The sequence below is a fragment of the Microcaecilia unicolor genome, chromosome 3 (assembly GCF_901765095.1).
Source record: "Microcaecilia unicolor chromosome 3, aMicUni1.1, whole genome shotgun sequence".
Classification (NCBI taxonomy): Eukaryota; Metazoa; Chordata; class Amphibia; order Gymnophiona; family Siphonopidae; genus Microcaecilia; species Microcaecilia unicolor.
Window position 1 is genome coordinate 402,041,997 of NC_044033.1, and position 115,272 is coordinate 402,157,268.

Below are 115,272 nucleotides of genomic sequence, written 5' to 3' on the forward strand. Positions count from 1 at the left end.
TGACCAATCACTTGGTCTTAAAAGGATCTGCTCCTCATCACGAGCAAAAAAAACCTCCCAATGATCACAGATCTTTGGTGACAAATTAGTACTGTCAGCTTATTCATAAGGCCAGATCTAAATACCTATTTCATAAACTAGGGTCTTTGCCACTTAAGGGGGTCTTTTACAAAGCTGCGCTAGCACCTGCCACCAGCTGATTTTTACCGCGAGCTAAAAATGCTAGCGTGGCTTTGTAAAAGGTCCCCTAAATAAGAAGTGATTAAAGGATTAAAGAACAAAAACAAGGTGTTGGATGTTTGAGAAGAATTAAATTAAGCTTGATTTACTTGTTCAGCTTTCTTTTGGCAGCTATTTGAAATTCTATAGGGGAGGGAGCAAGAGCATAATAGGAGACACATAACTTTATAATTGCCGCATCAAATACTCACCCCATTTAAAACTTACATGACATTTTCTAAATCACTTACAAGCTTTTACATCCGGTGAGAGCAACTGTTAAAGAAATGTCTTTGCCAGTTCTAGTTGCCGTATCTTTGGTAGTTGCTCTGACTCTTATTTGTTACATGTATGGGGTAAATGTCTGGAAGAAAACTATCCAGCAGAATTTTCCACCAGGACCCAAACCACTGCCTGTCATTGGAAACCTGCACATCATGAATCTAAAGAGACCCTACTGGACCTTGCTGGAGGTAAATCTATTCTTTCTTTGCGTGCATTCTAATCTCAGAAAGGAAAATCTTATTGGGGTCAAATTTTAAAGGAAGTTACATGAATATCTTCAGCCAGTAAGAACTAGATTCTATAAATGGTGCCTAAATAAAATCAGCGTAAAAAAACCTAGCTTTAGGCGAGACCACTTACATCAAAAAAACCTGGTGGAAATCCCCATGTGTAAATTAGGTGTGATCCCCCTAATTCTTTAATAAGAAGCATACATTTTAGGAATGCCCCCGACCCATCCATGTTCCTCCCATGGCCATGCCCCCTTTCGGATCTGTGTACTAGAATTCGCACGTTTATAGAATATGCCTAAAAAGGTGCAAGTATAAATTCTAATTATTGTCAATTAGTGCTGATAATTGCTTGTTATTGCCCAATTTCCAGCACTGATTGGCTCATTATTCAATGAAGTTACGCATGAAAAATTGGATGCACGTCCAAGTTGCACACGCAACTCAAAGCATCATATATAAAATCTGGGGGTAAATGTACAATTTTGAACAGCTATACATTTAAATTGAAACACTAACCATTACTGCTGAATACTACCCCCATTATTTATAAATGCACTCGCTGTTTTTCAAAAAGATGAGCATTTAGTGGCGGAGTGGCCTAGTGGTTAGGGTGGTGGACTCTGGTCCTGAAGAACTGAGTTCAGTTCCCACTTCAGGCACAGTTCCTTGTGACTCTGGGCAAGTCACTTAATCCTCCATTGCCCCAGGTACAAATAAGTACCTGTATATGTAAGCTGCATTGAGCCTGCCATGAGTGGGAAAGTGCGGGGTACAAATGTAACTAAAAAAATTTATAATAGAGAATACATTAGTCAGCATTTTAAAAATGAGTCATATAAATATTCAGCACTGGAATTTTCTTTATCAAACTCAGGATTAAGAAGGAGTTGGTTATATTCAGAAAAGGAGTTAAAAAGTTTTAAAGGATTTTTTTTATAAACGTGTGTTTGCTCAAGACTTTGTTGTGATGTGTTTGGCTAATTGTAAAAGTGTAAGATTGGTGATGATCATGTTGTAATGGCATTTGAGCATCAATGCTCTCTATGTGATACTGTAATCTGCTGAGAATTTTAAGATTGGCAGGCTAGAAATCCTATGAAATCTCATGATAAATCATTTTAGTTTATATTTATTTTTCAGTGTTTTCCTCTACTTATACCTGTTTTGAAAAGACACATTTAGGAATAGTGAAGGAAGACAAAGAAAAGAATTGAGAGATTTGACACTGTGCAAAATTTAGACTTGTGCAAGACTGATGCGATTTGAGAAGGGAGGGGAACAATAAGGAGCCCTTTTGCAAAGCTGCAGGAGGGCTAGCGCACGGGTTGGGATGCCAAATTGAACTACCACCAGGGTAATGTGTGCAACAAGTGGTAATTCCGAGTTTGGCAAGCACCAAATCCCAAGGTAGAAAATATTTTTCTATTTTCTACCATGTGGGGCATTTCCGGTGGTACTCGGCAGTGAGGACATGTTTGTGTGCTCTGTATGATTACCACATGGGTAGTGCATGAGCCCTTACCACTAAGTCAATGGCTGGCGGTAAGACCTCAAGCCATAAATAGGCGCGCACTAGTTTTAATTTTTGCATACGCCCACTTCCCAGCCCAATAAAATATGGCCTTTTTCCCAGCTACGGTAAAAAGTGGCCCAGTACACGGCCAAAAAACACGCACCCACACTACCACAGACCATTTTTTACTGCAGTTTTGTAAAAGGACACCTCAGACAATAACACACAGTAAATAACAACAGGTAAAGACCCATACAGTCCATTATCCTAACCCCAATTTCTCCATTATCCTAACCCCAAAAGGATTAAATTTATAGAAATTATTTAGTCAATACTTTTGCATAGCAGGCTACCTCACATTGGAATAGGCTCCTTCATAATATTAGAGGTCAAGCTAATTATGTCATATTTCAGAAATTACTGAAATCTTTTTTTGTTTAGAGATTACCTGATTTAATGATTGTTGTTCTCGGTCTTAATTTTTGATTTTTAATGTGAGTTTGTGTATTGTTAATTTTATGTATTATGTATTTAGTTTTCTACTGTAATATTCCTGAGTATGCCTAGTCTCTTTGACATGTAAGCCACGCTGAATTCAGGAGGTATATGTGGGGTATGAGTGTTCTGTCCTCTGACAGCCTTTCCCTGATTGTAATGTGGCTCTGGGGTGGGTGTGACACGTTTTCTGTCATTCTCACTGCAGAGTCACATTGTGGGGGGTGTAGTTATCAGGCAACGTGACTTCACTAGCCTGTCTGCATAGAACTGTTATATGATTGGTTATGCTGTTGCTAGTTATATCTTACTAAAAAAGATATTGTACTCCATTCAACCAGCTCTGAGCTAATGGTGTTTTCAGAATCACGGTTACTCTTTGCCATTGGGGCAGAACCTCTGATCTACAGTTGACTGTGAGTAAACATTGTGTTGTTCAAATAAAGGACTTTCAGAGAGATAGAGTCTTCAGGTATGAACTGGTGTACCAAGGTTATACGTCAGGATATAAGACTTAGAAGATGCAAGTCTTAGAGGCCTGAACAGTAAAAGCTAATTCAGAGGGCAGGCAGAAGGCCAGTGAAAGAAATAACCATTCAGAAAGAGTCTGACAACCCCCTGGGGCGAGGTGGATGTGTTGTTGCTAATCCACACAGAAGGAGGGAGGATTCTGACTGAGAGCTACTCTTACCCCTCCCATCTCCTATGTTCACTAACCTAAGTTTGAAACTTGATTCAGTAATGATCACAGCAGACTTCTCCCTAATGCCCAGATGATCAAAAACAAACGCCGGTGCTAGTGGCTGTTAGCACCATACTAGCGCTGGCGTTTCCTACCGCCCCATGATTAGAGCCCTTGAGCGCGTGAAACAACGCGCTCGAGGACTCTTTGCGCAAGAAGCATGCAAATGCATGCTAAACAGGGCATTTAAGTATTCCTCACCAATGATCAGCGGCCAGCGCACCAAAATTTGGGTCGCTGGCCGTGGCAAACCCTACGCCAGCTCCGAGCTGGCGTTAGGGTTTGCCGATCATTGGGGAGGAATGGTGAGCCCTGTCCAGCATGCAATTGCATGCTGGCAGGCCCCCGTTCCCCCCAAAAGCAAATGCCAACAGGGGGCTGGAGGTCCTGTGGACCTCCGTTCCCCCCGACGATCCCACCCCCCCCCCCCCATGTTCAGGGAGGGCTGGAGATCCAGTGGGTCTCCAGCCCCCCAAACCCACAGAAAATGTCAATTGGCTGCTGCCAGCCAAACTCTCTCCCAACCTCCCACCCAGCGAGCGACAGGGACCCAGCCTGCCTCCCTCCTCTTCCAGTCGACGATGCCACAAAATGGCGGCACCCAGCCCCGCCCATTGCATCCTAGGATGCGCTGGGCAGGGCTACAGACCATGTAAGGGAATCGCTCCCTTACATGGTCTGTAGCCTCGCCCAGCGCATCCCAAGATGCAATAGGAGGGGCTGGGCGCCGCCATTTTGCGGCATCGTCGACTGGAAGAGGAGGGAGGCAGGCTGGGTCCCTCCTCCAACTAAAGGTAGGGGGGCCAAGAGGGGGGTTGTGACAACCTCTACCTCTACTTATCCACACGCTGGACCACCAGGGATTGGTAGGACATCGCTGGGGGGGGAGTTGGGGTGGGCTGGAGGTCCACCGGACCTCCATTTCCCCTCCCCCCCCCATCGCTTGCTGGGTAGGAGAACATTTGGCCAGCGGAGGTGGCGGTGGCGGCCACCACTTGACATTTTCTGGGGGTTTGGGGGGGCTGGAGACCCACCGGATCTCCAGCCCTCCCTGAACATGGGGTGGGGGTGGGATTGTCGGGTGACCGGAGGTCCGCCGGACCTCCAGCCCTCGTTGCTCGGGCCTCATGGCAGGGTGTTTGACAGGTTTGGGCTTTTGACAGCCCAGACCTGTCAAACAAGTGTGGGAGGATTGTGCTGAGCGCATGCTCGGCACAATTCGCCCGCACTTTTACCCGATGATCAAAGATAATTGCGCCGCTTAAATGTGCATGCATTATCTTTGATCATCCGTGCGGTAAAGCCCCGCGCTGTTCCAGCGCTATTTTTAGAGTGCTGTTTGGAACAGTGCGGGGCTTTTGATCATGAGGGTGTAAGTCACTGAAGAGAGAGAGCCACTGCAATTAAGTCCCAGCAAGTCCTAGCACAGCTTCACACTGAGTAGCCTTTTATATTTCCTGCTTGCTGTATACCTGATCCCTCACTTAATACAGACTAATAAGCAAGTACAGAATAGCAGATCTCAACATCACACAGACCAGATATGCAGGAGCAGCTAGAGGTCAAGGCAGATTCAGTAGATAGTCACCCCCACCAGTTCCAACAAAGAGTCAAGAGTAAAAGAACTCACAAATTAACCCAGAAATTCCTGGAAAGTTATCAAGCAACAAAAGAGAAGTATTCAGAGAAGCAAAGCAGGCTCTGGGGAGAAGTTGAAGAAAACATATTTAGTGCTTTAAAGGCAGGGGCAGACAAGGGCACTTGTCTGTCATCAATAGAGACCAGCTATGCACGTTATGAGCAAAAGTCAGCAGAGTATTGCCAGTTCTTAGATGAGACAAATACTGAGCAGAGTCTTGTAGAAAAAGAACTCTCAAGAGGCCACAGATCAAAAGCGTAAAGCGGAAGTGGCTGAGGCTGTAAAGAAGTTAGAGACTGTAATTGTAGATCCACAAGACAGTATCTCCCTATGCTCTCACTCGTCTAAGCATACGTCCAAAAGCTCAAGATCCTCCAGATCAAGTGCAACAAACCACTCCAGCCAATCGGCAGTGAGCTTGGCAGCCCTTCAGGCATGGGCTATGGTGGAAATGGCCAAGGCTCGCCGTCGCCTAGTGAGAAAGAAACTTCCTTGAAGTTACAAAAGGCTGAGTTGGAAGCTGAGGCAGCACGTGCAAAAGTTGAAATGGAAGCTGAGGCAGCACGTACAAAGGTTGAATTGGACATCATGGTAGAGGTGCTCCAGCAAGACAAGGAAATTGCCGAGCTTGAAGCAAAGGCTAATGTCTTTGAAGACACTTTGGGGCAGAATGAGAAAAAACAAACAACTTAGCTACTTTGTCTCCGAAGATCCTGCCCTAAAAAACAATGGTTATATGTTGACACACTGTCCACCATTTACCAGGGCATTGAAACAGTTGGATTCAGGGGAGTCCTCAGATGCTGAAGAGTCAAAACCATCTTTATCGGTGGGAATACCACCTGAGAAAAAAAAGCTCAAAGTACAACATGGCATGATAGCCAGCTTTCCTCCTACCAACTTACATGCTCTTACACGCTCTGACGCACTATCTACAGCTCATGTCCTGAGAGTGGTTAATGAAGCAGATGCCTCACTGCAGCCACAAGCTGCAGAGCCACCTGGTAACTGGAGGCAAGGAGAATTTGAGTCACCATCTCCCAGAGGAACACCAGCTATTCACTTTCATGCAAGCAAGAACCAGCAAGGTGGTCGTATTCCACTTCTATCCCCTCAGAAGACAAGGCCAGCCAGCCCGCAGCGGCTTCAACTGATCAACCTGAAACCTCAACAAGGGATGAGCTAGTAAGGTATCTAGCGTGCAAGGACCTGGGGGGCTCAGGGCTTACTCAGTTCAATAGCCGGCCTGAGCGCTACAGGGCGTGGAAATCAGACTTCAAGGATGCCATCAAGGGTATGAGGCTTACTCCCAAACAAGAAATGAACATGATGCTACACTGGCTGGGGAAAGAAACAGCAGTACGAGTAGAGCAGTTGAAGCATTCATATTTGAATGACCCTTCAAAGGAGTTAAAAGAAATGTGGAAAAGACTCAAAGAGTACTACGGCAGCCCAGAAGCCATAGAAAATTCACTGTTCAACAGGCTGGATAGATTCTCAACGATATCAGGCACAGATAACTACAAGCTGCAAGAGTTGGGAAACCTCCTTCACAAGCTGGAAGCAGTCAAGGCCGAGAACAGTTTTCCAAACCTCAGCCAGCTAGACACACCTCGGGGCACAAAGAGCATCTTAGTAAAGCTACCACACAACATAAGGGAGAAGTGGTCAGTAGTTGGCACTCAATACAAGCAAGAAAATCAAGGGAAATATCCACCTTTTAATGTCTTCACAAGGTTTGTTAGAGACATAGCTAAATGAAGAAATGATTCTTGGTTCATGGTTCAGTCACCTGAATCAAGTCAGTTCCTGGAAGAGAAACCAGTTAAACTGTACAAAAAAACCTATATCTGTACATAAGATAGAAGTGTCATCCTCAATGTGTATACTGACTGATTCTTCTTCCATCACAGAGAATGTAGGGGAACCCAAAGAACACAGAGCACCTCACCCTCTCAGAAAGTGCCGAGGGTTCATAGGGAAACCTTTGATGGAGCGTAAAGAGTTACTGAAAAGGTTTAGATTCTGTTACAGGTGCTGTTCTTCCTCAGACCATCATGCCAGAGACTGCAGAGTACCTGTCCAGTGCACAGAGTGTGGTAGCGACCAACACGTTTATGCCCTACACCCAGAAGGGGCAAAGCCGCGTCCCAATCCTGAGATGAATCATGGCAGGGAGAAGGAAGAGGGAAGTATACCGGCACTCCAAGTCACTCTGAAATGCACAAAAGTGTGTGGGAAGCGCCGTGAAGGTAGATCCTGCACCAAGATAAGCCTGGCCAAAGTGTATCCTGAAGGGCGGCCTGAGAAGCCAATCAAAATGTACGTCATCATAGACAAGCAGAGCAACCGGTCCCTTGCAAGGTCAGATTTTTACGACCTGTTTGAGATCCAGCAAGACTACTCCTCATATAGCATCAAAACGTCTGCAGGAGTTGCACAATTGTCGGGGAGAGTAGCAAGCGGCTTTGTGATAGAAGCAATGGATGGACTCACCAAGTCACGATTACCTGCAATAATTGAATGTGACCAGATTCCAGATGATAAAGATGAGATTCCTACACCAGAGGTTGCTTGGAATCACCCCTATCTGAGGCCCATAGCCAATCAACTTGCACCGTTGGATCCAGATGCTGAGATCTTACTCTTGCTGGGCCGAGACGCACCAGAACTCCTGGAGATCCATGAATCATGCAAGGGTCCATGAGGTGCTCCTTATGCGCATTGTCTCGACCTGGGTTGGACAATCGTGGGCATAGTCTGCCTCAACCAATCGAGAAAGGCAAATGTCAGTGTGCTCTTCACCAATGTCTTAGAAAATGGGCGCACTTCACTGTTTGAGTCATGTAACAACCACCTAACTACCAAAGAGGCTCCTGTTCACAAAGAGCAGAGCATTGTCTCAACACTTTATAAAACCATCTCCGCAGCAGATTTAGGAAAACATCTAGGAAGCTCAGTGTTCCAGACCAACAAAGATGATGACAAACCTGCTTTCTCCATAGAAGATAAAGAATTCTTGAACATTATGAACAAAGAGCTCAGAAAAGATAAGTCAAACAGCTGAGTAGTACCCCTCCCATTCCTTAAGCCCAGGTTTTGACTCCCAAACAACAGAAGCTATACTCTCTCCCGACTTGTCTCGTTGAGGAAAACCTTGCGGCGGAAACCAGAGATGAGGCAGTATTTCATAACCTTCATGCAGAACATACTCATCAATGGTCATGCAAAGCTGACCCCACCATTGAAAGAGATCAAAGAGTGCTGGTACCTACCTATCTTTGGGGTATACCACCCTCAGAAGCCACAGCAAATCCAAATCGTGTTTGACTCTAGCACCCAATTCCAAGGGATCTCACTGAACAATGTGCTGCTCATTGGACCCGACCTAACCAACAGCCTACTAGGGATCTTAATCCACTTCAGAAAAGAACCCATTGCCGTGATGGCTGACATTCAGCAAATGTTTTACTGCTTCTCTGTTCACGGAGATCATAGAAATTATTTAAGGTTCCTGTGGTTCCATGGTGATGATGTCAACAGAGATGTGGTTGAATACAGGATGTGAGTCTATGTCTTTGGGAACAGCCCATCACCAGCAGTGGCCACCTACAGCCTTAGACAAACTGCAAGAGAAGGAGAGAAAGAACACGGGGCTGATGCCAGACAGTTTGTAGAGAGAGACTTCTATGTGGATGATGGGTTGAAGTCCTTGCCTACTGAAACAGAAGACATTGACCTGCTGAAAAGGATGCAGATGATGTTAGCGGAAGCTAATTTGAGACTCCACAAAATTGAATCCAACAGCGCCAATGTAATGAAAGTGCCACAAACTTGAAAGATCTAGACTTAGGAGTGGATACACCCCCACTATAACGCAGCCTTGGCCTGAATTGGGACCTGAAGACTTTATTGCCGAAAATCAGAAATGACCAAGTCTAGGCATGGCCATCTCTAAGGACGACCTAAATTTCAAGATTTGGGCGGCCTTGACCATATTATCGAAACTAAAGATGGATGCCCATCTTGTTTCAATAATACGGGTTTCCCCGCCCCTTCGCCGGGATGTTTTGCTAGGACGTCCTCAGCAAAACTTGGGCATCCCTTTCGATTATGCCCCTCTAAGTCTCACTTCAGTTATTGTAAAAGTAATGGAAGTAATGCTGAAGGAAAGGATGGTGAATTTCCTGGAATCCAATAGGTTACTAGATTCAAGACAACATGGTTTTACCAAAGGTAAATTGTGCCAAATAAATCTGATTGAATTCTTTGACTGGATGACCAGAGAATTGGATCAAGGACATGCATTAGATGTAATCTACTTATATTTCAGCAAAGGTGTTGACATGGTTCCTCATAGGAAGCTCTTGAATAAATTTGACAAGCTGAAGTTAGGGCCCAAAGTGGTGACCTGGATTAGGAACTGGTTGACAGACAGATGCCAGAGGGTGGTGATTAATGGAATTCACCTGGAGGAAGGAAAGTTGAGTAGTGGAGTGCTTCAAAGATTGGTGCTGGGGCTGATTCTGTTCAATATATTTGTGAGCGACATTACTGAAGGGTTAGAAGGTAAGGTTTGCCCTTTTGCAGATGATACCAAGATTTGTAACACAGTGGACACCCCAGAGGGAGTGAAAAACATGAAAAAGGAACTGCAATAGTTAGAAGAATGGTCTAATGTTTGGTAATTAAAATTCAATTCAAAGAAGTGCAGAGTGATGCACTTAGGGAGTAGAAATCCAAGGGAGCCACATGTGTTAGGTAGTGAAAGGCTGATATACACAGAGAGGGAGAGGGACCTTGGGGTGATAGTATCTGAGGAGCTGAAGGTGACAAAACAGTATGACAAGGCAGTGGCTGTAACCAGAAGTATGCTAGGCTGTATAGAGAGAGGCATAACCAGTAGAAAAAAGGATGTACCGATGTCCCTGTACAAGCCATTGGTGAGGCCTCACTTGGAGTAGTGTGTTCAGTTTTGGAGGCCATATCTTGCTAAGGAAGTAAGAAGACTTGAAGCGGTCCAGAGGAAGGCAACAAAAATGGTATGGGGCTTGTGCAAGACATATGAGAAGAGACTGGAAGGCCTGAATATGTATACCCTAGAGAAGAGGAGGGACAGGGGAGGTATGATACAGATGTTTAAATACTTGAAAGCAGGGGCATAGCCAGACCTCGCCAGGAGGGGGGGCCAGAGCCCGAGGTAGGGGGGGGGCACTGTTTAGCTGCCCCCCCCGAGCCGCCACCGCCGCCGCCACCACCACCACATCGGACCCCCCCCCCTGCCGGCCTGCCCACGATCCCCTTCAACCCCCCTCCCGCCACCAACTCTCCCCCGCCGTCGCCGCCCGCCCCGTCGCCGCAAATGATACCTTTTTTGAAGAGAGACTTCCTTCCGCGCTCGAGTAGCGCCTTTCTTCAACAAAGTTCCGGCGATCAGCTGTTTCGACGCTGGCAGTGTCGCCGGCGTCGAAACAGCTGATCGCCGGAACTTCGTTGAAGAAAGGCGCTACTCGAGCGTGGAAAGAAGTCTCTCTTCAAAAAAGGTATCATTTGCGGCGACGGGGCGGGCGGCGACGGCGGGGGAGAGTTGGTGGCGGGAGGAGGGTTGAAGAGGATCGTGGGGCAGGGGGCCAGGGCCAAATCTACGGGGGCCCGGGCCCCCTCAGGCCCCACGTAGCTACGCCACTGCTTGAAAGGTATGAATATAGAAACAAATATTTTCCAGAGAAGGGAAAATGGTAAAATTAGAGGACATGAATTGAGGTTTTGGGGTGGTAGACTTAGGAATAATGCCAGGAAATTCTTTTTCATGGAGAGGGTGGTTGATGCCTAGAATGTCCTCCTGATGGAGTTGGTGGAGAAAAAAATAGTGGTGGAATTCAAAAAGGTGTGGGATGGGCACAGAGGATATCTAATTAGAAAATGAATGGTATAAAATACAAAACTTAAATGGTTGCATATGTGTTTGCATGTCAAGTAGTGCTTAGATAGCAACTCTGGTTGTAAAAACTAATGCTGATGCTGGGCAGGCTTGTATGGTCTGGGTCCCACATATGGCAATCCGGTTTAGGATAGGTTGAAGAGGGCTTTGACAAACTCCAGTAATTTGGAATGTGAGGACAGTGCCAGGCAGACTTTTATGGTCTATGTTCTGCAAATGTCAAGATGAATTCAGATAGGCTAGAGTGGGCTTTAACGACAACTCCAGTATTTGGAGCATAAGGACAGAGCTGGGCAGACTTCTACAGTCTATATCACAGAAATACCAAAGAAAGACCATGGTCAAGTATATAATATTACGTTTATTGCTGATTTAATCATGAATTGATAATGAATGTGACTGTTGGGCAGACCGGATGGACCGTTCAGGTATTTATCTGCAATCACTTCCTATGTTACCATCCAGCTTATAATCGAACGAGAAAAACGCCCAAGTTCCGACCTAAATCGGGAGATGGGCGTTTTTCTCACAAAAACAAATAAAGCGGTATAATGGAAAGCCGAACTTTGGACGCTTTCAACTGCACTCCGTCGCGGATGCGGACAAAGTTGACGGGGGCGTGTCGGAGGCGTGGTGAAGGCGGAACTGGGGCGTGGTTATCACCCGAACAGAGATGGGCGCCTTTCGCCGATAATGGATGCGTTTGTAGGTAGAATTTAGGGCACTTTTCCTGGACCCTGTTTTTTCACGAATAAGGCCCCAAAAAGTGCCCTAAATGACCAGATGACCCCCAGAGGGAGTCGGGGATGACCTCCCCTGACTCCCCCAGTGGTCACTAACCCCCTCCCACCACAAAAAAATGATGTTTCACAACTTTTTATTTTCACCCTCAAATGTCATACCCTCCTCCCAAGCAGCAGTATGCAGGTCCCTGGAGCAGTTGTTAGGGGGTGCAGTGGACGTCAGGCAGGTGGACCCAGGCCCATCCCCCCCTACCTGTTACAATTGTGCTGCTTAATGCTACTAGTCGTCCAACCCCCCCAAACCCACTGTACCCACATGTAGGTGCCCCCCTTCACCTCTTAGGGCTATAGTAATGGTGTAGACTTGTGGGCAGTGGGTTTTGAGGGGGATTTGGGGGGCTCAACACCCAAGGGAAGGGTGCTATGCACCTGGGAGCTCTTTTACCTTTTTTTTTTTTTTTGTAAAAGTGCCCCCTAGGGTGCCCGGTTGGTGTCCTGGCATGTGAGGGGGACCAGTGCACTATGAATCCTGGCCCCTCCCACGAACAAATGCCTTGCATTTATTCGTTTTTGAGCTGGGCGATTTCATTTTCCATTATCGGTGAAAAGCAAAAACGCCCAGCTCACACCTTGGCGAATAAAACATGGGCGTCTATTGTTTTTTGAACATACGGTTCACTCCGCCCCTTCACGGACCCGTTCTCGGAGATAAACGCCCATGGAGATAGGCGTTTCTGTTCCATTATGCCCCTCCATGTAACTCAGGTTACCAGGCCTCTCATGGGACATCTCATCATATGCCACAACCTACACACTGTATCTGTGAACTTTCTTCCCATACTTTAAAAACATACAGTTCCCTTTCTGTTTATTCAATATCCCCTAAACAAAAACTAAAATATCTCAGTAGCAACCACAGCTACTTAACATTTAATATAAGTAGATCAAGACATAGTTTAAGGGTACTGTGGTTGCTACTGGAATATTTTAGCTTTAGTTTTTGTTTAGGGGATATTAAATAATTAGGGGTGTATGTTTTTAAAGTATGGGAGTGAAGTACATGATGGCACAGATATGGTGTGTAAGTTATGGCTTGTGATGGGATGTCCCATGAGAGGCCTGGTAATCTCAGTTACAAATAACACCTGTTGATCCAATAGTTCTCTCCTTTTAAAAAGATTTTTTTGGAAATTGTTAGGAATTTTTTGGGATTTTCTTTAAAATTGTTTTTGAAAAATTAGTTAAGTTAAACTATATAAGGGGCCCTTTTTCCAAGCTGTGGTGAAATGGGCCCTGTGCTACTGATGGAGGCTGTTTTTGCTGCACCCTGAGGCCCTTTTACAGCAATGAGTAAAAAGTCCCCAAAAATAAATATCCATGTAGTAAGTTCACATTTTCCGCATGCCCATTTTGAGGGAGCACTTACTGCCACCCATTGAGGTGGCAGTAAGAGCTCCCATGATAACCTGGCAATAACCCCCTGTGGTAATAATTTCCTGCAATTTCCGGAAGTGCCAGAAATGCCACACACTGGGGGCAGAGCTACCATTGGAGTCCGCGTTAGACCTGCAGTAGTTCCAATTTGCTACACAGAAAATCTTTTGTAATAGGGCCCCTAAATTAATTAAGGTTTTTTTCAATAGACTCCCGATATTCAGCTGGTGACATTCAGCATTTTTTTATAAATGCTTACTCTCGCTGGCTAAATTATCCCCCAATATTCAGTGCTGGGCCATGTCCAAGCACTGACACTGAATGTCAGGAATAATTTTGGGTGGCCTGGACACCCAGAGCTTATGCGGGTCTGTCCGTTATTAAGCCAGGGCCGTAAAAGTTATGCAGCCCTAGCTGAATATCAGGCTGGGATCTGCATAACATTGTTTCTTTTTTGTTTTGTTTTGTTTTTACATGCTTTGCAATCTTGTTTAATTTTGAAAATAAGATTTTGTGACAAGAAAAGACCTTTATGAATCAAGCCCATGAGGGGGGAGGGGAGGAGGTAAGTCTATAAAACACTGTAAGTGCTAAGATTTACATACCAGTGATATACATAAATGTTTAGATTAATGGTGTATATATTCACGTATTATGCACATATGTTTGTAAATGCCAAAAAAATCTGCCTCAGAGCTGTTCTGTAAATATACACATAACTTACTTAGCATGTATTTTACAGGTACACATACAAATAGGTGAAGTGTAAGTGAATCATGGGGAGGGGGACTTAATGTTACTCATGTATTTATAGAATAACATAAATATTGCAGTGGTGGCCATGATGGAGTCGAGAGCAGAAGCATAAACACATTGCTCCCCTGCTCGCTGGAAGTTTAGGTGCTGTTGCATACTCTGTCAGCTTATTTTAGCATGGGAAAATGGAAAAGATCTCCCAGAACTTACCCTCTGGCTCCGATGGCTCTGAGGCATCTAATTCAGACCACACTGGCAGGGGCAGTTTCTCGGTATGCAGGAATGGCAGTGCGTGCTTTGAGAGGAGTGCCGAGTGAGTCAGCAGACCTCAGTACTGACCGGTTATCACTGAGCCCAGAGCAGAGGCTGACTCTCCTATAGCCCGGAAGCAGCACAGCAGCGATATCTGGAGATTCCTTTTTCCGAGATGTTGTTAGAATCCTCATTCAAGGAGTGATAGCTGAGCAGGAGCCTTTGGTGAAATGCCCGGCAGCAGAAAGATCAGCATCTCTGGCTGTAGAAATGGAGAATGGAGCTTCTGGAAGTAACATTCTGAAGTTGGGAGAGAGTAGAAAACTGGACATTGTGGATTTGGAGGCTCTTTGGCAGGCTATTAGAGTCATGGACACTAACCCTCAAACAGTATTGTCTCCATTAAGGACTGATTTTGGGAGTATCTCCTCCAGTGTGGAAGAACATGGTGAGTTGTTTTCTTCTGTCCATGTAGAAAAATCGGGGAAACAGGCAGAACAACTAGTAAAGATGAGACAACTTCAACTGACTATTTTAAAGGAAAGATCTTTGGTTGCCCAGAAGTTAGAATATATGGAGAATCATCTGAGGAAAAACTTGCAATTTTTGAACTTTCCCAGGTCTCCACTTGTTTCTCCTATAGAAATGGTAAATAAATACTTCTGAGAGCTTCTATTGATAACATCTGAGAAGATTCCTCCTGTTGTGAGAACTCAGTATTTGATTTTAGGAGAAGAGCATGGTAGATCAACCCCAGTTGGGAAAACAGAAAAAGGTCCAGAGGAATTGAATTTAACAGTATTCCTGGAAAGGTCCTTGGAGGATATTATAGCTAGAATGACTCTTCTAGTAAATTTCACATTGGAGTATGATAGAGATTATATTTTGAAGCTCTATTTCTGACATCTTAATGAACAGTTTCTAGGCTTTTTTATTCGTATATTTCCTGACATCTCAAGTGACACTGAAGCATAGGAAAGAATTTTTGGCTTTTAGGTCAAGGGTTCTGGCTACAGGTACACATTTATTTTGAAATTTCCTGCAAAATGTTGTATTATATATCAGACTAACCCCCCCCCCCCCCCCCCCCCCCCCGTTTATAAAGCCGCACTAGCAGCTGGCAGTGCACTACTGCCAACACAGGCCAATCACTTTGAATGGGCTGTGTTGACAATGCCACGTAGCAGCTGCTAGCACAGCTTTGTAAATAGAACGGTAAACTTTTTTTTTTGAGCCTAGGTAACTGATTGATTTTGTTGTGGTTAGGCAAGGGAGTGATATCTAGTAGGCTCTGATAGACCAACTTAGAGCTACCACGTTCTGGCTTTAGGCAACTGTTTTGTCTGAGCTGCTTCACTTGGTAATTAGTTTAATTCTTCATTTGTATGATTTTCATGATTTGACCCCCTTTATATTGTGGGATAAATAATTGATAATTTTCCTTTTTAAAATTTGAATTCTGTTCTCTTCAAGATAAATGTATAGTTGATATTATTGTAAAATGTGCATAAATATAAAATAAAAAAATAAGAATATAAATTGCGTGTATATCTCCAGCTTTTAGGTACACACACCTCTAAGTGCATACAAGTGTTTATACCTGTTTACACCAGTTTTCTTTCCTTTGTAGAATTAGTGACACATAAACACAAAGATATAGAATTACATCCATAATTAGAGAATTAACCCATAATTATACAGCACAATTAAATCACACAGGAGTATTAAAAATATAATCTTCTTATGTGGAGTGGAGAATAATTGTTAATAACTAACCTGAATTTGCCTCGCCCTTCTGTTCACTCCTTCTGCCACCTTCAGGTTGCCAAGTGACAGGGACGGTCCTTTCAAAGAAGCTTATGACACTGACAGCTTCACTTCAGGAGTAAATGGCTGATCACCAGTCTACTTTGATCAATTTTTAATTCAGCTTGTAACAAGAGACTGCGAGTTAAAATCGGTGTTGGCTCAGATTTTACAAAATGGTTTACACAGTTTAGATTTAATCCAAAACACATTGATAAAATGATGTATCCAGTCTAAAATGGCTCTTCCGTCTTTTGTACAGATAATCTTAAATTCATTATTGACCAGTTTCTAATTAGTGAACTGAATAAATTAAACAGAATTCAGGGAAATGCTCACAGATAACTATTGAACATGGGAATGATTATATTTTTCTGAAAGGAAAGAAAAACCCTCTTACAAACATTCAAGAGAAACATAATAAAATTAAAGTCATGTAAATGTGATTGAAAAATAAAAAAAAAGATGCAGATCTGAAAGAGTTCATGGGTCCTAAACTATAAAAACAATAAAGCTTAATTAAAGGTCCAGTGTGAGAACAAAAGTGAAAACGCCTGATCCAACCAGTTACTGGTTGTTTGTGCATCTGATGTCACATGATACTAACACCTGCAGAGATTATAACTCTGTTAGGTGAAAGTATAGGGTTGTGTAAACCCTTTGTAAGCAGGTATTTCCCTTGGTCGCATAGTCATGGAAAAGGTAAGACAGGAGTTACAATAGGATGGAGTCAAATTCAGTTTAGATTCCCAAGGAATCCACATAAGGTGTGAGGGAGAAATATTACCACCCTCCTCACAAACCTACTATTATGCCATGCTAAAACAAAAGAAATTTATAGAGAAGAAACAAACCCAGGTATCAGAGGCATAGGAAAGACTGAATGGGTCACCTATGATGTCATCTCTTCCAAGGTAGGGGACCTAAAGGAGGGGGAGAGGAGGAATCCCTTCAGAACTACAATGTACAAACCCTGCAAAACACATTCCTGACCTATATAGAAAACCTGTCATAGTAATAACAATAGAAACTGAAACGAAAGAAATCAGAGATGCACATTTCCCAAAGATGACATATTACAATAAATAAATTCAGAAAACAATACTTTCCCCCCCCCCCCCCCCCCCCTTCCCACCTTTGTTGTCTCTTTTCTCAGTTTTTTTTTCTTAAATTTTTTGATAATGGATGATACTAGGAAGTAGAAGTTAAGATGAATTATTATGAAGCAGTCTTTGGGAAGAGAAAGGTTTTTAGCCTTTTCCTGAAGTTGAGGTTGCTGTTTTCTGTTCTGATGGGAATAGGTAGAGAGTTCCCTATTTTGAGTCCAAGTACAGGGAATAGAAGGCTGAAAATCTTCTGATTTCAAATTGTGTTTTGAAATGGTGATGCTAGCAGTAGTTGTTGTTTCAGTCTGTTAGACTGGACCATAGCGAAGCAGTCTTGGTCAGCAGTTCAGAGATGAAGCAGTTTTGAACCTGAGTCTTTCTGCTATGGGAAGCCAGTGCAGTTTGTTTAGATGAGTTGAAACACTAGTTTATCTATCAATTTCTATATTAGTCTTGCAGCTGTATTCTGTATGATTTGCAGTTTTTTCTGATATTGACACTTAATACCAAGAAATAGAACGTTACAGTAATCCAAGTGAGCTAAGACTAACATTAGGACTGGTAGTGCAAAGGCTTTTTGGTCAAAGGATGGTCTGACTAGGTGTAACTGTCTCATTTTGAATAGTGTTTTCTTCTATAGCTGATTAATATGGGAAGTGAAGGTGAGTGAAGAATCAAGCATGACCCCTAATACTCTGGTTTCAGATTCAACTGTAAAGCTTTGACCATTGAACAAAGATATTGATGATAGGACCTCAACTCCCTGATTTCAGAACCATAGGACCTTGTTTTTTGCACATTCAGTTTCAGTTTATTGGTCAGGGCCCAGGTGCTAACAGCAGTCATACCATTCACTACAGACTGAGTTTGATCTTTGTTTGATGCTGTTACTGGTAAGAGAAGCAGGATGTCATCCGCATAGGATAATAGTGGTTCATTAAGTCCTAGGTGTATTGAGGCAAGGGATGGGGACCCCGCAGTTAGTAGACCAGTAGTTGGAAAGTTGGTTGTTTTGCTTGACAGAATAGCTTCGATTTGAAAGGAATTCACTGAAACATTTGTGCACAGTCCCTGTTATTCCTATCTGATCCAGACGTTCAAGTAGCAATGTGTTGTCAACCACATTGAACACTGCCGATATATCAAACTGGAGAAGAATTACTTGGTCGCCTTTGCATAGGTGTTGTTTGACATATGTAGTTAGAACTAGCAGTAATGTTTCCGTACTATATATAAAAAGAGAGTTGTTTACTAATGTAGGTTTCTAATGCTTTAGTAAAAAGGTGTATGCTTGCCACTGGACGGTAGTTCACAGGCAATGATACATCTACCTCAAATTCCTTCAGTACTGGAGTGAGAACAACTTTGCCCATATTAGGAGGAAGAGAGCCATCTTTTAACAGCTCATTGAGATTATCGAGTAACCAGTTTACTTCTTCCATAGGGATGGATTTGAGTAGGTGTTTTGGGCATTGATCCAGGGAGAAGTTGGCTCGGGAACATTTCAACAGTATTGGTCTTACATCCTCAGCTGTTAGTGGTTGAAGAGATTCCCAGTTTTGGTCAGTTTTGAGTCCTTGGGTTGTAGAACCTCTGGTGATTAAGGCTGAACTACGGGTTGGGCTATTTTCCTCTGTTGTAGTAGCCTTAGATAGTTTGGACCTAATTTGGAGGATCTTATTGGCGAAATGATCAGCGAGGTCTTGGCAGTGGGGCATGTTTTCTGTGAATGTTCATCCTTATTAGTGGAAGCTAGTGTTTTCATTATGGAGAAAAGTTTTTTGTTGTCAAGATCATCTTGACCTATCAGGCTGCTATAGTATTGACATTTTGAGTCAGCTACCTTCTTTTTGTAGCATCAAAAGGCTGACTTCCATTTGGATTCATCAGTAGTATGTTTGTTCTTTCTCCATTGCTTTTCAAGGTGTTGACATTCATTTTTTAGGATGGATAGCTCCTCTGTAAACCATGGCGAATTTCTGGATGTCTTGACCTTTTTAGTAGTAAATGGAGCATTTTTTTCTAGTATAGCTTTCACCTTGGTGTCCCAATGGTATTTGATCAAACCACGTGTAGGAGATATGGTAGTGAGGGAATCTGTTAGCTCCGACCAGAAAGTGACCTCATTGATTTTTCCTCTGGTGGAGATGAGTTTGGATGACTTGTGTCTGTTTAAGCTTGACATACAGATATTAATGCTGAAATCCAGTTGGAAATGGTCAGACCATAGTACTGGCTTCCATTTGAATGAACTAATCAAGCTATTAGGACAGGAAGTCATGAAGTCTAACATATGTCCTTTTTCATGAGTTGCACCCTAGGAGAATGTAGTTAGTTCGCAATCCTTCAGGAATGATTTGTAGTTGTGGACATTGGTGTCTACATCATTTTCTAAGTGTAGGTTTAAGTCTCCCAGGAAGATAATCCTTGCGAATTGTGACATGGCAGAGGAAGTAATCTCTACAAGTAGTGGTTCTGCCTTGGACCAAGCTCCCGGAGGACAGTAAATGAGGAGTAGGGCGATTTGATTTGCCTCTTTTGAATCATCACAGAATTTGCATAGCATGTATTCCAGTTCAGGGAAAACCCCAGAACTAACTAAAGAGACATGGAAAAAACTCTTAAAGATAAGAGCAAGTCCGTTTCCTTTTTTACCCTGTCTTGAAGAATGAAGAATACCATAACCGGGTGGATAGATGTGGGGCAGTATCAGACTATCAACTTCTGTGAGCCATGTTTCTAAGATAAAGCCCTGATCTGAAGATTCTAGCAGATCCCTGAGTAAGAGAGCCTTGTTCCCCACAGATCTAGTGTTGATATAGATTGCTGGGACAGGAGTTAGTTGAGACTTGTGTCTACATTTCTTCTCTCTTTATTCCCACTATCTATCTTTCCTCTTCCTTCCTATCCCAGCATTTACCCTCTGTGTCCCTGTCCCTATCCCCCTCCATCTTCAGCACCTGCCCTCTCAGTGTCCTTATCTTTCCTTGTGTCCAGCATCTCTTCTCTGTATCCCTGTCTCTATGATTCCTCCATACCCAGAATTTCTTCTGTGTCACTTTCTCTCCGCTTATCCAGCTTGTCGTCTCTCTATTCCCCACCTTCTATACCCTCCACCCCAACCCTAGCATCTCTCCCTCTCTCCTTCCTTCCCACCCCACAGTCCAGCATCACCCTCTCCATTGGTCCAGTGTATTTCCCTTTCAGGATCCAGTCTCTCTCACTTTTCCTTCCACTTACCCTGGGGTCCAGCATCTCTCTCTCTCTCTCTCTCCTGCTTACATGAGAAGAGACAACTAGAGAGTGCTCTGGCTTTGGAGGGGCTTGGGTTGTCTTGTAGAAGCCACTGGAGGGACCCTACTTCAGTGATAATGGCTACGAGGGGGAGGGGTGGAGGTTGCCCTTTTGCTAAGTGAGAAAGGGAGGGATCATAGCAGTGGGAAGTAAGTAGTTCCCTTTGGGAGGTAAGCCCCTGGAGAAGGTTCTGGCCTTCTCCAGAACTGGTAGGAGGAGCCCAGAAAAGGTGGGGTTGTTAATGAGCAGCCCTTTTAAAAAGGCACTTCCCCAGATGGACTTCAGAAGGGGAAGGGAACTGAAAATTTTATGGTCCTATTCTGGTTTTCCCCTCTTCTAGGTGTTGTTAGGGGAGCTGACCAGTGGACCAGTATTCAGTGACAATGGACCAGGAATTTCACAGAGTACTGGGGGACTTAAGGCTGCCTCATTAAGACCTCTAGACTCCATCTCATTCCAACAGACATGTGTATGTCTTCTGTTAGTCTGAAACTTAGGAGATAATAATATTCTAGGTCCTTTTTACTTACTGAGTTTGATCATGTTCTGGTATAGAGAGAGTAAATAACTTGTAACTTTCATCTATTAGACTGATAGTCTAATGTCAGGTAAAACCTGAGGAAATCTATTATCGTATACATCTGATTCCAGTAAGAAAGAGAAGGAGAGACAGTTTCTAGTTCTAAAGATTACAAGTTTATTTCAATACTCACCAAGTAATATATGATTACAATGCACGCATATGTTCTTTCAGGAGGAGATTTATGTGGCCCGACCTCTTGGATCTGACTTGCCTCAGGAATTCTCCTCTTACAGCAAAAGTTGTCAGCTTTTATATTCTCTTGACTGCATTGAACTCTATGGGTTCTCATAGATCTCACTTATCAATTTGATTATCAAATTACACCCTGACCGCAAAATGTTCTCCGGAAGCTTCTTCTGCAGATGTTCTAACACCTACCCCCTCTGAGCTTCCCGTTCTTTCACACCTACCATAGGTGTTGTTTGCTCCATGCTATTTTTGATCAGTTTCATTTCTCTTATCAGTTGTTCAGTTTCATTTCTCTACTGCCAACTGTCCTGTAATTAGAAACTTCTTTTAAGCAACAGGCCATTTTCCTTGACCTAAGTCATCCAGCAAGCAAACCCTTAGGCCTCCAATCTAGGCTCTGGGTTTTTAAACTTGGGCAGTAGGCCTCAGATTGTACCATATCTCTACAGAACCATACTACAGAAGGAAAGATGCTGAGTGACTGGACTTCAGAGAGATAGACCAAGTCAGGCTGGAAACCCCAAGGCATAGACCTCATAAAAAAACCATAAGGAGCTTAAAGACAAGGTACTTACACAGAATCTATGGTAATGGAAAGGATAAAGATTATTTAATCCATTGTGAAGGTAACACTGGGTCCTGTAAAGTAAGTCTCTGATTCTAACAGCTGGTAGTGGAGGACAGGACTGTAAAGTTACAGTGAAAATAAAAGTCCTGTCCAAGGAGTGGTACCTGTTCTAAACTAAGACGCAGGTCCCCTACAAAGAAGGCTCTGCTAAAGAGTGTTTGATGAACTGTTTGGTGAAAGAAGAATTTCCTTCCAGCGTGGTTAATGAAGCTATAGAAGAGTGAATTTGCTAAATGATTGACTAATTTGCATATCAAGTGAAACATATAGCGGCCAGGGGCATAGCTAGGTGGGGCCACGGAGGTATGGGCCTCCGCAGATTTGGCCATGGCCCCTTGCTTTCACCCCCCCCACACCGCCAAACCTCCCCTGCCACATTCAACCCCCCCCTCCCGCCGCTGCCGTCAAGTACCTTTGCTGGCGGGGGTCCCCAACCCCCGCCAGCTGAAGTCCTCTTCAGCACCGGTCTCCGGCGCATTGCTGATCTGGATTCTGTTTCTGTGAGGACGTCAGGACTCACAGAAACAGAATCCAGATCAGCAAAGATGCCAGATTCGAAGACTGGCACTGAAGGGGACTCCGGCCGGCAGCGGTTGGAGACCCCCCGCCAGCAAAGGTACCTGGCAGTGGCAGGGGACAGTTGGCGGCGTTGGGAGGGAGGGTCGAAAAGGATGGGGAGGGGGTGCCGGGAGGCTGGTCGGCGGTGCTGGGGGGGCTAAAATGTGCCCCCTCACCTTGGGCTCTGGACCCCCCTCCCGTCGAAGTCTGACTACGCCCCTGATAGAGGTGCTAGCTAATGCTAGCTTGAGTGAATTTGCATATAAAGTACCTGCCAAGGGGGCATCACAAGCGTATGAGAACTGCAACCTGTTGACAAGGGAAGCCTCAATTGGGGGGGGGGGGGGGGGTACAACAGGATGGCTGGTAATTGAGAAAAAGTCATCCCGATGGTAAAGAGGATCCCTACCCATAAGACTGAAGGTATGAGTAGCTATAGTTAAGAGCTGTTTCTTGCATCTTTACAAGATGCAAGAAACAGCTCAGTCTGCAGCCCCTCATTACCTCTCTACCCTCATTTCCCCTTACGTTCCCGCCCGTAACCTCCGCTCACAGGACAAATCCCTCCTCTCAGTACCCTTCTCCACCACCGCCAACTCCAGGCTCCGCTCATTCTGCCTCGCCTCACCCTATGCTTGGAATAAACTTCCTGAGCCCTTACGCCAAGCCCCCTCCCTACCCATCTTCAAATCTTTGCTCAAAGCCCACCTCTTCAATGTTGCATTCGGCACCTAACCTTTATACCTTTCAGGAAATCTAGACTGCCCCTATTTGACTGACTGTACATTTGTCCTTTAGATTGTAAGCTCCTTTGAGCAGGGACAGTCCTTCTATGTTAAATTGTACAGCGCTGTGTAACCCTAGTAGTGCTTTAGAAATGTCAAGTAGTAGTAATAGTAGTAGTAGTAGACAAAGCTTTCTTGATGCTGCTGGGCATATCCTGTTTGAGGTTCTGACTAAGGGCTGAGGTCCCCAAGTTAAGCATGGCCTCCTTACAAGTTTGTTTTACATACTTTCCTACTGACTGTGTGGGGGAAAAAGTGTGTCCTATGAAAATGGGAGAATATTATACTTGCTAGTAAACACATATTCAATCCCCAATAAGGGTTCACTACTGTTCACATTAGATAAATTATGTTTTCCTTAGGGTTACTTCAATGGGTTGGGAATGTTTTATGAATGGTCATTGAGCACTTATACATCTGCTTAAACATGTTACTGTGGGGACCTTTTACTAAGCTGATTAGGTGCCTATATGCACCCTATTGTGCGTCAATTCCGAGTTACCGCGTGGCCCGGGCAGTAATTTCATTTTTTACTTACATCAGAAAATATATTTTATTTTCCAGTGAATGGTAAAAACCAGGAGATAATCGGCATTGTACGAGTGAATGGGTGGTGGTAAGGTCTCAAACCCAAAATGGAGGCGTGCCAATTTTGATGTTACCACACATCCATTTTCAGAAAAATATTAAAAAAGGCCTTTTTTTACAGGCGTGCTGAAAAATGGATCTGCGTGCGTCCAACACATGCACCTACACTAGCGCAGCCCATTTTCAGTGCACCTTAGTAAAAGGACCCCATATTTTGCTGTTTTTTATATATTTGTTAGTCAGTAGCATATAGGGTGGTACATGGTTTCTCATTGGTTGTTAATCATCAAATAAATAGGGTTTCAGTTTTTTCCTAAAAGTAAGATAGGAGTTTTCTAGATGGATTGAGGTAGGTAGGGATAAATGACAGGTCAAAATGGCCCAGCAGCAATTTGTCTACTTTGAACAGATGTGCATACAAATGCCCATATGGAACTTTAGCATCCACTCCCTCTTCTCCCATATCCCTCAACAACCTATTAAACATTTAAACTAATGCCATTGCATTTTAGGATTCAATTGTTGGTCAACAGGTTCCCCTGATGATTTCATATAGATCCAATGGTTTTAAGGCAGCTGTTCTAACTTAACCGGACAGTTATCCAGATACCATTGTTAATTGTAGGCATTACTTGAATAACTTCCAGCTCTCCTAGGTTTCGTTCACTCTAGCATATATCCAGGCAGATGAGAGTCCTATTAAGGGATTGTTCGTTCTACATTGTTGCCGTGAAGCCGTAGGCGTGGCTTGCCACAGCTTGGATAATTGAGAGGAGCCATTCACCCTTGCAAATATTATTTAAGAATTGCTATACGTTCTCTTGTTCCCTAGCACTAAAAGGGGAAAGGGAAATGTGACTTGATATACCGCCTTTCTGAAGTTTTTGCAACTACATTCAAAGTGGTTTACATATATTCAGGTACTTATTTTGTACCAGGGGCAATGGAGGGTTAAGTGACTTGCCCAGAGTCACAAGGAGCTGCAGTGGAAATCGAACTCAGTTCCCCAGGATCAAAGTCCACTGCACTAACCACTAGGCTATTCCTAAAACAAGAGGAAAAACCTGAATGAAACCATGTTAAGTATTAGTACATTGTAGAAAGCGATGACTCACTTACTGAAATTTAGAGAGGTTATCCCTTAACTCCCAGGTACATTTTAACATCACAATTAGTTCCCATACTTTCTGGAGACATTCAAATTTAGTGATGGTGGGGAAGAGGGCAGGGGTAACCCTCTTCCAGTAGATGGCTATAACAGATCTTGTTGCTTGCAATAAGACTGACATCAATTAGGTGCTTTTCCGAGGCAACATCCAGTTGGAATAATCCCCAAAAATTAACACAGCAAAGGAGAAAGAAAATTTAGCCTTGACAACTTGCATGATGCACATATGTATCATTTCTTTATAAGTGTAAAAAAAGGGGGCATTTCCACAATAACCCCAGGATTCTATATATCGCAGCTCGATTTCCGTGCACAAATCGAAGCATATTCCATAACAATGCACATAACTGAATTAGTTAACAAGATAATCAGCACTGACTCTTGGATGTTAACAATCAATTATCAGACCTAATTGACATTAATTAGAATTTATGCACACTATTTGCTAAGGGTATTCTGTATTGTGATGTGCATAAATTCTAAGTTGCATAGTTGAAAAGTGTGTGTGCTTAAGGGAGTGGAATGGGCGGGTCATGGGTGTTTCTAAAATCTATGCATGTTATAAAATCCCCCTGTTCTCTAATTTAGGCGTTGGGATTTACACCAGGTTTTAGTTAGTGTAACAGGCCACAACTAAATTTACAGTATTATCTCATTCAAACCTAACGGTGCACTTCACATATTTTTTATATATATTGAACCGGAGGAAAAAGCCTCAACAGACTCCATATTTTTGGCTATACAGCTCAATGACTTGTTGGAGTTCTAACTGTCATCATAGGCAAAAAACCTCCCGGTAATAAAGTTTATATCCAGTCTTCAATAAACTTAGGTAAAAACACCACTTATCTTGTTGGTCAAATTATTTTCCCATGATCTGTCGCCACGCTGTCAATTTCACTGCCGACACTGGCCCAGGTCTTGTCCTGCTTCAGGGTCCGTGGTGACTCCAATTTATAACTGGCGACTTTCACTACTAGCCGTTCTCTCTTCCAGAACGGCTAGTAGTGATGGACCATTGATCTGACCCAGTATGGCTACTCTTATGTTCACAGTCTATGCAAGAACTCAAACTTTTATTTTCCAACTTGGCAACAGCAGTTACATCAAATGGTTTCTTGTGATTCAACTCCAGGTAAACTCTCTCTGTTCCAATTCTTTTGTTGTTCCTCAGAGTAACTCCTCTACCACATCTCTCCTCAGGTTTATTTACAAAGGCAAGTTCCCAATAAGGAATATGTACACATATGCAGTTCTCCTGTTCATGTCTATCCCTATTCCCTCTGACTGCTTCTCCTCCTTTCTGTAGAAACTCAATTCTCTGCAGATTCAGACCCTCCTCTGGTCTCGCCCTCTACCAATGATGACCACTCCCTGAATCCACCCTGGGCTTGGGACCAAGCTCTCCCTAGCTCCAAACCCCTGTCCTGGGCTGGGTCTCTCCTCTGCCCACCCGTAGCAGACACAGTTTCCTGGTAGAAGCATAGCTAGGACCACTCTCCCAAATGGACTTGCACCAGCGCCTATTTTTGTAGAAATCTGTTGCGTTTAAAATATGCAGTGGCACCGATGGCAGTCTGGTCTCTGCTCTCCCTGCACCCCCTACCTGGCTATGCTTCTGTTTCCTGGTTGCCACTTTCAGGAGTCGCAACCCTCCTTTACAGCCAGGGATCATACTCCTCTCTTAGGATTTCCCTATACTCCTCCAGGTTCCTTGGTAGGGGACTATCAAGCAACCTACCTTAAGACCCCCCCCCCCCCCCTTATGGGCATAATTCTAATCTATATCACTTTTGTAACTCCCCCCCCCCCCCCTTTGTCATTCTCTACAAGGGCAAATTTTTTCCTCTACATTCTATTTGAAAACCACTCATCATGGGCTGGGCCTCCCCCCACCCAGGGACATCCTACCATTCTAGCCCTCTAGCAGGGACCTCCCTCCCCCTCCCCCATGGCTCTGGAAAGTCTATTATGGGGTATTACACTAAGATGCAGTGAAATCTGGGTCTAGCACATCCTAACATGGGACTTTCCCACATGATAAACCCAGATTTACCGCAACATTAATGTTGGGCATTTAAAAAACTTTTTTTGCAACATTGTGCACTCATGTTCCGATTAGTGTGTGGCACCTGCAAAAAAAAAAATAATAATAATGCAGTAGCACTTATTGCCTCCTATTTACAGGGCACTAAGTGCTCCCACTTTAACCCAGCGTTATCCAGGTAGCTTGTGATAATCCTAGCACCAGTTGGATAACGATGAAAAAACAATCTTTGCCCATGACACGCCCCCTCAAAAAATATTAAAATAGAGGACCTTTCACTAAAGCTTAACATTTACAAATGAACATTATTAACATGTGCTAAGTGCCATATAGCCTATAGGAATAAAATAGGATGAGCAGCATTTAACGCACACTAATGGACATTGGCATGTGCTAATTTTTAGTAAAAGGGACCCGTGGTAGATAAGACAGAAAAATTATATAGAAGGACTATGGAGAATGGCAATGATGAAGACAGAGGTATGGAGAAAGGGATCTGGACTATTCCCCATCACTACTGGCTGAGACACTCCCCACTCTGCACAGATATTCAGCACCACTCTCTAGTTGAATAACAGCACTGAATATCCACAAATAATTTTAAAGCTACTGTGTTTTAAAACAAATTCCAACCACAGAGTTCAAATATAGACACAGTAATAATTTGGTCTGCCTATTTTGCTTCTACATTTTTTTTTATTTTTTATTTGTATGTTTCAAAATAAAATACCAAGCAAAGTAATAAGGAAAAGAACAACATGTAAAACAATAGAAAAAAGTTCACAAGTCCACATGTATGGGATGTAATACATATAAGAAGGAGAATAAAAACAATAAATCAAAACAAATATTGTGCAATTGAAAGCCAGACAGGAGCAAACCTATCTCCCCGGATATATGTTTAGAGGACTAAAAGGTTGTCAGATGTGATGGATTAAAGAACACATATTTATCAGATTAGTATTTGATACTACATTTACAGGGAATTCTTAAAAAGAATGTTGCTCCAATCTGAAGGAACCTTGGTTTCAATTATAAAAAATTGTTTGTGATGTCTTTGGCTTTCTTTGAAGCATCAGGAAACACAACTGTATGTTAATCCCATAAATGTTTTTACCCTGTTCTTAAAAAGCAGTCTCAACACCAGTCTTTATCTGGGATCAAAGACATGGTAGCCAACACAGTGGCTGAGGCAGCAAAGTCAAAATTTGAGGATTCCAATATTGCAGAAATATATAAGTTGGGTATGCTTGCTTCAACATCCTGACTTACTCCAAGAGGTTTAGATGACAAATAGAAAACTTGTGAAAAAGGTGGTAAATTATCTTCAAGAACATTCAGAATGTTCATCAGGTAACGCTTCAACATATCCCTGGGAGTTACTGAGAACAGACAGCAAATTCAAAAAGCACAGATTGTTCCTATGCATATCATTTTCAAATACTTCACATCTTCCCCGTATGTTTGATATATCTTTTAAAATTGTAAATGGAACCAAGTTAGATTTCTACAAATCCTTTTCTAATGTTACAAGATAACTAGTCAAGTTATTAAGTTCAGAGGTATTTTTTTCTGCTTTTAACTCTAGCTCCTTCATTTTTTGTTCCAAAATATTAATCTGTGGGCATAGGGCCTCTTTTATCAAGCCGCGCTAGCAGTCCCTGGTGCAGCAATGCTGACAAAGCCCATTCACTTTGTTGGCATTGCTGCATGGGAACCGCTAGCATGGCTGATAAAAGAGGACCATAGTTTCTTACCCAAGTCTGCTGCTAGTTGCCAAACCTTCTACATTTGTCTTGATCTCAGTAGATCTGCAAAGTTATCCATATGTCTTGTCAAAGTTGAAGAGAGAGATCATTTTTACTTCAATATCTTTTTTTTTCTGTTCTACATTTTAAGCTGTCCAAAATATATGGGCCTGTGTTCTGCCTTCAGCTGGGAATGAAGAAGATGGTTGTACTGACAGGGTACGAGACTGTGAAGGAAGCACTTGTGAACCATGCTGATGAGTTTGCAGGAAGGCCCAAAATTCCAATCTTTGAGGAGATAAACAAAGGATATGGTAACTAAATGCCTCCTTTTCTGTTATTATTCAGTACACATTTACAGAAATTGATTTGCAGTGTCTATAGTACTAACTTGCATTTATCTGCAGTACATAAAGTAGGAACATCTCATAATAAGTATGACAGCATTTCTAAGCAATATCCACTCATATGTTTACTACAAGGTTAATTTTCTAACTACACATGCTCATAAAAAGTAAATGCAGGTTTTGGTGCATTTTCAGAACAAAAGTATATTTTGAAGATTACCCAAGGGAATTTATGCACATTTATTTATACTAGCTCTTTCACAAACACAAATTTTCAGCGTTAATTTACACTCATACAATTTAAATTTTTGAAGTATATGTATAAACGTGATCCTTTTATTAACCCTGTCCCTGGAAATGCCTCCACCCAAACAAAGTAAATTCACACTTCTGCAGGCCGTATGTTCATAACTACTAGCATGATCATCGAGTAATTTTACAAAGAGGGGCATTTTCAATATGATGTCTAAATCCGACTTTGGACATTTTGCTTAAAATATCTAAAAATCAAGCAGCGAAAATGATAATTTTGAAACCAGAAAAATGTCTTTCTTTTTTCTTTGAAAATGACCATTTCCTAGATATTGTTGTGTTTAGTATGTCTATCTTTTTGAACCATTTTCCAAAAAAATAAAAAAAGCAGTCCAAGTGAAAAACACACAAAATCAAGCCATTGTACCTAGGAGGAGCCAGCTTTCCTAGTAGACTCTCCTCAAAGGCATCCCAGAAGAGTTGTGGGACACCATAGGGGGCCCTATAGTGGACTTCACATAAAAGGTCCTAGGTATACAACTCACTATTACCCCCTTATATTGTAAGGTGAGCCCTTCAAAATCCATGAAAAACCTACTATACCCAACTATACACCACTACAATAGCCCTTCTGGCTGCAGGTGTCACCTATATGTGGGTACAGTATAGTTTAGGGGGGGGGGATTCAGAGGGCTGACACGTTCCACCACAAGTGTAATAGTTAGAGTGGATTATGGGTCTGCACTGCACCAACTACTAGGCTATTCCAGAAACCTGATTGCTGCTCTAATAGGACTGGCCATAACATCTGATGCATTCATAGAGACTGTTTCATTTACATTTTTGCGAGGTGGGAGGGGGTTAGTGACCACTGAAGGAGTAAGGAGGTGTCATTCCTTTATTCCTCCAGTAATCATCTGGTGATTTAGGGCACTTTTGTGGCTTATTCATTAATAAAACAGATCTACGGATGACAAGATGGCGTCTAGAGCGGTTGGGCGTACCTGAGTTCCTGACCTTCCATGAACACATCTGACGAAGTAGAGCTTTTCCCCGGATTTTTCATGGGGAAAAGAAAAGGAAAAACCACGGGACAATCCTACCCTAACCCTGGAGGAAACCCTACTCTCCGACAGATGACTCTGGAGATGTTCGGCGTTCAGACGCTGGAGATGCCGACGCCCGCTTTGATTGGATTGCTTGCAGATCACAGCATAGAGGGGGCTTCATTAAGCCCTCCCCCAAACACAGCTCCCCCGCAACCTGGAAACAGTTCGGTGCTGGCAGAGGAGCAGCACTGTGAGTCGCCCGAAATGGAGTTGGTCTCTCAAGCAGCTGGAGGAGGACCCGCCGCTACCTCGACCCCAGAAGTGGTGACAACAAGGGACATGCGGGCAAGTAAGCCCTCTTTTCCCTCTAGTCTGGTCGCTGCCTCCATGGGAATTGGGGGAAATAGAAAACCTGCTGTGGTGACCATGGATGCCCTGTGGGACGCTATACAGGGATTGAACTCTTCTCTTCTTCAGGTAACAAATTCATTTAAGGAAGAAGTCTCTGATTTAAAACAATCACAACAATCTCAGTCTGGGAGAATTCAAGAACAAGAGGGGAAAACTGAATCACTAGAAGGAGAACTAAAAAAAATTACAGAGTTTTGCAGTGACAATTATTAAGGAGAGAGATATTCTAGCTAGGAAGCTGGAATATTTAGATAACCATGGAAGGAGAAACAGCTTAAGATTTCTTAATTTTCCTAAATCGCCTTTGATTCCTGCTATAGAAATGTTGAAAAGGTACTTTGGAGATATACTGGGAGTTCCGATGGAAGGTTTTCCACCCATTGTTAGAGCCCAATATATATATATGGAATTAGAACTCCAACCATGGAACCTCAACCTGAATTAAATCTAACTGAATTTTTGGAGAGCTCTTTGGAAGTAGTAACAGAGAGGGGCATAATCGAACGGTGCCGGCCATCTATATGGGCGGCCATCTCTAAGGCCGGTGCCGTAAAGAGGTTTCACGAACCGTATTATCGAAACAAGTTAGAGATGAATTTTTCTAACCTTGTTTAAGGAAAAAGTATTTCTTTTTATGTTATGTTTCAGACATTTCTATGCATTTATGGTAAATGAATGTAATATTGAAAACTTATAAATAAATTAAAAAAAACAGATCTTGACCAAAATGTCCAATTGTAGCCCTGGATGTTTTTGTTTGTTTCATTATGGCACAAAAAGTCCAAGTGTTAGGAACACCCAGATTGACTGTAATGGTGGCATAGAAAATAATTTCTTTCAAACTAAAAGGTCTTAACAATCACATTAACAAAAGTGAACAATAAAATATCTACAGAAGGAAATGAAGCTTCAGGAAGCTCATTTCAAATATAAAAAAAATCTTAACCTTCATTTAGAAAAAAACAGACAATATCAAAATGAAAGAATTGTCAGAATTCCTTGAATCATGGAGCTTTAAAACTCCTAAAGGTATTTCTACACATAATAAAGGTCACATATTTGATCTACTAGCTTATAAACTTATAAATCCCATTAATATCTATATATCCAAGATAAAATGGGAGCCAATTTTATGGTCTGACAATAGTAGACTAAAGTTTAATATAAACTGGAAAGAAGTTAATCTCAACATGACAGATCATTACATACTTACTTTCCGTGCATTTTTTCTAACGAAAAAGGAGCTGGTACTCAAATGCCAGACCACCCTTCAGGGGTGGGGTTATCACTGAGGGCCCCACCCCACAATAGCCAGGCCCCCTGCAACCAGTCACAGAATCTATGACAAGGCAGAATTGGTATGTAGAGCCTGAGATCTTTCATTAAAACTTGGGGACCATGAGTCAAATTTAGCAGACAGTGAAAAAGGTGCCAGTACTTAATCCCCCAAAGTACCTCCTCAAAAAAAGCCCTGCTTACTTTATATAATACAAGATGCAAAATCAATATAAAACAATTTTGGTCTAAAGTAGACAAAAATCAACCAATTGGAGTCTAGCAACTTTTTTAACTTGGGATGATCTCAGTAAAAATATATTACATTACATCTCCTATTAAAGCCAAATATAGATAAAGAACTATTGAACTGGTTTAGTCAAGACATCCTATACATGAATAGATGCTGCAGAAAATTAGAAAGAAAATAGGTATTACGAAAATACATTTTAAAAAGCCAAAATTAAATTGATAGGAGGTGTCACAAAATTCCTATCCACCCCCAGAAAGTACTCACAGACCCAACACACATCAGTCCAAACAGGCAGAGTCAACAAACTAAACAGGTTTATTGTCACACCTGAACAATGAACAAAACAAAATGTGCAATCGGCAAACAATAACAAGTTACTAAAAATGGATCAAATAGAAAACTAACTAATCATTTGCATATTGTCTAAACAGTACCTGGGAAGATCAGGACATATATCTGTTTACAGAGCCTTAGCAAAGAAATCTGTCTCTCTTTTCTCCCGGGCTAAGACTGAAGCAACAGTCCTGGGTAATTTTTCAAACTCCAGGACAATCAGAACCCAGTCAACAACATTAAAAAGTATACTGCTGCTTGCTTCCTGCTTGTGTTAAAGGAAAAGAACATTCAGTTCCCTGTAACAACTTTACAGCAAAGAAATACCACCTGCTGGCCAAATAGAAGAATTACACTTCAGGACATAATTAAAACAGGAAAATATCTAATACATTTTACAGGCTTAAAACAAACTCTTTCTCCAGAGGAGATGAATGCAGAAATTCCAAAAAACAAGGGGGCCAATATTCAGACCACGTGAGTTAGAACGGCTAACTCCCGTGGTCAGCACTGTACCAGGATATTCAATGCCTAGCTGTTTCTGATGACCAGCATTGAATATCTGTTGGGGTTTTTTCCAGTTTAAAGATAATCGACTAAGCCAATATTCAACTTTAGCCGGTTATCTTTAAACTAACCAAAGATATCCCACATTTTCACGCAGCCAAATATGGCTGATACACCAGTTTTAAAAATTGGCAAATAGCCAGTTATATTGGATGATATAACTGGCTATCTGCTAGCCACTAACCGGGGCTTTTTAGTGGTGGATAGCCAGTTATCCCTCACTGAATATCGACAAATAGCTAGTTAAGCACTATTTAACTGATCAGCAGCCATTCTAGCTAGTTAAATAGCGCTGAATATCTGGGGAGTATATGCCTTGATCGAAAACTTTATGAACACTCATGAGATAACATCTTCAAATAAAAATATTCCTTCTGCATCACAACTGGCAATATATTTCGACAAAAAATGTGCAAGCTTAGACAAAATATAATCCATGCAAGAGGTGAGCTAGACAATTATTTAGAAGAACCCAATGTATTCACCCAGAATACTGAGGGAACTCAGAGAGGTTCTGGCGGGTCCTCTTAAAGATTTGTTTAATAAATCCTTGGAGACGGGAGAGGTTCCGAGGGATTGGAGAATGGCGGAGGTGGTCCCTCTTCACAAAAGTGGGGATAGGGAAGAAGCTGGAAACTACAGGCTGGTAAGCCTCACTTCGGTTATTGGAAAAGTAATGGAAGCCATGCTGAAGGAAAGGATAGTGAATTTCCTGGAAGCCAATAAGTTGCAAGATCCGAGACAACATGGTTTCACCAAAGGGAAGTCGTGCCAAACGAATCTCATTGAATTCTTTGACTGGGTGACGGGAGAATTAAATCAAGGACGTGCTATGGACGTCATCTACTTAGATTTCAGCAAGGCTTTTGACACGGTTCCCCACAGGAGGCTCTTGAATAAACTAGAAGGGCTGAAGATAGGACCCGAAGTGGTGAACTGGATTAGGAACTGGTTGACGGGCAGACGCCAGAGGGTGGTAGTGAATGGAGTTCGCTCGGAGGAGGGAAAGGTGAATAGTGGAGTGCCTCAGGGATCGGTGCTGGGGCCCATTCTGTTCAATATATTTGTGAGTGACATTGCCGAAGGGTTACAAGGTAAAGTTTGCCTTTTTGCGGATGACACCAAGATTTGCAACAGAGTGGACACCCCGGAGTGAGTGGAAAACATGAAAAAAGATCTGAAGAAGCTGGAAAAATGGTCTAACGTTTGGCAATTAAAATTCAATGCGAAGAAATGCAAAGTGATGCACTTAGGGAGTAGAAATCCAAGGGAGGCGTATGTGTTAGGTGGGGAGAGCCTGATAGACACGGATGGGGAGAGGGATCTTGGGGTGATAGTATCTGAGGACCTAAAGGCGATGAAACAGTGCGACAAGGCGGTGGCCGTAGCGAGAAGGTTGCTAGGCTGTATAGAGAGAGGTGTGACCAGCAGAAAAAAGGAGGTTTTAATGCCCCTGTATAAGACGTTGGTGAGGCCCCACCTGGAGTATTGTGTTCAGTTTTGGAGGCCGTACCTTGCGAAGGATGTTAAAAAAATGGAAGCGGTACAAAGAAAAGCTACGAGGATGGTATGGGAGTTGCGTTCCAAGACGTATGAAGAGAGACTTGCTGACCTGAACATGTATACTCTGGAGGAAAGGAGGAACAGGGGTGATATGATACAGACGTTCAAATATTTGAAAGGTATTAATCCGCAAACGAATCTTTTCCGGAGATGGGAAGGCGGTAGAACGAGAGGACATGAAATGAGATTAAAGGGGGGCAGACTCAGGAAAGATGTCAGGAAGTATTTCTTCACGGAGAGGGTGGTGAACGCTTGGAATGCCCTCCCGCGGGAGGTGGTGGAGATGAAAACGGTAACGGAATTCAAGCATGCGTGGGACAGGCATAAAGGAATCCTGTGCAGAAGGAATGGATCCACAGAAGCTTAGCTGAAATTGGGTGGCGGGGGGAAGAGGGGTTGGTGGTTGAGAGGCTAGGATGGGGGAGGGCAGACTTATACGGGGTCTGTGCCGGAGCCGGTGATGGGAGGCGGGAAATACTGCTGCACAGACTTATACGGTCTGTGCCCTGAAAAAGACAGGTACAAATCAAGGTAAGGTATACACATATGAGTTTATCGTGGGCAGACTAGATGGACCGTGCAGGTCTTTTTCTGCCGTCATCTACTATGTTACTATGTTACTATGTATTGTACATTGCTGCAGACTGAGTGTGGTCCAACTTCTTACCTTCAACTTTTTATAGAACCAAAACACTTCTACATGAATATTCTACCTTTCATTGCATCTTAGACCCCTGTCCAAGCTACCTCCTGAGATCAGCTCCTGACTCTTTCATCAAATGTATAAGATCACATTTATCGTACTTACTCAGACATGGCATCTTTCCTGAATCAAAAGGCAACAGCATGTTAACTCCCATCCCTAAACATCCATCAGAAGATAAAATGATGTGACCAATTGCAGACCAGTAGCATCAATTCCACTGATTACTAAATTAATGGAAGGTATGATAGCACTGCAACTTATGGAATTCCTAAACTCCTTCTCATCCTATATAATAATTCTCACCTCTAACGTTCTGTGCCTGGGACCGTGGCTCCCTAGGCTGGAGGTGGTCTGCTAGGCAGACACACACTGACGTCACTGACGTCATGACAGCTGATTCCAAGGCAAGGGGAGGAGTAGGAAAACATGCGCTACGGCCCCCTCGACCCCCCCTCCGCGAACCCGTCGCCCCCCCCGGACCGCCGAAAACTGCCCCCCGCCGCCGTTGTGTACTACCTGTGCTGACGGGGGACCCAAACAGCCGAAGTGTTGTTGTGCCCTTCGCGTTCCTTCCTCATCTTCTCTGGAAGTTCCTCTGCGTGCGTCTGACGTTAGACGCAAAAAAAACACCAGGTGCACGCAGCACAGGAACTTCCAGAGAAGATGAGGAAGGAACGCGAAGGGCACAACAACACTTCGGCTGTCGGGGGTTTGGGTCCCCCGTCAGCACAGGTAGTACACAACGGCGGTGGGGGGGCGGTTTTCGGCAGTCGGGAGGGCGACAGGTTCGCCAAAGGGGGGCGAGGGGGCCGTAGCGCAGGGGGGGGGAGGAATTGCCTGCCTAGGGCCCGTTTCCTTGCCTACAGAAACGGGCCTTTTTTACTAGTTATTACATAAGTCACAATGCAGTTTCAGACCATGTTACAGCACTAAGACAGTCTCAACAACTTTAATATCTAATTTTAGGAGAGAAATTAGTAGAGGCAGAAAAATTGTTATCCTATAGTTTGGTATGTCCAGTGCCTTTGACATGAAATACCATGATATATTAGTGAGAATACTTGACAACATGGGAATATGTGGCAGAGTCCTTCAATGGTTCAAAGGTTTCCTCACGTTAAGAGCATATCAAGTACATTCACAGGTCTCATCTCTCCATCATAGACTCCTATATGTGGTGTGCCACAAGGTACTCCAAATCTCCTTTTTTCTTTAACATCATCATGGCTCCACTTGGGAGGAAACTAGAAGAAAATGGCTTCAACACCTTTATTTATGTAGATGATATGATCATTTGCATACCTTTCAATAATTATTTAAGCAAAATTTTGAATATTATTACAGAAAGATTAGACCTGATGGAATTGTGGGCATCCACCTTCAAACTGAAACTAAATAGGGAGAAAACACAAATTCCTAGTCTTTACTGATCCATTCCAATCATACCTTGCTCAAGAATTCATTATAGATCAATGTAAGTTCCCATTAGAACAGAACATGAAAATTCTAGGTATTACAATTGATCAACACCTTTCTTTTTTTTTTTGCAAATATCTCTAGTGGTAAAGAAAGTCTTTAAAACTTTATGGAAGTTGAAGAAGAGGTAATAAGAGTGATCAGAGAGGTAACTAGAGAATCAGGAGAGAACAGTACCTGATATACTAAAGGAATGAAGACATTGGAGTAACAGTGTGTGATCAACAAGATCGAAGGTGGAAGACAGACCTGAGGAAACTGGAACAGAACAACAGTGATCAAGGAAAGTGCAGATGAGATTTTAGAGGGACAATAACAATGTTTCAGTGCTGCGATTTGGTTGGAGCTCAGCCTGGTAGAGGCTTTTTTCAATGTGTTGGACTAATTGGGAATAGACAAGCTTCTCTAAGAGCTTGGCGAAGAAATGGAGGTTAGAAATAGGGCAAAAACTAGTAAGAGATGCAGTGTCTTAATGGTTTTTTTTGTGAAAGGGCAAACAGTGGCATGCTTCCAAGTAGGCAGAACTGTACCATCTGTGAGTGAAGATGAAATGAGTGGTAGGAGCTCGGGAGTGATTAGGAGGCCAAGGGTTGGCAGAGGAGAAAGAAGGATTAAGGGAAGCGATGGCTTTGGCTAGTGAAAAAGCATTGGGTAAATTGAACAAAGAGACAACCAAACAGCAGCAGCAATCTAAGGAAAGACAAACACAGTAAGAGTTTATCCAAATGTCAACTTTAATGGAAACGGGACACAACCTGGCCAGGTTTCGGAAAAACCTTTGTCAGGAGTCACAATACATTAACAGATTGAAAGCGTATACTGCAATACCTGCATTCAAAAGAAAAATGAGGTCCAGTGTTAAAAGTAAAAGAATGCAGCCAACCCCCCCAGGCCCCTGAAGACCTCCCCGAAACCCCAGGACAACCTCCAGGACTACTCTTGGACCCCTGAAGACTCCTCAGACCACAATGATCTACAAAGGTAGCCCATGTGGGGTGAGAGGTTTCTTGTGAGAGGGATGCTTAAGGCAAGGGAAAGGTTGGAAGTTCTGCATGCCTGGGAGCATCAGGCCAAGGCTTTGCAGCCCGTTGCTCTTGGCCCATGCAAATAACGTTGCTTGCAAGGTGGTTTCGCAAGTAGCGTTATTCCTCTAAGATGGGATTCAGCAAACTGTGGCACATCAAGGTATGGTGAATGGCGAACTTTTACGGCACCTTGATGAATCCCCTACTTAGTGTTAAAATAACCTGTCTTAATGGTAGCCCACATTGATAATGTTATAGGTGGATTTTCAAAGCAGTCACTCATACAGATCATGCATTTAATGTTATAGATGGATTTTCAAAGCAGGCACTCATACAGATAATGCCACTGAAATACATGTAACGCTAGATTCATAAGGTGCACGTTTAAAGTTAAATGGTAGCCATGCCACTGAATATTCAACTCATCGTGTTTTCACCTGCATTAATTGTGAACAGACTAGCTTCTATTTTTTCTGTTATTTGATACAAATAACACACATCAATGACGTTTTTGAACAATAGAAGTCTTTCTTGCATAGTTTAACTTGCAGTGTTTGAAAATGTAACCTTGAATTGGTTTTCTATAAAATATACATAATTTCTTCATATATTTTAGGTGTTATTTTTGCACATGGAGAAAACTGGAAAGTGATGAGAAGGTTTACTATAACAACCTTACGAGATTTTGGAATGGGAAAGAGAAATATAGAGGACAAAATTATAGAGGAATGTGGTTTCCTAATCCATCATTTTGAATCATTCAATGGCAAGTATCTCAATAATTTGCTACGTGTTTATACTATTGTGTAATACAATGAGCGGTGATCTAGAAGATGACCACAAATCTCTGAATTATCTATTTATTTAGCACTAAAAGTAGAAAAACTAAAGTTGGTTGTTCATGCTGCATCAGCAGAGCCTTTTCAGGAACTGAACATGTCCCAACCTTGATGTCTCAGTTTTGATCTTTGTGTTCTGTATACATTTAATAGGGATGTCCATTCATTTGAAATATTGAAAATGTCAACATTGTTTGATATCTGTTTTAGTCCAAAATGAGAGGAAATACTACATTTCAAGTTTCTCCAGGGTCATTAATAGTGCACTGTTCATAAATAGTGTGCACTATTTTTACAGAGTGAATACTATTAACGACACTGGTCCCTGAAACAAAAATTGAAAAAGACATGAAAAACTAAACAAAATGAAAACTTTTGCCCTGTATATCTTAATGTTTAATTGACAAAGGGGCTGTTCTACAAAACCGTGCTAAAATCTGGGCATACTGTGCTGTATTGTGGGATTTTTTCCCTACGATAAGCCAAGATTTAAGGCAACACTCTCATATTTTTTTGCATGTCAAGCGCTAATGTTCCCATTAGTTCATGGAATCTGTAAAATGATAATGCAGAAGCACTTCCTGCCTCCTTAACTCTGCTTTATCCAGTTAATGCACACTAATCATAGTGCAGTAGCTAGATAACACTGGAATACATATTCTCTACCCATGCAATGCCTCCTCAGAGGAACATTCTACAAAAATCATTACCACAGTTTTTAGCGTGTGGAAATAGGTGTGGGTTATAAATTTTAATTAGCGGCAATAATTGGCTTTTTAACCAGCAATTATTGACACTAATTAGATTTAATTGCAATATACATGCATAAATTTAGGCGCAGGATCCGCACCTAAATTTCATGCATGAATTTAAAAAGGGGGTGCAGAAATGGGAGATCTTTGGTGGAACAGGAGCGTTCTAAAATTTACCCACATAGTTATAGAATAATAGGGATATGTGCCTGATTTAGGTGTGATGATTGGAACCACATTTCAGTTGGTGCAAATGGCCGCACCTAAAGTTAGGTGTGATTCCTAAGCGTAAGCGCTATTCTATAAACTGTGCCTAACTTTAAGTCCAGTTTATAGATTAGCGATTTTTCGGTACCAAATGTTTAGGCGCCATATATAGAATCTAGCCTTACACATGCATTAAGGGTTTAAAAACCTTCAGTAAAAGGGCCCCAACATTTTCTAGGCTGCTCCTCAAGAGAATATGTTTTATATTGGAGTGGTTTGCATAATAATTAAGCCTTAAAACAATAAAAGAAACAAACTGCAAACATCTGGAAGAGAACAAAATGAAGACATAAACCTGTCAATTGGGTCGACCATTATCTTGGAATGCTCCCAGAGTGCTTGCTGGAATAGCCATGTATGCTTTAAATAGTCATAACTCAACTCTGTGATGTTTCAATATGGAAATTCAGAGGAAACCGATTCCAAAACTTGGGAGCAATCACTGCAAAAACAGTTTGGCGTATACATTCCAATCTTGCTAAAGACAAAGGAGGGGCTGCTAATAAATGCTGTGAAAATCTGAGAGAATACCTAGTTTGCTAATCAGCAAGAATATTTGGCTGATTATTGGAAAACCCAATAAGTCAAAAGAATAATTTTAAACTTAATTCTGTAGACCACTGGAAGCCCTTCTAAAATCACCTCTGTAAGTTTTGACCAGTACTCCTGAATGACCAGACAGTTCCACCATGTATAATATATACTTCCAGTTTCTCCACAGCTGTGCCAATAAGACTCTTTTTCTCTGCTGGGCAGATCTTAAGCAAGTGAGGTATCAACTGAGATAACATCTTTTAGCAAATTCTCTGATACTAAATTACAGTGCTGAATTATACGAGTGAAGAAATATTTTCTCCATATTTGTTTTACTACTACTACTACTTAACATTTCTAAAGTGCTACTAGGGTTACGCAGTGCTGTACAATTTAACATGGAAGGACAGTCCCTGCTCAAGGAGCTTACAATCTAAAAGACAGGTGTACAATCTAAAGACAAGTGTATAATCTAATAGACAGGTGTACAATCTAGAGACAAGTGTACAATCTAAAAGACAAATGTAGAGACAATCTGATAGGGCATACTATATTTCTCGAAAGGTTAGGTGCCGAAGGCAGCATTGAAGAGGTGAGTTTTAAGTAGAGATTTGAAGATGGGTAGGGAGGGGGCTTGGCGTAGGGGTTGAGGAAGATTGTTCCAGGCATAGGGTGAGGCAAGGCAGAATGAGCGGAGCCTGGAGTTGGCAGTGGTGGAGAAGGGTACTGAAAGGAGGGATTTGTCCTGAGAGCAGAGGTTACAGGTGGGAACATAGGGGGAGATGAGGGTAGAGAGGTAGTGAGGAGCCGCAGACCAGGTGCATTTGTAGGTAAGGAGTAGAAGCTTGAATTGTATACGGTATCTGATCGGAAGCCAGTGAAGTGACTTGAGGAGAGGGGTGATATGAGTATATCGGTTCTGGCGGAATATAAGACGTGCGGCAGAGTTCTGAATGGATTGAAGGGGGGATAGATGGCGCTATTTTTGTGCCCTCTAGTCCTTGTATTTTTGGGAAGAGTGAACAAACAATTCACTTCTACCTGTTAAACTCCACTCATTATTTTATAGGCTTCTATCGTATTTCCTCTCAGCTGTCTCTTTTCTAAAACTGAAGAGTCCTACAGTCCTTTAGAGTCCTAGCATCTTTAAACTTTCCTCATAGGGGAGTCCTCTTAATCACTTTGGTTGCCCTTCTCTGTATTTTTTCTAATTCTGCTGTATCTTTTTACAATGTGGTGACCAGAATTGCACATGATATTAAAAGGTATAGTCACACCATGGAACAATATAAAGGCATTAGTATATTCTCTGGTTTATTCTCCTTTCATTTCCTAATAATTCCTAAAATTCTATTTGCTTTTTTGGCTGCTGCTGCAAATTGAAGTTATGTATACTGTTATTTATCAACATTTGCTTATTTCTAATCTGAAGAAGAAGGGTTACCTTTGAAAGCTAATTAAAAAATGTATTGCTAGTCCAATAAGAAAGGTATCATCTTATTTTCTTTTCTATTTTATTTCTATTTATTACCTTTTAAAAGTGACTACCACATCACTCTATTCATTTTTCAGTGTCAGATGCATGCCCATGGCCAGAGATTAGGCTTGCCTTGTGCTAATCAGGTTGCATATCCACATTGCCGCACACCGTCCGATTACCGCAGGAGTAGTGCGGGAGCCTTTTTCACCAAATAAATAGGTGGTGGTAAGATCTCCCACAGTAATGGTCATATGCTAATTGGGAAATTAGTACAAGGCCATTAATGGGGGATATAGCAAATGTGTCCATTTTACTGCCATGGTAAAAGTGGCTGCAGCACACGATAGACCCACGTGATAGCAGCAGTGCTGGCCACTTTTTAGCACAGCTTAATAAAAGGACCCCCTAATGTGGAACACTGCATAATGTATTTATAGTTTGGGTCCCTGGGATCTGGCTTGGTCACTGTTGAAAGCACAATACTGGGTAAAATGGATAGTTGGTCTGACCTTGTATGGCAATGTTCCTTATGAATTAGCACATGCTTTAGTGCATGCCCATGGTAACCAGTACTTCACTACACTAATTCAAGTACAATCTGCATAGCCTGTTATGGAGCAGGTGATGGGGGGGATTGTGGGTGGAGAAAAGGACTATTACACCCAAACAGGACAATTACACCCAATTGACTAACTCCCTCAGCTCTTACCCTCGTCGTCTCTTCGCCACCCTTAACTCCCTCCTCAAAGTGCCCTCTGCTCCCACCCCCCACCCCTCACTCTCTCCTCAATCACTGGCTGACTACTTTTGCGACAAGGTGCAGAAAATCAACCTCGAATTCACCACCAAACCATCTTCTCCTCTTCTTCACCCTATAACCCACTCCCTCAACCAACCAACCCAGGCCTCCTTCTCCTTTTTTCCTGATATCACCGAAGAGGAAACCACCTATCTTCTCTCCTCCTCGAAATGCACCACCTGTTCCTCAGGCCCCATCCCCACCAACTTTCTTAACACCATCACTCCTACTGTCACCCCCCCCCCCCCCCATCTGTCATATCCTCACCTATCTCTCTCCACTGCAACTGTTCCTGACACCTTCAAGCATGCTGTAGTCACACCACTCCTCAAAAAACCATCACTTGACCCTACCTGTCCCTCCAACTACCGCCCCATTTCCCTCCTACCCTTCCTCTCCAAGATACTTGAACGCGCCCGCCATTCACAGCCGTTGCCTTGATTTTCTCTCCTCTCATGCCATCCTCGATCCGCTTCAATCCGGCTTTCGCCCCCTACACTCAACAGTCTGCAATGACCTGTTCTTTGCCAAATCCAAAGGTCACTACTCCATCCTCATCCTCCTCGACCTATGCGCCGCGTTTGACACTGTCAATCACAACTTACTTCTCGCCACACTGTCCTCATTTGGGTTCCAGGGCTCTGTCCTTTCCTGGTTCTCCTCTTATCTCTCCCACCATACCTTCAGAGTACATTCTCATGGTTCTTCCTCCACCCCCATCCCGCTCTCTGTTGGAGTTCCTCAGGGATCTGTCCTTGGACCCCTTCTTTTTTCAATCTACATCTCCTCCCTGGGCTCCCTAATCTCATCTCATGGTTTCCAATATCATCTTTATGCTGATGACACCCAGCTTTATCTCTCCACACCAGACATCACTGCAGAAACCCAGGCCAAAGTATGGGCCTGATTATCCAACATTGCGGCCTGGATGTCCAACCGCCACTTGAAACTGAACATGGCCAAGACCGAGCTTATTGTCTTCCCTCCCAAACCCACTTCTCCTCTCCCCCCACTCTCTATCTCAGTTGATAACACCCTCATCGTCCCCGTTTCATCTGCCCGCAACCTCTGAGTCATCTTCAACTCCTCCCCCTCCTTCTCTGCGCATATCCAGCAAATAGCCAAGACCTGTCGCTTCTTCCTCTATCAAAAAATTCATTAAATCTGCATAGATCCAAATAATAATAGAAACTAAACAAAAAAGCTCTAAATAGTTCTATAGAGTGACTGTGTTGGTGGCATTATATAGATGACATTTTTGTCATCTGGAATGCAGATGAAGCTAGTTTAAATCATTTTGTATTTGAATTAAACTCCTGTCACCCTATGATTAAATTTCAATGTAACTTCCACCATCGAGAAATTAATTTTTTGGACGTACTGGTTTCTTTAAATAATGGGGTATTAGAGACTGATCTGTATACTAAAGCTACAGATCGTAATACCTTATTATTGTATGACAGTATGCATCCTGCACATATACGCAATAATTTACCGTTTGCACAATTCCTGAGGTACAGAAGAATTTGCGATTCTACTCAAAAATATAAGCGTTCTGCTCAACAACTGAAGGAGAAACTATTTGATAAAGGTTACCCCAAAAAGACGATTAAACATGCATACAAACATGCTCTTTTTAATCATCGTGAATTTCTTCTAGAATCTAAACAACATAATTCAAGTGAGATGATTATTCCTTGCATTATGCAATATTCCTCTATGTCCCTTCAGATTGCCAAAATCATTCATAAACATTGGAACATTCTTTCTACACATACTATTTTTTCTAACCATAAATGTATGGTATCTTACTCTAGAGGGGCTAATTTATCTGATTTATTATGCCGCTCTGATGTATGGACAAACAAAATTTTTGACAATCCTGGACACAGAAAATGCGGGAAATGTACCATGTGTGACATCATGATAGAGACTAATCAGATTTGGGATAACATTAACAACAGATTCATCCAATTGAGAAGTACTACCACCTGTACCTCTAAGGGTGTTATTTATCTCATCACATGTCCGTGCGGATTAAGATATATAGTTCAAACGAAGCGTATGCTAAAAACACGACTTATTGAGCATAAATCGTGTATTGTTAATAAAATACTTCACATGCCTTTGGTTAAACATTGCATTCAAGAAGAACACACTTTTGGTCAATTGCGATGTATTGTAATTGAACACATTCCGGATAATGGAAGACGGGGCGACATTTCAAGATCTTTGCATCAAAAAGAACAAAGATGGATTTATCGGTTACACACTGTATTTCCTGTTGGCCTTAATGGCCCTATTGAATGGGAAGCCTTTTACTAATCTAATTTGATTTATTTTTTGTTTCCCTACTATTGGCTGGTCCCTTTAAGGAAATGACGTCCTCTTTACTATGCTTCCGGTCTGCTTTTATAAGCAGTTGCCAGTTTGGTTTAGAAATTACATGATATGGAAGATGTTTATATTTCCTCCTGAAGAAAGAACAAAACAGTAAGAATTCTACGGCTGTCGAGGAGAGAGAGAGAGAGAGAAATTCTGTGGGATTTAAAGACTGATATTCTGTACTGTTCATATATGGAGGCGCCTCCCGTTGATTTTTGCCCGGGATTGAAGCTAAGTACTCCAACTATTACTGAAGTGATTTACAGCTAATTGTTTTTTCTCGTTTTGCCATTTTTTCTCCCTTCCGGTTTATATTTGTCATCTTTATGCTTCTATATTGTTGACTATATTATCAACTTGGTCCAATATTTGGGATCTTTTTCAAACACAATTCCTCTGTTTTTTACTACAGATTGTTTGATGTATTTCACTCTAGGTTTTTTCTGAGAATTGTTGGCCCATGATAGAAGCCTTATCAGGTGTGTCCACTGAGTTGGTACCCTGGGCTATTGAGGCCTCTTTATTTAAAATTATTGAGCACTTGGACATTAGTGTAGTCACTCTATAGAACTATTTAGAGCTTTTTTGTTTAGCTTCTTCCTCTATAACATCAGCAAAATTCGCCCTTTCCTCTCTGAGCACACCACCCGAACTCTCATCCACTCTCTCATTACCTCTTGCCTTGACTACTGCAACCTACTCCTCACTGGCCTCCCACGTTGCCATCTATCCCCCCTTCAGTCCGTTCAGAACTCTGCTGCTCATCTTATCTTCCGCCTGGACCGATACACTCATATCACCCCTCTCCTCAAGTCACTTCACTGGCTTCCGATCAGGTACCACATACAGTTTAAGCTTCTCCTATTAACCTACAAATGCACTCGATCTGCAGCCCCTCCTTACCTCTCTACCCTCATCTCCCCTTACATTCCTACCTGTAACCTCTGCTCTCAAGACAAATCCCTCCTTTCAGTACCCTTCTCCACCACCGCCAACTCCAGGCTCCGCCCTTTCTGCCAGGCCCCCTCCCTGCCCATCTTCAAAGTCTTGCTCAAAGCCCACCTCTTCAATGTCACCTTCGGCACCTAACCACCATACCTCTATTCAGGAAATCTAGACTGCCCCAACTTGACATTTCGCCCATTAGATTGTAAGGTCCTTTGAGCAGGGACTATTCTTTTTTGTTAAACTGTACAGCGCTGCGTAACCCTAGTAGCGCTCTAGAAATGTTAAGTAGTAGTAGTAGTAGAAAAGACATGGACTGCACATTGCAATTAGCACATGGCCACGTACTACATGCTGCCAATTTGTGTTGCTCTCGAAAATCTACTCTTTCTCTTTAATGTTTTTCAGGAAATCCATTAGATACCGCAGTGATCATGAACGCTTCTATTGCAAATATCATTGTATCCATTTTACTTGGAAACCGTTATGACTACCAAGATCCAAAGTTCCTGAGACTTTTGAGCCTCATCAATGAAAACATTAGACTCTTGGGATCACCTATGGTTGCGGTAATGCTCACTTAATAGAGAAATGATATTTTTGACATTATGGGGATTGTTTAAAGAGCCAGGTATTTTCAAACATTGAATGCTATAACCAATTTCTGGTGAAAAGTATGCACAATAGTACACTTACAGAATAGGGCTGGACAAGGGATTGGAGCAAGTCAGCTGTGAGTCACTTGCTAGAATTTCATGTTCAATGTCTGCATATTTGCTAAATATGCAGGGTAGGGAATCCCTGTAGTGCCAGTTGGGCACTGTACTTTTAAGGGGAAACTCCAAAGAGATTATTTCTTTCAAAGTCCTACTTGCAGGTCCTTGGGTACCATAGGACCTTCAAACTTAAGCAGGGGGATTAAAAATTTTCCTCCTCATTCAGGGGCCCTTATACTAAAAGGTTGCCATGTGGCAAAGGGCTTGCTGCATGGCAACCCAGTACTACCGCCAGCTCAATGCGGCCGCTGGTGATAGTTCCACCTCGATCATGTTCCATTTCTGCTGCTACAGACATTTTTTCCATAATTATTAGTACAGCGCTAACATGGCGGTATTCAGGCAGCACCATGCACTGCCCAGTTAACGCAACCCAGTACTACCGCCAGCTCAATGCGGCCGCTGGTGATAGTTCCACCTTGATCATGTTCCATTTCTGCTGCTACAGACATTTTTTCCATAATTATTAGTACAGCGCTAACATGGCGGTAATCAGGCAGCACCATGCACTGCCCAGTTAACGCTGTGTTACCGCGGCAGCCCTATTCACCACCACAATGGGGGTGGCCGTAAGTGCTCTCCCCCCACATAGCTACATGGTAAATGCGCTCGGCAAAAAGAGCCACCGCCACTAGGGCAGGGCACTTTTTACTGCAGCTTGGTAAAAGGGCCCCTCAATGCAGCATCAAAACAAAATAAATTACACATAACATGATAGTGTTGCGAACACGGAATTTCAGATATTAACTATAAATATAAATAGGTAGGTACATAGATGTAGATTTAGATATAGATAGGTAGATATATTTTGCAGCTATGAATCAAATGTCTTATTGTATTCTTAGCAGCTTACTCACTAGTTATAAGCTGCCTTTGTGACCTTTATTTAATCATGGAATAGTTATCGGTGATATTTAACTTTCATGATTAAGCTGTGTACCATGGTCTCGTGGAGGGGCATAATTGAATGGCGCTGGCCATCTATATGGCCGACGCCGCAAACAGCGGTCCAGAACCGTATTATCGAAAAAGATGGCTGGCCATCTTTCATTTCGATAATACGGTTTGGGCCGGCCAAATGTCAGAGATGGCTGGGTTTGAGATGGCCGGCATCGGTTTTCGTTGATAATGGAAACCGAGGCCAGCCATCTCAAACCCGGCCAAATCCAAGGCATTTGGTCATGGGAGGGGCCAGCATTTGTAGTGCACTGGTTCCCCTGACATGCCAGGACACCAACCGGGCACCCTAGCGGGCACTGCAGTGGATTTCAAAAATTGCTCCCAGGTGCATACCTTCCTTACCTTGTGTGCTGAGCCCCCCAAATCCCCTCCAAAACCCACTCCCCACAACTGTACACCACTATCATAGCCCTGAGGGGTGAAGGGGGGCAACTACATGAAGGTACAGTGGGTTTTGGGGGGGGGGGGTTGGAGGGCTCAACACTTACCACCACAAGTGTAACAGGTGGGGGGGGGGGGGGGGAAGGACCAGGGTCCGCCTGCCTGAAGTGCACTGCACCCACTAAAAACTGCTCCAGGGACCTGCAAACTGCTGTCATGGAGCTGGGTATGACATTTGAGGCTGGCACAGAGGCTGGCAAAAAAATGATTTTGAATTTTTTTTTTAAGTGGGAGGGGGTTGGTGACCACTGGGTGAGTAAGGGGAGGTCATCCCCGATTCCCTCCGGTGGTCATCTGCTCAGTTGGGGCACTTTTTTGAGACTTGGTCCTAAAAATAAATGGACCAAGTGAAACCGGCGAAATGCTCCTCAGAGCCGGCCTTCTTTTTTCCATTATTGGCCGAAGCCGGCCATCTCGTAAACCACGCCCCCGTCCCACCATCCATACCGTGCCGAAACGCCCCCTTGAACTTTGGCTGGTTCTGCGATGGAAAGCAGTTGAAGCCGGCGAAAATCGGCTTTCGATTATACTGATTTCGCCGGCTTCAGGAGATGGCCGGCCATCTCCCGATTTGTATCGGAAGATGGCCTGCCTTCTCGTTTGAAAATAAGCTGGTTTGTGGCCTCAAATTGGGTGACTTGGCAAAAAATAATTTAAATTCCTTCAGCATGGACCTCTCTTACCTGTAGAAAAGAAAGATGTGGCTTTTCAAGCTATTTGGGAAAGATAAATAACAATTGTGGCAGCTGAGGGACTTTGAGGTGAGTTTCATGGGCATTTGGGTGGAAGGTAAGGGTTTAATGTTACTTTGTTGTTCATGTTTTCAGGAATTGAATTTTATTGAATTTATTTTAGTAACTTGCTTCTGGTAAGCATATGAAGGATTGCCTCAAATGGAATAATTGAGAATGAAAATGGAAATTAAATGAAATTTAAAGAGCACTGTGCTAGAAATTTAAGCAAAAAACAGTTTAGAATAAAGACAAATGACACAGTTCTGATAACAGGTAATATTTTTACAAGATTAGAAAATGTATTGCCACACAGGAAGTCAATTAATAATTACAAATGAAGACAATGAACTGGTGATAGCATCTAATATTAAAAGGGGCAGGGTTTTACATGGTTACAAGTTTTACCCACTTTAATAGGATATGCATTCATTTTCAGGCCCAGTGCCTATGGAAAGGAAATTATATAGGGAAACAGGGAAATTTATTCACAGTCCTTTAAAAAATAAACAGGTCACATAAATGCTGGAGAGAGGGTAAAGGTTTAAACAAGCAAAGAAACTATTACGAGGCTAAGGGGCCCTTTTAATAAGCCGCATAAGCGTCTTCGCACGCAAAATGGAGTTACCGCTTGGCTCTTGCAGCAGTTTCATTTTTGGCACGTGTCCGATACGCACGGCCCAAAAATAATTTTTATTATTGGACTACGCCAAGTGGCTTATGGCGCACGTAGGTCATTATCGCCCGGTTACCGCCGCTAGTTCAATAGCTGGCGATAAGGTCTCAGACACAAAATGGATGTGCAGCAATTTTCATTTTGCTGCATGTCCATTTTCGGCAAAAATTTTAAAAAGCCATTTTTTTGCAGGTGCGCTGAAAAATATATGCAGGCCATTTTTCAGCGCACCTTAATAAAAGGACCCCTCAATGATAAAATAACAGGGGATATGGAATAAGGGCTACTGGGTAGATGAGTGGGAGAGAAACCCAGTCAGTTAGGCTACCCATAGAGACAAATTATTCAGATAGGGGCCCTTTTACTATGCTACGCTAAAAAGTAGCTTGTGCTCTTTTTAGCACATGGGTTTCCCACACTCTGAGGCCACTTTTAGCAGGACTGTAAAATGCCACATTTGCTTTGTTTCTATCAATGGCCATGCGATAATTTCCCAATTAGTGCATAGCCATTAGCGCATGAGCTCTTACCACCATCTATTAACTAGGCGGCAAGGGCTTCCGCACTTACCCCACGCTGATTGGTCAGTGCACAGCAATTTATCCACCCTACCGGATAAGCGCAGAGCACACCTACTCTCTGCCTCCAAACATGCCCCCCTTGCTAAAAAATAAAACCTTTTTTTAGTGCATGCATAATATGTACCAATTCCAAAACTCCGCAGGATGCCTGAATGTGTCCCACGGTAGTGCTTTTTAGCATGCGGTAAGCATGCATTAGTGCTTTCCACCGCTAAGGGCATATTTTACTAAGGTGCACTCATGTTTCTGGCACGCGCTAAAATTGTGGGCACACTAAACGTTAGAGGCGCCCACAGGAATGCATTGGCATCTCTAATGTTTAGTGCGCCCACAATTTTAGCACGCACCAAAAACATGAGCACGCCTTAGTAAAAGACCCTGTAAGGAATTTTGAGTATTGTTTTCTATAACTACACAACCTGCTTGAAGCTATGAAAGTGTTGTTACTACTTTACTGACTTGTTACACTGAGCAGAGAACTTGAAGAATGTGGCACCAGCAATTTTGTCAGCACATAGGAAAATCTTATGAAAAAGAAAAGGCTAGAAACTTTGTGGGGCTTTTTCACCCTTGTTTCTCTCAAACTGATCACCTGAAAAAGTGATAGTCATCACAGTATGTCTGAAACAAACAAAAAAAAAACCCTGCTGAAGTGAAGAGATTAAGAAACTTGTGTGTTTGTTTCTGTATTTGAACTGGGCTGAGCACCAGAAGATGTGGCAGTCACGCGTATTAGGCATGTGACGGCTTGCAGAAAAAACACGGTTATGTAAGGTATGTGGTCTTTTGTTCCCCTCATTTCTTTGTCCTTGTTCAAAACCGTTGGATTAACTGAAGTGTGGAGGAGAAAACATTGTTATCTAAAAAAAATTAGACAGGAAAAGCTGGTGTTTTATATATATTTATATGCTGCCTCTCTGAAGCATGCTTCAGGCTTATAGAATTGGGCGCATTATAAACCTTTATTATATACCTATAAACTGTGAGGTAGATATTCAAAGCCATTTATATTATATAGCCAGGAGAGGCTCTTGGCCATTTAAATTGCTTCTGTGGGGCTTTCTGGAGATATTCAGGGGCCCTTTTACTAAAGGGTTACTGTGTAGCAACCCAGAACTACCGCCGGCCCAACGCGGCCTCTGGCAGTAGTTCTGCCTTCAGCACACACCATTTCCAGCGCAACGAAAACTTTTTTCCACGCCACTAACCCGGCAGTAATCAGACAGTGCTGCACACTACCCGGTTACTGCTAGGTTACCACGGGAGCCCTTACCGCCACCTCAGTGGGTGGCGGTAAGTGCTCCCCACCGCATAACAAAGTGGTAAGAGTACTCTTACCGCATGGCCATTTTTTTAGGGGCTTTTTCCCGCTGCTGGAAAAAGGGCCCTGGCAGGTAGGAAAAACAGCCCAGGCCATTACCACAGAGCCCTTTTTCACGCAGCTTGGTAAAAGGACCCTTCAGTGCCTTTAAGTGGACAGTACTGCTGAATATCCCCTCTAACTGGGGGAGGAGTTAGAGTGGAGCAAAAACTACCTGGTTGAGCAACCACATAAAGTTAGGACACAAGTGAGACTGTTCTAATTTTATGAACAAAATTAGCTGTACACCGGTCGGAATATCGGTTAACTTCCAGGTCCAGTTCAAATGCAGTGCCAACCCCCTAACTTCCACCCTGGGAAGTACTCATCTTCCCCTTCCGATTCCTCTCTCTCTCTCCCACCCCCTGCTGAGGCAAGAATCCCCATCCCTACCTCCCTGATGATCCAAGACCCCTCCACACTTATGATAGGTCCCCTGGGCCTATTTATTTAGTTGCTTGCATTTATATACCATTTTCCTAACCAAAATAGATCATTCAAAATGGTTCAAAGCACAAGAACAGACCAGAACATAAAGATAAGAGTTGCAGAAAATAAAAAACTAAATCACCAGTTATAAACAACCCACCTCAATCTAACATCTATCAGAAGTCCATGGTGGTCTAGTGGGAAAAGAGGGCAGGAGCAAACCCCACTCACATCTGCCCCTAGCAGCAGCCTGCAGAAAATGGTTGCTGCAACCTCTTGCAGCATCTTGGTACAGGCCATGCTTTGAATGAGGGATATAAATGTAGGTCAAACAACAGCACCAAAGTCTGGTCAATAACCCTGACACAGACTTCATGCCTTTGTCCTTGTCCCTGGGACCCTCTGAAGTCTCCGACAATGTCAATAGAAGGTCCTGGAAAGTGAAGAGCTACTCACTGGCATTTTCTGTGTCCCCAGATGTGTTTAATATTTGAAGGTTCATTAGATTTATTACTTAGGGACATTTTTACAAAGCCACTCTGTACGTGCGCTAGTGTTTTTAGCGTATGCTAAAAATGCTAGCTCACCTTAGTAAAGAGAGGCCTTATTGTCAATATTACGCCATACTATGAGGGCATTCATTTTGTCCACGGTACCACTTTATTTTCTAGTATAACTCTTTTTTAAAGTATATTTTCATTGCAGCACTCAGCCTACATAGTTTTTAATATAGTTTATATTAAGGATGTTTACAAAACAATATATGCATGTTTGTACTTTGATCCATTATTTGTTTGATCAATAATATGACAATGAGCTTTTATGTTATTTTATCTTAACGTTTGGAGCTGTTACACATAGGGAATTTTTCTTGCTGCAGTTGGGTTTAGAAGATTTAAAAGACTCATAAGAACATAAGTATTGCCATACTGGGACAGACTGAAGGTCCATCAAGCCCAGCATCCTGTTTCCAACAGTGGCCAATCCAGGTTACAAGTACCCGGCAAGATCCCAAAACAGTACAATACATTTTCTGCTGCTTATCCTAGAAATAAGCAGTGGATTTTGCCCAAGTCCATTTAATAATGGCTTATGGACTTTTAGGAACCTATCCAAACCATTTTTAAGCCCTTGTAAGGTACATTCTCTAGCAAATAATTCCAGATTTTCATTACATGTTGAATGAAGAAATATTTTCTCCACTTTGTTTTAAATTTTACTACTATGTAGCTTCATTGCATGCCCCCTAGTCCTAGTATTTTTGGAAAGAGTAAAAAAGCTATTCATATCTACCCGTTCCACTCTGCTTATTATTTTATAGACCTCTATCATATCTCTCCTCAGCCGTCTTTTCTCCAAGCTGAAGAGCCCTAGCCACTTGAGCCTTACCTCATAGGGAAGTCATCCTGTCCTCTTTATCATTTTCATTGCCTTTCTCTGTAACTTTTCTAATTCCACTGAAACTTTTTTGAGATGCCGTGACCAGAATTGCACACAATATTCGAGGTGCGGTCGCATCATGGAGCGATACAAAGGCATTATAACGTCCTCATTTTGGTTTTACATTCCTTTCCTAATAATATCTAACATTCTATTTGTTTTCTTTTCCACCATTGCACACTGAGCAGAGGGTTTCAAAGTATCATTAACGATGACATCTAGATCTTTTCCTGGTCGTTAACTTCTAATGTGGAACCTTGCATCACATAACAATAGTTCAGGTTCCTGTTTCCCACATGCTTCATTTTGCACTTGCTCACAATAAACATCATCTGCCATTTGGATGCCCAGTCGCCCAGTCTCGTAAGGTCCTCTTGTAATTTTTCACAATCCTCTTGCGATTTAACAACTTTGAATAACTGTCGTCAGCAAATTTAATTACCTCACTAGTTACTCCCATCTCTAGATCATTTATAAATATGTTATAAAGCAGTGGTCCCAGCACAGACCCCTGGGAAACCCCACTATCTACCCATCTCCATTGAGAATACTGACCATTTAACCCTACTCTATGTTTTCTCTCTTTTAACCAGTTTTTAATCCACAATAGAACACTACCTCCTATCCCATTACTCTCAAGTTTTCTCTGGAGTCTTTCATGAGGTACTTTGTCAAATGCCTTTTGATAATCCAGATACACAATATCGACTGGCTCACCTTTCTCCATGTTAGTTCACCCCTTCAAAGGAATGTAATAGATTGGTGAGGCAAAATTTCCCTTCACTAAATCCATGTTGGCTTTGTCTCATTAATCCATGCTTTTGAATATGCTCTGTAATTTTGTTCTTTATAATAGTCTCTACCAGTTTGCCTGGCACCGACGTTAGACTCACCGGTCTATAATTTCCCAGATGACCTTTGGAACCTTTTTTTTAAAAATCAGATAAGTATCTTGAGATAAACCCACGGAGGGGGAGAGATTGGCAGTTATAGGCAGTGCAGAATATGCCTTTCCCCTGAACTTAATGAGGCACCAGAGTCTAAGCCTGGTATTAGAGGAGAGGAAGTATCCTTACTCAGCAGCTGCAAGTATCTCTCTATCGGACCAGGGGCCGACAGCATGCTCACTTGTGGATGTTTGAGTTTAGCCTTTCACCTCCCTATAACAAAACAAGCTAAAGAATGTTAACAAAACCTTTGCATAGCCATCCGGCATAAACGGGCAAGTGACTTACCAACCGCTAGGATAAATAGCCAGTCTCCGCACATGTGACTATCCAGGCAATATTTTTCATGTGACAGGGCACCTTTCAACATAGATGCTCTTGTGTTGCTTGTCTTGGAGGAATGCATGTGCAGCCACATTTTGTCACTGTATGCATATCTTTTTCTTTCAGTGGGGATAAGCACCCATTTGCACATGTATGCCGCCATACTTCAGAGGAATGGTCATTTATCTGCCATTCATTCAATTGACTATTACCATGTTTATTCCAGGGTGAGAAGTGCCAATTTTACCTTGGGCATATACGTTCAGATCCAATACTCTGAGATAATGACCCCAATACACATGTTTTTACTTATGTGTTTATTGGCCGCATTCATGTCCTTTCTAAAATGTGTCTCTAAGTCAATTAACCAATAGTATTTAGGTCATCACAATTGGTAACATTTCTAGAAGTGAAAGGAGAATTAACTCTGTAGGAGAACACCTTCAAGTCTAACGCATAAAATACACTTCTATACCCATATAAAGCATGATTTGAAAATTACCTATCTCCATGTCCAGGTAGTGCATGAGTGGAATAGGACAGGTAGATGTGAATCGCTTGTTTACTCTTTCCAAAAATACTAGGACTGGGGGGGGGGGGGGGGGGGGGGTCACGCAATGAAGCTACTAAGTAGTACATTTAAAACAAACTGGAGAAAATATGTCTTCATTCAATTTATAATTAAACTCTGGAATTCGTTGCCAAAGAATGTGGTAAAAGCAGTAGCATAGCAAAGTTTAAAAAAGGTTTGGATAATTTCATAAGTCATTATTTAGATGGACTTGGGAAATCAACCATATATTTCTAGGATAAGCAGTATAAAATCTGATTTACTGTTCTGGGATCTTGCCAGGTATTTGTAACCTGGATTGGGCACTATTGGAAACAGGATACTGACTTGATGGCAGTGGCATAGGAAGGCGGGGCGGTGGGGCGGTCCACCCCAGGTGCATGCCGCTGGGGGGGTGTCGGCTCCGCTGGTTCCCTGCTCCCTCTGCCCCGGAACAGAGAGAGCAGGGACCCAGCGGAGCCAATGCAGCTCCCAGCGACGTGCACTCGGGATGGTTTGCCATCCCTCGCCGCTTTCCTATGTAAGTACGCGCTCTGGGGGGTGCGCTTCGGAGGGGGGAGGGTGCGTTCCAGAGGGGGGAGGGTGCACCATGCTGCACCCAGGGGGGGTGCGCAGCGGCAACCCGCCCCGGGTGTCAGCTGCCCTCGCTATGGCACTGCTTGATGGACCTTTGATATGTCCTAGTATGGCAACATTTATGTTCTTATGGGTTTTGCTATCCAATGGTAGGTCAGGGCCTCTTCGGTTTTCTTCAGGAGAGAGTCATTATAGAGGATGAGTTGGAAGCGGTCTATCAGCATAGACTTTTTATCTGTGGTGTCCAGAATTTTAAGCTCTTTTCCTAGAGGGTCATTGGCATGGGATCAGGAGCGCCTAGATTTTTTGAGGGTGATTCCACAATGATGTATTTGTGGGGGATTTCTGTTTTGTCAAAGGGTAAAGACTTGGTACTTGAGGTCGAGTCTCTTTGAGACAACTAACCTGGAGAATGGCGTCTGCCAGACTTAGACACGGCAGTCCAAGAGCAGTTTGTGGAGATTATTTGCTTGTACTTAGTTCTTTATGTTTTAATATTTTTACCTTGTTTTTCTATTCCTAGTTATACAACATATACCCTATACTTGGATTAGTTCCTGGAAGCCACAAGACAGTAAAGAAAAACATAAATGAGTTACATAACTTTATAAAAAGCACATTCCTAAAACATCTTAAACAACTGGATGCAAATGACCAAAGAAGCTTCATTGATGTATTCCTTGTCAGACAGGAGGAGGTAAGTGATGTGATTAACCTGTATAAACTTCTTTTCTTTTGAATGTCATGTTCATATTTGTGCCTCTAATGTTTTCAACTGCCCTGTCATGCCTTTTGGCATCTCTGGTGGTACATCAGAGCTTGAAATAAACCAATAAATAAAACAAAATTTAGGAAGATCCTTAAAACAAGAATTTGGTTCATCCTGAGGATAAGACTTTCAGTTTCTACATTTATACTGTGGTAATGCTTCATACTGGGAAAAAGATATCCACAACCTGTCTCCCCATCTATAACCAATGGAGTGCAATTTTCAAAGCCACTGTATGTGGCTGAAAAATAATTGACTACAAAATTTGGCCATTGGAAAATTGTCCTCAATCTATATGACTAAAGTGTGTGTGTTATTCCACAATACATTTACCCCTAGTTACATTAAAAAGAGGCATTCCCAGTTGCACAAAAAAAACAAAGTGCATGAAAATACACTATAAAGAAATTCTATAGAAAAACACCTACATTTAGGCCCCTATGTGGTGCCTACTCTATAAAGGAAAGTAGATGCATTTTAAGAATACCAGCATAACCGGTGAAATACGTACCTATAATTTAGGTGTGAGTACTTAATGTTAGCCATAGAGCTGATGTAAGTGCTTAGGTCTAAATGCCAGAGATATACACATAACTTATAATATTTTATACATTATAGAAGGGATTCTATAAATAGCGTCAAAACAATGGCACTGAAAAATCAGCGCAACACGCTATTCTGTAAATGGCACGCCAGGTTGAACACCATTTATACAATATCACTTAGATCCCATTTCCATGCTAAAATTTGAGCATCGGAATTTATACCAGCTAAAACCTCGTGTAGACACCAGCGTTCAACTTTGGGCATTCTGGTGCTGAAATGGAACTATTCTATAAGTCCGCGCAGAACGTTTTGTAATGAGGTGTATTTTCAAAGCACTTAGACTTACAAAGTTCCATAGGAACCATGGGAAGAGCATTTACTGCCTCCCTTTTAGGAGGGACTAAGGGGTTCTCTGCTATGGATGCCCTAACCAGTTAGCGCAGCGGTGATGTCAGCACTCTAGCTGATTAACGCATCCGCACCCATCACTCTGCTCCTGACAAACAACCTTAGAAAATAAATAAATAGCTACAATATGCTTACCTTTTGCAGATGGCAAATCTAATGTGGAAAGCTTTCTTGTGTGTCATTTTAGGCCATTTTTGCTGTGTTAGGTGTTTGTTTGCGCCTAACGTAGCTTAGTAAAAGGACTCCTAAATGTCTATTCACTGCTTAAATGTTAGAGCCTTATTTATAGAATTGTCATTTAAATCCCAGAATGGACAGTTTGAAAAATTGCTCCCATTGTATACAAAATAATCAACTGGTCAGAACAAGGTCTCCGACAGTGTAATTCACTACTAATAGTTAATGGACTTCAATGTGTTAGACCCAACACTGGAGAGGCACTATGGATCCATAATAGATCACAGAACAAAAGGCAAAACAGATCCCCAATGAAGGTCACAAAACAATTGCTTTATTGAAAAATACTAACCAATGTAGTCCACGTTTCACCCAGTCAAGGGTTTCTTCAGGGGTACAACAACTACAAATCAAAAAAATTGGCACTGAGAAAAGCATTATTCTATAAGCTGTGCTTAAAGTTAGGCGAGGTTTATAGAATAGCGCAGTAATCACCCAGTAATCACGCCTGATTGTAGGCACAGTGATTCGTACCAAATGAAACATGATGCAAATGAACACATCTACTTTAGGTGCATGCCTGTTATTCTATAACAGTGCGTGTTAATTTTTGGAATGCCTCATTAAGCCCATGCCCCTCCTATTTCCATGCTCCCTTTTTCTGATCACACATATATTTTAGGCACAGATCCCGTGCTTAAATTTATGCATATAAATACCAATTAAATTTAATTAATACAAATAATTGCTTGAAAACACACCAATTATTGGCGCTAATTGGCTCAATATTGAATTAAACTGTGGGCGCAAATTGGGCATGCGCCCAAATTTGCATGCACAATTTCTGGCAATGTTTATAGAATTAGGGGGAATAGGACTAAATATATTCATTACTATAAAAATATATACAATCAAATAAAACATAATATACTGAAAACCATAAATTGAAACACAATATCTTTAAAAAATGTAATAACAAAGGGCTTCTTATACTAAACTGTGCGAGCAATTCCTGGTGCATCAAATGCCCCATAGCCCATTCATTTTAAATGGGCTGTGTCGTATTTGCCACATAGGAATCACTGGGTTGTTTTAGTAAAAAAAAGTACTGAAATCAGTGGAAGTAATCAAAAACTCATTAAAAATACATACTAAAATAAAAAAAATTCAGATAACAAGCCAGAAGATCCAATTTCTTATTTAGACCATTCAGTGTGACAGCTACTAGATGTACTCAGCGCTGTACACCTGAACATGAAGAGTCTCTGCTTGACAGAGCTTACAATCTAATCAGAACAGACAAACAGGACATCTACATCTCCTTCTCGCCAGGGAATATTCAGTCTCCAGAATACAAAAAAAGTTAAACTCCTCAAATTTATCATTCATTTTTGTTGCATGTTCAACCAGAGGCTTTTCTGTAATCTTTCTATTAAGGGCACTGCTGTGTTCTATCACTCTTTTTATTGAAGGTTATCTTGGTCTTACCAATGTATGTAAGTTTACAAGGACACACACATGCATAAATAACTTTTTTCTGTTTTACAGTTTGAGAAGTGTTGTAATATATACTCTTTTCCAGTCATTGTATGCTGAATGGATCTAACAGCTCTATTATTATTATTAATTACATTTGTACCCCATGCTTTCCCACACATAGCAGGTTCAATGCGGCTTACATAGTAAATAGAATTACAAAGTCTTGAAGGAGAATGTTACAAGTTGTAGTAAACTTAGTAGTGGTGGGGTTTTGAGGATATGTAAATTGAGCATGGGGAGGTAAACAAAGATACAACCAGGGCTTTTTTGAGGGGGTGCTTGGGGGTACTGAGTACCGGCACCTTTTCCATTGTCTGCTAAAATTGAACCATGGTTCCCAAGTTATAATGAAAGAGCTCAGGCTCTACACACCAACTCTGCCTTGTTATATATTCTGTGACTGGTTGCAGGGGGCCTGGCTATTGTGGGGTGGGTCCCTCAGTGATCACCCCAACCCTGAAGGGTGGCTTGGCATTTGAGTACCGGCACCTTTATTTGCTAGAAAAAACACATTGGATACAACACACAACACAACACACTGAAAAATTCCCACATTGGTGGTGCCCCTGCAATAGTGTAGATTTAGATATGTTTATTGAACAGTGCAGATGGAACTAAAATATCCTTCAAATTCTTACTTTTATAAACTATCATAGGCTCCTTATTAGCAAAAGGTTCGATAGACTGAATCAAATACCAATATATCTTTAAAATTTTTATAAATCATATGATACATGATTGAACTCCAAACTGCAGACAATTTTATTGTCTACATGTTTCTCTGAAATAATTCACTTTTATCTTTAAGCCTGGATCTCAAATAGCCATTATCAATAAACCTCATCTGTATATCCATTGCTTATTTTTTATCAACAATAGTCTCCGTGCATATTCGTTAACCCTAGGATTCTATTTATGGTGCCTTAATTTCCATGCGGAAATTGAAGTGTATTCTGTAATAATGTGTGTAACTTAATTGGCTAACTAGCTAATCAGCATTGTTAATTGGATGTTAACAAGCAATTATCAGCACTAATTGGCATTAATTAAGATTCACACGCACAACTCACTATGTGTAATGTGGTGTGCCTAAATTCTAAGTTGCATAGTTGAAAAGGGGTGGGGCATGGGCATTTCTAAAATCTATGTGCACTGTTATAGAATAAACCTGCTCTGCACCTAATTTAGGCATCGGTTTTTACGCCAAGTAAAACACGGTGTAAATGGCCACAACTACATTTGGTCACTTGGAGAAGCACTTGGCGTTATTCTATATACTGCATGGAAATTTAAGCCTATTCTATAAAATTTAGGTGTACTTTACAGAATACGACTAGGTGTATTTTTTTTATTTCTGCGTGGAATTTTCAGGTGCCATAGAAGAATCTAGCCCTTAGCTCTTAAGAACTGACTTAAGGTAGGTTCCTTTTAAGAACTACTACTACTACTTATCATTTCTATAGCGCTACTAGACCTATGCAGCGCTGTACACTTGAACAAGAGTGGAGAAGTATTGAGGAACTACAGAGTAAATGCACTTGAAAGTCAATAAAAGCAGTTTGAACTGCATGCAGAAACGGACAGGGAGCCAATGAAGTAACTTGAGGAGAGGGCTAATATGAGCATAGCGACTGTCACAAAATGCCTAGCCACCCACCTGGGGTTACCCTGCAGCCACTTAGAGGGCTATCCCCAGCACAGTTCAGGTCTGCCTGCACCTGCCGCTTGTGCTCTAACTAGCACCCTCCTCCCACCGACTGAGTCACAACCACCTCTGGATGAATCTCCCACTCTCAAATTATCCCCAGTGATTTCTAGGTTACTGAGGCCACACTCCCAAAGCTGCAGTCTGATGTTCCTGGGCCACAAGAAGAGGGTCCCCCACAGTCCTCCCTGCATCCTCCAAATTCAACCCCCCTCACAATGTCCTCCCAAACCCAGAGGGGCTACCTTTGGCAGGAGCAATGCCCAGTTGCTCCTACCCTCTGCTGTACCACCTTTAAAATGGCTCCCCTAGTGGTAGTTTTGAGCAACTACCACTAAGGCTCATCCTACATAATAATTTGCACCTCCAACATTCTACATCTGGATGCCTGGGTTCGTAACATCCATTCCCACTCATTGCCCCGCCTCGCGTCAAAACGTAATGACATCAGAGGGCGGAACAATGAGAGGGAAGGGAACGCTGGAGGCAAGATGATGTCAGGAGGAGAGAATCACGTGACATCAAGGGGAGGGAGGAAGGGAAGGGCAGGGCAGAGGAGAATTGATGGACTTGGATGAGATGGGAGGACAGTACAGGAGAGAATCGCGGCAGACGGATGGCAGGGCAGGGAAGAGGAGAAATGAAAAGAGCCCTTAGATCACAAAGAGTAGTTACTGCACACATGTCTTTTTATCATCATGCTCAGGGCAATAATAATAATAATGTCTCTCACAGGCTTCCTATCTCTGTGTTGAAGACAGTGATAATGTCTCTGCCACGCAAACTGTCTCTGTGCTTGGGGCACAGATGTCTGTCCAAGGCTTACCTGTCCCTCTGCTTGAGGAAGTGATAATGACTCTACAGAGGCTTCCTGTCCCTGTGCAGTGATAATGTCTCTCTCGGGCTCCCTGTCACTGTGCTCAGGGCAGTAATAATGTCTTTCCCTGAATCCCTGTTGATGTGCTGAAGGCAGTGATAACATGTCTCGACAATAAAAGGAAAAAAAATAATTTCATTTTCAATTTAGTGATTGGGATATGTCAATTTTGGAAACAGCAAACCCATAGATACAATTTATGTAGCCAGCTGACATCAGGGGAGGTTAGCAACACACACAACAAGACAGCCAGCGAAATAAGGGTGAGGGGGGGTGCACGCACCACGGTTTAGGCTTACCTTACTCGCCCAGCGCCGTGTGAAAATCAGAATGGCACTGGTTGTGCCAGAAATGACACTTGCTGGGGTGGCCCTACCATCGGCTCCTGCGGTGGGCCGGTGGTAGTGTCGGACTGGCATGCAACAATGCCATGGTAGCTCTACCGTGGCATTGTAAAAGGGTTTCTTGATGGGCTGCTGGTCTATCTCAGTATGGCACTTCTTTTGTTCTTATGGTGTGTGGAGAGTTATTTATTCATTTTGACTTCTGGACATCCTATTGATTGTTGGAAAGTGGAAAGGGGTGGTATGTTTCTGACCTGTCCACCTCAATGCAGCCCAAGAATAATAAAACGTTTTGCATCTACAGCTCAGGAAGTATCACAGTGATTCAATATGTGGGTTGGGTTTAGTTGATGAAGTGTTTTGATATGTTATTTTGTATTGTTTTTCCTTGTGATTAGTAGAATAAACTCTGGAGCTCATTTTCAAGAAAACAAAAGTCCAAAAAGTGTCAAAAATCTGCATTTGGACATTTTTCTCACAAAAACATCCAAATTAGTATTTTCAAAAACAATTTTTACATATTTTTCTATGAAGTCCATCAGAAGTGCGTTCAAATCACAAGGGGGGGGGGGGGGTCAGGGACATGCTAAGGGCAGGATCTGGGTGTTCCTAATACTTAGGACATTCCAAATACTTGGACTTTTTCAGCCATAATGGAAGAAAACAAAACCGTCCAGAACTAAAACTAAGACATTTTAAGCTAGACCTGTTTTTATAATGAATAAGGTATAAAAAGGTGCCAGGTGAACCCAGGCCCATACCTCTCCCTACCTGTTACACTTGTGGAGGAAACTGTGAGCCCTCCAAAACTCACCATAAGCCCACTGTACCCACATATAGATACCCCTTCACCCGTAAGGGCAATAGTAGTGGTGTACAGTTGGGAGTAGTGAGTTTTGGGTGGGTTTGGGGGGCTCAGCAGACAAGATAAGGGAGCAATGGTGAGATGTGTACCTGGGAGCATTTTATGAATTCCACTGCAGTGCCCCCTAGGGTGCCCTATTGTTTTCCTGGGATTTCTGGGGGACCGGTCTACTGAAAATGCTGGCTCCTCCTACATCCCAATGGCTTGATTTTGTGTGTTTTGCACTTGGACATTTTTTGTTTGAAAATGGACCAAAAAACAAAACGTCCAAATCACAAAACCTTGTTCATAACAGTATTTTTGAAAAAAAAAAAGTTAAACATTTTTCTTTTTTGAAAATGACCTTCTTTCCTATTCAGATTTTGGATGTTTTTTGCAAAACATCCAAAGTCGAACTTAGACATCATATCGAAAATACCCCTCCACATAATCAAACTGGTCTAAATCAAGTGAAAGTGTAAATGAGCCTCAATTGTCAACAACAGTTTACAGTTTTTGTTATAGATGAATTTGTTAATTCTGAAATGTGTTTTTAATACTATGTCAATATTGCATACTCTACACCATTATAAGACCCTTTGGACAGCTTCTCTGAAATTCATGAGACAGCAAAAATGGAAACAGAAAAATATGAAAAACTTCTTTATTTTACTTTACATTTTTACTGTTAGAAGACAATCTATAAAATAACTTATTTTAAAAACATTTACATTTCAATTTGTTTAAATTTATAGGAAAAATCTAACGCAAATTCATGTTTCCATGAGGAAAATTTAATATGCGTTGTGAGAAACCTCTTTGCTGCTGGGATGGAGACAACTTCCACTACTCTCCGCTGGGGTCTGCTGCTAATGATGAAATACCCAGAAATTCAGGGTAAGAAATGTATTATAGTTTAGTAATTTCCATGATGGTGTGCCAATTCAGTAATGTCATAGGTTACAAAATAATGTGATACCAGCTCATCAGAATGGAATTCTACCCAAGTTTAAACAGTACAATATGATGACTGTGACTTACTCTTTCCATGTTTTAGCATATGGAAGTGTTATATGTGGGAAAATTCTGCAACATGTAATTTTGTTGTTTGAACTGGCTCTATTTCCCTTTGTATTTTTCAAGCTAAACACCTAAACAACTTTATACATGTTTGAAATTTAAAACTATGAGGGCCGTTTACTAAGGGGCCCTTTTACTAAGCCGCGTAGGCACCTATACGTGCCCAATGCACGTCAGTTTTGAGTTACTGCCCAGCTACCATGTGGCCCTTGCAGTAATTTGGCACGTATCCGCTACACACACCGGAAAATAATTTTTATTTTCTGGCTCGCAGCAAAAACCGGGTAATAATCGTCATTCTACACGTGTAAACAATTACCGTACAGTTACCACATGAGACCTTACTGCTAAGTCAATGGCTGGTGGTAAGGTCTCAGACCCAAAATGGACGTGTGGCAATTTTCATTTTGATGCACGTCCGTTTACAGCAAAAATTTTAAAAAGGTATTTTTTACATGTGTGCTGAAAACTGATTTTGTGTGTGCTCAAAACACGTGTCTACACTACCACAGGCCATATTTCGGCAAGCCTTAGTAAAAGGCAGGGCCGTGCCTAGGGTCTCTGGCGCCCCCCTGCAGACTATCAGTTGGCGCCCCCCCCCCCCCGTGAAAATGATCATGCCCCCCCCCCCATGAAAATGATCGCTCACCACTTGCCACACTGAAAGGAATTGTCAGCAATATTCTTAGAAACAAATTGCTATACATTGCAAAATAAGATAGCAGATGTAAATTCTCAAAGTGGACATATTCCAAACGCTAAAATGAAAATAAAATAATTTTTTTCTACCTTTGTGTCTGGTGACTTTCTTTTTTCAATCATGCTGGTCCAGTATCTGATTCTGCTGCTATCTGTCCTCTTAACTCCATTTCCAGGGCTTCCTTTCCATTTATTTCTTTACTTTTCTCCTTCTTCATTTCTTGCTCTATATCCATTTCCAGCAATTTCTCCTCTCTCCCTGGGTCCTGCCCTCCCATCCATGTCCATTCTTGTCCCTCTCTGCCCTTCCCTCCTCCATCCATAGCCAGCAATCCTCCTCTCTCCCCTCCCCTCCATTTCCAGCAATTTGTCCTCTCCCTGGGCCCCCATGTCCATCCTTGTCCCTCTCTGCCCTTCCCTCCTCCATCCATAGCCAGCAATCCTTGCCTCCTCTCTCCCCTCCCCTCCATTTCCAGCAATTTGTCCTCTCCCTGGGCCCCCATGTCCATCCTTGTCCCTCTCTGCCCTTCCCTCCTCCATCCATAGCCAGCAATCCTCTCTCCCCTCCCCTCCCCTTCCAGCAATTTGTCCTCTCCCTGGGCCCTGCCCTCCCATCCATGCCTCTCTGCCCTCCCATCCATGCCTCTCTACCCTTCCCTCCGCACCCTGGGGCCTTTAAATCTTTTTACTTCCGGTCGCAGCAGCGTCAGTGAAAGCGGAGCGCTGCCAACGTCTCCCTTCCCTTTGCGCTCTTGGTTCCCTCAGTGTCCGCCTTCTTCTGACGTCAGAAGAAGGTGGGACACTGAGGGAACCAACGAAGAGAAGGGAGACGTCGGCAGCAGTGGCGTAGCTAGGGTAGTTGACACCTGGGGCCGGTCATTGTTTAACACCCCCCCCCCCCCCCCCCCCAAATCCAGTACTAGGCATACCGAGAATACAAAACACTCACGACCTATAGAGCAACTTTACCATACCATAAGCAGTCGTTTCTACGAGTCACACAAGGAAAAGGAAAGCATCTTAAGCACTACAGTGAGCACTAGAACATCAATTCACCTATTGTAAAACGAAACCAGACAGAATAGTACAGATCGTCAATCCTGCACAGTCAATGCCAACTGAAAGCCATGTCTTTTTCACAAACACAGATACACCCTAATCCACTATAGAATAAGTAATCATAAACTTTCTATTTAGACAAAAATTAAACTGAACCCCCGATGCCAGACTCTGCATACAATGCAACACCACAGAAACAGAAAATGTCTCCTAGTACTGTGCAAAATATAAAGACAGCAGATGTAAATTTAAAAAACTAACAAATACCAATCACCACTTTACAAATTGACAAATAGAAATAAAACAAATACAGAAAATAAAATAATACCATTTTATTGGACTAATAAATTTAGCTTCCAGAGGCCAAAATCTCCTTCCTCAGGTCAATACAGTATAGTGCTGTTACAGTATCCTATCCTGATCTGAGGAAGGGGGTTTTGTTCTCTGAAAGTTAAGTCAAATTGTATTAAAATTAGTCCAATAAAAAGATTACCTTATTTACATGTTCTATTTATAAACATTTATTAACACAGCTAAAATACTATATCCTAAAGCAAAATAATAAAAATATATATTTACAGTTTGTTGTCTTTGGTTTTTGCTTTCCTCATCTTCTTTTCACCGTCTTCCTTCCATCCAGCATCTGTCTTCGCTCTCTCTCTGCCATCCAGTGTCTGCCCTCTCTAATGTCCCTTCCATCCACATCTGCCCTCTATTTCTGCCCCTTCCATCCACCATCTGCCCCAGTCTGCCATCTCTCTCTCCCCCTTCCATCCACCATCTGCCCTCTCTCTCTCCTTTCCCTCTAGCATTTGCCCTCTATCTCTGCCCCCTTCCATCCACTGTCTGCTCTTTCACTCCCTTCTATCCACTGTCTGCCCTTTCTCTCTGCTCCTTCGATTCACCATTTGCCCTCTCTCTTTCCCCCTCCCATCCATTCAGGGTCTGCCCTCCCTCTCACTCCCCATTCCATCCAGGATCTATCCCCCCTCTCTCACTGCCCCCTCTTTTCAGCTCCCAGTTCCCACCTGCGGCTGCCCCTAGTTCCAGATCCATTGATTCCCCCATCCACCCCTGCCCCAGGCATGACCCCATTCTCCCTCCTGCTCACTTTTCAGACCCCAGTTCCAGCTCCATGCCCCTTCTCCCATCTGTCTCCCACCCAGTCCCTTCTGCCCATCCGAGTCCCCCTCACCCCATCTGTCTCCCACCCAGTCCCTTCTGCTATCCAAGTGCCCCCCACCCTCACCCCATCTGTCTCCCACCCAGTCCCTTCTGCCCATCCGAGTCCCCCTCACCCCATCTGGCTCCCACCCAGTCCCTTCTGCTATCCAAGTGCCCCCCACCCTCACCACATCTGTCTCCCACCCAGTCCCTTCTGCCCATCCGAGTCCCCCTCACCCCATCTGGCTCCCACCCAGTCCCTTCTGCTATCCAAGTGCCCCCCAACCTCACCCCATCTGTCTCCCACCCAGTCCCTTCTGCCCATCCGAGTCCCCCTCACCCCATCTGTCTCCCACCCAGTCCCTTCTGCTATCCAAGTGCCCCCCACCCTCACCCCATCTGTCTCCCACCCAGTCCCTTCTGCCCATCCGAGTCCCCCTCACCCATCTGTCTCCCACCCAGTCCCTTCTGCTATCCGAGTCCCCCCCCCACCTTCACCCCATCTGTCCCCCACCCTCACCCTGCCTCGTCTTCTCCCTGCCACCCGGTCTTTAAAAATAAATTGCCGGCGCGATAGCGAGCGCAGCACCTCGTGTGGAAGTAAAAGAAGCGGATCTGATCATCTCATTGGGCCTTCCTTCACTGTCCCGCCCTAGAGGAAATAGGAAGTTGCGTCAGAGGAGGGCGGGACAGTGAGGGAAGGCCCAATGAGATGATCGGATCCGCTTCTTTTACTTCCACACGAGGTGCTGCGCTCGCTATCGCGTCGGCAATTTATTTTTAAAGGGCTGGTGCGGGGGGGGGGTGCCAGGATGAAGAGCAGTGGGAGCAGCGGCACCCCCCTCTCTGGTGACACCCGGGGCGGACCACCCGCACCGCCCCGCCCTTGCTATGCCACTGGTCGGCAGCGCTTTTACTGACGCTGCTGCGACCAAACGATTTAAAGGCCTCGGCGGCGCGGGGCGAGGGTAAGCACCGTGGCGGCGCCCTCCAGAGGTGGGCGCCCCCCTGCGGCGCTTACCTCGCTTACCGCATCGGCACGGCCCTGGTAAAAGGGCTCCTAAAGCAGCTGTAGTAGTCATGTGATGTTATGAAGAGATTTGTTATTTTTATAGTTTTGTATGTTAATTTTTATTTTGGATTGTGCATGTTTTTAATTGGAAACCACCTAGGTTTATAGGCAGTCTAGAAATCTTTAAAATAAATTATAAATATTTGTAGCTAGATTCTATATATGTCACCTAAAAATACCCACGTAAGTGTTATTCTATAAGCTATGCCTAAAGTTCAGCTCAGTTTATAGAATATCTGCTTAAGCGGAGCTGTGTACTGTCTTATCTAGACTATAAGCTCTTTGAGCAGGGACTGTCTTTGTGTATGGTGTACAGCGCTGCGTATGCCTTGTAGCGCTATATAAATGATAAGTAGTAATAGTAGGTTGTGCTTAAATTTAGGCACAGCCATTTACACCAATGAAAATGTAGTGCAAATGCCCAGGCCTGAATTTATGCGTGGAGCACCCATATTCTGTAATTATGCACGTAAGTCAAAACCACACCCCGATCTGCCTCGAAATGCCTATGACCCTCCCATCAGCTCCCACCCCCCCTTTTGGACCAGGAGTAAATTTAAGATGTAGATCCCATGCCTAACTTTATGCACGTTGGTCCCAATTAAATCTAATTAGTGTCAATAATTGCTTGTTAAAAAGCCAAATAGTGGCACTAATTGGCTCATTATTCTATTAAATTGCACGTGCAAATTGGAAACATGCCTAAATTTGCACGTGCCATTTTTGGTGACCTTTATAGAATCAGGGGGTTAAGTGGTAATTCTATAAAATAAGCACTAATATTTATGCACAGACAGTAAGGGTAATTCTATAACTTGGCACCTTCAGTTTGGCCTGCCAGTGCTGTGTGCTAAATGCAAATTCTATAACGGCATCTATGGGCCAAGATGCCATTACAGAAAACTAGAGCAAGCCCAAATTGGTGAGCATTAATTTAGGTGGTTCCATTTATGCCAGGGCAATAGCATGTGTAAATGGGTGTACATAACTTATAGTATTCTAAAAGTTATGTGCATATGTTGGAAACACGGTCATGCCTCTCCTTGCAGTTAGCACATAGTAAGGTACTATGGGGTCCTTTTACTAAGGTGCTCTGAAAAATGGCCTGTGGTAGTGTAGACGTGTGATTTGGGGGTGCGCAGAATTAATTTTCAGTGCATCAACAAAAATGTCTTTTTCCCGTTTTTGCCGAAAATGAACATGGGGCAAAATGAAAATTGCCAAGCATCCATTTTGGGTCTGAGACCCTACTGCCAGCCATTGACCTAATAGTAAAGTCTCACACGGTAACTGGGTGGTAATGACCTACGTGCGCCAAATGCCACTTGGCACGCGTCCGATATGCATGCATATTAGATATGCACCAAAAACGAAATTATCACAACAGCCACATGGCAGCCATGCGGTAACTCCATTTTGGCGCATGTTGGGTGTACGTAGACACTTATGCAGCTTAGCAAAAGGGCCCCTATGTGGGCCATTTACAAAGGTGCACTAGTGTTTTTAGCGCACGCTAAAAATAAGTGTATGCAAAATGCTAGAGATGCCTATATATTCCTATTGACATCTCTAGCATTTAGCATGCACTAATCATTAGTGCGCACTAAAAATGCTACCGTGCCTTTGTGAAAGACCCCCCTAAGCACTTTCATCACTGCTAAGATTCAAGCTGCCAAATGCCTTTCAAGTTTGTTTCTTTTGAAGGAGGAGGAAAATTCTAGCTTTCAAATAAATGTTCATACCATTCTTTTCTTTTTATACATTCCCTGGTTTTATGAATTATTAGAAAAAGTCCAAAAGGAAATAGAAAGAGTGATGGGGTCTTCCCAACCTCGAATCGAGCATCGGAGACACATGCCGTATACTGATGCAGTCATCCATGAAATGCAAAGGTTTGCCAATATCGTGCCAATGAATCTACCTCACGCAACTACTACAGATATTCATTTTAAAGGATATTTTCTACCAAAAGTAAGTTTAAAGGTTTTGATTTGTTCTATTTTATGATATTTTAACAGTTCTTGGATTTGGAGAATTGAAGGGCTGGCGGAACGCAGCAAGCAGGGTATGCATGGCAGGGGGCATCAACATTCGAGGGGCTCCAGAGACTGCCATGCTTATCCTTGTTTACTCCCCACCCACCACCACAGCAATGCCGCCATCCCCCTCCTACATACTACTACCTTGCCGCCCGCCCTGGTGGTGTAGTGGTTTCTGCAGCAGCAGGGCCAGGAAAGAATCCCACTCTTTCATGCCCGCTGCCGCTGCTCCATCTCCATCTCCATCTCCGACACTCTCCCACTTTTCTCTTCTGTGTCACGGATGACCCCGCCATATTTTTAAATGGCTGACGAGGCTTCCGGCAGCAGTCTCACGAGACTGCTGCTGAAGTCTCAGCAGTCATGTTGGGGAAACACGGCTGTGGCGCCCGCAGCACAGAAGAGAACAGCAGAGAGCGCTGGAGACATAGTAGCGGCAACAAGCAGGAAAGAGGCCACTACACCACCAGGGCGGGTGGCAAGGTAGGACTCTAGTACACTGGGGGAAGGCAGGTTTTGGCACAGTATAAGTCGGGGGCTTAAAGCCCATTTAGTTATGTTAAAACAAATGAGAGATCTGCATGAAAGAAAAATTTTTATTATTATTTTGACTTATGAAAACCACTTATCCCTGAAACATGATCAAAACAGAACAATCCATTTGTACAAAAGAGACGAGAAGATGTGATTCCATGTGCCCCAATGAAATAAGAGTTTAATTTTACTTCCAATCTTTATAACACCAGGCTTCCCAAGGCAGATTACAACAACTGTTAAGATAAACCCATCACTAAACAGGATATCCTCACTCAAATTTGCCCATATATTACTGTATTTATAGAACAGTGTAGAAAAAGGAGCACAAAATATAGCCTTTATTAATGCTGTTTCCAGCAGCTACAATACTTTTTTAAGCAGTTTTATTGATATTCAATTTTATTTCATGATATTTTTATCTACATATGGGAAGCTTTCAAATAAATTAAAAAGCTGTCAAGCACTGGGCTGAAAAAAGGGGCAGGGTGGTAGAAGGGGGGAGGGAGAAGAGAGGAGATGCTGGGTGGGGAGGGCACCAATTGATAGTTTTCAGGGGGTGCCAGAGACCCTAGGCCCTGGATAATTGGTTACTTACTACCTTCATGTAATCTTGCCTTTTCTCTGGACAGTCAGTTATGTTATAACAATAACTGATTATCTCTTTGTGTGTGGTCAAAGGTTAAAGAAATTTGCTACAGAGATATATTTTGGGAAATTTGTTAGATGTTCTTTTGTGAATATTTTTTGTTTAAGCAGAGTTTTTCAGGACCAATGATGGTGATATGTTTCTAGATTCCTTAATAAATTGTTAGTGTCTCTGAGGTTCTTTTTGCCACAGAATGAAAAGATTATTGTTTACATTTCATTTTATATAGTAGAATTTTATTTTGTTTTCAGTTGCTCAAATATAGACCTGTAAGCTTGATGTTGGTTCTGGCCAATATGGCAGAGATTATTATAAAAAAAAACTAAATTACTGATTATATAAATAAACGTGGTTTCATTGGAGAAAGCCAACATGAACTTAGACAATGGAAGTCTTACCTCACCAATCTATTACATTTTTTGATGGTGTAAATAAACATGTGGATACATGTGAGCTGACTGAATAGTGTACTTGGATTTCCATAAAGCATTTGACAAAGTACCACATGAGCGATTCTTGAGGAAATTCAATAGTCACAGCATAGGAAACAATTTGTATTGTGGACTGTGAACTGGATAAAAGATAGAAAATGGAGAGCAGGGTTAAACGTTTAATATTCTTAAAGGAGAAATATGAATAGTAGGGTTTCCCAGAAATCTGTGCTAAGGGATTGCATATGAAAATGCACACTCACAAGTAAACACATAGATAAACATGATTTAATGGGACAGAGTCAGCATGGTTTCAGCCAAGGGACGTCGTGCCTCACCAGTTTGTTTCATTTCTTTGAAGGCACGAAGGAACATGTTGATAAAGGTAAGCAAGGATGTAGTGTATCTAGATTTTCAGAAAGCTTTTGACAATGTTTCTCATGAGATTCATGAGAAAAAAATTTTTTAAGTCATGGGATAGGAGGCAATGTCCTTCTGTGGATTAGGAACTGGTGATTGGACAGAAAACAGAGGGTAGAGTTAAATGGCCATTTCTCTCTAAGGAGGAAGGGAACTAGTGGAGTATCACAGGGATCTGTACTGGGACCAATGCTATTTAACTTATTTATAAATTACCTGGAAATTGGAATGACAAGTGAGGTGATTAAATTTGCAGATGACACAAAATTATTCAAGGTTGTTAAAGCACATGCATACTGTGAAAAGTTGCAGGACAACTTTAGAAAATAGGAAGACTGGGCATCCAAATGGCAGATGAAATTTAACTTGGACAAATGCAAAGTGAGGCACATTGGGAAAAACAATCCAACTTATAGTTACTGATGCTAGGGGTTCACCTTGAGGGTCAGCACTCAAGAAAAAGATCTAGGTGTTATTCTAGATAATACACTGAAATATCCTGTCCAGTGGGCAGTGGCAGTCAGAAAAGCAATCAGGATGCTAGGAATTATTAGGAAAGGGATAGTAAATAAGACTGAGAATACTATAATGCCTCTGTATCACTCCATGGTGCAATCTCACCTAGAGTATTCTGGTCACCGTATTTAAAAGAAGATATAGCGGAATTAGAAAAAGTTAAAGAAGAGTGACTATAATGATAAAGGGAATGGAACTCCTCGCATATGAGGAAAGGCTAAAGAGGTTAGGGCTCTTCAACTTGGAAAAGAAATGGCTGAGGGGGAGATATGATTGAGGTTTACAAAATCCTGAGTGAGGTATAATGAATACATAAGTGCATAAGTATTGCCATACTGGGAAAGACCGAAGGTCCATCAAGCCCAGCATCCTGTTTCCAACAGTGGCCAATCCAGGTCACAAGTACCTGGCAAGATCTAGCAGTTTCTAGTATTTCTCTTTCAGGTCATGCACTAATGTTCACATTAGCGCACGTAACCTGAAAAAATTGGCAGAGGAGCACTTACCATATACTATTTTGAAAGTACTCTCTCATGTACACTTCACTCGTTCACTTGTTGGTGTGTCAAATTTGTATCTTAGAAACATAATAACTAAATGCTAACTCTTGTTCAAATACTGAATACAGATGCTGCCTATTAATTTCTAAGCACATTAGTTTCAAATGCTTTGCATATGATCCAAATCTAGCATCAATGTTATCCAATACTTGTATTGTAAAGAATATATAAAGAATATATGAAGAATATGTATATATGTGTAAAGGCGCACTTATCTCAATTCTGTCGGGTGTGTGTGCACTGCACCCGACAGCCACAACTTTTCCAGGCATTGCTGTACTCTCTTCAACGCTAATACATTGTTAGGTGCTGGCAGAGTCCGTCTGTTGTCTGACACTGCAGGGTTTTGAAGCGATCTTCATCAGGGACCCGGATTAAATCTGCCACAATCTGTAAGCAAGTATAAACTACGCCATAGTTACTGAAATGGAAAACATGCCTGAGACTAAGATGTTCATTTTTATGCTCCTGTGGCAGGAAATGACAAGGCCTACGTATTGAGAACATTTGATGTCATACTAAACCGGAAGAACCTGGTATGATAAAACTATGAATATGCTAAATATTCATATATTACTTAAGATGTGAGAAACAAAAGAGGAAAGAACAAAAGCCCACCAACCCTCCCAGAAAGTCCACTCAAGTCCATAATAAATTCAACACTTAGCAAGGATGTTAACTAAATCACAGTATTCCATTCTATAATGTCATTTAAACCATTAGGAGTTTTGGAGGGGCATAATCGAACGAAAACGTCTATCTCCATGGGTGTTTATCTCCGAGAACGGGTCCGTGAAGGGGCGGACCGAACCGTATTTTGGGAAAAAATAGACGTCCATGTTTTATTCAACAATTTGTGAGCTGGGCGTTTTTGTTTTTCAGTGATAATGGAAAATGAAAGCGCCCAGCTCAAAAACGAATAAATCCAAGGCATTTGTTCGTGGGAGGGGCCAGGAGTCGTAGTGCACTGGTCCCCCTCACATGCCAGGACACCAACCGGGCACCCTAGGGGGCACTTTTACAAAAAAAAAAAAAAAGGTAAAAGAGTTCCCAGGTGCATAGCACCCTTCCCTTGGGTGTTGAGCCCCCCAAATCCCCCTCAAAACCCACCGCTCACAAGTCTATACCATTACTATAGCCCTAAGGGGTGAAGGGGGCACCTACATGTGGGTACAGTGGGTTTTGGGGGCGGTGTGAAGGGCTCCCATTTACCAGCACAAGTGTAACAGGTGGGGGGGGATGGGCCTGGGTCTACCTGCCTGACGTCCACTGCACCCCCTAATAACTGCTCCAGTGACCTGCATACTGCTGCCAGGGAGGTGGGTATGACATTTGAGGGTGAACATAAAAAGTTGTGAAACGGCATATTTTTGTGGTGGGAGGGGGTTTGTGACCACTGGGGGAGTCAGGGGAGGTCATCCCCGACTCCCTCCAGTGGTCATCTGGTCATTTAGGGCACTTTTTGGGGGCCCTATTCATGGAAAAACAGGGTCCAGGAAAAGTGCCCTAAATTCTCGCTAAAAACGCATATTTATTTTCCATTATCGGCGAAAGGCGCCTATCTCTGATCGGCCAATAACCACGCCCCAGTTCCGCCTTCACCATGCCTTTGACACGCCCCCATCAACTTTGTCCGCATCCGCGACGGAGTGCAGTTGAAAACGTCCAAATTCGGCTTTCGATTATACCGCTTTATTCGTTTTTGTGAGATAAACGTCTATCTCCCGATTTAGGTCGCAATATAGGCGTTTTTCTCTTTCGATTATAAGCTGGCTAGTATCCAGTTCAAAAATCCAATATTGTTCTCTCCTATTTAGGATGCTTTCAATATCACCACCCTGCTTGGGGGAAACCACGTAGTCGATAAACCACTGTAATTTAGAAAATTGATGTTGAAACTTCATGCAGTGTGCCACCAATGGAGCTGTTAATATTTGTTTATTAAAAAGTGTCACACATAATAGCAAATCTCAACAATACCACTAGCATTTGGTTTACCATAATAGTTTCCCCAATGGCAGAGCTTGCCCTACCTCTGGTACTTACCACCTTCAAGGTATACCATCCACAGAAACCAGGGCAACTATGAATCATATTTGATTCTAGCACCCAGTTCCAAGGGACCTTGGTAAACAATGTGCTGCTCACTGGGTCCAACCTGACCAACAGTCTACTGGAAATCTTAGTCCGCTTTAGAAAAGAGCCCATTGTGATAACATTGTGAGAACATAAGAACAGTCATACTGGGTCAGACCAATGGTCCATCCAGCCCAGTATCCTGCTTCCAGCAGTAGCCAATCCAGGTCACAAGTACCTGGCAGAAACACAATTAGTAGCAACATTCCACACTACCAATCTCAGGGTAAGCAGTGGCTCCCGCCCCCCCATGTCCATCTCAATAACAAGCTAAGGACTTTTCCTCCAGGAACTTGTCCAAACCTTTTTTAAACCCAGATACACTAATCACTGTTAACACATCCTCCAGCAATGAGTTCCAGAGCTTAACTATTCTTTTAGTGAAAAAATATTTTCTCCTATTTGTTTTAATAGTTTTTATATGCAATTCTATTGAGTGTCCCCTGGTCTTTGTACTTCTTGAATGAGAGAAAAACTGATTCACCTCCACCCGTTCCACTCCACTCAGGATTTTGTAGACCACGATCATATCCCCCCTCAGCCATCTCTTTTCTAGGAATTACTTAAGTTCTTGTGGTTCCGCAACAATGACATAATGGAGTTGAATACAGAATGTGGGTCCATGTCTTTGGGAACAGCCCATCACCAGCAGTGGCCACCAACAGGTTCTGATTAACTGCACAAGAAGGACAGAAGAAACGCAGTGTTGATGCCAAGCAGTTCATAAATAAAGACTTCTACTTGGATGATGTGTTAAAGTCCCTGCCCACTGAAACAGAAGCCATCAACCTGCTGAAAAGAATGCAGATGATGTTGATGGAAGCCATTTTAAGGTTCCACAAAATCACATCCAATAGCGCCAATATGATGAAAGCATTCCCTTCAGTAGGCCACGCTAAAGACTTGAAGGACCAAGACTTGGGAGTGAACATACCTCTGCTACAATGCAACCTTGGTCTTAGCTGGGGCCTGAAGAAGGACACCTTCACCTTCCGGGTCTCCACCCAAGAGAAACCGTATACCCGACAAGGCATCTTGTCTACAGTGAAAAGCCTGTATTTCCTACTAGGAGTTTTGGCACCAGTCACCCTCTAAGAAAGATCCTTACTGCATGAACTGTCATCAAGCTCCAAATGAATGGGATGCCCCATTACCACAAGAAAAGAGGCAAGAATGGGAAACATGGAGAAACTCCTTAAAGACACTCTAAGAACTCCACATCCTATGTACGTATGCCTCCATGTCCCTCATGAACACTTGCCACAAATATATCTTCATTTGTATCATGAACAAGTCAAGCACCAACGTCGACACTTTACCAAAGAAGTGATCAGAACCTCAGGAGTGTGGATCTTCAGAGTAAAGCATTGCATCACTGCAGTAATCCACAGGTGCATCAAGTGCCGCAAACTGCGGGGCAAATATCAAGACCAAAAGATGGCAGACCTGCCGCCTCAATGGCTCAGTGTTGAACCACCATTCACCTATGTGGGTTTGGACATTTTTGGACTTTGGCCATCTCGAGATGGACCAGAGGAAGAAGTGCTAACAGTAAATGGTGGGCTGTTATGTATTGACCTGACAGACATTCAAATGATTCATAATCTCAGTTATAATTTGACACAAATAACCAATTGGTTACAGCAGAATAAATTAATACTCAATCCTGAAAAATCAAGATGTGTTATTTTTTTCCAACTTGTCAAATGAAACTCTTGCACACCCTATTATTCTCAACACTACCATTGTTTCTCAATTACAAAATACTAAAATATTAGGTGTCATCTTAGATGAATCTTTCTTTTCACCTCCAGATTTCTAACATGATTAAGAACTGTTTTTATAGACTCAGAAAAATCAGTTCCATTTGTTCGTTTCTTTATCCACCAGCGTTAAACATTCTCATACATTCTTTTGTAATAAGTAAACTAGATTACTGTAATTCATTGTACCTGGGCCTTTAATCTACTGGCATTAGACATTTACAAATAGTTCAAAACACCGCCATAAAATTAATCACTGGGAAAAAGAAATTTTATCATATTACCCCACTCTTGAGAGCTGCTCATTGGCTCCCTCTGCCTCACTGCATTATTTATAAGATTCTACTATTGGTCTATAAGACTCATTTATCTGGTGAACCATCATAGCTCTCTCATTTACTAATCCCTTATTCTAATCAAAGATTCCTTTGATCATCTTTCCAAAATCTGTTGGTTATACTATCTTTTTGGGAAATCATACATGCACACACCAGGAAAGTGATTTTCTCAGTTTAAGGCCATGAACACTGGAATAAATTATCACAGCCCCTTCATTATCAAACTTCAAACATTCAAAGTAGAACTTAAGACTTTCCTTTTCTCTGATGTATACTCTTAATTTTCTATCCATGGAGACTGACTTGTTTGACTGCACAGTTTTCAAGCACTTCCCCCTCCCCCTATATTATCTATATTGCAATTCTACCCTTCTTCCCTCTCTGGTCATGTGCTGTTAATACATGTTTTTGTGATATACTGTTTTCTTTTGTCTCTTTCTTAGTGTAATATTTTAGTATGTAAACTGCCTAGACATTTGTTTGATGAACGGGATAGCAAATTCTAAATAAACTTGAAATAAGCATTCGATTTTCCCCAAGTCCTTCTTAATAATGGCTTGTGGACTTTTCTTTTAGGAAATTATCCAAACCTTTTGTAAACCCTGCTAAGTTAACTGCTTTTGATGACAATATAGCAGAAGAACCCAGCAAGGACCCTCGCAGTCATGAAGACACACCAAACACAGCAAAGGTGACACAAGAATGAAGTCTAGGTGATATCCTCTGGAGTAAAAGTTTATTCAAACACATTCAGAACTCAATTTGAGTCGTGTTTCGGACTATACGGCCTGCATCAGGAGTCAGGGAAACATGGGAACATATACAATATATATAGCATAATTAAAGCTAAAAGGTGAATGAATTGACACAGTAAGAACTAATATGTATAAAACGGAATCTAAAAATATGGGAACATATACAATACATATAGAAAAAAATAAAACTAAAAAATGATATAAATAAATACAATGTGAATAAATATATTGTTAAAAATAAATATCAACAAATTTATACATACAACATTAAACCATAATTTTGACCCAGGGTACAGAGAGCTAAACCCCAATGGAGCAGTATACCCATCTCAAAAACTTTACATAATCAGTGCCTAAAACCATACATAGAATTGTATTAATAAAATGGTCCAAACTGAATGTAACAATAGTGCTCATAACCATACATAAAAATATTTAAAAAGCTGACAAGCACTTAAAACGTTCAGAGAGATAACAGAATCTTAAAAAAACTAAAAGTTGCTTAGCTAGTGCTCAGAAATGTTTACCACCAAGAAGGGATACTCATAAAGGACTCAAGTATCTTCAGTAGGATGTGGTGAAACATTCAGCTTTCAAATTAAAAAAAAAAAAGCCTAGATAAATCAAGAAAAGCATAACTTATCATGATGTGGTAAGAATAGCAAAGGGGATACCTGAAGAAAACTGCTTGTGTGAACACAAACCAAATGAGTATAACAGTCTCCAGGATAATAACCAAAATATAAGAGCCAGTTCTCTGGGTGATCAGCACCCCAATATTAAACAAGTTCCTTTACTGTCTGGGAGGGGTACTTTTTATTGTGTTTGGCACCCCAAATCATCTTAAATGTTTGCACCTATAGAGGCTTTATCACCTCCTTTTTCTTAGGGCCATTCTTTTCCCTATACACCCAAACATTTTTCTGGCTTTTGCCATTACTCCTTCCTTCCTTCTGTCTGGTTCTCAGGTTCAGAGCCCGCGGGGCCGGGCTCTGGAGCAAACATGAGCCCTTGGGCTGCTGCCGAGGAGCGACAGCAGCAGGCAAAACCCACCGACCAACACTGGGCAAGCACACCGGCAGGGACTGCAGGCACTGCCCAGCGAACCGGAACACATGGACTGGAATCCCCCGGACTGGGGACACAGGACTGGAACCCCCCGGACTGGAACACTGGACTGGAATCCCCCGGACTGGAGGACACAGGACTGGAACACCGGACTGGAGCACACCAGACTGGTCCACACAGCTTCACCTGCACTTAGCTACTAAGCCCCCCCAGGAGTTGAGCTCCTGGGTTCGAGTAGCCGGCAGGACTTACTGGATACCGGATGACACAGGGACCAGGACTGGACACAGAAGTACTCCTAAACCTAAACTGATCTATGTGCTCCCAAGCCCTAAACCAGCAGGAGTGTTCCTAACAGTAAACTGACAAAAGGACTTCCTAAGCCCTATACTAAACAGGAGCTCCTAAGCCCTGCTCAAGAAAGGGACTGCCTAAGCCCTAAACTAACAGAGCAGGGAACTAAACACAAAGCTAACACAGGTGCTACTAAGCACCAAGCTACAAGCAGAGCTCTACACTAACAAGCTAAACACAAAACTAACAAGCTACCTAAGCACTGCTCTAGCCAGCTAGATAGAAAACTAACAAGGTGCTTCCTAAGCACTACTCTGGCAAGCAACCAGAAGAGCTCCTAGAACTAAAAGGGAAGACAGGGGAGCCACAAGGAAAAAGCAGGGAAGCCAAAAGTGCTTCTAAAGCACCAAACACCAACAGCAAAGACTGCAATGCTCCCAATAGCACAAACACCAGAAGTACTTCTAACAGCAAACTCTGCAGTGTTCCTAACAACACCAAACCCTGAAGTACTTCTATCAGCAACAGAGCTTCCAAAGCCCTACACACAGCAATGCTTCCAAAACCAAAAGGGAAAAGCAGGGGAACCATAAGGGAAAAGCAGGAAAGCTAAACACTCAAACACCAGTGCACACTGCACTAACACTAACCTGGCCCTTAGCAAAAGCAAGCAGGGAAACTAGACACAAAGTCAGAAGTGCACACTGCACCACCCTACCTAAAGCAAACACCACTGTTGCAAAGGCCCTGAAGGAAACAACACCACTTCCTTATCAAGGCCCTCCAAGATGATGTCACACTCCCTAGACCCAGGCAACAACACACTGACCCAGAGAGCACACTGAAAACCATAGAGGCCCAACCTACACCAATGCAACACTGTGAAACACTTGAAGCCAGTACACCCAAAGAGAGTTAGAGCAACTCAGACTACACCCACAGCTGCAGTGAAGTGAGACAATTAGCCCCATGCTGGCAGCGGCCGGCACAGAGAGAGAGAGAGAGAGAGAGAGCTAGCTCAAACAGGACAGAAAAACAGAACAGAAGCCAGCTAAAAAGCTGACCCCCCCAGGCACAAGGTAAGTTTGAGAGGGGTTCTGACCACGATCATAACACCTTCCTTCCTTCCTTCCTTCCTTCCTTCCTTCCTTCCTTCCTTGGGATTTATGAACCACCTTTGTAAAGCGATTCACCCAAGGCGGGGTAACACTTTAAGATCATCAGATAAGATCACCTTCAGGTTTTGCTCTTTTTATTTTATGTATTTATGACATTTATATCCCACATTAACCTGAAAAAGACTCAAGATCAATGTAGCTTACAAACAATAATGTGAATAAAACATAATAATGTACAGAATATAATACAAATTACAATAAGTTCAAGAAGCAAATTAATACATGTGCAGTAAGTAACCAGGGATTTAGACTATCTCAAGGACAAACAAATACAGTAATTAAGGGTGGATAGGTGAGAGCATAATTGGTCAGGATTAGATGGGAAATGAGATTAAGAAAAGGGTGTTGGTAAAATTCAAATAGAGTTCTTTGTATTCAGAAAGGCCAGACTGAAGAAATGTGTTTTTAGGTAATCATCTATAAACTTGATTGATTTAGGAAGAGCATTCCAAATTTTGGTGCCTTGATAGGAGAAATGAGCAAAGTGAATTTTTATATATCACATTATTACAGATAGGGAAATGTAAGACAAGATATTCTCTAGATGATGAAACAGCATTACGAGGGGGTAATTCAATAAAATTATTCATATATGATGGGGCTTGACCAAACAGAATTTGGTGAATGAAAATGCATAATTTGAAAGATATTCTATCTCTTATTGGTAACCAATGTAGCTCATATAAAAGAGGAGTGGCTTTGGCAAAGCAAGGGGATCTACATATAAGCTGAGCAGCAGTATTTTGCGCTGTTTGCAATTTTTTGAGAAGATCACCTTTAAGTCCAGCATAGATGGAATTGCAATAGTCAAATTTGGTGAGGACAAGGGATTGAACCAAAGTATGAAAGACAGATTTAGAGAAAAATGGCTTCTTTAGATTCCAAAGTGAGTGAAAGACACTTGAGGTCAACTTAGAGACTTGATTTTTAAGGGTGAGGAAACAATTTGTTGTGACTCCCAAGATTTTTATTGATGATTCAAGGGAATAGGTTTTGTTCTTAATAGTGAAGTTACTAAGATTCGTAGGATGGTGAGGGTTAGTTATAATTAGAAACTTAGTTTTATCCAAATTAAGTTTTAGTTTGAAATTAGAAGCCCATGATTCCATAAGTTTTAATACTAGACTAATCATGTGAGTTATGTCAAGTAATTCCTTAGAGAATGGGATATAAATGGTGACATCATCAACATATATGTATGTCACGAGACCATGTCTTTCTAAAAGATGACCAAGAGGTATCATCATAATGTTAAACAAGATAGGTGAAGGAGAGGAACCCTGAGGGACCCCACAGCCAGAAGACCAAGTGAAAGAAAGATCTGATTATTTGACGTGATATGACCTAGACCTTAAGAAGCCAGAAAACCATTTCAGGACAACTCCACAGATTCCGTAATAGTCAAGAATATTTAAAAGAATATTATGATCAACAGTATCAAAGGCACTGGATAGATCAAATTGAAGTATCAATATTTAACAACAATAGGAATTGAGATACTAGTCTGTAGTTGGAAACTAAACTTAAGCTAGTTTGGGTATTTTTAGGTATAAGAGTCAAAATAATATTGCAATTGTCAGAGGGAAAGAAACCTTGAGACAACATTAAAGTAAGATTTGAGTGCAAATGATGTAAGAATAAATCAGGAGCTGAGTTGAAGAGATAAGTAGGGCACGTATCAAGCAGACAATGTGAATTTGCGTATTTGTGTAACGCGTGATTGACGTAATGATTGGATGAAAAACGGTCCAGATTCTATCTGCTTGAGAATGAGGCAGTAAAGGATCATGTAAACAGAGGAAATAGTCTTTAGATGAAGGGGTATTGTTAAGTTGTAGTCTAATTTTAGCTATTTTCTGTTTAAAATAAGTAGCCAAGGGGTCGGCAGTAGGTGTAGGATCAGTTGAATTGGTTATTAGTTGAGTGTCTAATAAACTATTAACTAATGAGTAAAGTTTCCTAGTGTTGACTACTGTATCACCAATGAATTTGGAACAGTAGGAGGGATTCACTTTTGAGATCATATCTTTGTAGATTTTTCAAAAGTTTTTTCCAAGTGATCCATTGTTCAGTGGATTTGTCCTTAGCCCAAATTCTCTCCTGTCTTCTGCATTTACATTTAATATGTAAAAGATCATCATCGAACCAAGGAGATAATCTTTTCAGACGAGATTTGACAGTCACAGGTGCAATAACAGACTGCTTTACAAGTATCATTCCATTGCTGAATGAAATTCAGGGAAGGGTTTGAGGTAAGTAATGCGCTGAATAATTCATTGGAACTGAATTTTAAAAGATCAATTTTACCTCTAGTTTTAAAGGAATGTAACAAATTTTGGGATTTGACCAAGGTATTGGGGTCCAATGAAAAAAGTAGTTGGGTCTGTAAATTTAGTTGCTAATATGTCAAGTTGATGGCCTTTAACATAAGAGGTCATTCCGTTGAAAAGCGAGAATTGGCAAACATTGAGGAATTCTAGGAAATTCTTGGTGTATTGGTTGGTAATGTTTTCAAGATGTAAATTAACATCTCCAACCAAAATGATATTATCATTATTAATACATGCATTGGAGATGAATTCTGTAAGAGCAGCCTCAACTAATTTCTAACAATTATGTGCACAGAGGTACTTCACCCCCTATACTGTACCTCTCTGTTGTGTTCTTATTTATTTATCTATTTTGCATCTCAATGTTTTTTTATGCAGTGGATTCTGTCCTCTTCCATGGTGTATGTTTCTACTTCAGAAGCATTTACTTCTCATAACCTAGTAATGGATACTTCCTTCTTGTCATGTGTAAACTTTACTTTGTAGCCTCATGCAATAAGGCATTACATTGTTTAATTTTCCATGTTGTTATAGGGAACCTATATTATCCCACTATTGGCATCTGTACTGAGAGATCAGACTCAGTTTGAAAAACCAGAGCAGTTCGATCCTCGGCACTTTCTTGATTCCGCTGGAAATTTTGCAAAGAAAGATGCATTCATGCCATTTTCAGCAGGTAATCTGACTTTTGTATTTGCTGTTTCCATATTCTGGGTTTATGCACTACAGTTTAGAATGCACCCTAAAGCATATTTAAGGGGTAATTCTATAAGGAGGTCACAAACATTTAGGCATCAAGAACACATGTAAATGGCTAGAATATCAGTAGATATGCAAATGCATATATGTATGTATATATAATCATTTTTGGCCAATGATTATGTCTTCTTTAGATATTTCCTTATTTAATCCTTACTTGGAATCAAACTACTTGAGAATTATTGGAAACAATAACCCCTTAAACTGGATAACCTATACCTTAAAAAAGTATTACTCCTTGGTTTAATGAAGTTTTACTCAGTAGGTGCCTACTTTCCATTATAGAATACTGGGCTAACAGGTGGTATATTTGCCTATAATTAGGTCAGCCATACAGCTGGTTTAAAGGATCTTGCCTAAATGATGGCGTTTCACTTTCAATTATGGATCTGCAGGTATCAATCACCCACAGGCCTGCAAGCTATGTGAGAGAGCTGAAAATAACCTTGTCTGTGCACTAAGTGCAATTCCTGATCTACACTAAGGGCTAAATTCAGTAAACTGCGCTGAAAAATCAGAATGGAAAAAAATTATGCATTGAACAGTTTTAGCTAAAGGATATCAGCATTTTATAGAATAGTGCCTAATCTGTGCCTAATTCAAGTCATCTGCATTTATGCCTGCTAAAAACAAATGTAAATGCCAGCACCTAAATTAGGCGTGGATCAGTCTTATTCTATTTGACTGCATGTAATTCATGGAAATGTCCCCAAAATGCCCCCTAAACATGTCTCCCCCAAAAATATGTGTCTTAGGATTTACATGCAGATTGTTATAGAATATGAGCGAGAGGTAGGGTAGGGAAGGGAGGGGCGGAGCATAGAAGCTCGCAGTTCCTCCAGGCTGCCACAGCAGTGAGTGGGAGGAGAAGCTACTGGTTAGTTATAATAAAATCAGGACAAAGAGGCAGAAAAGTAAATGGTAGAAACTGGGAGGAAAATATCCTAAGTGTCTATATTGGATAAGATCACATGATCTCCCCCAGGCTTTCCTTTTTCTGTTGAGTTGGTGCTTGATATTAATTTGAATGACAATTTTAAGAAGGCCAAAATCACATTTTCTTTTTGTTGCAGGTCGGAGAATCTGTGCTGGTGAGACTCTTGCCAAAATGGAGCTTTTCCTTTACTTTACCAGTCTTCTTCAGAAGTTCACTTTCTGTCCTCCTCCTGGTGTAACAAACTTGGACCTCACCCCTGCAGTTGGGCTTACAACCCCTCCCATGCCCCACCTTGTTTGTGCTCTGCCACGTTCCTGAACAACCATATTTGCATATCTACATATTCTGGGAGTTTATACAGAAAGAACAGGAGAGGCCAATTGTATTATATTTTCTTCTGAATGTCTTCTACTTCCATGCAGGGGAAAGTGCAACAGTTGTGCTAGCAAGATTTTGAAAGTTATGATTAGAAGTTTAAGGCTCCTTTTACTAAGCGGTGGTAAGCCCAATGCAGGCTTACCGCTCGCTATACAGGAAGTACCACCGGGCTACCTCAGCCAGCGCTGGCCCACTTTTGCTGCAGCTTGGAAAATGGGGCCCTTAGTCCTTTAGAGCTAGATTCTATATATGGCACCTGAAAAATTCCACGTGGAAAAAAAATATGCCTAGTTGTATTCTCTAAAGTAGGCCTAAATTTTATAGAATAGGCTTAAATTTCTACACAGTATATAGAATATGCCGAGCGCCAGTCTACGCAATTAAATTTAGTCATGGTCAATTACGTCAACTAAAATCTGGTGTAAATCCTGATGCCTACATTAGGCATGGAGCGGATGTGTTACATAACAACTTACACAGGTTTTAGAAATGCCCATGACCCGTCCATTCCACACCTATAACCACACCCACTTTTCAACTAAGCGACTTAGAATTCAGGCGCACTACATTATAGAATAGACAGTAGTACGCATAAATTCTAATTAATGCCAATTAGTGCTGATTGCTTGTTAACATCCAATTATCAGTGCTGATTAGCTTGTTAACTGAGTTATGGAATATGCTCTAATTTCTGAACAGAAATCTCTTGCATGATATATAGAATCCAGGGGTTAATGTGAGGATTATTGGTGATCCTCTGTATTTTCTTATTTGACATTTGTTGTAAAGGTTATCTGCATAATTATGTCACTTTCCAACAGTTTGTAAGTGCAAGTTGTCACAATTTATAACCCCACATTCATACTCGGGATTCCATGGAACAACTATAAAAACCGGAAAAAGAACTTCAGAAACAAAACAAGCCAGAAGAATGAAATTTTGGAAATGATAATGCCTTTTTGGATGTATTTCACTTGTTACAAGGAATTAATTTATAATTGGGGATAGCTAGAGCACTCACTAATGTTTCTCCACCACTTACCTATAAGGTAAGAACGATTTACAATTGCAAGAATAAAAGGAATTAAGTGTATTTACTGGATTGCATTAACCTGCATTATCAGGTTTTAAAGAACAAGAACACTACATATTTAGATTCAAAAGGTTTATTAAGTTACAATATGATTAATGCAATCTTATAAGTGAGAAATAGTTCTTTACAGATAATCTGTGCTTAAGTAAGGTAGCCAGTTTAAAAGTTAAGGTTATAATTTAACTTACAGGAGAGTCTTTGTTACAGAGCTGAGTGATGAGCACATGGTCAGGAGCAGGGAGCAGGGCTTCTGCAGAGATGGATCTGAGTTGCAGCTGAAGAGAGAATCTGCTTGTCTGGAACAGCTTGTATCTTTTATATCTTGCAAGCTTGCAGGAGGATATGATCACAGAGTCCCAGCACCTGCTTCCTGGTTTGCACTGGATAACTTGCAAGGCATTATGGTTATTGTAGTCTGTTCACATGATCACATTATAAGTCTTTCCTTTCTGCAGATGTCCTGGCGTCCATTTGTCTGATAGCTGATGGGAGGGGGCAGGTATACCTCTGATGACAGGCAAATGTTTTGTTTATGTTTTTCCTCTGAAGTCTTTGTCTTCAATGGGTTCTCCAGACTTTCTGTCTCTTGGGTCTTTGGTTTTCGGAGATGTCTGGATGAGCCTTCAGGTACCCACCTTAGTCATGCTTTTGTTAAACAGTTCTTCAATTGGGAGGAGCAGGAAGCTATATATCTCTCTTTTGTCTTTGTTAAGTGTTCCCAAAAGTTTCCCAGGAGAAGGGAGGGAGAGAGTTTGTAAACTCTTTGCAGGCAGTACCTTTTGTCTTTTAAATGTTCTGCAAAGGGAGGGGGAAGAGGGGCTTGGAGTTCTGCTGCAGTTTCAAATATATTTTTAAAGCTGTATTTTTGTATTGCTATATATATATATATATATGTATCTGATTCAGCAGATACATATATATATGTATCTGATTCAGCACAATCTGCTCAATAATTCTGACACCATGTTACACACTGACTGTGAAGATTAAACACTCTAGAAATAGAAGGGCCCTTTTACTACAGCAGATTAAGTTTTTGCACTTATTGTAACTTAACAATAATCATTGACGTGTGGAAAGTGCAAAGGCTGCATGAAAATTGTTGGGGGGGGGGGGGGCATGCACTGCATGCCCTCTGCAATTATATTAGCATGTAATAAACTTGGTTGAAATTAGTGTCAATGCATCTAGCGTTTCCTCTTGAGAAAGTGGTACGTGAACCCGCGTTAACTACACAAATGCAGATCCCACCCTATAACACAACATGATGTAAAGCATGAATTAGCACGTGCTAACTGGCATGCCACTGTGGTAGCAGTTATCACAGTAACAGTTACCTCTTTCGAAATTATGCATTAAGGACTGAATTCTATAAATGGTGCCAAAAAATAGCACTAAGCACTGAACAGTGCTTAAAGTTAGACACCGTTTATAGAATAGCACTTATCACCAAGAACCCCAACTATATTTAGGCACAACTATTTACACCAATGAAACTTGGTGTAAATCCCTGTGCCTAAATTAAGCGCAGATCCCCTTTATTCTATAACAACATGTGGAAATTAAAGGAATGCCCTTGATCCACCCATGACTGCACCCCCTTTTTTGATCCACATCTAAATTTATGCACATAAATTTTAATTAGTTCCAAATAACACCAATAAATGCTTGTTAAGATCTCAATTATCGGTGCTAATTGTATCTTTTATATCTTTTATATCTTGCTTGAGAAATATAGAATGCCCAATCTATCCACCCTAACAGATTAACTGTTCACTCGCCCTCTAGATTGTTCTCTTGTCTTTTAGATTGTAAGCTCTTTGAGCAGGGACTGTCTTTCTATGTTTAAATTGTACAGCGCTGCGTAACCCTAGTAGCGCTTTAGAAATGTTAGTTAGTAGTAGTAGTAATTGTCTCATTATTCAATTAAATTTTGCATGTAAATTTGGCATATGCCCTAATTTGCACGTGCAATTTTTAGTGCTTTGTATAGAATTTGGGGATAAATGCTTAATGTCTTTTAGTAAAAGAGCCTCAAAGTGTTTTCTTGCTTTCTGAAATCCTTTCAAAATAGACACCACAATTAATATTCAGCACAGATCAATATGGTTTCTATTTAGAAACATTCCTGTGATTCTGCAATTGATCAAATATCTGAAGCAATTCAGGGGCCCTTTTACTAAGCTGCGTAGGCACGTACGTGTGTCCTTTGTGTGCCAGTTTTGAACTACTGCCCAACTACCATATGGCCCAGGCAGTAATTTCATTTTTTATGCGTGTCCACTAAGCGCACCAGAAATTTTCCGGCACGTGGCACTAACCAGGCAGTAATCGGCATTGTACACGCAAGGACCATTACCGTCCAGTTAATGCGTGAGACCTTACCGCTAGGTCAATGAGTGGCAGTAAGGTATCAGGCCCAAAATGGACGTGCATCAATTTTTATTATGCCGCACGTCCATTTTCAGCCCCCAAAAAAGGACTTTTTTTGCAGGCGCGCTGAAAAATGAACCTGCATGCATCCAATACATTTTTTGGCGCACCTTAGTAAAAGGATCCCTCATTCTTTAGCATTTTTCCCTTACTACAAAACTGACATTTTGGATAGATTGGATAATATTGGATGCATCTTACAAAAATTAATTCCTGTGCATAGTTTTACAAACATATGAATTATGCTAAATAGAGATCAACTGGAATAGAGTTAATATGCTGTGTTTGAAGCTTTCCTGTATCATCATTATTTTCTTGTCTGCTATCATATATGAGTTTTTCAATTGTAACTAATTTCTCTTAAAATTATTATTGCCTATTGGATGAGTGAAATAAAGTACTTTTAGAACCAATGCTTCCTTTTACTCTATATTTATAGCTAATTTTTCACTGTCCTTTGTGAGTTTCTTGTTTCTTGGTTGCACTTCACTTGTGTTGTATATAGAATATAATGCAGCTGTAACAGATGGTCTCTAAGGACTGCAGGATATGATTTCTTGCACACTGGTGACATCATCTGACACTGACTGGAACAGTAAATAGGCATGTGTGAGATATTCTATTTTATGATTGTCATATAAGGCCATAGGCAAGCAAGCAAACTTGGTTCCCAAAGAGTTAATATATTTTTAAAATCCCACAGATGGAGCCCTATGTGATTTTGACTGCAGAGGAATACCGGGAGAGGATGAAGCAACAGGTAAGAAGCATAGCTCACTGCCTTTGTCTTCAGAGTGGAGGACAATGCCCTGGGTGTAGAGGGGTAGAAAGAATAGACAGATCTGTAAAGTATAAGTGGTTCTGGATCTGCCTCTCTTCTCTCTTACAATTCCCACTTGCCTTCAGCCAACACACCTATAAAAACAATTCAACTGTATCTAAAAATCCCTCAAGAGGCAGTGCCTCATAATTTAAACCATAAAACCATGAATAATGTTTTGACAAACTAAAATTATATTAAAGTTTTCATTGATTTGCCATCATATACTATGTTACTATGCCACTTCAGAAAGGCCAACAAATAATCCCTCCACTGCAAACACTGTACAGAAGCTTGTAGAAAAACACACTGAGAACCTTGCCATACCATAACAGCACTAACTCCCAGGACTCAAAAGCAACAACTTTCTTGTGAAAAGGGAGCACTTTAAATATTACTCAGGGTCCTAAAGCACCAATACCTAGTGAAAAAAAAGGAAAAACAGGGCTGCAACAGATTTCTACACAGACTCTACATGCTAGCAGAATACCACCCCTTGGTCACACATGAAAAAACACATGACACAACAAATATGACACAATGAACAGAGATCAATAAGAGATATGAATATAAAAACTGAACTGTAAACCTCAAGAAGTCAAACTCGGCATACAGCAATACAAGAGAAATTGAAACTGAAATGCAAAATATCAGAGATGCACATTTCCGAAACCTGATATATTTCAATTAATAAATTCAGAATAAAATACTTTTTTCTACCTTTGTTGTCTTGAGTATTTTATTTTTCTATTCACTTTGGTCCCAGTGTCTCTTTTCTGTATGTCTATGTTTTTTTCATTGTCTTTGCAATGTCTCCTGTCCATTTGACATTTCTTCTCTCTCTATGTCCACCATCCTCTTTCTGCATCCTTATCCATCCTGTCCAACATCTCCCCTCTGTGTCCCTATTCCTATCCTTCCTCTAGCTTCATCATCTGCCCTCTGAATGTCCCGATGCAACCCTTTGTGTCTCTCTCTTGCCTTGTCCTCCATTTCTATCTCTCTCTGCCCATCTCCAATAAGAAAGAACATAAGAATAGCCATACTGGGTCAGACCAATGGTCTATCTAGCCCAGTATCCTGTTTCCAAACAGTGGATAAGCCAGGTCACAAGTTCCTGGCAGAAACTCAATTATTTGCAACATTCCAAGCTACCAATCCTGGACAAGCAGTTGCTTCCCCATGTCTCCCAATAGCAAACTATGGACTTTTTCTCCAGGAACTTGTCCAGCATTGCCTCTCTGTGTCCCTCTTCCTCCCTGTCTCCTATCGCCCTGTGTCCAGCATGACCCTTCTGTGTCCCTATCCCCCATGTCCAACAGAGCCCTTCTGTGTACCTATCTGCCCCCCATGTCTAGCATTGCCCCTATGTGTCCCTATCCATTCTTCTACATGCCCAATCAAGACCTACCACATTTCTTTATACACCTTTTTGAACAAACTGCCAAATGTGGTCATTATCCCATCATAACAGGTGATATTATTCTCCCCTTAGACCCCTGGTTAGACAGGCAGTCCAGGTCCTTCTACCATTCACCCAAATCACATATATTCCTATGGGTGTCTCTAGCATTAGCACATTCTAATTTTTATTGTGCACTAAAAACACTAGCACACCTACAGCGCTGTTTTATAAACAGGGCCCCTAGAATATTATATAAAGCTTCTAGAACAAGAATATGCTACTTCATCGAACCCCGTTACTCTTAATAAAATTTTTCAATATAAATATAACAAGATGTATGCTTGAAAGGCTAGTAATGAAATTTTCATATAAAAACAAACACTATGGGCTGGGTTCTATATATGGCGCCTGGAAAATCCGCACGGAAAATATTTCTGCCTAAGCGTATAAATTTTCCACACATTTTATAGAATACTCTCATGCCAATCTGTGCGACTATATTTAGTCATGAGGAATTATGCCAAGTAGAACCTGGTGTAAATACCAGCACCTAAGTTAGGCACAAAGTAGGTATATTCTATAACCGTGAGTGTAACTTTTCAGAATGCCAATGACACCCATTCCACACCCATGGCTATGCCCCCTTTTTGGCAATGCATATTAAAATTTACTTGCACCACGTTATAGAATGCACTTAGTGATGTCTGTGTGTAAGTTTTAATTAATGTCAATTAGTGCTGATAATTGCTCGATACTATCCAATTAACAGCAGTGTCATTCACAAATATATTGAACAAAATCAGCCCCAGTACCGATCCCTGAGGCACTGTCACTACTCACCTTTCCTTCCTCTGAGTGAATTCCATTGACCACCACTCTCTGTCAACCAGTTTCTAATCCAATTCACCACTTTGGGTCCTAACTCCAACCTTTTAAGTTTATTTAAGAACCTTCTATGAGGGACCATGTCAAAGGCTTTGCTGAAAAACAAGCAGAGACCTGACCAGAGGGATCTGACACTGAAGAGTGACTGTGAAAAAACCTTCAGTTACAAGGGAAAACTAGAACAGCAGAAAAAAAAAAAAATATATATATATATATGAGACACATTTTACATGCTCTAAGTATGAGAAAGATTGAAGTATGAAAAAGGAGCTAATGCAGCACCTGAAAAATAATAAAGAACCTGAAATATGTACAAGTATAGAATATGTGGAAAGCTGTATCAATAAAGCAAACATTATAGAATATCAGAAAAACACTGATAATCGAATATCTTCATGTCTTGGTTATGACAGTAGCTTCAACCAGGAAGAAAGCGCCACAAGAAATGCAAAAATTCACCAGTTTCAAGAACAAAGTGTAAGAAAAGTTTCAGTTGCTGGAAATTATTGTCAAAGCAGTGTGGAATCCATTCAGGGAAGAAACTGTTTACATGTACTGAATGTAGAAAAAGCTTTATTCATAAATCACAGCTAACAAAGCACCAGAGAATACACATAGGAGTAAAACCATTCACATGTGCTGAGTGCGGTAAAGACTTCTGTCAGAAGATACTCCTCACTATTCAGAAATTGAAGCATACAGGATTAAAACTGTTAGCATGTACTGAGTGTGGTAAAAAAAACTTCTGATATAAGCACTGGAAGGGCAAGGAACATGGCAAAGCTGTTGGCCTCTCCAGAAAGGAAAAGAGTCAAAACCACCCTGACACTGAACTATGAAGACACGATCAGCGGACTGTGGAGGCTGCAGTCCACAGTATCTCTCTTAAGGGGGAGGTATGAAGAAACAGTGTTTTAAACTTGTAAAATGTATTGGATATTTTCCTATGTTCTGAAGTGTATTTCTCCTTTTTGACCAGTAGGTGGTGTTTCTTTCCTGTAAAGCTGTTACAGAGAACTGAGTGTTTTTTCTTTAGTTTGACACAAACAGGAAACAAGAAGTACAGTGTATATTTGAAATCTTGTTGACTGGGCTCTGATTGGCCTGGAGTTTGAAATTAGCCAGCAGTTGTTGCTGGTTGTTGCTTCAGTCTTAGCCAGTGAGGAAAGAGAGACAGATCTTTTGCTGAGGCTCTGTGAACAGTTATATAACCTGACCTTCCCAGGTACTGTTTAGACAGTATATAGATGTTTAGAGGTCCATTTACTAAGGTGCACTGAAAAATGGGTTTTCCTAGTGTAGGCACGTTATGGGTGCACGTAGATCCATTTTTCAGCACACCTGTAAAAAAGGCCTTTTTTACATTTTTGCCGAAAATGGACATGTGGCAAAATAAAAATTGGCGCGCGTCCATTTTGGGTCTCAGACTTTACCGCCATCCATTGATTTAGCAGTAAGGTCTCACGTGTTAACCATGCAATAATCATCTATGCGTCTAGAATGACAATTACCACCCAGTTTCCACCACACACAGGAAAATAAAAATTATTTTCCGGTGCGCCTAGCGGGCGGGCGTAAAAAATGAAATTACCAACCGGGCCTCACGGTAGCCAGGCAGTAACTCCAAACTGACGCACATATGATACACGTACGCATCTATGCGGCTTAGTAAAAGGGCCCCTTAGTTAGTTGTATAACTGATCCATATTTCAGTTGCTTGTTATTGTTTGATGATTGCACATTTTTTGTTCATTCTTCCAGTGTGACAATAAACCTGTATGAACTGATAAAGAATCCTGGTGGTTTGTGTGTTGGGTCTGTGAGTGCTTTCTGGGAACTGTGGGACCACTAGGAGTGTGGCTCCAGTAACCTAGAAATCACTGGGGATAATTGGAGATCGGGATACTCACCCACAGGTGTTTGTGCCAGTCGGTGGGAGGAGGGTGATAGTGTAGAGCATAAGCGGCACATGCAGGCGGGCCTGAGCTGTGCTGGTGATAGACCCTCTAAGTGACCACGGGGTAACTCCAGGCAGGTGGCTAGGCGTTTCATGACATGAACTTTAGGTAAAACATAGATGGTTGGAATGACAAGATTCATTAATAGCCAGCATTTCCCAAACTGTGCACTGAGGCACCCTGGTGTTCCACAGCAAACTCTCTGGGGTGCCGCAGCAAATCCCAACCTCCCTCCTACCTGAATCACTACTGCAGACAGCAGTGGCAGAAAAACAAAGCAAGTGCATGACTGCAGCAGCCTTCAAGCATGTGCTGTCAGTTCTGCCAGTCGTCTGCCCTTGAAACTGGAAGTTGACATCAGCGGGGGCAGCGGACCAGCAGAGCTAACAGCGCATGCCTGAAGGCTGCTGCGACCCTGCACCTTTTGAGTTTTTTGTCACAGCCACTGGGGACAGGGAGCAGATGGATTCGGGACTCGCAGAGGCGACTGCCAAGGAGGTTGGATGAAAACAGGAGACGGAATGAATTCAAAAAGTTGAAACCAATAGGTCAGTCTCTGTTTTCCTTTCCATTCAAAACAAAGCAAGCAAACCTATGAGTTGCTGCATCCAAGTTGTCATTCTTTATTCTTGGTAGTATTTTTTTATTTAATCCCACTTATATTTTTAAACATGCTGGCTTGTGGAGCATACAGATGTACAAAGAAGAAGTATAATAATGGAATAACGTTTCATAGGTAGAGTAGTAATTTGTTATAAATCATGGTTAGTGTGTAATTTGGGGGAGCTGGTTATAGGGACACCCTAGCACTGTTATATTTGTGCAGAGAAAAAGATGGAGACGTATATGGCTGGGGGAGTAGAGACCTGTGTGACCGGGAGAGACTGGACCTTTGTGGCCGGTGGGGGGGGGGGGGGCAAAGATTGGTGTGGCCAGGGAGGGGGTGCCGTGAAAAACACTAAGAGTGCAGTGAACTGAAAAAATTTGGGAACCACTGGGTACTAGCAAAAAATCTTTTTCTTTGGCAGTGATATATCCTGCTTTCTGCTCTATTGAACCAAAATGGCATCTGCATGTGTTACTACTACTACTTAACACTTCTATAGCGCTACAAGGCATACGCAGCGCTGTACACCATACACATAAAGACAGTCCCTGCTCAAAGAGCTTACAATCTAAATAAGACAGGTAACAGACAGAACAATTAAGGGGTAAGGGGAATTAAAGAGGAGGGGATAAAAAGGTACAGGCAAGTGAGTAGTGGTTAGGACTCAAAAGCGGCGTCAAAGAGGTGGGCTTTTAGTTTGGACTTGAAAACAGCCAAAGACGGGGCTAGATGTACAAGTTCAAGAAGTCTATTCTAGGCGTGTGGTGCAGCGAGATAGAAGGAACGGAGTCTGGAATTAGCAGTAGAGGAGAAGGGGACAGACAAGAGAGATTTGTCAACAGAACGGAGTGTCCGAGGAGGGGTGTAGGGAGAGACAAGAGTGGAGAGGTACTGGGGAGCAGTAGAGTGAATACACTTATAGGTCAGTAAGAGAAGTTTGAATTGAATGCGGAAACGGATAGGGAGCCAGTGAAGTGACTTGAGGAGAGGGCTAATGTGAGAGTAGCGATTTTGGCAGAAAATGAGTCGTGCAGCAGAGTTTTGGACTGATTGAAGAGGAGAGAGATGGCTAAGTGGGAGGCTGGTGAGAAGCAGGTTGCAATAGTCTAGACGAGAGGTGATAAGAGTGTGGATGAGGGTTCTGGTAGAGTGCTCAGAGATGAAGGGACGGATTTTGCTGATGTTATAGAGAAAAAAACGACAGGTTTTGGCAATCTGTTGAATGTGAGCAGAGAAGGAGAGAGAGGAGTTGAAGATAACCCCAAGGTCAGTGGCGTAGCCAGACAGCCAGTTTTGGGTGGGCCTGAGCCCAAAGTGGGTGGGCACAAAATTTTCTCTGCTCCGCCCTACCTCCACCTCAAAATATAAATACTTTAGCTAATGAGGATCCTCAAGCTCAGTCAGCTGAAGACTTTCTCTGAAGGTGGCCAGAACTCTCTTTTACCAAGCTTGGCAGGCAGCAGCAATGACCCTAAGCCACTGATGCCAGCACCCCACACATGCTTAGCTGTCGATGGCTCAAGGATGCTGTTGCCAGAGCTTGGTAGAAGGGAGTTCTGGCCGCCTTTGGAGGAGGTCCTTAGCTGGGGATGCCTGGGAATCCTCACCAGCTATACAGCAAGGGTTAGGACTGTTGTAAGACCTACTTGGCCCAGGTCAGAAAATAAAGGAGGGCTCCCCTCCCCGATTCCCTCTCCTCTTTGCCTCCCTTCCAATTTTCCACCTGCCATTACTATCACACCAACAGAACCTCACCAAACACAGAACAAGGGATCACAAATTAGAAATAAAAATATTTAGACAAAAATTGAAAAGGAACCCCAAGAAGTTGAACATAGCATTACTGCAACACTGGAGACACAAAACATGCATTTCCTTTTCTACAGAACACAATACAAAGACATTTCCTGTGCACATTTCCAAAAGCTAACATATTCCATTTAAAACATTTGAAATAAAATGCTTTGTTTCTACCTTTGTTGTCTGGACATTTTATTTTTCCATCTTGCTGGTTCCAATTTCTCTTTTCTGCTTTCCTCTCTGCCCTCTGCTAATTCTTCTTCAAGCGGCTGTAGTCCATTTGTCTTTTCTCCTCTATCCTGTCTGTTCCCTCAATATTCCTGCCTCTGACATGTTGGTCATTCCTTTGTAGCTCTTTTCTGCCTCTCTCTCACCCTTCTTTGTCTCCTTTTTACTTTTCAACTACCTATCAAATTTCCATCTTCTTCTTTCACCCACTAGCTCTCCCATTCCCCATCTTACTCCCCCCCATCCCTACTTTCTCTTTTATCTTTAATCTACTCCCCATTACCATATTTCTACCCTCTGTAATCACTATGTCTCATTCATTTCCTTGCCACCCCCTCCTCCCCCTCTTGCCGTCTCCCACAGGGTTCCACCATTCCCATCATCTTCTCCCTCCACCCTTCTAACCAGCATCTGATCCCCTCCCCACCCCACCCCACCCCACCATGGTAGCCTTATATTTTCCTGCCCCTTCTCTCTTCATTCCTGTTAAATAGTAATAGTAGTAGCCCTCTCCCCCATGGCCCAGCATTTCCCCCCTCACCACCTACTGTGTACCTCTCATCCACCCCCATGTCTATCTCCCCCTCTCATTCCCACTGTCCAACATCTCTCTCCCCTTCCCATACAGCATATCTACCTTCCTCCCCTCTACCAGCATGTCTAACATTTCTCCCTTCCCTCCACCCCTATGCCCACCATTTTGCCCTCCTCTCCACCCCTATGTTTAACATTTCTCCCCCTCTCACCACCTATCCCCTCTCTATGCAGCATGTCTACCTCTCCTCCACCTCATATGCAGCCAAGACTTCTCCCTTCCTGACCCCTCCACCCCTTTACTGGATCTCTCCCTTCTTCGCCATGCAGCTTCTCCCCCACCCACCATGCCTCATCATTCCATCTTCCCTCCTCCCTGTGCAGCATCTTTCCTTCCATCTTCTTCCCTCTCCCCCCCCCCCCCCCCCGTGCAGCTGCTGTCCCCGTCTTCCCTCCCCCATTCCAACATCTTTTCCCCATCATACCTTGCCCCGTTGCGTGCCACAACTTTCATCCCCATCTTCCCTCACCCTCACCCTCGCAGGCCCGCCCAGCAGCGATTTTGATCGCAGGCAGCTCCTTCGACTCGCACATGCTGCCTGCCGGCTGCCGCTCAAATCTCCTTGCAGCTACTAGCAGCGCTAACCCGGAAGCTCAGAGGAGAGGCTTCCGGGTTAGCGCTGCTAGTAGCTGTAAGGAGATTTGAGCGGCAGCCCAGCCTGCAGGCAGCGTGTGCGAGCCGAAGGAGCTGCCTGCGATCGAAATCGCTGCTGGGCGGGCCTGCGAGGGTGAGGGAAGATGGGGATGAAAGTTGCGGCACGCCACGGGGGAATGGTATCGCTGTGCTGCTGGGCGGGCCTGACCCCAAATTGGGTGGGCACAGGCCCACCCGGGCCCACCCGTGGCTACGCCCCTGCCCAAGGTTACGAGCTGATGAGACAGGGAGAATGAGAGTGCCATCCACAGAAATAGAGAAAGGAGGGAGAGGAGAGGTAGGTTTAGGGGTTATGAGGTTAAATGTTTGTTGACTCTCTTACAACAGGATGGTAGGGGTAGCACCAGCTTGGCGTGCGGATTTGGCCCTACTGCCGGATCCTGGAGGAGTCCGGCAGTAGTTCCGACTCCTGCAATACACCAATTCCAGCCTAGAAAACATTTTTTAATTTTCTAGTGCTGGGGGCATGCCAGGTTATCACTGGAGCCCCTACCACCTCCTAAAAAGGAGGCAGTAAGAGGTCCCCCAGGAAATGGCCACTCGGCAAGTGTTTAACATAACCCACAGCCATATCCTTTCCTTTAAATAAAAGCCTTTATTTAAAGGGGGCCTCAGTGCATGACAAACCTACATGCCAATGCCACCACAGGGCCCCTTTTACCACCATTTGGTAAAAGGACTCCTAAGTGGTGGTAACACCGTTTAGGTGAGGTGACTAGCGTGAGTGTAGTCTTATTGCAAATTTATTCAGGATGATATATCTCAATGTAACCCCTACAGGGTTAAAGAAAGGGACGTACCTGGCTTCAGGGCTGTCCGGGAAGCGTGCTAGCATGCTTGCAAGGGCATTTTTCTTTAGTGGTGCGGGGTCTGGGCGGCAATTCAGGAAGGGGGTGGTTCGTGTCAGCAGCTGGGGAGATCTTCGGCCGCGTTGGTTGCAGCGGAGCGTTCTTTTTGAGAAGGGGCGGTCCTTAACGGAGGGACCAGTGTCCTTCGGCGGCCAGCATTTCTGCAGGGGCAGGGGCTGCGGGCATCGGCGGCGTCAGCTGTTTTGTCAGCCGCTGTGGCAGCGGGAGCAGCGGCGCTGGTGCGGAGAAGAAGGGAAAGGCTTGGGAAGGCCTAGGAGGAGGCTGGGCTCTGATTGGCCCCGCGTCAGCGTCTGACATCAACGTGATAATGTCAGACGCACATTTTGACGTACGGCCCGGGGATTCCCTTCTCTTAAGGGAACCGGCTCTTGTAAATGAATAGAGCCGGTTCCAAATGCAGCAGAGGACCGGCGTGGGATCGGAGAAGCTGGGGAGAGTGTTCGGTGCCCTCGCCCAGCGGTTTTTTATTTTTAATAGAAGCGGCCGGCTACGAAGTTGACGCTGCATGCGCCGGGGAGAGTGAGGAGCCGGGTGCAGAAGGTGGGCACAAGCCAGATGCCAGCTCGCGACGGAGCTGAGTTGAAGGCTCGTACCAGAAAGAAAAAGAAGATTTTTGGGTTCTAGGACACAAAAACGTACTGACATTCATATAAATTTAAAAAGCTATTTATTTGTATATGTGTAGAAAGTGTTTATATTAATTTTAAAATGCTGTGTTTATGTGTTGGGGGCTTTGGAGTGTTTTAGGCTCGTGCTTATGGCTCTAGCTGGAGGAGAGAGATGTCAGTGGGTTCTAAATGTTACAGTTGGCAGTTGGGAGATAGTTTAAGTGCTGTGAAGACCTGTAGTCCGGGTCTCTGATCAGCTGAGTGAGAAATTCCGTTTTTAAAATGGATAAAATGTTTTTTGGAGATGAGCTGTATGTTTTGAAGTGTGACTGTGATATCTCTTAACTTAAAGAGCCTTTCGCATTTTTAAAAGGCTTTAAGAAGCATGATTGAGACTTGCTGAAAGGCTCTGTTTTAATATAAAAATACTTTGATGTTTTGGATAGAACATAGGGTAATTTGGAAAACTGGTATAATCTATTCTACCAGAAAATTGTCCTATTGAGTATTTTGAACTCATTTGAACTCTGCTGTATCTTTATAACATCAGTGTCCTAAAATAACAGTGGGAGAACATATTAACTATATTATCTCCAACACACTTCTAATATAAGACATATAATAAAAAAATATCAAACATACACAGTATTTTGAAATCGTGTTGTGCTGTTAATTTCTGAGAATGAATTAAATGCTTTGGATATACAGAGAAGTCTCAGTAATTATATGTTAAAAGGAAAATTATACTGAGACTAATAAAATTATTTGGGGGAAAAATTATTATTCTGGGTGGGGGGGGGGGGGCTAGCATAGGGCTACCGAATTATCTTTTGTTTCATTGGGGAAGCTAGATAGTGAACTGTTTAAAGTGAGTACTAAACTCTTGAGACATATATATTAGTTAGGGTTTAAGGATTTGTTTTAATTTTTAAAGCCTAGAGTAGTAGGTATTCTACATCTGGCTTCCGGTTCCTGTTGTCAGCAAAAATAAGGTACCCAACGTTAAAAGAAAGGCGAAGAACAGAAGATGTACAAGAAAGTGGGAAGAAAAGCTAAGTGATCTGAGGTTACTATACAAAACAATACAATACAAAGGACTGATTTATAAGAGACTAGCTAAAGGAACAAGAAAGAGAACCATAATAAATACTTACCTGCTTGGTCGATGAGGAACCTGAAAAACAAATAAAAACAAAGAATCAATTCTTATAAAATAGAGAAATGTTCAAATAAATTTTTGAGATTAAATGCTTAGTTAGATATTGACTTTTCCTTGTCATCAAGCAGATGAATCCATTACGAATGGGTTGTGTCCACCTACCAGCAGGGGGAGATAGAAAGCACTGAAAACCATAGTGCCTCTTGGCCAGCTAGCTCCATCTGCCTCCCAGTATTCTCTATCTCCCCAGCAGGGTTGGACACAGCTTATTCAGCTCCTTCAGATATCTGCCTGGGGTGGCTCCTGTGCTTTGGCCAGTTGTAGCAGGGGTGTTGTGGCTGGTGGTGCCCACTTTAAAGGCACTTAGGTTCGCCCTTTCCCTGCCTTACCCGGCCCCCTATGTGGATGCAGGCATATAGGTTTGCCCTATCCCTGCCTTTCCCATACTCTTCTATGTGGATGCAGACACATTGGTTCGTCCTTTCCCTGCCTTTCCCACTCTCCTGAACCTCCGGAGTGCCTCTGTAGCTGTTGCCTCTAACTTTCCTCACAACATAAAAAAAAACGCAACACGCTTTTTAGCGCTGCGATTCTGAGGCTTCCTTCTGTCTGTGCAGCGTGACCAGAGCTCTGGGACTCGGTCTGGTGAGGTAAGAGAGTCTTGTAGCTCCTCCGGGGAGGGCCCGCGATCGGGGCGTTTTTGGCGTGAATCCGCCATTTTGAATTTTTCCGCCATTTTTGGCGATGGCTGTGGAGGTTGTTAAGCGCTGTTCACAATGTGGCAAGTGCAGATCCGCAGTGGGACTCTGTAAATCGTGCTCTTCAGACGTCAGGGCTGACCTGAGCATGGCGAGCGATGTTTCTTCCCGCTCGGTGGAGCTGGCAGCGGGCACCATCTTGGATGTGCCGCATGGCTCGACCCCCGCAGGAGCAGAGGGTCTGAGGCCGGAGGGGAGCCTCGGATGGAGGCTACCAGAGGAGCTGCTTACCCTGGATTGGAACCGGGAGGCCAAGGTGAGCCTTTCTCCCCTGAGTTTGTGTTGCTTTTACATAAAGCGTTCATGTTACAAATGCCCCTGTACAAATCGTTGGTGAGGCCCCACCTGGAGTTCTGTGTTCAGTTTTGGAGGCCGTATCTTGCTAAGGATGTAAAAAGAATTGAAGCGGTGCAAAGAAAAGCTACGAGGATAGTATGGGATTTGCGTTACAAGATGTATGAGGAGAGACTTGCTGACCTGAACATGTATACCCTGGAGGAAAGGAGAAACAGGGGTGATATGATACAGACGTTCAAATATATTTGAAAGGTATTAATCCGCAAACGAACCTTTTCCGGAGATGGGAAGGCGGCAGAACTAGAGGGCATGAAATGAGATTGAAGGGGGGCAGACTCAAAAAAAATGTCAGGAAGTATTTTTTCACGGAGAGAGTGGTGGATGCTTGGAATGCCCTCCCGCGGGAGGTGGTGGAAAGGAAAACGGTAACGGAATTCAAACATGTGTGGGATAAACATAAAGGACTGAACAGGATTCCTTTATGTTTATCCCACACATGTTTGAATTCCGTTACCGTTTTCCTTTCTGAACAGAAGAAATGGATCCTCAGGAGCTTAGCCGAGATTGGGTGGCAGAGCTGGTGGTTGGGAGGCAGGGATAGTGCTAGGCAGACTTATACGATCTGTGCCAGAGCCGGTGGTGGGAGGCGGGGCTGGTGGTTGGGTGGCGGGGATAGTGCTGGGCAGACTTGTATGGTTTGTGCCCTGAAAATGACAGTTACAAATCAAGGTAAGATATACACAAAAAGTAGCACATATGAGTTTGTCTTGTTGGGCAAACTGGATGGACCGTGCACGTCTTTTTCTGCCGTCATCTACTATGTTACTATGTTATGTTAAAAAGAGCTCTGCCACAGATGTCTGACTCTGCATTGCTACCTGTTTCCCCTCCGGTGGAGACTGGCCCAGGATTGCCGTCAGGCGTTTTTTCCCTAGACAGTTGACCGCAAGACAAGCGCAGAAGGGTAAATTCCCCTTCAGAGAGTGGCGCACCCCCTCCCACCCACCGCCACCCTCGTGGTCGGGCTGTGGGGATTCTGAGGGGTCTGGCAGGCCTTCGTGGTCCGCAGAGCCAGAGGAAGGTGTAGGATTGCCACTGGATCCAGATGATCCCACTGCGGTTAGGATTTTCCACCGCTCGGAGCTGCCAGCGCTTATTTCTGATGCCTTGCAGGCCCTCTCTATTGAAGATCCTGTGATTGGCGAAGCCTCCTCTGGTAATCCGAGGATGGCAAGTACTAAGAAGCCTGCTCGAGCCTTTCCTTTGCATGACTCCATCCAAAAGCTTATTTCGGCTCAATGGGCTGACCCTGAGGGGCCTTTGAAAGTTGCCAGGGCAATGGGGCACCTATACCCTCTCAGTGAGGAGCACTTGGCACACTTGGCCGGGCCTAAAGTGGATGCCCTAGTCACGGCTGTGACGAAGAAAACTACTCTCCCACAGGGCCGTGCCTAGGGTCTCTGGTGCCCCCCTGCAGACTATCAGTTGGCGCCCCCCCCCCCCCCCCGTGAAAATGATCGCTCACCACTTGCCACACTGACAGGAATTGTCAGCAATATTCTTAGAAACAAATTGCTATACATTGCAAAATAAGATAGCAGATGTAAATTCTCAAAGTGGACATATTCCAAACACTAAAATGAAAATAAAATGATTTTTTTCTACCTTTGTTGTCTGCTGACTTTTTTTTTCTGATCATGCTGGCCCAGTATCTGATTCTGCTGCTATCTGTCCTCTTAACTCCGTTTCCAGGGTTTCCTTTCCATTTCCGTTTCCAGGGCTTCCTTTCCATTTATTTCTTTTTTTTCCTCCTTTCTTCTTCATTTCTGGTCCTCATTTTCTGCCTATTTTCTTCATCCATGTGCAGTTTTTCTCCTCTCTTCCTTTTCCCTCATTTCATCTCCTTCATCTCTCTTCCCTCCCCTCTATGTCCAGCAATTTCTTCTCTCTCCCTGAGCCCTGCCCTCCCATCCATGCCCATCCATGCTCCTCTGTCCCCTCCATTCATCCCTATCCAGCAAATCCTCTCTCTCCCTGAGCCCTGCCCTCCCATCCATGCTCCTCTGTCCCCTCCATACATCCCTATCCAGCAAATCCCCTCTCTCCCTGAGCCCTGCCCTCCCATCCATGCTCCTCTGCCCCCCCAATCCATCCCTATCCAGCAATTCCCCTCTCTCCCTGAACCCTGCCCTCCCATCCATGCTCCTCTTCCCCTGCCCCCTCCATTCATCCCTATCCAGCAATTCCCCTCTCCCCCTGAGCCCTGCCCTCCCATCCATGCTCCTCTGTCCCCTGCCCACCTCCATCCATCCATATTATGTTGGATTATTTGTAGTAAATAATTAGCAGATTTTAGTACACACAGCTTCAGCTTTAGAAATGTTAATTTCTTTCTTCATCTCTCTCTCATTCACCCCTGAATAATTCACTGCTGAGTCACTTTAAAGTTGAAGTAACAAAACATCTGTTTACTCACAGTTTGTAGTTAGATTATAATCAGACAGGCTTATATATACATATTACTATACATTTGTATTATCAGCTCCTTCCATGTGCTTAGATGGTAATGGATGCTCACACCACCATAGATCCTCTCAGGTTAGGAGAGAACATGAGCTCCATGTGCTCCATGTGCTGCATCTGCTGCATCTAACCCCCACAGGAAGTTGCATAGCTGTGTGACCTCTCTAAGTAATTCACATCAGAGGTCACAGAGTAATCACAGAGAAATAATAGGTGACAGGCAATGCATGTAAAATACAATACATTCCAACAAACCCCTTCTCATGCATAACTGTCATGCAATTATTTATTCATACAAAGTCCAAGCTTTATACGCAGATTCACAAAATGTTCTCTGGGTAACGGTTTGGTCATGATGTCAGCTGTCATCTCACTGGTGTGACAATAGTGTAGACTGATGACCCCTTCTTTTGCCAACTCTCGCACGTTGTGGTATTTCGTTGCGATGTGCTTGGTACGTGACTGAACCTTGTCATTCTGTGACAGTCGGATGCAGCTCTGATTATCTTCCATTATCTGGATTGGTCTCTTTTCAGCTATTCCGAAATCCAGCAAAAGTTTTTCAATCCACATCAGTTCTCTGCACGCTTCCGATACGGCCACATATTCAGCTTCTGTAGAAGACAAACTCACAATACTTTGTTTATGACTGGCCCATGAAATTTGTACATTTCCATACATAAACACATATCCACTTGTGGACTTATAATCAGAATGATCCCCTGCCCAATCTGAATCACAGTAACATATTAGTTTTGGATTACTATTGGCTGAAATCTTTAATTTACAATCAATGGTACCCTTTAAATACCTTACCATCCTTTTAACTGCAGTCCAATCTGATTTGGTAGGTGAGCTGACCCTTCTGCTCAAAATTCCTACTGCATTTGCTATATCAGCCCTGTACGTGGTAGCTAGATATAAAAGCTTACCTATGGCTGATCTATATTGGATGTTATCTGGTAAAGGTTCTCTTACTGTTTCATCCTTCAGAAAATCAGTGATCATGGGAGTGCTTACAACTTGGGCATCTTGCATACCTAAACTTTCAATAAGCTCATTTATTTTCTGCTTCTGGCTTAGAAGATAAGAACCATCATTTTGTTTCTCAATTTCTATACCAAGATAGTATGACACATTACCAAGTTCTTTTATCTCAACATTGAGGTTTAAATATTTTACAATGTCCTTGTACTCTTGCTCACTTTTGCTTGCAATGAGCAGATCATCAACAAAAGCTAAAATGTATGCATATTGTCCATTTGTGCACCTAGTGTACAAACATTTATCTGCTTCACCTTGCTTAAATCCTAAATTTGTCAATATTTCATGCAATTTATCATTCCAACATTTTGCACTTTGCTTTAATCCATAAAGACCTTTGTTTAATTTACACACTAGCTGTCTTTGTTTTGTATTTATGAAACCTGTTGGTTGTTCCATGTACAAGTCTTCAGTTATATCTCCATGAAGAAACGCTGTTTTCACATCAATGTGGTTGACTTGCATGCCTTTTGAGACTGCAATGCTCAGAAGTGTTCTGATTGTCGTGTGTTTCACTACAGGTGCAAACACTTCATCAAAATCTTCTCCATATTTTTGAAGATATCCCTTTGCCACTAATCTGGCTTTATACCTTTCCACTTTTCCTTGTGCATTCCTTTTTAACTTGAATACCCATTTGCATCCTATAGCTTTCTTGCCAGGAGGTAATTTTGTAAGAATCCAAGTATTATTTTTATCCAATGCATCAATTTCTTCTTGTGCAGCTTTATGCCATTCAGCAGCTTCTTCTGCTGGCATTTTCTCAATCTCATCCCATGTTAAGGGCTCTTGAGCTTCTGCTGACTTTGTTAGGTAAGACAGTCTTGGGGGTGGAACACCTTTGTTTTCCCTGGATGAGCGTCTGACAACAGGTTGGTCTGACCTTTCCGCATCCTCTAAATCTGAGAGTTCTTCTCCAATTGATTCCCCTTCTCCAACTGTACTGTCTTCTTCAATGATCCTTTCTGTGTCTGCTTCCTCTGCCTGTTCCTCGTTAGATACAGATGAGTTGCTTTCAGACATCTGCCTTGGTATGGCATTTATATACACTGGCATGTCTATTATGGTTCTAGTTTCATATTCTGGATGATAAGGCTCATCTGGGATAATCCAGCCTTTATCAACCCTTTTGTTTTCATCAAAATATGTAACATGTCTTATGCCAACAATGCCAGTTTTCAGATTCAAAATTCTATATCCTTTGTGTCCTGGAGCATAGCCAACTAAAATGCTCCTTTCTGTTGTGGAATCCAGCTTATGCCTTCTTTGCTTTGGTATATGAGCATATGCTGTACTTCCAAATGTTCTTATGTGTGACAGGTTTGGCTTCCTACCATGCCATGTCTCATGTGGTGTGCGCTCAGCGCCTTTAGTTGGCATTCTATTTTGTAGGTACACTGCTGTGAGAATGGCTTCTCCCCATAGTCTTTTAGGGAGATTGCTATCTGACAGCATACATCTGGTCATTTCCACAAGTGACCTAAATTTTCTCTCTGCAACAGAATTTTGTTCTGGTGTATAAGCTACTGTTGTGATATGTTGAATGCCTTCTTGTTCTAGAAATGTGCGCATGCTTTGTGAAATGAACTCACCACCATTGTCGGTCTGAAGAACCTTTGGTTTTCTTTCAAATTTATTGCTCACCATGGCTACGTATTTCTTCAGCATGTCTGTGACTTGACTTTTTTCTTTCAGCAAATAGGCCACACAATATCTAGAGAAATCATCCAAGAATATTAGCACAAATCTGTTATTTCCCAATGATGGGATATTAAACGGTCCACATAAGTCACTGTGTATTAAGTCCAGCACTTTATTACTCCTATTTCCTGTGTATGCAGGAAATGAGGGTCTCACACCTTTTTGAGTAACACAGTCTATGCATTTCTCCATTTTACCAGCATCTGCACTTATCTGAATGCCGGTGGCCAGTTGCTTACTGTAAAGATCCTGGATCACCTTAGAATCACGATGTCCCAGGCGGCGGTGCCAGATTTCCGGACTACATTTACCATCATTCTTCCTTACTTGCGCCATATGTGAGGCTTCACCTGAAATGTTCAGCTTATAAACATCATTATGCATAAAAGCTTCAGCATACACTTCATCATTTTTAGAGATTGTGCACTTACTGTTTTCAAAATGAATCGCAAATCCCTTCTTATCTAATGTAGATACACTAAGCATATTGCAAACTGCTTGGGGAATATACAAGACATCACTTACAGGAATTTCTTTAACTTCATTAGACACTTTGCATTTTAAGAATCCAATACCTTTTGCTTGGATCTTAGCAGTCCCTGCGTTTGCAGTTTTAAGAATACCTTCCTCTGGACACATTTCCTGAAAGAAATCCTTACAATTGGTTAAATGGCATGTGCTCCCCGAATCTAAAATCCAAGTACTTTCATTTGAATTATTATTTACCATAGTCAAAGATTTTTCTGCCATTAGAAAGCCCTTGTGTTTATCTTTGTCCTTCATACATTTCCTGGTTTGAAAATTCTTTAATTCCATTGGCTTAGGTGAGCTAGAGGGAGTGTTTTGTGTTTCCTTACACCATTTAGATACATGTCCCTCCTTTCCACATGAGTAGCAAATCAGCTTGCCCTTGGGTGGAGTTTTCCCATAGCTCCGCCTTCCTCTGTTCTTTGCCAAGAAATTTGTTTCATTTCTCTCTGACTTGCTTTGAGAACACATCTCCTCAGAATCATTTATTATGCATTCCTGCCTTAGTTTTGATGTTGCCTGTTCAAAAGATTGCCCTTCAATGGCCTCATTTACAGACCTAAAAACATCAAACTTCTTTGATAGTGAGGTAAAAAGAAATGCTCTTTTCAATGCATCACACATGGGAATTCCAGAAAGTTCTAGCTTTTGAAATGAAGACATAAGATGCATAATGTGATCATTACATTTACTTTTATCCCTTAATTTGGTTTCATTCAACTCTGCCAGCCAAATTGGTTGCTGCTTTGCATATGTAGTTGCATACATAGTTCTCAGTTTATATAAAATGTCCTTTGGTGTATCTTTTCCCTCCACTAATATGGCTTGTTTCTCTGAGAGAGCTTCCAAAAGCATGCACTTCACATAATAGTTTGCATTGTCCCATTCAGCCATATTTTCAGCTGTTCTGTCTTGGTCTAAGCATATATCTAATCTTTTTGCTCGAAGGAAACATATGAATCTTAATTCCCACTGCTGATAATTAAACTCAGTTAATCTAGGCACCTTGAGAGAATAGAACAATGGTGAATTTCTTCCCTCAGCCATTTTCTTAGCCTTCTGTCTGCTGTGTGGGGGGAGAGAGAGACAGACTGAATCTTTCCTTTAAAACTTAAGAGAAAAATGTGGCCTTTTTTTTTCTGCCTGGTAATATTTCTCTTCTTTTTCAATTCCTGGACCCTGGGCCCGTAACCCTTTTGTTGGATTATTTGTAGTAAATAATTAGCAGATTTTAGTACACACAGCTTCAGCTTTAGAAATGTTAATTTCTTTCTTCATCTCTCTCTCATTCACCCCTGAATAATTCACTGCTGAGTCACTTTAAAGTTGAAGTAACAAAACATCTGTTTACTCACAGTTTGTAGTTAGATTATAATCAGACAGGCTTATATATACATATTACTATACATTTGTATTATCAGCTCCTTCCATGTGCTTAGATGGTAATGGATGCTCACACCACCATAGATCCTCTCAGGTTAGGAGAGAACATGAGCTCCATGTGCTCCATGTGCTGCATCTGCTGCATCTAACCCCCACAGGAAGTTGCATAGCTGTGTGACCTCTCTAAGTAATTCACATCAGAGGTCACAGAGTAATCACAGAGAAATAATAGGTGACAGGCAATGCATGTAAAATACAATACATTCCAACATATTAAGCAATTTCTCCTCTCTACCTGGGCCCTGCAATCCCATCCATGTCCATCCATGCTCCTCTGTCCCCTGCCCACCTCCATCCATCCATATTAAGCAATTTCTCCTCTCTCCCTGAGCCCTGCCCTCCCATCCATGCTCCTCTGTCCCCTCCATTCATCCCTATCCAGCAATTCCCCTCTCTCCCTGAGCCCTGCCCTCCCATCCATGCTCCTCTGTCCCCTGCCCCCTCCATTCATCCCTATCCAGCAATTCCCCTCTCTCCCTGAGTCCTGCCCTCCCATCCATGCTCCTCTATCCCCTCCATTCATCCCTATCCAGCAATTCCCCTCTCTCCCTGAGCCCTGCCCTCCCATCCATGCTCCTCTGTCCCCTGCCCCCTCCATTCATCCCTATCCAGCAATTCCCCTCTCTCCATTCCATGAACCCTGCCCTCGCATCCATGCTCCTCTCTCCCCTGCCAGGAGGGCCGTGGGAAGGGCGGGATGCACAGAGTAGACGCACAACAGGAAACTAGAACGGACTATGCAGAAAGCGTGCAATAGAAATGTTACTTCCACTGCTGAACTGTTCAGTCACTGTTCTCTACTCTGCCCTGGCAGCCAGGGCTGGGGAAGACTCTGTTTTACAAGAGCGGATGGGTCTGTTTAAACCTTCTTACCTAGAGTTTTTTAAACAGCCTTTGAAATGCGGATCAGGTTCCCTCATTCTCTGCCCCGCTGCCCGCCCTCCTCTCCCCCCCCCCCCCCAAATCCCTTTCCTTTTTTTTTCTTTTAAATTTACCTCCGTCCGGCAGCATAGGCGCAGCGTCAGTGAAGGAGGCGGCGCTCCCGACGTGTCTAGCCTTCCCTTCGCTCAGTGTCCCGCCTTCTTCTGACGTCATTTCCTTGATGTCAGAACAAGGCAGAACACTGAGCGAAGGGAAGGCTAGACACGTTGGGAGCGCTGCCTCCTTCACTGATGCTGCGCTGCCGGACGGAGGTAAATTTAAAAAGGAGAAAAAAAAAAGGAAAGAGATCTTCAGAGAGAGAGAAGAGGGTGGGCAGTTGGGCAATGGGAGCAGGAGGGTGAGGTAAACATGGTGCGGCGGCGACCCCCAGAGGATGGCGCCCCCTGCCATGCTTACCCCGTTTACCGTGTTGGCACGGCCCTGCTCTCCCAGTAGAGGGAGGGGTCGCCCTGAAGGACATGCAGGACCGAAGGCTGGAATCAGCAATGAAATGGTCCTTTGAGATTTCAGGCCTAGCCTTACAGACATCTGTGTGCAGTTGTTTTGCTGCTCAAGCTTGCCTCGCTTGGTTGCACAGGCAGTGGAACAGCCCGGGGATGGAGTGGAGCCCCTTGCGGAGGTGGCACCGCGGATGGAGTCGGCCATGTCATTTATGGCTGACGCCCTCTATGATCTGGTCAGAGCTTCGGCTAAACAGATGGCTGTGGCGGTGGCTGCTCGCTGCCTTCTATGGCTGCGGCATTGGATGGCTGACATGGCCTCTAAGCAAAGGTTGGTGAAGTTGCCCTTCCAGGGCCTTCTCCTATTTGGTGAGGAGTTGGAGAAAAGGGCCTGGGGGATGCTAAATCCCAGGGCTTACCCGAGGATAGGCCGCGGCCTTCTTCCAAAAGTCAGGCGGTTCTCTCCTCTTCCAGACCTCGCTTCCGTGAAGCTAGAAGGTACCGCCCGGGGCGTTCTGCTGGGTTTACGTCTCATGCCCGCTTTCAGCAGAGGAACTCCTTTCGCTCGGACAAACGTTCCGCAGCGGCCGGCTCAAGGCCTGGAGTTCATGGGCGACCCTCTCAATGATGGTGCACCGGCCCACTCCTCGATTCCTGCAGTTGGAGGACGTCTTTTCCTCTTTCTCGAGGAATGGGTCAATATTACCTCAAATTAGTGGGTTTTGAACCTGATCAGAGATAGCTACAGATTGGAATTCAATGCCCCAGTGAGAGACGTGTTTGTGGAGTCCCGATGTGGCTCTGCCATCAAACGGGCGGCAGTAGAAGAGACCTAGCAAGGCTTGTTGCACCTTGGGGCGGTGGTCCCTGTGCCTCCCGCCAAGCTCGGCTACGGTCGTTACTCCATTTACTTTGTGGTGCCGCGAAAAGGAGGGTCTTTTTGGCCCATACTCAACTTAAAGAAAGTCAACAAGTCACTAAGAGTGCGACATTTTCACATGGAAACCCTGCACTACATCATTGCGGCGGTACAGCCAGAAGAGTTTCTCACGTCTCTGGACCTGAAAGAAGCTTACTTGCACATTCCTATTTGGCCCCACACCAACGGTTTCTCCGGTTTGCATGTTGGGAAAACATTTCCAGTTTCGAGCCTTGCCTTTTGGGCCTCGCCACAGCTCCCCGAACCTTTTCCAAGGTAATGGTGGTAGTAGCTACCTTTCTCAGGCAAGAGGGTATCCAGGTTCACCCATACCTCGACGACTGGCTCATCAGAGCAGACTCTGCAGAAGAGAGTCATCATATAACAGCCAGAGTGGTCTCAGTACTTCAATCTCTGGGCTGGGTCGTCAATATACCCAAAAGTCACCTGACCCCCCTCTCAATCTGTAGAATATTTGGGGGTCCGGTTTGACACAACCTTGGGGTTTGTCTTTCTACCCGAGCAAAGGCGGTGCAAGCTTCAGAACCAGGTCCGACTGCTCCTGAGGATGCCTCGCCCACGAGCTTGGGACATAGTCCAGCTGTTGGGGTCGATGACGGCCACCTTGGAAGTGGTGCCATGGGCGAGAGCGCACCTGAGACCTCTGCAGTGTTCCCTGCTTCAACGATGGTCTCCAATATCTCAGGATTACCAGCGCAGACTCACGTGGCTCCTTGCGGCCCGGCTCAGTATGGAGTGGTGGTTCTCAGACAGCATGCTGCAGTGAGGAATGCCGCTAGCGTTTCCCGATTGGTTCCTGGTGGTAACAGATGCCAGCCTGAAGGGCTGGGGAGCACATTGCCAGGGAAGGCATGCCCAGGGTCTCTGGACACCCGAGGAGTCGGAGTGGTCCATCAGTCGCTTGGAGTTGAAAGCGATATTCTAGGCGCTTCTGGCCTTTCACACAAGCCTGGAAGGACTGGCTGTCAGAGTTCTGTCGGACAATACGACAGCAGTGGCCTACATAAATCGACAAGGCGGCACTAAGTGCAGAGCACTGGCCGCGCAGACCGTGCAGATTTGCCACTGGGCCAAGCTACATCTGCAGTTTCTGTCAGCAGGTCACATTGCAGGTCAGAGCAACATGTAAGCCGATTATCTAAGCAGGCATCAAATCGACCCAGCGGAGTGGGAACTGGCAGACGAAGTGTTCCTTCATATCTGTGCCAAATGGGTCTCTGGACACCCGAGGAGTCGGAGTGGTCAATCGGTCGCTTGGAGTTGAAAGCGATATTCTAGGCGCTTCTGGCCTTTCACACAAGCCTGGAAGGACTGGCTGTCAGAGTTCTGTCGGACAATACGACAGCAGTGGCCTACATAAATCGACAAGGCGGCACTCAGTGCAGAGCACTGGCCGCGCAGACCGTGCAGATTTGCCACTGGGCCAAGCTACAGCTGCAGTTTCTGTCAGCAGGTCACATTGCAGGTCAGAGCAACATGTAAGCCGATTATCTAAGCAGGCATCAAATCGACCCAGCGGAGTGGGAACTGGCAGACGAAGTGTTCCTTCATATCTGTGCCAAATGGGGACACCCGTAGCGGATCTTATGGCATCAAGCGCATATGCCAAAGTCCCGTGCTTTTACAGCAGACCGAGAGATCCTCGCTCGGCGGGGTTGGATGCCTTGGCTCAACCCTGACCTCAGGGCCTTCTGTATGTGTTCCCTCCTTGGTCTTTGATAGGGCGAGTACTCCTGCGGATTCGGCTACATCAAGGAGAGGTGGTTCTCATTGCCTGGATTGGCCCAGGCGGCCGTGGTATGCAGACCTCTGCGGATGCTGGTGGAGGCTCCCCTTCCTTTGCCTCTGGCACCGAACCTGTTGTCACAGGGGCCGGTGACCATGGAGGACGCCTGCCGCTTTGGTCTTATGGCATGGCTATTGAAAGGGCGCAATTGAGAGACAAGGGCTATTCCAACAAGGTCATCTCCACTCTCCTACAGGCCCGCAAGCGTTCCACTTCCGTTGCTTATGCTCAGATTTGGCGCCAGTTTGAGGCTTGGTGTGCTGCTAAAGCGATTACACCCATGCGGGCTTCTGTCTCGCAGATACTTAACTTTTTGCAGGATGATTTCCAAAAACGCTTGGCCTATAATTCCCTGCGTGTTCAAGTGGCAGCCTTAGCATGTTTTTGGGGGAAGGTGGCTGGCCTCTCCCTGGCTGCTTATCCAGATGTGGCACGGTTTCTTAGAGGGGTACTTTGGCTCCGTCCTCCCTTGCGGGCTCCGTGTCCGACCTGGAACCTGGGGTTAGTTTTAAAGGCCCTTCAGTGTTCGCCCTTCGAGCCGCTTAGGTGAGCTTCGGAGAAGAATGCGACCCTAAAGACGGTCTTTTTGGTGGCCATTACATCGGCGAGATGGGTTTATGAGCTGCAGGCGCTGTCCTGTCGAGACCCATTTCTGCAATTCTCAAAGTCCGGAGTTATGATGCGTACTGTGCCTTCCTTCCTGCCTAAGGTGGTTTCAGCGTTTCACCTAAACCAGCCTATTTCCTGCCCTCATTTTCTAGAGAGGAGTTTCCAGAATCTTTTGGGCAATTGCACTTTCTAGATGTGTGAAGGGCTCTGTTGCAATATCTGCGCATGTCAAATGCTTTCAGGACCTCTGATCACCTTTTTGTTTTGTTGTCAGGTCCTCACAGAGGGTCTCCAGCATCTAAAGCTACTCTGGCTCATTGGCTCAAAGAAGCCATTTTTTCAGCATATCTGCTGTCTGGCCGGCCTCCGCCTGAAGCCTTTAAGGCACATTCCACAAGAGTGATTTCCTCTTCTTGGGCTGAAACTGGAGCACTCTCTCTTCAAGAAATATGCAGTGCAACGACATGGGCTTCAAACTCTCATTTGCCCGACATTACAGGCTGGATGTGGCTGCCAGGAGGGATGCACATTTTGGAGCACAAGTGCTGGCGCGTGGTGTGACCTTTTCCCACCCTATCTAGGGATTGCTTTGATACATCCCATTCGTAATGGATTCATCTGCTTGATGACAAGGAAGGGAAAATTAGGTTCTTACCTTGGTAATTTTCTTTCCTTTAGTCATAGCAGATGAATCCATGAGCCCGCCCTGATTGATTGATAGATTGATTGATGCTGTTTTGTGTTCAGTTTTTCCTGTAGATATGTTCCCTCATTGGGAGACGTTGGAAAACAGTCTTCAGGATTTCTGTTCTGTTACAGGAGGTTGAGTTCGTCCCTCCTTTGAGTTACTGCTCCTGTTCTGGAGCGTTCGTTCGCTGTGAGGAAAGTTCATGTTATTCTACTTTGCGGTGTAACACTGCTTTGGAAGCTTCAAATACTGAGAGGCAGATGGAGCTAGCTGGCCAAGAGGCACTATGGTTTTTAGTGCTCTCTATCTCCCCTGCTGGTAGGTGGACACAACCCATTCATAATGGATTCATCTGCTATGACTAAAGGAAAGAAAATTACCAAGGTAGGAACCTAATTTTCCCTTGCTAATTTTTAAATATACTTATCTGATAACATATTGAAGAAGTTCTGTAGAATGGGATGTTGATGTGCTAGATAAAGAGATAGTAAACATTTTAGCTAATTTGTTCAGAAAATAACATATATAACATAACATAAATTTTAAAAATGATTTATTGAACTTTCTATGTAAATGTCATTTGTTTTCCTGAGTTGAAAAAAAAAACAACAACATAAGCTTAGATTCATTCCTCTCCTTGTTTTAGAAACAGGGAGGTGTGGTTAGTTTTAATGATTGTATCTCAGCCCTGTCCGTTTCATAATAGTTTACCCAAGGTATTTTCAGGGTATTGTAAGGTAACCAATTGTGCCTAGGGGTGAGGTCACATCAAATTGCATTGAAATTGGTCAGGTTTGACACAGTATGCAAACAACAAGCTTTGTTTGGGTTTCTTTAAACATTTTAGCTAATTTGTTCAGAAAATAACATATATACATAACATAAATTTAAAAAATGATTTATTGAACTTTCTATGTAAATGTCATTTGTTTTCCTGAGTTGAAAAAAACAACAACAACATAAGCTTAGATTCATTCCTCTCCTTGTTTTAGAAACAGGGAGGTGTGGTTAGTTTTAATGATTGTATCTCAGCCCTGTCCGTTTCATAATAGTTTACCCAAGGTATTTTCAGGGTATTGTAAGGTAACCAATTGTGCCTAGGGGTGAGGTCACATCAAATTGCATTGAAATTGGTCAGGTGTGACACAGTATGCAAACAACAAGCTTTGTTTGGGTTTCTTTAAATACCAAATATGCTGATTGTTTATAGCAGTACTGCTTTTATTTAAATTTTAATTTTTGTAAACCTCTTTGATATGCTATTATGAA

General features: G+C 42.8%; 1 protein-coding gene across 1 annotated transcript; it reads left to right on the forward strand.

Moving 5' to 3' along the window:
* The first annotated feature begins 506 nt into the window (after positions 1–506).
* LOC115467073 (cytochrome P450 2K6-like) lies at positions 507–85,347 on the forward strand. The gene is made up of 9 exons (XM_030198753.1): positions 507–692; positions 28,904–29,066; positions 38,626–38,775; positions 46,419–46,579; positions 56,346–56,519; positions 63,787–63,928; positions 69,892–70,076; positions 83,651–83,792; positions 84,949–85,347. The coding sequence occupies exons 1-9, from the start codon at positions 507–509 to the stop codon at positions 85,128–85,130; spliced, it is 1,485 nt and encodes a 494-aa protein (XP_030054613.1). The 3' UTR covers positions 85,131–85,347.
* The last annotated feature ends 29,925 nt before the right edge of the window (positions 85,348–115,272 follow it).

Bases quoted from the DNA above. Each gene is read 5' to 3' on its own strand.
- LOC115467073 (XM_030198753.1), top strand. From the start codon at position 507: ATGTCTTTGCCAGTTCTAGTTGCCGTATCTTTGGTAGTTGCTCTGACT. The intron at 693-28,903 runs GTAAATCTATTC...CTACATTTTAAG, and splicing joins CCTACTGGACCTTGCTGGAG to CTGTCCAAAATATATGGGCC. The intron at 38,776-46,418 runs GCAAGTATCTCA...AATGTTTTTCAG, and splicing joins TCATTTTGAATCATTCAATG to GAAATCCATTAGATACCGCA.